Source organism: Enoplosus armatus, chromosome 8 (assembly GCF_043641665.1).
Source record: "Enoplosus armatus isolate fEnoArm2 chromosome 8, fEnoArm2.hap1, whole genome shotgun sequence".
Classification (NCBI taxonomy): Eukaryota; Metazoa; Chordata; class Actinopteri; order Centrarchiformes; family Enoplosidae; genus Enoplosus; species Enoplosus armatus.
Genome location: NC_092187.1, coordinates 6,465,962 through 6,610,140, shown reverse-complemented (window position 1 = coordinate 6,610,140; position 144,179 = coordinate 6,465,962). Strand labels below are relative to the sequence as shown.

Here is a 144,179-nt window from a genome sequence, read left to right as displayed (position 1 = left end):
TCATTCAAGAAATGAGCTCCATAGATTTTTTTCTCTCTCTTGAAAATAAAGCGCATCTATATGTCAGGATATCTTAAGGCGCTCGGTCAGTTACACTATTGGATTAAGAATCAAATGTGTAAGTAAGCAAGGAGTCAGTAGATAGGGGTTCTGACCTAAAGAGCATTTGTTTACATGCTACTGTATATGTATAAAGGATAAGGCTTCTCTTTCTTACGGTGTAGATGTGTTCGTCCATCCCTTCTCTTCCCTGTCTGTGGCTCTCGGCCCCAAACCCATTGGTTCCTATTCAAAACACTACAAACACAAAGTTGTTTTAACAGGAGTAACTGGTGCAATGTTTCAGAACTGTTTACGTCCACTTTTGCTAGCTGGCAGTCTTCTTCTTCCTCGCCTTTTGTTGGCACCTAATTTTTTGGCACGTTACTGACCGTCACTGGCTTGTGTTCAGTAGAATAGCCTGAAACTAGCAGCAGGAAAGTGGAGTGCTTCACCACGTGTGCACATGCATGTGCATCCTCGTGCGTGTGCACGAGATACAAACAAAACGGGGGAGGAAACGAACAGTTGATTTTATCTGTTTTATCACCTCATAAAGTTGCCATGGTAAACACGTTAGCAGACACAGAGCAACAATATGGAAATCTTTTAAATCAAGAAGCTAATAAGAGTTCTTGATAAACTGCAGTATGTTGGGCAGTGTAAAGAAATAGAGCACCAATTGAATGAATCTAGGTCAGTGTCAGAATATGTGTATCATAATGTGAAGCTGGGCATGACTTGATTTCCATTTCCATCACCTCAAGGTCTCCTGCTGCAGGAGCAGTAGCTTCAGGGCTGAAATAAAAAGCACAAAACACATTCAGAATGACTGAGCAGAGCCTAAACCACAGTCAAAATGTAGAAGGTTATGAATATATTCAGTTGATATATATATTCACAATATGATAATGTTAAATAAAAGTTTCCTGGTCCTTTTTCACTCGGAGCGGAGGCTGATTGTTAATATTCCTAACCTCATACTTGAATATCATCTTTGGCCCGAGCAGCGGAAACAGTCTCGCACGCTGCCAACGACAGAGCCAGGGATTATTCAGTGTAGCCTTTAATTTCATTAACATAGAATAATTGCCTGCTGAAAGCAAGATATGATAAACCACAACTGTCTGCGCTACCATGTGTTAACTTTCCTCCTCAGATACTTTTTGCTGCTGCAGTGTTGTTTTGCTGGATATCTCCGGATGTTTTACATGTCTCAGTTTAGACTCCAAAAGCAGCATCAATAATGAAGAGAATCAGTGACATCTGCTGCTCTGGTTCTGTATTTGAAGTGTGGTCCTGGAACACAGCCATATACAACCCACCAGCCAAAGGCCACTGTCTCCCTCTGACTTCATCTGGATCAAAAATGAACCAAAGCTGCTCTACAATGTCATGTGTATGTTCTGTAATATGTTTAAAGGATTATATTGTACCCAAAATCACATCCTTTACAACACTGATGACCACTTTCCAAAGCAGTGGTGATGTCATCATCGTACATAACTAGCTAGTTACCTAGCTACGTCCATGAAAAATAACGACCAAAATGTCCACAAGAATGGAAACAAGTGTGGAAATCTGCATATTTCTTCAATCATTACGATAAAATAGCGCTAACTGCAGTGGAGAGCTACAAATAAAATTAAAAAATCCCCTGTCCAAACAGGATGATCTGCTAACATCAGCACGATGCCAGGCTAATAGCCAACACTGATGTTGGAAAATGAACTATGTTTATTTTAGATGCAGATGGTGTGTACAATTTGCAGCCTTAAGCTGGTTTGATGCTTGACACAAGAGTCCCACTGTGGATACCTACAGCTTAGAGTTTTTATGTATAGTTCACCATCAGATTTCACCCCCGCAACACTAGTTGTGTCGTACATTACCAGGTCGTATTGTGCTTCAATCCCACAATAACACATTTTAAAGGTTTTAATCACTATAGGCTCACATAAGAACAGAAATGTAAAAGATACTTCCCATCTGTAATAAATATTACCTTGTTTCAAGTTGTCATTGAAGTGCTGCCTTCAGCTAACCACTGACAATGTGAAAATGCCAAAGGTTGAGAAGCAGTCACATCAGTGGTGTGGGAGATGTTGGTTGTGATGGATGAAGACAATCTTTAGAGGGAAATTCTAAATTTATGAAATCATTCAATAGTGCTGACATGTTCTCCTCCAGCTGAGGACTGATGGGCCGATCGTTTAATCAAGACTCTCCTGTCAATCCACTTCATCACTGCATGATCCTGTGACTGGGATTTATTGAATGACACCACCTTTCAGGTACTTTCTTCCATTTCACATGAGCATTGAAATGCACGGCCTGAATCTATATTGTGCAAAGGAAGAATGATGCATTTGTCAATGTCACAGTGTGCAGAGAAACCATGACAGCAGCCAAAATCGAAACCAGGCGAGGCTTCACGGTGTCGACAATAATCAATCCCATTTCAGCGCACTTTTGATGCTGACACAGGTGTTGTTAACGATTAAGTGGAACAGGAGGCTCTATTTTATGTTCCAATTGAAGGTGACACACTGGCTGATTTAGGCTCTTCATATCAACACGGGCCTTTACTTGATTAGCAGTCATGCTCGCTGAATTCAAAATCATGAGAGGACATAATCAAGTTTAAACATGCAAATTTATAAGGTGTCACTCCCAGTGAGTTAATTGCTAAAATCTGGGAATTCAGCAACATGGCTACAAAGAAGGGGCAAGAAACATGATCAAAACAAGAGAAACACAATGATCAGACAGGTTGCCCCCCCCCCCCCCTCACTTTTAGCTTGACTTCAAAATAAAGTGGTTTAGATCATCTGGATTGTATCAACTGTTGTCTTGGTTACAACCTGTCTGACTGCTGCTTCTTGCCCGTTCGGACTTTGGCACCAGCCCTGTCTCTTACTAACAGCAACGACATTTTAGGGCAAACTTATTTCCGCTTTCCATTTCTTTATTTTATCAACAAAATAAAGAAACATTTTCACTAAACGGATAAAGTCACACAGTATTCATATTGACCCTATCTACAGCTATTGCATGTCCGTGCGACTGTAAAGCCCTCTGAGACTTAATTTGTGTTTTTTATGAATAAAACTGACTTAATTCACTGGAAGGATCCTTTAATTGGAGATTTATTTTTTTTGCTTTTAGTGTGAAACTGACCAGAGTTTTGGAAAGTGATGGGTCAGCAACAGGGTGGGCCAATAGATGAAATTGTTGTATAAAAGTGAGGTATCCCTTTAAGTCTCTCTTTACTGCTTCTCCTTTTCTGCTGAGTAATGTGGCCTGTCTCAGAGCTTTTGATGGTGCTATCAGCTTATGCACAGAGCAGCGGAGGGCCAATTAACGGAGCCCCTGTGTGGCTGCTGGAACTGGGGGATTACAGTGAGGAATGTAAATGTGGCCTGGCTTGTGTATAAAAAGGGATTGTCAGCATCAGTGGCCCCCTCGTTGTGCCTTTAGGTGCGACAGACGAGTCATTAAGACAATGTATCATATTCCGGCGTAGTAATAAGGACAGCGGGTCTACTTTGTCACTGTTTTAGGGCAGTTGGAATGTGCTGAAGCATAGCAAAGGTTGACAAATGTGATATATCTGTTAATTTCACAAAAGTTGGTTTGAAGTCCCTGCGAGAGAGGCAGCAGGTTCGCAGGATACAGTCGGCATTTCAAATTAAGCTTCATTCATTCAGCTCTTTCCTCTGTAGTACTCCTGCTGTGAATGGCACATGTGGAGATTGAAGCAAATTACCTTTGAGCCTGCAGAGATTTGTTTAATCACTTCAAAGCCCAGGACAAATAAGCAGCATCGGTAGACACGCGTCCTTTGCCCGCAGGAGATTTGAAATGTCAACACAGAACAACAAAGACAGGATCAGCTGTTGGCTCCTGTAGTTTGTGGATGCCAGACGACTCTGCAGTTTGATTGCCTAGTCGCCATCAGTGTGGGGGGAGCCTGGATGTGTGAACAATTTGTATCTGTTAACTGGTTAATCAATGCAATTCAATTTATGGTTGAAAGTGAAGTGGGTCTGTTTAACCAAAACTTTCATCCAAAGCAAGCTACCGCAGCATCTATTGCCATGACACTTTCCGTAGATATTCACCGTCCCCTGATGATGAATTGTAATTATTTTTGGTGACCTGATCACAGTTTAGGACCACCATCAGGCCAGAAGTTTCACTTGTACGCAATAAATATCAAAGAGTGAGCAGGTATATTGTCATGGAGTTCACTGACATTCCTGCTCCCCAGAGGATGAACCCTTTACATTTTGGACACTCCATAAGCTTTCCTCTAGCACCACCCACAGGAGAAATTGCATATGAGATATCTCATTATAAGTAGTTTAGTGAGAAAATATGTTTATTTGGCCAAATCGACCCTTAAGGCCCTGCCATTATGGGCTTTTTCCGAGGTTTCTGTAGCTGTAATATCTGAGAAGGACAACTTGACTGATCTGATGGTGTCACACAGCAGTTAGTCTTTGTCAGTTTAGCAATAAATCAATATCGGTCATATAAACTGTCAGCTGAAAGAGTAAACGTAGAGAAAAAGACATCACTGCTCTTGATGTATGTGATGTGTCACTATAATATCACACTCCTACCCTAATAACCCAACATGTGTCTTCATCATCGTCTGGATGCTTTGCCACTGCACACATGATGTTTTACCTCACGTTCACTCTGCTGGTACATTATGCAAATCACTCATCTGTTTACTCCACAACAAACAAGGACATTTAGTTCACCGGCAGAACAAAAGAAAAAGAAGTGGTTACGGGACGAGGAAGACTTCAAAAATATCTGAAATTTTCTGCTAATCCCCTTTGATGTTTACTGCAGCAGAGTGCATCATTCTGTTATGTTCCCTCATTATTTCCGAACTATTTCAAAAAGTCACAGCTCGCCTCTGAATATTTCAGATTTCTCAAGGTTCTTTGAATCTCTTTGACCTGTCAAATAAGAGAAAAAAAGGAGCTGCAGTGTCCTGTGCACTATTCAGGCATCTGTGATGTCTCCATTTGAGAGCAATGAATGAATAAATAATGAAACACTTCCAGAAGTCCTTTATAGGTAAATATCACAATAACAGCATCCAGAGCTCTAAATTGATAAACATGGCATTGGCCCTCGCTGGGTGAAGTGTACAGAAATCAAGTTGTTCAAATATTTAGCAGTGCAGGGACAGGGCAGATTTACATAAAGTGTTTAGTAGAAAGTTAAGGCAGGATGAGGCGGTCAGTGAAAAGAAAACAGGAATCTAATTGAGTGGATACATCATGTAGGGACAATAACATCCTGCTCTCAGTGGCCAACCGAAAACTGAACGGTAACTTATGTTATTCCATCTATATTATAAGATCAGTGTGGAGGCCTAGTAGACTGGCAACATTTCTGCTCATTTGTTTTCTGTGCAAGGTGATCTTGTTGCAGAGGTTCAGGCGTTTGCGGCATTTGTAAATGCCAGACCTGCCGCAGTCCACACGGTGGTTGTACACAGATTGTGTGATCCTCATTCTGTCACTTGCTGTCATTATGCGTCAGCCACCAGCCAAGAACCTGGGTCTACTTGCTGTTGTGGTTTTGGCCCTGTGCAGTTCAAACAGCATGCAGCACTGGGCCTTATGCAAGAACATTTTCATATCTTCATCCCAAACCTCTCTTTCTTTTTCCCGTGAGTGTTTGATTAACCTAACTCTCTTAACCTCTAAATCGCTCTTTCTACTTGAGGAATACCATCTAACCATTTGATCATTAGCATAATCAGCATTCCCAAGTTGCTTTATAAGGCTACCTGTTTCATTCACAAAAAAGTCACCCAAGAATGCAATGAAGTATTTAACAATGTGGAGCTTTTAGTCCTACTGTCAGAAGAAAAGAACACATGTGGCAGCGTCAGTAGTTGTATTAGGCCACAGTCAATGACAGTCGCGGAGATGGACGATATGGGACATTCAATTACAGGTGATGTCACACTATCAGGCGCAACCAAACGCTGATGTTCACTTGAACAGAAACCTGCGTAAAGACCCAGATGTCATCACATCAAAATACTAATTTCTTTTAAATCATTCCTACGGGCCAAATCTGTTTGTATGAGTAGTTCTTGCATGAGATCCTTTGTTGCACAATATTGTTCACACCCACAATTCATTGTACCTCAAACAAACGAGAAACAAATGCACATTAATATTGAAAAGCACAGTATAAACAAGACAGCTGTCGACGTGCTGTCATGGCTGAGCGTGAAACTGCCTCAGACTCTACTTCTACAGGAAGTTTTGTTGAGAAGATGTTAAAGGATAATTCTGATTTGTTACAACAAATAGGGGCAGTCGGGTGAAAGTCCCCCTCAACTCAAAATGTGCTTGCTTCACTTGGATGTTTGAGCTTTACTGTGCAGAATGATGTCTGTGCAGAGTTTAAGAAGGCTGTTTTCACATTCTCTGTGCTCACCTTAAATCCCAGTGGTAGTAGCTGCCTACATGTCCCAACTCAGTTCCACCCAGACGTCCTCCTTTTTCGCTAAATTTAGATTTACAGGGCTGCAAGTTGTCACGGTTTCTGCCTCCATCTTTTCTTATGTTCTACAGTCTTGATTCTGCCCACGAATGATTCCCTGTTGGCCAGACAACAGAAAACATCTTTTGTTTGGACCTATAATTGTGAGCAACCCGAGTTCAGTGCATAGTGCTGCAGACAGTCAAAGAAAAAAAAAGAAGCTCTTTGTGCATCTCTCAGACAGAGCTTAAGAACGCTTTCCCTCCACCACTTGAGCAGTGGAGAGCTGCTCTGCTGCAGTCCCTCTGGGTCTGTGTGATTGCTCAGTGAGTCACTGGTCTTGAGTAAGACTGGAGAGTATTAACCCTTGTGATTCATAGACGGCTGCAAGGATCCAACTGTCTTTGATTACAAGCTGAACATAGACAATTACTCTTGTCAAACACACTCTGCGATCAAACATACTCTAACAGCCCACACATGCAGCGGTCCCGTCAAATCCACAAATTTCCTCCCAGATCACTGTTGGTTTTCATTCAAATTCAAAATTTTAGACACTCCACAAGCTTTCCTGTAGCGCCAACCTCACACTCAAACATCTCTCTTAAGGCCGATGAGAACAGTGACTTTCAAAGCGATTAACCTTTTTGATTTTAATGACCTTATAACCTTTCCAATTTTTTAACCTTTCATAAACATTTCGGTTTTGTGGAATGTAAAGGATGTTAAAGCCTCTATGGGGCAAGCAGGGCTGGAGCCACCACTGTGAACACACAGGGGTCATGTCCTCTGTATGGACCCAGGGTGAGTCCAAGAGAGATGGAGGCAACTGCCTGGTTCTGCTCTGAAGTGGTGAATTCACAGCTCACAGCAACTTAATATGATATAGTCTCTGGCTTTGGTTTGATATCAAGTGTCGGAAAAAACATTTCTGATCCGTCGTTAGCGTAGTTAGCACGCATTAGCTCGGAGGGCAAACTTGGCTTGTTACTATATTACTGAATGCTGTTGTCACCCTGAATGAAAAAAACTGGCAGTTCAATAAAGCGTCGCTTGATAGTCTATATGAAAGAAAATAGTCAAATATTCACATTGAACAGCCAAATCCGATGCAACCTCAAGTTCAACCCTAGTTATGTGATGCCGTCACAAACATGCAAATTAGCATGTGACGTTATCGATCCACATCAAGAGACTTTTCAAGAAGGCTTTTAACTGCTTTCCATTGTAAAATAGTTGGGAACACTGGCAGGGGGTCTTTCAGACCAGAGGGTTCATTAAAGTGAGCAACACCTTTCATATTACACATAGTCAATTGATCCATTGTTAATATAGAACATAAAGGTAACACATAGATTAGTTGTAGCTGTAAATCAATGGTCTGCTACAGAAGTTTTTTTGTGTGATTCAATAAGTTCACCTTCACTCCCAGACAACTCAGATGGCCATGAGCAGCGGCCGTGGAGAAAAACAAAAGAAATCAGAAGCTGAGGGGCAGCCATGTTCTGTTCTAGGACTGTAATGGAGGCAGGATATTGGGGTCAGGTGGTCAGCGTTCTTCACTGCTCTTTCTGCGAGTCTAATGTGAACTGTGTCCCAGTTGTGTTCAACAATAGGAGAGAAAGACACAGATAGATAGATGTGTGTGTGTGTGTGTGTGTGTGTGTGTGTGTGTGTGTGTGTGTGTGTGTTTGCTGGCATGCAGCTGTGTTCCAGTGCCCGTCAGGCATCGCTTTAATCTGCTTGACTGAAGTCATGCATCGCATAAGACACAAATACTGGTTAATGCACTCACCTGCACTTACACACACATACAGTATGTATTGTATGAAATGCTCACATAAACACACACAATGCACAAATAAGTATTCCCTCAGACCATGTCAAAGAAATTCATGCCTTGATTCCCTTACAAAGCAGGTATGGGGTTTGAGGACAGATTCTGAAGCAGGAGTCCTTGAAGAGAATGCAACCTGAATTTTTCCTGGCTTTGTGTGACCTTTCGCTTCTGATGTACCGTTAACATTCACCGGTGGGGACAGTTTGTACAGGCATGTGCCTGTGGTGGTGGAGAAAGGCAAAAGAGGCATTCACATGTTGTGGAATGATGCTAATGAGAGTCTGTTCGCAGGTATTGGGGAGCTACTACTGCATATGTGAAGTGTAAAGCCTTTTGTGTCTCCAGAGGGAGCTGTGTGAAGTCTGATAAATGTCCTCGAGTGATGTCAGGACTTGAAGAATACAAGTTTGAAAATGAACACCAATCTGTTGGTGTGGAGTTAGACAAAAGTGAGTTGACCAGACCTCTGTAGCCCGCTGCTAATTAGCATTAGTATTATTAGTATTGAGATTATGGTCTTTTGCACCGGACAGTAAGACTTTCTGGTGTGACCTCAGGTGTGGTGTCTCTAAATTGACATTACTGCCATACAATTACTGAGCTGTTATTACTGAGCAGAGCTGCACACCATTATAAAGGCTCATTTTATCCCCCTCCTTCCCTCTAATTGAATTTTCTGCAACATTTAGGACGCACAACACAAGCACTAATTTCTTCACTTGCTGTTACTGTCTTTCTTCCCATCTCTCCTCCCTTACACACACACACACACACACACACACACAGAGAGGCATCCATAAACGCACTAATGCTGTCTACCGTGGTTAATAATTAGCAGGACACGTCTGAAGCCCGTAGTGGAATCAGCTGCTAATCTGTTCCCATTGACTGAGCTGAGAAAGCAAATTAAGCAGCTAATGAACACCATGACATCATTCAAATGACTGTGATCAATCTCCACAGAAGATCAGCAGTCAGCACGATGCACACACACACACACACACACACACACACACACACACACACACACACACACATTCCACAGATAGACAAAAATGGGAGGGAAATATCCTGCATAATGGATGGTATGAAGGGAGGGTAAGTGAGTTTTTTGACAGCACACAAGCCTATTTTTTGTATGTATATGTGTACATGTATGTTTATGCCTCCCCTTGCAAAGTTGTTGGCAGGTTCCCGGTCTTGGGAAACAATCATAAGGCCAATGTTAATCTATATCATTTTATTTGCAACAAAAGACCAAAACCAACAATGAAATCCAGTCCAGTCAAGTCCAGTTGGCATAACAGATTAATGCGTTCTAAGGCTAATCAGACCCCAAAACACTGCACAACGGTTTGTTATACCCACAGACAGGATTGTTCAACTCTGGAAAGTTATCATACCAACAACTATTTTGTCTCCGTTGTTTTGCTGGAGCCCCCTGCGTTGGCACCCCCACTGCGCTGATAGACTGGCCTCAACCCAATAAATGAGAGGGCAGCGTTTGTACACACAGGGCTGAAGCCGGTCTGAACGCGTTCCTCAGTCCGCCTCTCAATGCTTTCTGAGTTCCAAATCCTATTGGTTCCTACTGAACATGTAAAACGCCTCAAATATATAGTTTTGTTTTTTTAAATAAGCCTCAGTGATTTCCTAACACAGCTGGACACTGTTGTTTTTAGCAACCGCTACTCAAACAAGAGGAAATAGTGTGCAGTACTGTATATGGCAGACTGCTGCTCCTGTACGTCTTCGTCCTCAGTCCATGGTTTATTGAATTAAACTACTATTAAACCATAGTATTGGTCATCTCTGCACTGCGGGAGGAAAGCTTTAGAAAGCCATAGAGAGTTACATACAGAAACAGTGTGTAGTGCAGACAGGCCCAGGGCTGATAACCACTCTCATACATCACTGATTGCTCTACTACAAGCTGTGCTGTTATCATTAATAGGGATGTCTGTATGTAAGCCCAGAGGAGGAGGAGCAGTACACCTCCTAAAGCAGCTAGGGCAGCACTAACTCATTATGATGACACACAGTGGCTCCAACAAATTTGAAAAACACATTAGGGATTGGAGGGTTGGCGCTCCATAATAATTATTGCCAGTTCCTGTAAATGACCATAAGGTCATACAGTATTATGTAGTATATCTGCGGGCAGGTTTGCTATTGATTCACTGCACATGATTTAAACAGAGTCCTTATTCTCCTATTCAGCACAGGTTAAAATCAATTTTAGATGCAATTATAGTACAGCAGGTATCAGCTACAGCATTTTAAAGGCAGTTATCTGGGATATTCTCTAATATGGCTGCTTCTTGCTGTAGGAGTTCACTTGAGTCACATGGCTTGGACCAGTCAGGCACAAGTCATGTAAAATGATGCTTTAAGCTTGAATCACAAAAGACTAGCAACTTGACTTTGACTCAACTTTGAACACCAGTAACGCTTGACTTCACTTAGACTTTTAGCCTTTTGACTTGGACTGACTTGATATTCTCACCACATCCAAAGATTGACTCCGTGCTACTTACTTACTATAGGAAAACACACCTGGACAATCAAGGCTGTGGTTAGATTTATGCCTCAGTGTTTGCGCATTTATATATTGTTTTTTATCTAAACCCCTTTACAAGTTTGGCTGGATTAGCAGGAGTATAAACTTCCCCAAAACAAAGAAAGAGCAGGACGAAGCTGCTGTCGATCTCTAAACTCTGATATAATAGCCGCTTGGCTCCCACAGAACTCCTGTATGGTCTAATATGTATGGTCCCTTTACGTGGACCGTCTCCCTGCTCTTCTTTATACCCTTGGCTCGGATAAGTCTCAACTGGACTAAACAGTTCTCAAAACTGGCAACCGCCACTGTGAAAACCTGACTTACTGCAGTTACTGCACTAAGTGGTTGTTGTTGTTGTGCAGAAAATAACACATAATTTCTGGGTTTTACATTTCAATTTCGACACAGATTTATGTGTAAATAAGACTTAGGTTTTTAAATCGTTGGAAGGTGTATTTTTAACTTTTGACAGAGCTACGTTAGCTGTTTCTCTCAGCTCAAATCATAACACAAACACGAGAGTGATATCAAGCTTCTCATCTCAGTCTCAGCGAATAAGCATATTTTGTGGAGCTTTTCCTTTAGAAACATTGTTCAAATCCTTGTTTAAAAAAATGGAATTTTATTCAACTTAAAGAAGATGTTGTGGATGGAAGAAAACGTGAAACCCACATCTCTTTCGGTACAGTCAGTAGAAGACAGTGATGAGGCTGAAAAGGTTACTGCAGACCGTTGAGAAGTCAGTGCAGTTCAGACCAAGAACATTTCTTTTCACACATGAGAGGATCGCCTCTTTCATATAATGAGCGGCTGAAAGCAGACAGACTGGCACGCCCTCATGCACACTTTGATTTGACCAGTAAGGATGCTTGGGACCGAAACAGGTGATTGTGATGTAAGGTTATCATAACATACTATTATTATAATTAGTGTGACAGAGAGTGGCTATTAACTGCTGAATAATACCACAGATATACTGTTACAATAACACATAATGTTCTTACTTCTTAAGTCTCACACGTTAACTGTTATAGTTAGGATGTTTCTTGGGACACACACACACACACACACACAGATGACATATTCAGTGACACTGGGTGGGTTGATGGGAAATTGCAATAGGAGAACGCTCGTGTCTGCAGAATTCATTTTGATGCAACAGAGGGAGCACTTGGTCAACCAAGCATCAAATGAAGCAACCATCTGCTACACACACACACACACACACACACACACACACACACTTATTGAGTGACACAAGAAGATTTTCAGTTTATTTTTCAGCAAAATATCAGGTAACAATGAATTTCATGATTTTATGTTCGTAATTGTGATGAAATTGCTTGTTAAACCATATTAGTCACGTTACGATTGTTTTCATCCCATTAAATACAGTACACACTGTACAGTACTACAACAGTTTTTTTCCAAAGCATGCCACGTTTTCCAATGCAGGTCCTATTAGGTTTTTACTGGTGTCCATTTATTTCATATTTCACAACCTTAACAAGAAAAAAAAACAGCAGTTAGTGAAAGAAAGTTTATGTTAAAAAGATAAACTGAGAGCAGCAGAATAGTGAGTATGAAAGCGCAGGGTTTTATTTGACAACCTACAGTAGTTCTTCATCGTAAACTTTCTAGGAAATATTTAGGAAATTATGGGCCCATAAAGTAAAGTGTTAACAATTTTCCCAACACATAACTCATCTCTGAAGTAGAGTATTATAAGTATTAGACTGTGAAAGGTAAAATATCAGAGACAAGCTCTGAAGTGACTGCAACAGAATATCCATAGTTTGTAAAATACATGGATTCAAGGCTCTCTCTCTCTCTCTTTCACACACACACACACACACACACACACACACACACACACACATCTCACCTTACGTGACAGAACTGGGGTAAAAACTAAGGCGCAAGGCATCAGTGATGCTGGGGATTTATCCCCAGATGTACAAGCACACATACAACACACACACACACACACACACACACACACACACACACACACCCACACACACACACACACACACACACACACTCATTTACACCCTCATCTTCACCCCTCCACACTTCCAAACACTAGGTGTTGTCTCACTAATAGGGAGGATTCATTTAAAGCTCACTGCACACACACACACACACACACACACACACACACACACACACATATCAAGTGCTTGTCAAGTCAGTGGAAGACACAGCTAACAGTAACTGACCTCACAAGCACGGGACCAGAAAAAACAAAAAGCCAGAGAAGAAGTTTGGATGTTTCAGGAAATAAAGTCAGTTCTTTTTCGGAGCAGCAACAAGCCCCTGAGAAGATATAACATTTTCATATCTTCTTTTTCCTACACACACTCAGTTGAATGTGAATTGCCACGGTCATGTCAGGCTGAGTGTGCAGCCGAGAGCTAATGTCTGGGCATTACAAAGCTCTGCTGTTGGAGCTAATGTCATAATTACACAGCAGAGACTGGAGCTTGTGAAAGTGGGTCTGTGGGCCATGTGAGGTTAATGACTTCAGAGAGTTTCCATCAGTCCACTAAAGCCCGGCACTGATGACATTTACATTTCAAAGCTGACTGGCCTTGAGTTAGCAGGTTTGCAAGCTGAAGGGTCACTGAAAATATATCCTTTCATCCACATGCTCTATCTGCCGGATAAGAGTCTGATCTTCTTCTCATTTTTAACATTTTCAATGCTCATCACTTTGCCCTGTAGCCTTTACTGAAACCAGTGACTGCTCCAAACAACATAACTGACATACCTGACTGATTCTGGTAAATGCCTGATGTTTATTTGACATTTAATTGGTGGCATTAAAACATCCAAGTAGTAGTTTGAGTTTGGATACTATTTCTTCTGCCCTCACTGTGCAGCTATGCAGCGAGCTAAACATACTTCCTCTAAAGTTTGAAGACAGCAATTGTGAAACAGTGATTACAGATACCATAAACAATAAGTTCACGTAGAGTATGTACTGTATTTTGGACATCATGGTATTCCAGACATTTGACCTTTTCACATAAATTCTACAAATAAATGTTTCCAGGTCACAAATCAAATATATATCTGTGATGTCCTTGCTCCCTCCTTTTGTCTTTGGATCGATCTCCTCCATTCATTTGAGAGAAATCAGAGTGAGTTTCCACTGTGCGCCTGTGGCTACAACCCCTAACATGTCGGGTGGGGATTATCTGACAGGTGGAGGCATGAGTCCACACCACCAGAAACATAAAAGGTCAACATAAAATGCCCTTAGGAAGTGCAACACTTAATCTAGTAAACATACACATAGAGTCCACAAGGGTAAGAAAAATAGCAATAAAAGCTCAACGGTAAATGAGGTTAGAAAGTTGTTAACAACACATTAGCCTCAGACAGCTAGCCAATAGCTAGCTTGGTTAGCAATAAACTGATTGCAGAAAAAACTAAAAGCTCAGTCACAGGTCTGACAAAAGGCTGGGTGTAAGTCATGTCAGTTAAACTGTTTCTGCTATAGAAGATATGTGGCACCACGCTGAAATCAACTGCTGGTGGCAGAAAACTGTTAAAGGGTAACTGCACCCTCCCAGCATATTAAAAAATACAACATCTGTAGGAGACGTGGCCATCGTGGCTACGAGGGTGTGACGCGGAGGGTCAGGGGACACGGGGAAACTGACTGACCACCGCTCAGTGTTGCATGGACAGAGACGTAGAGCTGGTAGTCAGAGCTAATGAGCAGCTACTGTCAGACTCTCTGTGTCTCCACTGGGAAGACAGGGAGTCTGGTGGAGCTTTGACAGCCCTCGCTGTAGCCTCTAGCCCTGCTGTTAGATAAGTTTAAAATAAGTAATGTAGTGTGGAGTTCCTCTTTAAGGATTAGTTTCTGTATAACTCTATCTGTAGTCAATAGTTTGACTGATAACCAAATATAATCTATGGTAAGAGTCTCTATATCTCTGTAGGGGAATAATGCTCTTGTCTTCTTCCACATGGAGGTCAGAGGTCACTGCTGGACTGGGGTGTAATCACAGACTAGGACAAAGGTGCATTTAGTAATTTGAGGTGCACTTTATGGTGCAAATGCTGTTTTGATTCCTCTGTTAGTAAGAAAAAAATGAATAAGAAAATAAGAAAACACACATTAAAAAAATACAAACCATCCTCCTTTGGAAGAAATGGACATGAACGGGGGCAGCCCTATAGCTGGTTATTTGTCTTTGTCTTGCTCAAGCACGCTTCACTAAGGCTGTGGGTTTTCTTAATTTAACGTAGATCAAACATGAAGCATAAAAGAGTTGTGAAGTGGGAAGAGTCAGTTTCTGTAAAAGCCCAGTTCATTTTGCACATGGACAAAGTTAGGTGACAGTAGCAGCACTTCCAAGACATGAAAAGAGAGAAGTCAACCACAACTCCCAAGGTGCATTTCAGTAAGAAACTGCCAATCACAGAGCTTACAATTTGCAGCTAGATATGAGACTTCCTACACTCTGCTACAGCTCTGATTTTTGCCTCTAATTGGCTTCTTCTCCATAGCAACAGTGGCTAAGACTCATGGGTATTGTAGTATTTGGGGCCATCTGCTATGGTGAACTGATTGATTTAAATATGATTTCTCAGAAATTTGTATTTTTCAAATGTTTGCCACTTATCCAGGTCTGGATCCCAGTGGCAGCAGGATAAATAAGGTAGCCCAGATGGCACCCGGCCAGATGGGCTCGGGGTCTGCTGAGGGGTCTTGCCAGTTTACACAGCCGGGGTGAGATGATGATTCTAAGAGTGGAAAAACAAAGTTGAAATAATTAAAACTTATGACCATAAACCAAACTAAGAATATCATCAAAAGAAAACTTTAATCCCACTTCGCAACTCTATAATAAGATACTTTTTGTTTTTGCTCATTAGATCAGTGATCTGGTTTGTATCACTAACTGTTCCGCTATACTGGGGATTAGCACCAGTTTCTCCTGTCTATTGTATAACACGTTGTTACATAACCTTGGGGTTTCTTGTTAGGCTAAGCTCTTTTTGTAAACATATTTTTTTATGTTTCATAATTTAGTGTTTCTCAATTATATTTCAAACAATTTCCAAAAGTCTTTTTCAAACTAGTAGGACATTGTTTTTCTTCAATGTAATTCAGCCTGTGATGTAAATGTAAGTGTCCCTCAAGATACTACTTTTTTGGGGGAGTGGGTGGGGGGGATATAGATGCCTCTCTCACTATGTGGTGCTTTAATTTCCATTCTGCACTTTACTCCCAAGATACATTAAAGTCACTTTTCATCTAAACAAACACACACATTAGCATAACGTGCAGAGCTATGCTTCAGTTTTAGTTGTTATACAGTGTGACTGTGGTGACCTGGGAATAAAAAACCCTGAAATCAGCTTTTGTTGGGAAATAAAAAAAGGTTTTTGAATTCGAGGCAAACAGGAGACAGCACTGTGTGAGACATGAGGCCTTTCTGGGACAGTGTCAAAGGAAGTCTGTCCCTGAAGAGAACATATTCATTATTTCCTGCAGAATTAGCTTTAGATTAGATCACATGCATGATCAAGGTTCACCGCCACGCTCTGTTTGTGAGTGTATTTGTGTGTGACCATGCTTACCATTTTGAAATGTTTCCCTGATGTAATGCAATGTTCTACATCAAGGCAGTGAGGCGAGACACAAGTTTATACTTGTACTGTATGGAAGACAGACAGATGCAGCCTTTTATTAGAAATCCCTGAAGGATTTATCCCAAGAACTATGTGCTTACTCATTGAATACGTAGATTTTATAATGTGTTTTGACATGAAAATAATTTTTTCAGTTGGTCAGTCTGTCCACCACTTTGGTCCAGACGGAAATATCTCAATAGCTATTTGTTGGATTACCATAATATTTTGTACAGACATTCATGGTCCTCAGAGGATGTATCCTAAAGACTTTGGTTATTCTCCGACTTCTGCTTTGAGTGAAATGTCGTGACAGTTATTGGATGGATTGCCATGAAATCTGGTTCATGTTCCCCTGTGGATGAATTGTCATAACTTTGGTGATCTAGCGCCACCATCGGATCAAAATTGTTTTGTTCAAAAGTTTTTCCAGCAAACTAAATGACAACGTTGCACATGGTCAACATTATACCTGATTAGCATCTGCATGTTAGCATCGTCATTGTGAGCATGTTGCTGACATTAGCATTTAGCTAAAAGTACCACTGTGCCCAAGCCTCACAGAGCTGCTGGCATGGCTGTCGATTCTTAGTCTTGTTAAACTCACAGAATATTAGAATGAAATAGCTATAAACTATTGTATTATTAATTTCGTGATTGTGAGCATTGGAAGTTCATTCTGACCTTGGAACCAGGATGTATGGCACAATAATCTCAACTCGAAGGTCCCGGGCAGGTAATGTACAGTAGCTTTTTTTTTGCTGCCACTGGAAATGAGGCTGATAAGAGCAGAGTTTGTGGGCTGGAAAACCAAAACAATGAGCTAAAATAGGCTAAAAAGCTCTGTAGAGCTGAGGGGAACTGCTGAGCTGGGTTTTATAATATATAAATATTGATTAGTGCAGCTTGAAGGTTCATGGACAGGCAGTAAACGGTCATTTTTTCAGGAGTTTTCCTTTAACTGACAGCCTCCGATTGAGTTACACAGTGGATGGAAGCAAAAATGTCCATAGAAAAGATGGATAACACGCCACTGAAGCAGTACAAAGACAAATACAGACTGCTTTATGACAGAATGTGTCAGCTGCTGCACTCTGCCTTCATAGCTCTGCTGGATGTGTGCTGTGCAGACATATGAGTCTTTCCGCATGGAAAGCTATTGGATTAAAGAAAGGCTGTTTAAGCAGGTTGCCTCTAGACAAAATGGGCTAAAGAAGCAGGGCTGTTAGGCTGCTCTCCAAGGTTAGACCTAGAGCATGATGGGAGATAAAAACTATCTGTGATTATGACTGAGGGAGGGGTTGCAATATAGTGATGACAACACTGAGACAGAGTGCATTAGATAAAGTACATATGGAAAATATATCCACTATAACTGCATTCACTCACCATTAACATGACATAATTTAATAATAATTTCATCTAATAATTTTCACATTAAGATAATAAAGGTTTACTTCAGATGCCTGTTTGAGGGATGTGCAATACTTTAGATGAAGCACCAGGGTTAATGACCAGTTTTGGGTGTTTTTTTTTTAGTATTTAATTTTCACTTTTTTATTGTAAATATGAACCCCTCAGCAAGCAGCACCGGAGGAGTAGAGGAGTTTGTTAACTTTTTGGAATGAATCACCCTACCATGACAAACTGACATAGAAAATAGAACAGTAAAATTATAAAAATATTAAATGAAAAAAAAAGAGACACACAGCTGACAGCTGGAGGGAGATTTACACTCACTAGAGGGCGCTGTGTCATATTGAGAAAAGCTCTTGTGTTCAGAAGAACACATTTACTGTCCATCAATGTTCACCTTTGATTTTAAATAGTCTCATTTAGAGCAGTTTCTTTATTATTTGGTCCATTGTTGTTCACCTGTGATAGAAGTAGTTTAGTCGTCATAGTAACAGACCATCAAGGGCCCCAAAGGACCCAAACTTACTTTGTGACAATTACAGTGTGGTAATATCATTAATTACATGTTTATTAGTTGGTTATTAGTTATAAGCTCCATTAAAGCATAAAAGAAACTGAAAAAAGTAAAAAAAAAAAGGGCCTTATGGTGAATATTGCATTTTTACCCTTCTTACAGAGGAGAAGAAAATGAAACCAGTCCTTTTTCAGTTATAAATACTGATGGATATTCAGTAATAGTTTTGAACATATTATAGACCAAATGATTCGTTGATCAAGAAGACAATCAGCAGATTAATTGATTATGAACACAATGGTCAGTTGCAGCCTGATACCTTTAATATTACAGTTGATGATAATGATGATATGCTTATCATAGCATATTCTGAAATAAATCTCGATGTATTCAAAAAATAACCAAACTACTGCTTTGATTTGGTGGAGGGCTTGATCGGGGCCCCCTTGTAGGTTTACTCTGGCCGTGGTGGTACTAGAATTATTGAAATATACTGCATATTGGTGCCATATTTTGGCTGTTTTTATGTCTGCTCCTCATGATGATGTCATGTTGACTTGTATTCAACCCAAGGCTTTTCTCCACTTCTTCCCGCTGCTCGGCGGGATTTGAAATGACGTCCTACACTGGAGCTTGCCCAGGTCTTCAGGCTACCACTGCCCCTCTTTATTTAAAACGAACTGCTCCCCTTGACATCTGAATATAGTCCACATTGTCTACACGCCACATATTAACTATGTACATTGATTAATAGGCCAGATCAACCCTGAGGATTTACCCAACCAGTCAGCTGACAACACAACTCTCTGCACAGGCTAATGAGTTATGTCACCAGTCCAATTAGCTCTTTGTGAGTCAGGCAGTAACGAACGCTGCTGATGATGCAGACTCATTTTCACTGAGGGGAAAATAATGAGATTGATGAGATGAGAGTGTAAAACGAGATAATGGCTGCTCTCAAAACAGCCCAATCACAGCTGCTTTATTTGCAAAGCATTGTGGTCAAGATGTGTTACAACATCCTCTTAAGACTGGCTATTTACAGATGGAGCTATTTGTCAAAGTGTCAGTTTATTCTGCACGGGATGCACTCTGCTGTAATCACTGCTCCACTATCAATACACCACTTTAGGCTGTCCAGACATTTTTAATTCTGCTTCTTAAACACTCAGGAAGTGAAACAATGAGGTTGTTTGACAGCAGCATCCAGTCACTTCAGCTGAACAAGAACTTTGAAACAAATCTCCGTAATCCCTCGCATGTTCCAGAGTTATTTAAGGTTTACCCCCTTGTCCTCAGACATGTACCTCTGGAAAACTAAGGTGTGAATGTGTTTGTCTGTCTTCATCAGCGGCAATGATGGACTGGCAACCCGTCCTGTGTGTCTCCCAGTGTACTCAGTGACTGTGTAGCAGATGCAGGCTACAGTGAATTGTGCTGTACTAATGCAGGCACCCATGATAAATGAGTCCACACATAATGGGGAATTTTATTACATACATTCTTTACAAAATCCCTAAGAAATTTCATCAGACCCTGTTTTAACCACAGATCATTAAACGTGAGCTTGCAGTTGCCCAGTTGTTGCAACAGCAAATTATAGAAGAGATCTTATTTCGGGAAATTCAACTCAAGACTCAAACTCAAGAAATGACTTGCCCCTCTTGGGTCCACCATAAGAAAAGTGTAGGAATGAGGGTATGGAGGGTATAGCTGCCAATATTAAAATGAAATTTCATTTTCCATTCGTGTACTCATGATGAATAAATGATCAATGCCAAAATGACAAGATACATTTTAAGATATGAAGAGACATGAGACTTAAACTGAGTTTGACTGTTGTTGTGAATACGTACAAATATGTCCTCAAACGTACTATAACACAAACCCCACTCATTTAAGATGAAAAAGAAATGGTCTATTTTATGGTCAAGGACTCTTTTGTGAAATGTGTGAAAGACAGCTTTCACGAGATGGGAAATAAAATCTGATTGGCAGAAATGCAGCAATCAGCGGACACCATTCCCCTGTTCTGGTTTCTGGCAACAGTTGTTATGTCTGCCTAGTCTGCTTGTTTATGTCTGGCTGAATAAAAGCCAACACACAGACAAAATATGAACTGTCATTCCTCCCCTTTTATTGTCCAATTCACTGCATGAAAACATAATCCCTAGGGCAATATTTTGAGTGCTGTCCTGCACTTATCTTTGGCTCAGAAAGTGACCAATCATGGTAGAGGAGGCGACAGTAAAAATCTGGTAGATTTTTTTATTTTGCCACGTCAAACTGTCATGAACTGACAATAGCAAAAAAAAAACAACCTAACAATGCATCAGGAGACATCTGTTCTCCCAGCTGCTTCAGTCATCACCTACAGAAACACTAACCTAAAGAGAACAGAAGCCCAAAGATTCATTAATAACCATCCAGCAGCTCACATGAGCTTCACACAACACACATAGTAAGGGGGCAATATGTTTAGCTAGCTGTCCAAACATATTAGAAAAAGCACATTCAGATGTCAAATTTCTAGCACTGCATGCATGAAAGGAATTTGACAGTTTTGCTTATCGGCCAGGCCTCAGTAGCCACACACACAAACACACTGTCCAGTGCACAAACACTTAGAGGGGGAGGAGTGGTTTGTTCTCCAAGGCCCTGAGGTCATATTCTATCAAGACTGATTTTCCAGGGCACTCACATGAACATACGCCCACATGCACACATGAAGGGATGCATATGGATAGCAGCACTACCAGTAAACTGTACTTATCCAGTAGTGTTTTCAAAGAAGTAAAGAAATGTAGAAATCACACAAGCGTGTGATCTAGGAAAAATTAGCAATGTCTTTCTGGGGCAGAACCTGAAAAAATCACTGAAGAGTACCGTAAGCTAGTGTCCTACATTTATGCAGCTACATTGGACATGCGCACAGTCACATGCAAGGAAATCAGACATGTACACAAAGTGTTAATGTGTGCAGACCTGTGTTAAACATGTTCATTTGAATATATTACAGATATTGCGTGTCCTGCAAAATAGGTGCTGGAAGCTCGGTGACATAGTGACTGCTTATATTCTTGGTTACTAACTATACGGACTATAAGTTAAGAGGCCTATTCGTACCATGCACTGCTGTCTCACGGTTCCTTTAGTTCTTAGAGGGAATCGTCAGTTCTTGCCTCAGAATTCCCACCAACGTACAACATACCAATGCTACATGATACGTAGCACCTCGTCCTGCTGTATCTGAGGTGTATGTCTCATTGCTTGTCAGTGCTTATATCTCTTACAGCACAAATTCAATCCTCTGACATTATTTTCTCAATGAAAGCGTTCGTGTTTGAACCCGTGTGACCCTCAATCCAGCCCCGGATAGCTGGAAAATGTGCTTTGCTTCTGGCCACCTGCACTCCACACACACACCCAAACACAAACGCACACACACATGTACAAATACACGCACATTTAATAAGAAATCCACGGAGGGCGCAGCTGGCCCCTCCACTCATCCAGCTGAGGTTATTAACTTCCACTCTCTCCTCCATCCCCACTCATAACATGTACGACCAGTTTGCTGAACATGTCAAAGGCTTCTCCAAAAATACATTTTTACTCCATAGAGCTGGGTCACCATCCAATAACGTCTTTATGCAAATTATAATGTAGGCCCAGAATTACAAACATTTAATGAAAATGGCAAATTTCACTGAAATTTCTTCAGCATTTGCCAAAATAATTTCACGCTGGCTTAAGATGAATAAAGATAGAGGTTTAACATTGCTGAGAAAAACAAGAAAAGATTATCTGAGCTGATGTTATTATTAATGTCTTTATGACATCAAAATCCACTTACATTTTATTTGAGTCTTAAATGGAAACTTAGCCATCAGTGGCGGTTGCAGCTTGTATGGGGTTTTTTGTTCCCACCACCAAAGCGTGACCCTTGTGAGTCAATCAGTCAATATTCTGCTTGGTTTCACTTGTAGAAGCTGAAAAGGTGGGCTCAAAAGGAATAGAAACAGGCTCTCTGGTGACCCTAACAGTGTGTTTGTGGCCTTTAAGACTGTCTCAAATTTCTCATCAGGCTTCAAACAGTCAGTGGTGGCGGATTTTTGGTTCTCCCACATCACTGGAAACCAGTGGCTGGCCAGCAGGCCATCGATCGATGTTGCTCCCTCAGTCGTTGTTCCACTCCGATTTTTATCAACCCTCTGCTTTTACAACAACTCAGGAGATAATCTGCTGCACTGCTAGATAATGGACAAGGTGGCACAGGCAACCTAGAAGTGACACAAAGTGCCGCCATGAGGCTCACAGGGCCACATTGATTGGTGCTAACCTTTCTTGTTCCTGCACGTTAACATGTTTCCACAGCCTTCAGATAGCAACAGTGGCCTCCTGCTGCTGGAACATGATCCGAACAGAAAGACTGGTAAATATATCAAATATATATAAAAAAAATTGCTTTTGTACAAAATGTTACCTTCAGTGTCATATATGAATATCGCATCATATCATCAGTATCATTGAATTTTCTTCTGTAAAGAAAATGTCTAGGTGTACAGAGAAGCAATGCAAAAACTATTGCCTTTGTGAAATACTTTATTGATGTAGAAAATATACAGAACTTTCAGATATGGAAATGTGCAAATGGTTCACCTTATCGGAACCTCCAGATGGAGGCTCCATACCCTAAAAGCAATATGGTGACACTGTGGTTGTGTACATGTGCAGTTGCTCCATACCTCAGGAATCTGTAATGTGAAATGCAGATTTGCTTCATGGGTGGGTTGCTACTTTCTCCTACAAAATAAATTCATATCCTGCTAATTTGCTTTGCTGAATACATTTTGGAGGAAATGTAATTGCTGCTCAAAATATGTCACTGGCAATGTTTTTGGGTTTTTTTTTTAATTCACGAGGTCTGACATTCCTATGAGTTTTGGTGTAGGAGACAGTAAAATTTAAAGAAAAATATACAGTCTTTAGTGTTATCTGAAATCAGTGTAGTAGCTTTTCCATATTAAAGTCATACAAAAGTCTGAATTACGGTATTTTTGCCACACTAACGCACAGTGACAGAAATGTACAGATCAGGTGTTGGGAATCATTAGCTGGCTGTTTTGGCAGCTGGATGCATCCACTGGCCAGATGCTGATTTACAGCACACGCTTTGGCTTCCACATCAGCTGTTTCCAGTTCTGTGCGTGTCTGAGTAGCTGTGTGAGAGACATTAAAGGTGAGCGAGAGAGGGTGAGGGGGGATAGAAAGAGTGTTACCTGTAAAAATATAATATTATATTTTTTACGAAACGTTCATTCTTCCATAGAAAACATTATTTTCTGCAAGAGTAGGACTTGTCACAAGTGGATGTTTTGGCCTGATAGTGGTGCTAGAGTAAAGACCATGAGATTACTAAAATAATTTGGAATCATCCTCTGGGGACCATGAATATTGACAGAAATGTAATTAAAATCATTCGTTTTCATTAAACCATGTCAAGGATCAAAGTGTTGATAAAAAAAACAGCAGTGAATGTATCTACTGACAAACATTGTGTGTGTATCACAGCCTCATATATCTTCTTCCTCTGTGCCATAGAGCTCCATTGTTGTCCAAAAATGATTAAAAACACATCAGTGAGCCACACCGTTGCACTGGCTGACATGTTCCTTCTTTACCATGAACACACACACTGTAGTTTATTTTGACTCAATCCCACATACACCGTCCTGCTGCCCCAAATACACACTACAACACCAAATGTGGATTAATCCGCCACTGAAAGTAGTCCCCAACAAATACATTATTTCCTTCTGTTCGAGTAATATATATAGTGACCAGCTGTTTGAGGAAATAACTCAGTCTTTTCAAAAATGAAACTAAAAATTTGTGACCCCTTTTAGCAACAGTACACTAGCAGTGTGGCTCTGGGGATGGTTGTTGTCCAGTAGTCTGCAACAACATTGCATTTACATTCATGTTGGGACGTCTGGAAGTATTACGAGACAGATTAACACATTGTTGGTTCGGGTCTTTTGTTAACAAAAATATAGAATATGACTTATCATTTAAGAAGAAAGTGTTGGATGGAGAGACAAGTGTGAGTAAAAGTGACTGACATCACCATCCTTGGGTACTGTGTGGAAAATGATGCGGCATGAACTGATCAGAACTACACTGTGTGTACATTCAACATTAATTTTATATTCCCGTACACATCTTAGCCAATCATTTTCATCAATGCGTTGATGCTGATACAATATGCACTTGCTTCTGTTCCCCAGCCATGGTTATATTTTACATAATCTATCTGTCCTATTTATATGATAGTGAAAGGTACATGGTACAGTCCCCAGCCTCCAACTACAGCCCTTTAACATCCCTCAGGGCCCTAATGCCCAACCCCCCACTACCAACTCAAACACATGCATACACACTTAAGAGACCATTACACTAGTCCTCATGGACTGCTCCCATGCTCTTAGCTAACTTCTAGCTGTGTCAGAGATAGCCCAAGGCCCCAGCTGAGTGAAACAGGTCCTGTTGCTATACTATATCGTGACTCAGTGGACAGCTACTGTAGCATGCCCAAAGCTCATTCAAGCAGCAGGAGGTGTTGCACGCTAATGTACAAAGAGGACACTGATAAATAAATGAAGCTTGACTTTCGGTTGGAGCGCAGGTTTGGGTGTAGCTCCTGGGGTGCAGCTCCTGGGGTGCTGGATTATGATTTTGTGGAGAATGAAGAGCAGCGCAGGGCCTTTGAAAATTCATGTACAAAAGAGCGGAGGTTTGTTGTTCCTGCCTCATGAAACATGCATGAGGTGAGACAATTCACAATGTTTATTATTCATGCAATAGCAGAAAGTTGCTGAAAATACTGTGAATTGTGTTCTGTAGTTGATGGTGATGTACTGTCTCTTTAAATAACTTTACTTAGCTTCCACTCCAGCAACCCCTGCAAAGATTAAAAGGTGCATTCATAAATTAGCTCACTAGCTTTGGCATTAACATGCCCTACCATTACATTTCCATTTCATTAAGCATCCGCTGTATGTGTTTGTACTGTCGCCACCCCACTACTATACGGTACAGCCAATATGGGTCAATGAAGACCAATAACAAGAGATTTAGACTGAAGCTGCTGACCACAGATATTCTGTGCCAACACAGAGACGAGTATCCAGTGCATCAGAAGTGCATTCTTGTCAAGACAGAAAAGCCTTTGAAATTGAATTTAAAGTAAGGAAAATTTCTATTAAAACTATAACCAGAATCGTATTAAGAGATACACTAAATGGAATTAATATTTCCATGTTGCTGTGTGGTGATCTTGTTCTTATAAGTCAAGTTAATGGGGCTCTCGAGTGAGTGAGCTTTGCATTTCCATAGAGTTTGAGGACTTACAAGAGACAAGAAGACAGCAGAGGCTGAGATATCCTAACTTTTAGTCCCTAGTATGGGCCAAGCGCTAAAAGCACTGGATCCTACACGTCCCATAATTTAACTTTATATGACATCATCAAGGTTATTTTTTCAGACTTGACAAAGCTTCTTGCAGAGCCAAAGACAACATTATTTAACCGTTTTTGCTGGCTGTGTGGTCATGATTAGCAAACTGAATTTGAAATCTTGAAATCTTAGCATTGTGATTGAATAAAAGATCTGTGGATATAACAACACTTGGTTGCACAGTGTGTAATGATGTAACCCCTGGTGGGATCTAGCAGACCTGAAGAGGCTAAAATCAATTCCGGTTAAGGGCTTCATTGACCACTAGTGCACTGATTAAATGTATGATAATGTAAGCAAAGTATCCAACGCTTTTTTAGAAAGGCTTTAATTGTCTGGTTGGTAGATTGGTAGATCAATACTGTTTATGTGGTGTTACTCTACATTAGGGCTGGGCAATTAACCGAACATTTCCCAAAACCAACCTTATAATCTGAAAAAAACCCCCACATAACTCCCTCTAAAACCACAAATTGTACTTTTTACAGTTCTGTTCATGTATGCATTACAAGTAAACCTAGAGAGCCTTAGAGGTGTTGACAGGTGTATTTTTGGACAGAGTCAGGCTAGCTGTTATCCCCCTGCTTCCAGTCTTTATGCTAAGCTAGGCTAACCATGTTCTGACTCCAGCTTTGTACTCAACACACAGACATGACGTTGACCGCATTTTCAGCCAAACATTGCCTCAATAAAACAAAACAAAATAAATGTCACAGTCACAATCCACAATTTTCTGTTTTTCTGTTCTGTATAAATTAAGTTTATTTGAGAAGACATCATTTCATTTATTGTCAGTTGTTTGTGTCAGGTGATAAGCCTCACTCTACATGCAGACTTTCCCCTTGAAGTTTGTTGCAGGTCTTCACATACTCTTTCTATCAGGAGTTGAAGGCTGCTTGCTCTCCTGCTGGCCTTAAGCCCAAATCATAGAAGTGGAGAGATGTTCATCTCATCTCTCTCTTCTTTCTGTTATTTTCCCCCCATCTGTCTCTCCCTTGCGTGGCTGACTGCTGGGACAAACCCATCCATGGCTGGCTGGTCCTCTCTCTCAGCAGCCCCGTGTTGAATAAAACATGCGTGCCACACGCTGCTGCTCTTTGCTACTTGCAAATCACAGCCACCTCGCCTCCTTCGCGCCTCTCACATCCCTCTCTTCCCTCCTTCTCCTCACTCTCCTCCCCTTTATCTCAGCAGATGCATTTCAGTCCATTTCCTCTCTCCACTTTCTCCTCCTGCTCCTCCTCCCTTTCAGTTTTCCCTCCCCCATTTCTCTCTCTCTTCTTTTCCCACTGCTCCCTCCCTCCCTCCTCCATCTAATAGCGCTCATTCTCCCAGGTGATCGGCTTTGAACCGAGCGCTTCCCCCTCTCACACGAGAGCCGTGAGTGGTTGACTGCGCTGAGTGTGCTCCCAAGGCTCTCCAGGCAACACCCCCCCCTCCCTACAGTCTGTACAGTAGAGGCAGAAGAAGAAGAAGTGTGCAAGACCACACTATTGTCTTTGCCGCTACCCGCCACACTAGCACATAGAGACAGAGAGGATGGGCTTTCATGAAGACAGAAAGTGAGGAGAGAGGAAAGACTCTGCAAGAAAGGTAGAATAAAAAGAGGAGAGGGTAGGTAAGTTCCCCCAAAAACGTTTTCTGTCACACCTCGGATGATGACACCCACAGGGCGAGGCATGCCTGTGACTGTAGCAGCCCTCCAGATGGTAGTTTGGGTGAAGCCAGCCCCTCCATCCCTGTTTTAGCAGCACATGGAGCTCTGTCTCTTTTGGGAATACACCAATGGACGATTCCAGCAATATTCGCAGCCTGAGCCCAGAGAAAGGTAAGACAAGTAAGCAGTCCAGAATTCACACTTTACTTGCATGCATGCGGCTTTGGAGAAGTAGGCCAGCTCAGGATGAAGGGCTCCTCGTGCTCGTCAGAGGTGAGAGAGGAGGAGGAGTGACGGCAGAGTAGTTTCTACTCTCTTCAGCCTCCCAACTCGTCTCCCTCGTCTCTCATGAAAATAAATTCAGCCTTCAGCTCTGTCTTTTGCTTCTGTTCACTTGATCCCAGTCTTTGTCAGACCAGCACCGCCACCTTCTTGGCTTTGCTACACATGCTCGGATGAATGTTCACCGCTCTCTATGATAAATCTTTCAAAAGAGGCTCCTGCTGAGATTTGCAGTTGGCTAATGTGTCGACTGAAGCTTTTGTTTTGTTAATTATCAAACCACTTTCAAAGACATCAGCTGCCCAACCCTGTTTTAAAGATGGGAGGCACCTGGGAGGCAGCGCGCTAACAAGCTCCAGCCGAATTACAGTTTCCAAAGTCCCATTTTGGCTTTGTCAGCCTCAGCGACGGAATCAGAGAGAGGAAGAGCAGAGACAGCTGGGAGGGAGAACAGAGGGAAAACGAAAGGAAAAGCAGGCGAAATGAAGTCATCTATCTTTGACAGCTCCCCATCAGGGCTTACCAACTCCTCCACCCCCTCTCCTCCTTCTTCCCATCCTTGCCAGCATTCCCCCAAGCCCCAGTAACCATAGAGCGAGTCATTAGTGTTGGATCACCTCGGCCCACAGGAGCAGAGCAGCCGGAGCAGCAGCGCCGAGCGCTATAATCAGACTTTCACAAAGCCATACAATAGAGCTCTAATGCCTACACTGCCGCTCCACGCTGGAGCGTGCAGGCTTGTCAGCTTCTTCTTGAGCCTACTTGCTTACTAACACATGTAGTACTCATCAGAGATATGCTGTACAGTTTAGTCCACCACTAACAAGACAGATGTGATGTATCTTGATTGACTACAATTTAAGAATTGATTAATACTGAATGTTTTTTCTTTAGGAAACCCTTAACATAAACTTTAATGGGAGTTTTTATGGTTACTTTGAACTTCTTGAAGTTATAGTACGGTCATTTTTTAAATATTATTTATGGCTGGCATTTCCTCTCCTTATATTAGGCTTCATTGTTGCTGGTGGTGTCCGCCTTTGCTGCATGGGACTCTAATTGCGAACCCACGTTCAAGGGATTCACAGGAAATTATGCATATGTGCACTTCACTTAATGCAGAACAGCTGATCTTTTACCGTGTTGGTCATCTTCTTAAAACATGACATAAATTCTCAGCCCTCTGTTTGTTTGGCTGCACTGTGAACAGATACTCAAGTTGTTGTTGCATTTCTGAAAGAGTCGTGTTCGTTGCCCCCAGTGGTCGACGTTGACTTTGTAATTTTGAACGGAAATTCAAAATGCCACCAGTAACCACAGGTGTCGCCAAATAAACCAGGACTGAAATCTTAAAGGTTATAACTTTAAAGGCTGGCGATGCCTTAGTCCATCTCAATACTTTCTGACTTCCTGTCCGTGGCACTCTGCCTCAAGCCAATTGGTTCCTACTGAAGATCTTTAAAAACTGCTTATAAATATTAAGTTTCATTTCCAAAAAAGACTCAATAAGACTCATCTAACAGACAGTGTATGTGGGATTCAGGCAAAATAAACTACAGTGTGTGTTTTGATGGTTATGTAGGAACATGTCACCCAGTGCAACAGTGTGGCTCATTGATGTGTTTTTACAAATATAGAAAGTCACCAGACGTTTTCCTTGATAACAAGTGTTGAATAAAGTATTGCTGTTGGTGCATTATTAGTGGAGTAAATGAGCCAGTATCATTAGAGTAAACAGCTGTTAGAGTGCTCGTGAACCAAAAGCCTCCTTCCTGATTTTATGAGGAACCCCTCCACAGGCAATTGACCAACTTGCCTGCAGGAATATTGATCAGCTGTAAGGCCATCTGTGGAAATTTACTTCCCACTTTCCCTCTATACCCTCAATATACCCTTCAGTCCCATTACATTTATTGCTAAATCCCCTTAGCGGATTATATAGCTCTGGCACAATCTGTAAACAGTGTTACAGAACATAAAGGAGATCTTAAGTGTTATATCGTACTGACAGACCACATGGGATACTGCCTGTGTTTGATGAGCATGCTTTCATGCAGTTCGTCAGTCAAGAGCTGTTCCCCCTGGCATGAATGTAATTCTACAGTCTCTTTAATAAGGCTCAGGTTGCAGGTTGAGGCTTTTTGACAGGAATGATAATGACTTTTTTGAATGCATCATAGGGATTTTGCCAACAGGCCCCGGGGTCAGGAGTTGAATCACCTGCCACTGTCAAGGAAATCTGCTGCCGTTTGATATTAAAGCTACAGTGGAGGTAGGGGGTAAGAAAGCATGTCAACTTGATATCTCTGAGAACTGGCTGAATAATATTCTGAGTCATGTCTCAATATTCTGAGATAGACGGGGACGGATGCTGGTCTCTCAAGGCCAATGCCTGGCTTGGTCGATATTCAGTTCACATTGCAAGATCATTAAAATCAAAGGGTTTATCACCATATGATCAAGAATATGTTAGCTTCCCTAACCTTAACAAAATTGTTTTTAACCCAAACCATGATCTTCATCCTAACTCTAACCAAGTAGTTCCTGTACCTGAATCTAACCAAATCTTAACTATAGCGATGGCAATGCGATGATGTCCTGGCCAATCAACATCAAAACAGGCAAATATGGGTCGCTGTTAAAAGCCATTGGAAATTTTGTGACATGTTGTGTCAGATAGATGGACAGAAAGATGGACAGATCAAGAATGGAGTGACACCACTATTGCCATAAATATGAATTTATCAAACAAATTGTAACAAGCAAAAGGGCATAAATGATGTTACCCCCCCCCCCCCCCCCCCCCCTCAGGACATGAGAGTGGCCTTCGTGATGCAAGGTCCAAATTATTGAAAGGAACATCAGCGCATCAGTCTGAATGCAACCTCATGAAATATAAAGTGGAGAGTAAGGATACACACTTTTATTGTAAGATAAAAATAAGGTTTTGCTTTCAGCTGTATTCATAAGATTTTTTACTTACTTCAGAATTAGTGAGTTAACAATATAACTGGAGAAAATCAAACCCAATGTAATAATGGTAAATCCAGTTAGTGTTATCTCCTCTGGGAGCCACAGTCTGGGAGCTTGTCGTGTTTGACAACAGACGTACTTTGCAAATGACAATGACAAGTGACAGTTTCTTTTGTGATCCCAAATGAATAGTAGTTATCATCTATGCTGACTGTCATATCACAGGCAAACAGTTCAGTACGTTTAACAGTGACAAAAACCAACATTCATGTGGCATCCGTAAAATCCTTCAATGCTCACTAGCAGCAGGAACTAGGGATGAAGATGCTGGTTGGTCTGTCCATCTGTGCAGTACTATCCAGAGTGAGATATCTCCACATCTATTTCTCAAAATCAAATTTACTGAGCACATTCATGCTCTCCAATCACGCTTTTCACTTAGGAAACTCCATGACGTTTCCTTCAGAACCACCCTCAGGACAAACCTATTTGTCACACATATTTAGCGTCACTTCAATTATTAGTATTTTGTTTGTCCCAGAATCTATTATTGTGGTGTATAATGAATATTGCAACCTCTAGGGGGCTGCTAGCAGGGCTAATTAAGGTCTTTTTTTTAATTTTTAGCTTGAGTTAGCCTGACTATCAGAAATAATTGGAAATTGACACCTTTTCATTAATTCAGTTTGACATGTTGATGTTGGATCATTTCAGGGTGTTTTTGGGAGTGGGTTGTTTTGTTTTGCCATTAATAATCAAAAGTGGTTAGCGTATCCGTCCTGTCTATACCGTTTTTAGCTGAATGAAGCTGTGTCCATCTCACACATGCTTGTCGCTATATTGTAGCCGTTTACGTAGGAAAATAAGGTCCCCATTTGTAATCCTGCCTCCAAAGCTGATTGGTTGATTCTTTCTCCAACCAGTAGGAGCAGCCGTCATTAAGCACAAAATCTGATCTATTCGAATCACTGAAAAAATCTGAAATGTGGCCAGTGACTCAGAGGTCTGGAACCAGGCTATTTTCCTCTAGTGCCACGCTCATGACAAGCTTACAATTGTTTGGCCCCGTTTCTTGTTAGGCTTTACAGCAACATATCGTACTATTCTATTCATTTTCTATTGTGGGGTGGAATGAATATTGCAACCCCAAAAGGGCAGCAGGGCAACTTTATCCCTATGGGAACTTGTTCTTTAACCCGGGCACCATCAGTGTCACACTGCTCAAGTGTAACCAGCGACATGAGAGTTTGACTTCATAATATATTTATTCATGAATACATGTGCTTTAAGCTTCACAATAACATCTTAAAGTATTCAAGTCAAGTCAATTTTATTTATATAGTCCAAAATCACAAATCACAAATTTGCCTCAAGGGGTTTTACAATCTGTACAGGATACAACACCCTCTGTCCTTAGACCCTCGATTCAGATGAGGAAAAACTCCCCAAAAAAGCCTTTAACAGGAGAAAAAATGGAAGAAAGCTACAGAGGAGGGATCCCTCTCCCAGGACGGACAGGAAATAGATGTTCTGTGTACAGAATAGACCCACATAATGAAATTACAGTAAAATTATAAATAGGTTGTAAACATATATAAAGAATGTATATCTGGGAGGACATTGAGCAACTTCAGGTGTCGCCAAACAAAATAAGGTGCATTGAAAGATGTGTGTGAACTGTTGGAAGATCACTGTGTCAGTTTATTGATATTGCCCTTTCTGCAAGAAACGAAAGTGGTGCAGCCATTGTGGTTCACCTCAATATATATGATCAATACCAGCCATTTGTTTAATTACATATTTACTGGAGAATTTGTCAATATTATACTGGTTGTCTATTGGAAATCTTTCACCTGAAATGGTTCTAATTAAATATGTTGATCAGTGTTCAATTATGATGGTCTGCACATAAAATGATAAAGTTATTGAATTTTGGCACAAAGTATCAGCCATCAACAACTTTCATTCAAAATTACTGACACTGACATTAAAAATCCCTTAGTGGTTGAATGAGACCCGTTTGTGTGTGCAGCCATGCGTGTGTGTGTGTGTGTGTGTGTGTGTGTGTGTGTGTGTGTGTGTGTGTGTGTGTGTGTGTATCTGCGTGTGTGTGTGTTTACTGCATATTGCCATTGTGAAAATGTCACATTAGATCTTGGGTCAGAAAGCAGAAATGCCAGCGGGCAGCTCCCAACGAGAAGCAATGCAGCGTTTTATTGACGAACCTGTCTTTCAGTGTTACGTCTTGTTTTGCTCACAGTTACATTTGAAAAGGCAGAGATGTTGACACAAAACACACACACACACACACACACAGTTCACACTAAACTACTTACGTGGGGTTTTCAGGACTGATACTGATAGACAGACGATGTTCAAAAAGAATTTATTTTTGTAAATACTATTTGGACTATTTATTCCCTGGTACTGAGGAGCTGAAGTTAGGAACCATCTCAAAAGTGCATGCTAATTCGCCAAAGGAGTATTTCTAGTTCCACTTTTGATTTCCACCAGGACCTTTAGCAGTTACACACTTTTCATTAAGACTCAGTTTAGGCTTACTTTTTAAATTCTTTAATAAAATACATATGAAATATATATCAAATACAAGTCTTATTTTTATTATTAGATTAATTCAAGTACATGTTGGAAATATTAGATTGTTTAATTGGCAGCAAAACATACAAATATATGTATGCAGAGATATAAATATAAATAAATATAAAATATATGACAGTGCTGACCTTTGAGGAAACGGACAGCCGGACAGTTCAAAACAGAGGAAGCTATCATAACCTATTTTGCACCATCCACTCCTATGTGACCCTGCTCTGCCACAGTGTACCGCTCCATCATAGAGGCACAGGTTACAGACAGCTATGAGAGAAGAGCCAGTGGTACCAAAAATCTCTTGAATTAACTGTATTACGCTATTGGCAAGCTAGTGTGTTCGCCAACTAGCCCTGTGTCCACAAGTGTCTTTCACCATTTATTGCACAAGGATTTGCTCGCCTGTCTGGTGTGTCCAGGAGTGTAAAGGACACTGAAAGTTTCATGGAACACTAAAACCAAAAAGAATAAAAGGAAGGCAGCCCAGTCATCTGCAGTTACTTTCTTTCCTTCCTCACTGTCACAGTTGGAAACAGAGTGAGGTCGATACGACATGAACACAAACAATCACTGAACAATGTGTGTTCTTCGTCACTCGAGCTTCCAGGGACATTGGCCACAGCTTCTTGTCACCTCCTACTTGCTCTGTCCTGCTAATCCGTCATCAGCTGAAGTCAAGTTAGTTTGCGTCCGCAAATTTAAACTTTTAACTTCACTTGCTCGAATACAGTCAGCCACAAGCATCTGAAACAAACCCTCTGTCTCCAGCATCTTCACCTAAATCTGTGATCTATTACAAAAAAGGGGGCTGAATTTTATTAAATATCACATCTGAGGTTGCATTCAGGGATTTCTGCGTAAGACTGAAAAAGAAAGTTAATCCAGGTGGCAGCAGATGGGTCTCACCTCACTGAGCAGGCAGGGCTGAGTTGATTCCTGGGTAAAATAGCTCTGTAAGCCTCTCCACACACTGGTGTTTCATTAGTTGCTATGTGAGAAGAATGCCCCAGCAGAATATGAGACGTCTTTCGTGGCCTCGGGCGCGGCCCTGCTGAAAGGGGTGATAACAAAGCAACAGCACAGAGCTATTATTAAAAGTTGCCCTTTCAGCGGGGACTTGCGGCAGGTCGGGATGAACACTGGGTCAGTGTTCGGAGGCCTTGCTTCTTTTCTGTCTTTGATCAGAGATGGTGACCCAGAAAATTATCATCCAAGAGTTACATCGAAGGAACAAGGACAGTTCGGGATTAGAAAGGAGCTGCAGTTAAGGTGTGGAAACAGTTTCAATATTGGAAGCATTTCAAGATGGCAAACAGCCCTCGTTCAGGTAACAGTTAAGTGCTTATTTGAGTGTCTGTGAACAGGCTGAAAAAATGACAGTGTCAGAGGTTTGTTCAAAGGCCTAAAAATGATGAATTATGAAGTTGTGAATTCTGATTCTTGTCTGTCAAGAGCAAAGGTGGAACTAGTGTTTTGCTGAATGTACACAGCATCCACCTCAGTTACGGCTCCGTCTCGGTTTGTCCACTGGGAATATATCAAAAGTGGAGCGTCTGTTCTTCAGCAGCCACATTTACAATGTGGTTTGCAGTTGTTTTACTGACATTATTCATGTTTTACTGGCAGAAAAACATGTTTGCAGCAACTTTTTGTTGCTTTTCGCAGCCGATCTCACAGCTTCTGTCACCTGCCTGATGATGTCGTGATCATAAGATAATGATTTTTTATCAGCAGCTCAACACAGTATTTATGAACCGAAATCAAATTTCACCCTCTGACAATGTTTGTAGCCCTGTGGCACAAACAGTTGCACGCAGTTAATGCAGTGATTGGCCAGATGTGCAGGGACCTCTCTTCATACATCACTTGTCACTATGTGCCTTTGAAGAGACTGTCTGAACCTGTGAGCCATTATAGCCATTTGTGCAATTCATAACATCTCAAGTTTGAGTGAGGCCATCCGGACCAGACATAAACACTTTGCATCATCACTGATCATCACTGGACAGCACTTTGTTTGAACTACTTGTTTCTTGCCACACGTTACTAAACAAGCGGAATCAATTTCTTCTGTTGAGATTGAATCAGATGAGAACTTTCCTCAAAAATAATAGTAATGGTGAGTTATTTGATTAATTAATTAATTGAATATTGAACATCAGTCTTCTATAATTTCTATTTAACCCCGTAGCTTTACTCAACTGTGCAGCTGCTCCACTGCAGGAAGCCTGTAAATGCAGATCAGCCTCCCAGCAGGCACAAAGGCGGCATATGGATAATATATTTTGGAATTAAACTCGTCATCCGTAACACGTTTCTGGAGCCTTTGTACCCTTCGGCCCTTCACATGATTGCAATATTACAAGTTGATTATTTTCCTTGTGTTAAATTGTTACATGCTGCAGGTGAATACGTGTATTAACAGCTAAAAATACATTTTCCACTACCCAGAAACACGTCTTGCAGTGTCAAAGCCTTGATGAGCTGCTGCATAACAGCTGTGAGTCTGATCATGTGATGATGCTCTAGTCTTGGTGTTTGTGCAGGGGCGTTATAACCACTGGCTATTGGTTGTTATGCTAATAGATTTAATGAGCGTTGCACTGATAATGTGGGGGGGTACTCGGAGAGCACCTTATCTAGCTGATAAGGAGGCTTCATAGGTGCTGCCCACGCTCTCTTAATGTGGAGCGCTGCTTCAACTCGAGGGGAATGAGAGGTTCTTCAATGTCCATGTATGTGACAAATGCAGTGTTTTGAGGGTGTCTGAAATTATTCGAAATATGCGTTTGTGTGTGAAGAGGGAGAGCAGTAGAGCATGCACACACACTGGAGTGTATGTCTGTGGCTGAGAAAAGCAGTGAGCTTCAGGAGGATTTAATCACTGCTCACAGAACGCTTCTCCAAATCTACCTCATGGATTTTCTTTGTTTAGCTTGAGAGTCGACTAGTGGGAGTTCCTGACAATACCCATGATGCAGGATGCTGCATGGGCTGGGCACTGTATCTGTGTAGCATCGCTGTGAATGAGAAAAAGGTGACTTTTCAGTGTCTCTTTATAGATGCAGCTGCAACAGCGACAAAGAAGTGTCAAATAGTGGGTGTTTTGTATTTGATTTCTTCAGAAAAAAACAATTCCCAGCCTCCACTTTCAAACATCACCAGGCCCCCATGAAAGCTAATGTCAAAACATTTATTTTGCCATTAGGAGAAGTGCTTCCAATGCCTTAAGGCGGCGGAAAGCAGCACTTGCTGGTAAAGAAATACAAATTGATTGATGCATTGGTGAATTGAAATTGCCAAGGCACGTCACTAGCCCTGTGAGTGTATGAAAACTATCAGACCACAGGGACACTTCTCACAGTTGACTGACTGTTCCCGGCTCCTCACACATCACAGTGGCTCTGCAGCTCTCTTCTCTCCAATAGGCTCGCTCCCTACAGTTATTGCATTGCTGTGTGCAGGAGTTGTGAATTTATACTCAACTGTACTTTGTTAAGGAACTGCTTAGGCTCTCTGGATTTTTACAGTTTGTAGTATCTAAGTTAGAGGTGATTAAAAGTGAAAGTCAAACGTTGGTGCATATAAACACCCTGTAGTCCCTTTTTAGCAGTCTGTTCTGCTGAGATCTGATCCCAATGCGATCTGCATGTGTTTTTCCTTATCCAGATAGCATATCCAGACACAGAGTGCATATTAATGCCAAGTGTCCTAAAGATGTCAGATTTAGGTGTTAGACATCTTTAAATCTTTACATTACCTCTTTTGGGCTTTAGACTAGTGTAGACCTGAAGAATCTTAAGGTCTTTGGATGACATCTTGGGCCCTTAAATTAAATCTTTGGGCCATAAACATCTGTCTTATTTGATGAACCTTATGAGGCACGATGACGTCTTTAGGTCCTTAGATGAGACCTATAGACATCTTTAGACTGCATCCTCAGGCTGGTAGATGCCTGTGTGACTTTATGACACATCTTTGGGTTTTTATATATGACATCTTTGGGTCCTTAGATGACTTGTATCGACCTCTAGACATCTATCATCCCAAAGATGACGTCAAATCTGCAGATGTGGTCAGGGTGGTTGAGTGGTCTAAGGTGCTCATCACATAGCTGTATTATGTTCTGCTGGGTCTCTAGATTTCTGTAGACTGTAGATTTCTGGGTGTTTGTGTTTAGACGTCTTCTTCTGATTCTGATTCTGAGCCTAAAATAACCTGATGATCTTTAGAAGACATCTTTCCGTCATCAGATGACATTTAAAATCAACATCTTTAGGTCCCCAGATTATGTTTTTTGGTCTTTAAACATCTTAAGACCTAGAGATGACATCTTTGGGTCTTTGGGTCTTTAGCTGATGCTGAAGGTCCTTAGATGACATCTTTTGGCCTTTAGAAAAATTGCAGACTTCAAGATGACGGCTGCAGATCTGAGGCGTCATGGTGACAGAGTTTTCTAAGCTTAAAGCTAAATGAGGTGTGATTAAAAGGGGAATTGAAAAGTGGGTGCATCCTCTGTAGACCCTTATAACAGTATCATCCCAGTTGAGCAGCAATAAAAATCAGTTTTCAGCTGAATTTCAGCAATGTGCTGCAGCTGTCACAGATTAAGGAAGCATGTTTCTGCTGTGTCTCTCTCTGACAGAGGAACTATTCTTCAATGCTTGGATAGGTTTTCCTGTGAAACAGTGATACATGTTGCTTCAGTAGAAAAAGTGAGCCTCTGGCCTCAGGAGATTGTTTTGCTCTCTTTACAGACTAAATTCGTTGTATGATTGCTTTCAGGACAAAGTATATTTAGTCTGGGTGCGCTAAATTCACCTGAAAATAATGATAACATCCAAACTCAGACAGCCATTTGGCCTCTCTCTCTCTCTGCCAGTCATTATGTGACAGCAATCCGAAGCTCTTAGTGAGTCAGGTGCTAATGGACCCAGTGTTAGTTCCAGCAGTTAAGCTCATCTCACTGCACTGAGGCTGCTGTTTTTGTCTGGCTTACAATGGTAGGTAAAAAATCATGAACTGGCTATCAAAGAGTTTGTCTTTAATTTAGGTTAAACTTGACTTCCACCGTGGCCTTTATAGCTTTATATCCAAACGTCAGCATTTAGAACCAAAGATGAGGTGTGGATGACGTCTTCAGGTATTCAGACATCTGTAGACATTTAGATGAGTTCTTCAGTTCATCTTGGTTTTCATCTGTAGACAATAGTTAGGTGACCTTTCAACTTGCCAATTTTTTGAATGTTGTCAGGCTGTACGGATTTCATTTACATCTGATTGAGATCCGATCACAATGCGATCTGCATGCGTTTTCCTTATCCAGATAGGATATCCAGACACAGCGTGCATATTAATGCCAAGTGTCCTCAAGATGTCAGATTTAGGTGCTAGACATCTTTAAATCTTTACATACGTTTTTACGTTTTTTGGCCTTTAGACTAGTGTAAACCTGAAGAATCTTAAAATCTCAAATCTGTCATCTCTGTCTTTCTCTCCTCATATTTCCTGCCCGCTTCTCTTGTGTATTCTATAATTTATATGCAAAAATAATCTTTTGAAGAGACATCTGTCGATTTAACGATGGCGTCTTTTGGCCTTTTAATGATGTCTTTAGGTTTTCAGACTTCTTTAGACATCTTTTTACTAAATGATGGCATGTTAAGGTCTTCAGATGTCTTTTGTGTCTTTTCATGTCTACAGACGACATCTACATATCAGTGTTAACCATAGATGATCATAACATCGTATCAGCCCAGCAACTTTCATATTTTCCGGAAGCTAAACCCTAAATGGAACGCAAATTACAATTTTTATCATCATGTTTTCATGGCGGTTTATGGCAGTGCACAGTGATGCCAACTCCCAGGGTTCAATATGGAGCCACAGTGGGTTGTGTGAAATTTGTTGCCTTTCGGTATGCAAGCATTAAAAATCCCACCACTGTGCTGCAAATTGTAGCCAAAACACCATTTGTGGAGCTAAAAATATGAATGGAACAGTTATTTAGTCCATTTCTCTTTGGTGTGTCATTGTAATGAAAGTAATGAGACAATCAACAGTAGAACTGAACTGCCTTTGGGCATAAGCTGGGATTGTTGTTTGAATTAAAAAGCTGAATGGGGCCTGAAAACACCAGACAATGAATGCTCTCCTTTCTTTCCGGGAGCAACTCAATGATTTATTCATTGTGTTTGGAGTACAGATATAATTGGCCACTGAAACGAGTGTTGACTTCTGTTTTATCATTTCATCTATCGGAGTAAAGTTGATTTGAATACAGCAGTGACAGATTTTGCAGGTGTGCGGCGAGAGGGGAAGCTCTAAAAATAAAAGCAAGAGGGAGTAAAAAACAAAAAGTCGATTGAAAGCGATAAACCTCAAAGGAAAATTCTGTGGAACTGTAGAGTTGTTTATGCTGAGATCTCTTCCCTCTCTTGTTCCTCGCCTGCTCCCTCCTTCCTCAGCTCTGTCCACAAGGCTCTCCCTCTGAGAAAGTGATCTCTGGCTTTACACAATCCCTCCCCCGAGGAATCTGATGGATCTTTTAAATCCTCTCCTCTTTGATAACCCTGCTGCTTGTCGGTTCACCACCCGCTGGATGTTTCTTTTCTCCGTCGCTTTCCCTTCACCTTTCACCTGTGCAGACACAATGCTCTTTTATTCGTCACAAATTACATTTTGACGTATTTTTAAAGCTATTTCTAGTTGAAAAGGGCCTGATGGATCCAGAAAGCGACTCACATTCCAACCAACAATCTAAAACCTGTAGATATTCAATAAACAATGAAATAAAACAGGTAGAAACAAGCAAATAGGTCCCATTTGAGCTGCTGTGCTGCCTGATAAACTAATCAGCTATCAAAACTGTTTTGATTGATTGATTGATTGAAGTAGAGGCCAATGCTATCATCTACAGATGATTCATAGAACACATTTCAACTAAACTTACATAAAATTAGCAAAAGTTAATGCTTGTTTCCTTCCACTTGAATATTAGGAGTTGGCTGATGGAGATAAACAGCTGGTGGAGCTAATTCTCCAGAAAACATGATGGAAATATGACATCTTTCCGTTAGTTTCACGTATTAATGTGAAGAAGGTTACAGTCTCATCATGACGCACCACATGATCAGAGCTAATAGAGAGTCCACTTGGATCCGTTAAGGTATTCTGCAGGTCTCAGATCTGCACACAGACCTGAGACCTGCGGCAATACAATGGGAATACATTAAGGCAGTGCGCTGGCTGATACTGGTATATTTAGAGCAAAGCTTCCATTAAATGGAGCCTGGCAGCAGTTCAGGCACGGAAATCGTTTCATAGTCACATGTTCATACACCATCCAATCAAGTGTGTCCATGACCTACCTCGGTCTATTACTGTCCATTAGGGGAGCTCTGCACCCTCCTTGCAATTTATCACACCCCGCCTTCCCACCGTGTATTAGCATTCAGTTATATGTGAATGTTGTGTTCATCGAATGTATTTCAGGCTCTGCCAGAGGGTTTGTGAAAGCCACACCAACATTGTTGGAATATATGGTTAATATATATATATATATATATATATATATATATATATATATGGCTTTCTGACTGAACTGATATTTATTATACTTAGCCAATGTTTGATTTAAAAAAGAATTTGTAATTTAAGAAACCATTCAGTGTATTATAAAGTATTGATGGTCTGTGATAATATGAAGTTCATAACTTACTTGCTGTGTAGACGCAATGAACAACAGAATAGAAGCCATATGAATGAGGATTATGTTGATTTGGACATGAAGTGTTTGTGCCTGTGTGTGTGTGTGTGTGTGTGTGCTGAGTGTGAAAGCATTTGCCAGATTGAGAACAGGTTTTCAAAGAGAAACCGTCCGTGCGTTTGAGCATGTGCAGGTTATTGTGTGTTTGCGTGCACATGCTGAGAAGGTTTCAAGGGATTCAGTTGCAGCTAATCTTCTGCATTGACTCCACGGTCACACACTCACACACTCACACACACACACACACACACACACACACGCTGCGATGGTTGTCGTGCCCCTGCAGAGCTAAGCAGCAGGCCTCAGCTTCCTCTGTGCCACTATGCCATCTGGCAGCTTCAGATGGTTTGGTAACTCCACACCAGGGTCCTGCTCTTTCATCCAGCGGGACCAAGTCAACTGAACCAACAGAAACAAACACATGAGTCCCACAGTACAGATGTAGCTGTGGACGAACTGCTTCTCCTTAAATAGCACTCATTTATTGTTTCTTCTTCTTGCTCATAAATTCAGGATTTTCTTGCTGATTGTGAAATTGTCCTCTGATTGCTATATGACCATATATGAATGTATATACTTAATAATGGTCTACATGTGTTTACAAATTGTATTTAAGGCCATTAACGAATATATATATCAACTAACAAACTGTATATGTTCTAAATCTAATATATGATCAAGTATGAACATTTAAAATAGCGTATATATATGGATATATGGACAAATACCTGTTTTCACATACATTAATCTAAACTAAACGATATGTGGTAACATTTTGCTACATTTTGAAAATATATACAGTATATACATAATAACTATAACTATATGTGACTTATATGTTTTGGATATTGTTAAGACATACTGTACATTGACATATACACTATATGTCTAAATTATATCTGGCCATATATCAGATTTCTGTATGGGAACGTTATGATGAGACCACTGTTTTTATTTTAAAAACCAGCTTCTACTTTGAGCTATTTTAATCTGACAAAAATGGTGCAAAAGACAGTGAAAAATAGAAAGATGAGCCTCTTTGCTTCGTAGTGTTTGCTTGGCCATCTCTTTTCTCACTCTTTCTCCTTCTATAAATGGAAGGTAAATATGTTGTTTCTTCATTTGAATCTGGCAGAGAGGATGAAGAATAAAGGAGGGGGCAGGACGGAGCTCCTCTCTCTCTGTCTTCTTGTTAGTTAAGTGTGGGCAACAGAAGAACTGTCCCCTCTTGTTTTTCTATAATGCATGTTGGCTTGAAGAAGTCTTAATCCACACTGGGGGGATGTGGGTGGAGTGTGTGCACACATACTCTCCGACACACACACATGTGAATGTGTGAAAGAGGCCATATAGGGGTTCCTGCCATGACTGTGAAATGTTAGCTCGACCAATGAAACTGCTGATAAATTGTATACAAGCGAGTATGATAGTCTCCCAAAATACACTTTACGTTGAGCATAAACACATCTTTGATTATTTTGCTTTAATTTCTTATCTGTCTGATTTACAGTGTGGACTGTACTGTCATACTGATGACTGATCTCCCCTCAACCTGTCTTCTCTCACTGTAATCTACTGACTATTTACTTTAATACTTGGGAGCGTAATAAGTGCTGTAGCCCCTACCCGGGCAGTTGAGATTTATTTAAAAACTACAGGACCCATTTTAAAACAGTATTTATGTTGACAATACACTAAAAATCAGAAGGACCACACCTGCAAACCTTATGTGACAAATTTTACATCTGATTGTTGTGTCGGATAGTTTTCATCCCATTATAAGAATGGTGAATGGTGGACGATGTGCATGCACGCTGTGAAACAGATCCACATTCTGACTGCTGAAACCTTTCATGCAATGAGCAGTAATACAGCTAAGTGCACGAGGGCATTATAAACTCCACAGACAGAGCTGGTCTGGCCCTAATATGTCTTGTGCCCATGCAGAGGTTGATGTAATATCCTGCTCCTATAATTTATAGCTGCCAAGAGGGAGTTGATTGCTCTCTCTCTCACTCTCACACACACACACACACACACACACACACACACAACAAACACTGTCTGCTTCTCTTTCCATCTTTATCTTTTTGCTCCAGGAACTTTTGAGACTGAGAATTTGGGGTTTTTTAGAGCCAAATCTCATGTGACTATTGGTGCATCTTTCTCTGGGCAGGCTTTCACCTTGAGTTGGAATCTCAGTATGAGGTGAGGTTCTTGCCTGGTTCCACTCTCATCATATCTAGGACAGTGCTTTCTGGACTAATCAAAGGCAGGGTTCTGTGCCCCCCTGCAAATGGTCCTCCATTATTCATTTCGTTATTTCTTCTCCCTGCTGGCTTTGATATGTAACTGTCCAGTCTTCCAGGAGGGATTCCATTAGTTATTTTGCCTACAGAATCCCCAAAATCAGACCAAATGGCAGAACAAAGCCGGCCAATGCAGAGGTGTAAAGTGAAACATCATTAAGTAGATACATCTGTATTCTCACATGTTCTAGCCCCTGAGGGTAGTTCATGAATGCAGCATCTTTTGCAGGAAACAAACCATATTATCCTCGCCATTATGCCATTTATTCTCTTCTCGCTCATTAGTCTTCCTATTTTGAAACCCCGCTCAGGCATTTCAATACAGTTTCTCAATATACCAGATCTTGTTCTTTATGGGACATGCTGCTTTAACCATTTGATGGTCTCATCCTTTATTTTTGCATTTTTTTGGTTCTTTAAGGCAACAGAAAAATGTAACTGGCATTTAAAAAAGAATCCCATTAAGCACAACTATTTTTTCAACAAGATACCACAATTAAAAATGTGCTCTACCAGATGGTTGAGATGATCATTAAAGACTTAAAGAGCTGCATCCTATGTCAGGTTTTAATACACAGTTTTAGTGTACCATTATGGTTCTAAATGCTGTTTCAGTGGATCTGATTCTACACAATGAATTTTTGTGTTTTACACCAAATCTTCGCTGGATCAAATTATTTTTGGTTTTATTGTGGTAACATAAAAAACTACTTAATGGTAGCAAAACATACATAAAAATATGAAACAAAACTTCTATATATTCAGATGGGTGATTGATTGGCACACAGACCCTGAGAGAAATTCATTTAATGTCAATCATGTTTTGATTAACTCAATAACTGTGTGCATGCTCTTTGATGAGGTTCAAATGAGTCCATAGTAACATTGATTTTTTCCCCTTCACATTCCCTATTTCATTTGTGTCCTGTGGACACACACATATACAGCACTTGACACTGCTAGAAAAAAAAAAACAGTTCAGCATTAGCTCTGACACAACAGGTGTTAGAAGAAAGATAAAATCAACCTTAAAATTAGATGAAGAGTCCTCCACTGATTTATTATGTCAATCCTATAAAAGATGGACGATGGACAGTTTAACAAAAAGGATCAATATCAATGCAGCAGAACCAGAGATATTCTCTTTTTATTTCATGCATTCTTTTTTCTTGTTAAAACCTTGCGTCTACATTACCCACACTGCAACTCTACCACTGACAGTTCTGTAAGAGATTGGGGTGTGTTATGCTAGTAGCAGCTAATGTAGCCTGGAGCCTCTAGCCTGCAGCAGAGTTGAGCAGCGGGCTCCAGAGGTCTGGTCAGCTAACTTCTTTCTAACTCCACACCAACAGATTGTTTTCATTTTCAAACTTATAGTCTTCAGCCCCAACACCTGGTAAACGCACTTTGGTATGTAAAATTGGTGGAGTTCTTTAATGGCTGAGGCAAGAAAACTTGGATTGTGGTCTTTAATATGGATTACCCAGACTGTGCTTTGCTGCTGACCTTATAGCCCGACTTCAACTTCACTAACGCTCTAGTGGCTTAAGGTGCTTTCAGACACCTTAAAGATCTTAAAGCACCTTTAAGGGCAGAATCTGGCATTTACAACACACAGGTTTGAGCTTGTTGGAGCGTTTCAGCACCACGGCCAGCGCACTTCCACTGGGCCTAAAGCAGAAGCTCTTGTACAGCAAACAGGGTTCTTTCTGTATGTGAATAGTAATTAAATGACAAAATGCTGAGATCCTAGAATCCCTCAGGGAGCATTCCCACTGCTTGTCAACAGTAGTCGGACTTGAAGGTCACTCGTACTTCAACTTTAATGGTCAAGTGCCTGTGCCCTCTCACTGATTGGCTGACTCCAGAGGTTATTACTATCACAAACAGACAATACAATGTAAGGAGACGTTTCTCCTAGTAAAATTAGCCACCTGGGCTTTGGCCTAGTTTCCACTGGCCTCCTTATAACTAATGGGCATACAGTCTATGAATTGATTTATTATCTTGAGGTCAAACTCCAGTTCAAACTGTGTTATATTATACATGCCTGTCGTGTGCAGGCTCATGAGTGTTGTGTTTGTGTAATGACAAACAAACAAACAAACAAACAAACCAACAAAAGCGCTGGAATTAGAATTTGTGTACATTTTCAAGTTGTCGCTGTCAACCATCAAGTCATTGCGATGTTTCCAATTTTACATAGTGGAAGATTATAAACATCAACATCTACTGCAGCTTAGACACGTTCCAGTGTTTCACTAGTAGGAACATCCACATCCAAAATCTCTTTGATTCATACAAATTGTAATGCCCAGAGGAACTATCAGTCTTTACAAGTTCCTACATGTTGTACTTGAAATTATCACAAGGACATGACAACACCTTTGATGACACTGAGGTCTTTCTGAGCAATATCATATTCTTAAAAAAACCCCAACCTTTTACTTGATGGGTATTTTATTCCAGGCCACTTCCAGTATTTTTGACCACCAACCTTTCCCCCAAATGTTATTCCTGGCAGTGGAGAAGACTTTGAACCAGCATTTAAATTGGGATAGAAAAGATAATATATTTGTACAGTTAATGGAATAAATAAAATATTTCATTGATGTTTTTTGTGCGTGGTTAAGTTTCTGGGAGGGTGGGATTGAGACCCCATGACCTCAGTATGGTCATCAACTTTACATGAGCATTGTTTTTTATTTATCAAACATAATAACATATCCCATGAGTCTTAGCTGCAGAGGTGCTGTCAAGGTCTCCTGGGAGCTGAAGTTCAAGAATGCAAAAAAATAATTGGTCTTATATCTTAATAAGTGGTGGTGTTCCAATGTTTACTTGCTACTTTTGTATATCAATTTATTTTACAGACAACCCCAGCATTATGTTTCAGTTTTTCCTAAAGACAGCTAAAAAAATAAAAAATAAATTACAATGAGCAATGAAAGCTGGTGGAACTGACTCTCTATTTATTATTTATATACGATATGAAATCTGTTTATTTCTCCAAACCCAAGATCACTATTGTATTTGTGTCTTAAACGCAGATCTTACGTATTTTATAGTAGTATTCAACATTTGAAAACGTCTGTTTTGTCTTAGATGTCACATTTCCCATATTCTAACGTGTGCCCGAATGCGACACAGGTGTGTGCACGTGCGTGAGCTACCTGAGTAATGAGATTCGGCAAAATGTCTCCTTGTGATGTGACTTGTTTCCGATGTGTGGATATTTATGAACAACACTGTGACCTCACTGTAATATTTGTATTTTTAATACTCTCCTTGTAGTTACAGTAAAAAGCGGATTTCACCTGTTGTTTTGGTGTTTTAATGAGACTCAGAGAGTGGTGTTGTTATGCCACAGATAGCGAGTTTCCACGACTCCGCTCATTTTTGGTTTCTAAATGACAAGGCGTCGAGAATTCACATTTATGCCACTTGGTCCAGGGTGCTGAAACGACACAGTAAACCCAATTTACTGTTTGAGAACAGCGTTTCTAAACGTCTGCCTGGTAAAAAAGCCAAAAAAGCCAAGCCCAGGGGCCACGGTGAGTTCGCTAACAGTTGTTTTACTCTTTGTCTTTGCTCTCTCTACTCGTACAAGTGCTTCTCCTGACTCGGAATAATGTATATATGATGCAGCAGATTGAGCCCGATATGTGCATATGTATGAGAGCATATGACGTCATGCAATTAATTTAGGGTATTAAAGTGTCCAATGATATATTCGGCATTGAAATTATTAATCAAGCAGCATTTTGTTTCATTTCAATTTTAGATTCTTTTCTGCTCATAGGCTATTCCTCACCAGGCGCTCTCTCCTGGCACCGTCTTATTGTAGAAGGTTTTGAGTTACATGTTGACGAGCTGTTAAACCTGATAGATGTTTAAGAGCCGTCCCGAATTGAAGAAAGCATCCCAACGATTCAATTACCGCCTTCAGTTAGTGCGAACATGGCAGCACGTTGGAGTAATGAGAGCATCGGGGCAGAGGCTGAGTCCTCTCTCTGTAGTCTGGTGTGCTGACACAGAAGGGGCCCACGCGGCTCTGGTCTGGATCACTCCACATTATTTTAGGTCAGGCACTCTGTTTAATTACAGATAACACAGTGGGAAGGTAAAGCCAGATTTAACCGTTTTGCTGGCGACAACATCCTACATTGGAAGTGCTTTAGGCCTCAGCAGTGGGCTAATCACGTTTGTGTTTGTGATGATCTGAGAGGTTCAAGTTAAAGGCAACTTTCAGAGTTCTTAATGTGGCAGGGTGAAATTAAAAATACCGATCTGGTAGTGTAGCGTTTCTAGTGTTGCATGGGGTTGTAGTTGTATCTGCATGAAGAGTAGTCTGTGGTGTATGGAAGTCCAGTGGCTTTCCCTTTGTGTGTGCATGATGTATAACAGAATTAGAATTATAAGTTTATAATATTTGACAATACAATTACTGCCAAATTTAAAATGGAGGCTCCATTGACAAATCATTTGATTTTGTGTACTCCTAAGCTTAACACTGCCTTGAAATTGAATGTGAAATGGTCTTATTATTTTCATTTTCATTTTGTATTAAACATGAAACCACAAAGTGGACTTGAATGATGTCCTGGTTTGACTTAATGAAATGGAAATGGCCTTTCTCATGGGCAACTTCGTAACAACAAATCTCACCAAGGCCAATGGAAAATGACATTTCAAGTTGATTAAATGGTTCCTATTTAATGTCAGCGACTAGCTTCCATAATAGGGGGTGTTTTAGTTGTTTGACGTGTTTTAGTCAGTATTGTCCACCTGATGTGATGGTTATGATGCTGCATTGATCAGCAATGCAGTAGTATTGGGATTCTCTTGACCTGAATTGGTTGTTTTTGTATTATTTTCTATTCCTTTTTCAGTGAAGGGATTTCCTGCGGTGTAAATTTTAATCGGAGGCTTCTTCTATAAGTTAGGGAGGCACTGAATATAGTTTGATCACATGAATAGGGTAAGAATATTTAGTGGTGGCTTCAGCTATCTCTGTCCAACAAGCTTAGTGTTTTGTCAGCCTTCAAAGACTCAAGAGTCCAGTATGCAGACTCATGAAGCTGGCTCACGCCTCGGTCTCATTTCACAGAGATGATACAGTTTTTGCATGTGTACTGTACCGTGGCTTCTGCTGCTGCCTTGCTTTTATCTTTGGGCTTATCAGTGAACTCATCCCTCTCCCTTTGACTCTCAGACTCACACACAGCAAGGTTTTTGTGCACTATTCCAGTGATATCATGCCTATCACATGTGAAAAAGCTGAGCTAATTCCTCATGTGTGAAATAAGTTGCACTTGTTGCCTCTGTTTAGGGCACAGACCTGCTCACAGCTGCTTTGTGTGCAGTTTGTTGAGATGTTGATCATAGTAAAAGAGTTAGGTGATGTACTGTAAGTATTCTTGTGTTTAACTTGTGGAATTAAGTCATTTTAAGTTTTCATTTTTAAATGACACCCAAACTGATGTGAGCGTTAGTTTTTTGGCTGTCTTGTGCAAATAGAGCTGTTCATGTAGATTTTTGTTTTATCAACTGCAGCTAGCTAATCCTGTGGAAGATAAAACTAATTCTCTCATGTAGTTGTAACTGTCAGAAGGAGACATAAACACAGCAGCAGTTTAGCATGCAGACCAGGCACAAAATATCTGCTGTGATGTCACCCACACAACTTTGATTTGCTCTTGTCTGTGTGGAAATGTAGTATTTTACTGCAGAATGGCCTGGAAGGTCCAAATAATGTTCAGACAGGGAGCTTATTTTACAAGTTTGAGAGGACATGAGTGTGTCTGAACTATCTGACCTTTTGTATGTGTCACCAGCAATCAGCTGTTTCATTCCCTGACCACGTGTTCTGTGTGTTAAAGGGGCAGGAAGTTGTGATGACACTATGGTGAGCCCTCTGCAGATTATCCCCTTTGGGGAGGCCACGCACGTTTGGCCTACTAGCCTCCAGTCGTCTGAAGGTGTTACCTGTAGTGTCCAACTGATTCAAAGGAGGTGGACCTTGAGTTTTGACATACATTGTCTTTTAATAGTGTTGCAGGGATGACGTATTTTTGTAGGCAAACCCGGGAGTTAGTATCACCCTGGTTCCCTCGACAAAAAGCCAATGGGATTTTTCCATTAGCTTTTGGATTATTGCAGAAAATAAGTTCTGTGGCAAACAAAAGTTTATGGTATTTACACGTTTTGTTCAGCAAGATAATCTTCACAAATGAACACCACTTTTATGATTTTTGAAGCATAAATGGAATCGCCAGAAGTAAAAAGCTAATGTTAGGCTATAAACGATCTACACCACGGTCGCAGTACTTCAGCGTCACCACCACTAAGCTTAACTTTTAAGAGAATACAGATAAATATAGATATATAGATAAATAGATATGGAGTATAAACATAACGAGGCTGTAAAGGCGGACTAGTGAGTAGATGAGTTTCTGTGTTCGTCATGAAGACGTTAATGTCCGTGACAACCACTGTAGTCTCGTTTAGCCACTTGTTAGCAAAAGCCTTTTTTAACACACGTAAAAACCTTCAAAATTCACGAGTGGGTATTTACTGACGTATTATGTCGTAGAACAAAACGTTTAAATCTCTTAAGCTTGTGTTAACCACAGACCTTATTTCAGGCATCTAACCAAAAACCCATTGACTTCGAGACGAGGGAACCGGAAGTGTAAAAATACTAACTGATTTCTGATAGGGCTCATTCCTGCAGCACTCTATACCTTTACTATTTAAACATTTTAATTCTTAGTCCATACATTTAGTTTATTTATCTGGATTCATCAGTACACTGGGATTTGCTGTGTGATAATTTTTTATGAAAGAACATAACTTTTTTCAATTTGTAAATTGAAACACAGTTTAACAAAACAAAAATTCCAAAAATACAAGACAAACCAGACTAAACCATAAAATGGTATGTACTACATCTCCTTGATATTATATTGATATTTCTTATTATAATGTGGCTTTTCAAACTTTTTGGCTGTCAAAAAATGTCTTGTTTAAAAAAATAAAATACTATCCCTGTCTAGACAGATTTAAAAGTTTGTGGTAATTTCATGTGATTTTGAATCAGACTTTCTTACTTCTGGAACACAGCCTAGAAGTTGTTGCAGCCTCTTCTGCATGGGACTTTTTATGTTGGCCTGTTGTCAGATTTTGTCTGCTCTGTAAATCGAACTGCTCCATATTCAGTACCTGGCACCTGTTTGTCAAGCAGCAGTCAGAGATCCAGGTCCAGAGGTCTGTCACTGCTTGATACGGCTCAACGTGCTCAGACTGCTGCATCCCACTGTCAGCCTGAAACTTGACCTGTTTCAGTCCACAGTTATACTTGCTTTTGCAGCTGGTGTTGTGATGGAGTTTTAGCAGCCAGAGAAAGTTTAGTCAAAGCATTGAAGGTTTATGAAAACCAGCATAGTATAACGGTATTGACAGCACACAGTAAACTAATGAGAGCGGCTGTATTTGCTCGAGTATGCGTGGTTAAAGGATTTACGTGCACACTGAAAGAATGAAATCTAGTTTTCAATCTGTGCTGATGATAATGCAGAGCCTCAGTAAGGCAGACAGACAGAGTGAGGGAGTGAGTGCAGGGTAATTGATGAAAGGATTGTTTCATGTGGAGCTTGGCTGGGACTGTGTGACGTCCGCAGACAGGTGTGGGAATATCAGAGCTCAGTCTGTCCATAGCTCTCAGAGGAAACACCTTCTGACATCAAACAGACTCTTTAATTTGTCCTGGAGCGTAAAAGAGGCTCCGTCTTTATTAGGGATCTATCATGTCCTACCATCCGTCCTCTGCCTTTTTCCTGTGGGTCATCGCGTTTCACTCCACACATTTAGCAAATCTCCTAGACCAGGATTACTGCTTCCTAGGGATTTAGGATTTCTGCCCGCCCAACACATGTTGCACAGTTACTGTTTGTGTGTTGTGCTTCGTCTTCGTCTGTTCTGCTTTATGTCGATGCAGCCGCCGCAGTCTCTCTTTCACAAGAAGCCAGCCACTTTTTCAGCTCTCCTGATGAATGCTAGCTGAGGGAAGAAATAAAGACATGATGGCGCAGCATGAAGATAAATTGTAGCCTTGAAAACATACTGCTGCATCTTTTTGGTTTTTGAGATGGAGGAATATTGAAGAGATGGCAATGCAATAAGCAGGTTTGCTGAGGCAGTAACATTCCAAGATTATTGACCAACTGTTGATACCATTCGGAGACTGAGAGGAATTCTTCTATTGGCTTTTTTTCTCTGGATTCTGCTTTGAACCTAGGAAGGAGACTACCAGCAAGTGATACCATTGATGATACTATATCTATATATAATTATAATTTTCAAAGATCATTACCCAAAAAGAACTTACTCAAAAGTACTTGAGGTAAATGTCTATTTTGCGTACCTAATTTAGCCAAAGCTACATCTATTCTCAGATGAACTTTTTGTGGGAACATCCCCTTGACTTTTAGGCAGCAACTTGTAATCTCAGTTATTCTAAATGAACACATCCAAGAAGAACAGCTTTTTTCCCATCGGACCAGTGTCCTCAGCCCTGATGCGTTCCACTGCCACGGCAGCCACCGGAGACATGCCGGGACCTCCTGCTAAGGGGGCTTTCTCCTCAGAGGGGGACAAGGACAAACAGAAGGAGGTGGCCCAGTGTAAGAGCCAGCAGCATGTTGGCGGTGTGTTGGAGGAGTTCTTCTGGATAGGCAACAGCATTGTGGCCTTCTCCAAGTGGAGGCTTGGATATATGGGTAAGCTTTGTCAGATACACTGAGCAGAGTAAGACCAGTTGAGTATTAGTGATATCAGCCTTTTGTAGATGTCTAAAAGAAGACAATACCAAATATTAAAATCAATAGTGTTCAAAAACCCTTGCAATAACAATACACAACAAGTCCGAGATGAAATCTTACACTTCTGTGTGGTCGACCTTGTTGTCTTTTTGTGCAACTGTTCTGCAATGGAGACTTAGTTCACATGACTGGCTTTGTGTATTTAAGGTGAGAACATAATGTTTATATTTGTTCACAGGGACATTTAATGTTTGTTAAATATAAGTGAAAAGAACAATTTTTTCTGTCATTCAGCTTTATCTGGCAGCTTTTGTTGTTACGATGACCTTAACCTGTGCTGATGACTCAGATCATTCACTAAATAAGATGTGGACAGTAGATGGATCAACCGATCGGCTTGCTTGATGCTCAGTGTTGTTGGTGTCTAGATCTGCTCCTCTGCAACCTACAGTTACCCATAACACCCCTCTCTGTGTAGACCTACAAAGACATTTATGTGTATCTTCACAAAACCATAATTCCAGCTGAATGCGGACAGCTGGACTGCAAAGACATAGAAATACCAATACTTGTTGTATCCCTGGCAGACTGGCTAAATCATGGTGGCATCACAGGTCACAAGGTGACTGACAGCTTCAACTCTTTTTAACCTTTATTTATGCAGGAAATGCAGCGCCTATTGAGGGCAGCCAGGGTGTTGTTGATTTTCCCATCCCACAACTATCTAAGAGGCTCTGTGTGTTTAACCTTTACACTACCACCCTGACGGTCTTCATTGGGTTGGCTGCTTCAACGTCAGCAAAATGACCATCTGCACCATGGAGTCACCTGTGTGTGTGTGTGTGGCTGCACCATATGGCCTCCAGACAATCCCTCCTGGATTAACCTGGTGCCCTGACAGTTGCTGACTCCGCCTGCTTGGCCCATATTGTGACTGTGGCAGCAGGAGAGCAGCCAGCCAGGTCACCTGCTACGTCACTGAGGTGGCACCCACTCATCTTACCTGGCCTCAGCCTCAGCTGTGTTTTGGTGGGAAACTGCTGCCTTGCCTGTCTCCTGTTCCTGCTTCCTGCTTTAACTGACCACAGCAGCTGTGGCCTCCAGCAGGACTGTTAATGCCTGTTAAATACAGGAGTGTTTATGTAGGTCATCCCATTACACGGCAACCATGTCCTCCCAGGAAGTTGGTCATGATAGAGGCCTGAAATGTACTAGTGTTAGTTACATTCCTCATGAAACGGAGCTTGAAAGTGTCATTTCATTTTTTCATTCAGATGTGAAGGCAGTATTTCCAATTTAAGTTTGTCTTCTAAATTACACAGGGTGCAGAGTACAAAAAAAGGTCAAAACGCCAATGTGTTTCGGCTTGTGGCACCCTTAATCAGGGTCATCTGAGTTGTTTTTCAGCATTTAAAGTTAGTTTAATTAAACTTATTTGCCATGACCATGATCTGTCCCTAACGTTAACTATACAGGAGTTGCCATATGTGGATATTGTAAAAACAAATGCAGTTATTGAATATAATCTGGTGTTTTTCCAGAATGGTCCAATATCAACATTGTTATCTGGTGGTAGAGTTGTCTTTATCTGAACCTCCTGTAATAATAAAGATGTCACTGATTCTGCAGCCATTCAGAGCTGAGGGGTCCTGACTGCACCTTTAGAAACAGCCAGAAGGGCCATGTCTGAGGATCTGAGGCTCTGGTTCATAGATTAGCAGCAATTCAGCAATATAACTGGGAGCTGAACCATGAGGTGCTTAAAAGGTGATTCGTAAAATCTTAAAATCAACTGTAAAACTGACTGGTAGTGAAGAGGCTGAAACAGGACTGATATGATCTGGTCTTCTGCTATTTGTTACATTTACACTTTTTTTTCTGAGGCGAAGTACGAACTGCAGCATTTTGAGGTGGAGAAAACAGAGCTGTCAGTTTAGTGTAGTTGTTGTCAGTCTGAATGACTCTGGCTTCTCGTGTGCTCTCATAAACCAAACCTGAGCTCCAGTTAACATCCAGCGTTCCTCCACAATGGGCGTCTTCTCCACATCCACATGCACACTTTAAATCTGATGTTGTAACCATGGCAACGGGGCTAGACCCCCACTAGTAAAGAGTGTACTGCCTTTCTGTGTGTGTCGTGCTCCACTTTTGTCTCTCTCTTTATCTCTGAATGCTGTGGTACATGTCTGTGCAGCTGTTGTGTCTTTGTCCTCTGTGAGCAGCGTCTGCTTGCTTTTTATTTTTATTTTTTTACAATCAAAGTCTACGACAGTTCACCCCTCTGTCTTTGTCCCTGTCTACTATGATCACTACTATTTCCACCGCTTACCAGCCTCATGGCCTCTTCTCTTTGCACTTTTCGCTTTTTTCCCCCCTTATTTTTGATTAGATTGTCTCTCCTTCCCTCATATGTTCCCAAACTTGATTTGCTTAAAGACTTTGCACTTTAACACTTACTTGGAAAGCTGCACCGACGTTGTTATTTTTAAGCTTAGATTTTACTTTATTTCCTGGTTAGGACACAGGGTTTTAAAACAGTTTGGCATTGTTTTGTCACACAGGGAAATATGAGGAACGTTGATCTCACCGGGACGTCTCATTTGTTGATGTGCGATCGACACTTGGTCGGATTAGTTTTCAGAGAATGCCAGCCTCTGTGAAGTTAACACTTGGACTATTACAGAAGAAACCTGCACATTTGGCCGATTTTTCACCACAAGACATCTTCAGACCTTCAAATGATCCAAATCCAAATGACAAAGAAATGTGTGTTTCAGCAGAACTGGAGGAACTAACCGAGCTAGTAGAAACGTTTTAGTGCAGGAGGCAGTGCAGGATTTTGTGAGGCTCAGCAACAGGTAAATTCTTTCCAAATTAGATGTGAAATGGCAGTGATGTACTGTACTTTTGTCACCTACAACTTTAGTTTAACAGTAGCAGTAACGGCCCAAAGCTTTTTGACATTATTAAATGAACTGGTCCCTCTCTGTCTCGGTTCACAGTACACAGCTTGTTTTGTCATTCCTGGAGTTGTTGAATGAGTTTGGCGTATGCGATCCAGTGACGTGACTCAGTCCTCAGCTGCAGCCTGTTGATACTCCGTCAGCACAAACACACTTTATATTTGGTGTCTTGTTGGGTCGAGGGGGAGGGCTCATCTGACTCAAACATCCAGTTTAGGACAGTTAGATTCTTCTGTTACATGTATCCTGTGTGCCATGTTTGTTTATTGCCATAGCAACCTTATATATGCCATGTAGCTTTGTTGTTTCTTGATTTTAGTTGCATCAGATTGAAATGGCCATACCCTCCTGTTGCCTGGACTGAAGTCAGAATAAACTCTGCACCAACATGTAGACATGGAAGAGTTTTCTGTACCTTTTCTAATTGCTCTTTAGACAATAGAGGAAGAGTGTAACACCTCCTGGAGCCTCAACATCAACTGTGAACACAAAGTCCCTAACCGCTGGGCTGTAGTTTAGTTCATCACACCGGCCTTTATTATCCAGGCTTCATCTGCCTTCTGTAGGCTATGACTGACCTTTCTAATGGGTCAAATGCATGTATTCCACCACTTATTACTAATATTTGAAATACTCTTTTTTTTTTTTAGCATGTAGCTATAGTGATTTATTTAAATGCATAGTTGAAATATTTTTGAGTTGCTTTACTATTGATAGTTTTATTGGTTGGTTGATTGCTGTGAACTCCAGCCAAAGCACAACTTGAACGTCTGTTGCCTCCCCTGACAGGTTTTACTTCACCCTTGGGTTAAAACCACAAACCATGCCACTTCTATGTGAGCACTCCTCAGTAAAGTACAGTAGGAAGATATTTTAAGGATTTAGTTGACTTCCCAAGGGGTTTCCCACACACAGCCAGCCACATCACAAGAGCAAACACATTGTGCTTTTAGTCGACTGGCAGGGGAGCGTGAGCAGGACGTGGCCTCCTTCCCTGCCTCCTCATCCGTGAGTAAATTGTGTTCCACACAACCACAAACCGGAGCGTGTTCCACGTTGAAAGGAGTCTCTTTGGTTGCAGTTTGATTAGATTTAGCCTCTCGCTGCTCTGGTGAAATCAAACGTGTGCGTGCAACGTGACAACAGAGCAAAACATTGACTCCTAACCACCCTGCAGCTTTCTTCTCAACTTATCTCCACTTAGTCTGGAGAATCGGATATCCCGGCAGTTTCCTTTCAATATCAGTAAAGCGAACACACATGGTGGGTCTGTGGCTCCACGGTGAGCTCTGGATGTGGGCAGCGATAACAGTAGATGTAAATGTTGGCCAGGAGACTGTGATGGCTGTTAGAGAGAGAGTGTTTAGCTCATCTTTGACAGGAGGATGAGCCACTTAGAGCAGTGTCAGGAGATATGTTTCAGCCATGTGCCATCCTGACCTGAGAGTCTGGCTGCTTTCATTCCAACCAAACTTTGACAGCAGCTCATTTCATGGATTACTGCCTCCCTCTCTGGCTGCAGGAGTGCAGATCCTTAGCTCCGTTACAGCCAGTGGGCATCAGGCGCTGCAATCAGCCAGCAGCTACAGAAATAACCCCAGTTAAAATCAATAAAAAGCTGCTTCACAGCCATGTTGCATTTAGGTTGCATGAAAGAGTCCAAGTTGTAAAATCATTTAGGGTCAATTGGTTATGGATAATTAGTTCCTTTTCTCCCACAATACACTGAAAACCAATCAGCATTTAAAATTGCGTTGTTCAGGTTTTGTGTAATGACTCATTTGGTGCATCAATATTAGTTGCAGGAGATTGTATGTTACATGTAGGGCTGGAATTGTTTGAAATGTTTCAATACTAGTGTGGAAACCATACCTCAGTGTCGGTACACAAACTAAAAATGTACTTTTTTTGATACGTTTTTCTACAAAACATTGTTTTTCTTTTAATGTCAACTTTTTTCAAGTTGCATTATGAATATTTTTTGACATTACTTTAGCTCAGAATGTCCCATCAACATGGGCGAGGGGTTGATGAGGACTGATGGGTGGGGGAGATGGGTGAGGGTGTAGTTGAGGTGTTGGGGACTCGGGGATGTCTGGACTTTGTGTGAGGGGGCAACCACAGCATCAGACTTTGAAATCCCCTGTATGACGCTTATTCAACAGAAATTATTTGGTTCACAATGCAAAGTCCTATATTGCCCGTTTCAGGATGATTACACATAACGTTACACCACTAGTCATTTTATGTTTAAATGTAGAATAATATTATGTTACCTTCTTTTAACAATACTTTTCATGACAGAAATACAGTATCTTAGAATCCAGCCTCCAAATTAACACCGTGACGATGACTCAGTGAAATGTATACGTGGATGAGCAGGAGAGGCACATAGAGAGAAAGAGACTGTATAGTCCTCCGTTGATAATTGAGGCATGTACTCTATTTGGCATAGAAATGAACATATAATATTTCATAATTTCATGGTTTCCCAGTTGGAATCTTGCTTCTTTTTGTCTCTTAAGGAGTTTGATCGTACAGTTAAACTTAACATCTGGCTACTTAATGCCAGAGTGTTTAGTGTGAAGTATAATGTGTTCTCTGTTTTGGGTCCTTTTGTGTGTGCGTGTGTGTGCGCGTGTGTGTGTGTGTGTGTGTGTGTGTGTGTGTGTGTGTGTGTGTGTGTGATCCAGCCTGCACGTGGGATCAATAAGCACCCTGTGATGAAGAGTTAGTCTGTGGGCACTGTGGTGGCTGCAGTATTGATTCTTCCAAACAGGATGATTGTCCTTTCTGTGTCTGCTGGCCGAGATAACAGGAGAGTCAAAGGTCACGTCAGTCCTGCTCTACCAGACAGTGCTGTTCACTGGTTCAGCCGCTTTGCATTGCCAGCTCAGTCACTGTATTAGTTTACCATGTGACGATTGAATGTTCTGTTACTGAAAGTATGGAAGCCCAGTATGGTCATAGTTCCATCTGCACAAACACTACGTAGGTACATCAGTTTTTTGAGTCTGTTATTCAACATTCAGATTCAGTTATAACATTATTACTATTTATCAAACCTATCTTTCTGCAGATCCCCAATTAAATGTATTTTCTTAAATGTACACTTTCATACTACATGTTCTGTTGAAGTGGGTTTGTTTAATTATGTTTCAGTCCTCTCAGCCTTGAGAGAAGAACACAAATTGTTTGTCAGTATGTTGTACTTTTTGGATATCCTCCATAAAATGCATTACAATATTAGTCGACCTGCTGAAAAATTAGGTTGGCCTCTCAGACACAGTCCTCAAGTGGCTCAAGTGGTATCTCCAGGGCAGGAGCCACTGCGTCTGACTTTACTAAATGTCTGAGTGGACCAAGACGATGTGTGTCCCCCGAGGTTCAATCATTTGGCCTCTTTTATTTCATATTTACATGCCTCCATTAGGCCCAAATTATACAAAAAATAAAATCCGGCATCATAACTATGCAGATGACACCCAAATGTACCAAGCTGTGCTGCTAAGTCACTACAGTCCCATACGTTTTGTCCACAAGTGCAGTGAACAAACTAATGATTGTGTATGCGTTAGCTTCGATCGACCGAGAATTGGGGTCGTGTTATGCTCGCTCAGAACTAGTTTGTAAGACGTGTTGTCCGACCTTGATGGATATCAGAAGTGTTTAGAGTGTTTGCTGATAACCATTTCCAGAGTTCAAACTAAGGAGGAGCAGATTTTTAGTTAGTATTCACCACAGAGCCAGAACAAACTTGAGTAGATATACACAAGCCCCAATCTTTAAATGCAGGCTTGAAATGTGTCAGTCTTTAATGCCTTTGACTGAACCTTGAGCGCTCATCAGTCTACCATGCATTTGCATTTTTAACTATTTAGTATTTATTTATCAGTTTATATCTTTTTAATTTATTTCAAAATTTGCTCCACAAATACACTCGTCTTGCCTTTCTATTTAAAACTTTTACAGTGGATGTGTAGTGGTTGATGACTTTTACACAAAGCTTAGCCTGTCACGGCCAAGAGGACTGCTTGAACCGATAGACAGCTACGCATAGAGCACACTGCAATAAACCAGTCTTGTGTTGTTAGCCTAACATTGCACTGGCAGTGATTTTGTGGAGGACAGGAACTACATTAACAATACCCTGGGGGCGGGCTCTCTGCAGTGAGACAACAGCCAGGCCAAATCAATGCCCCTTTAAGCCATCTATCACTGCTGGTTTACATTACTTACACAGCAGATATTTTGGATGTAGGTTGCATTCAGGTCAAATGGGTCAAAATGGGATCCAGGTTCAACCTCGTGCATTTGAAGCCGTGAAGCTCCATAGTTTTCTGTTTTTATTTTGCAAATCGGCCTCATCAAACATGATTAAACATGCATGAATTTGGTGTTGCTACGCTTCAGTCAGGTCAGAATTGAGAATCTTATTTAGTTACATTTTTGCGGTAAACTCTCATGTTAAATAAAATCTAATTACGTCACATTCACCAGACACCGATTAATGCAAGCTCAAAACGTGCTCCATCTTTTCCTGTTTTCTTGATAAATTCAGTAAAACGTACATTTTCGCAGCACTAATTCCATCAGTACAACATGTCACACAAGTCATGTCATACTCACCACTCTGCTGCTCTCACACACAAATGCTGTTGTCATTCACTAATATTCAATATTTTTGTCCGATCACTTCCATTTTGCCATTTTTTCGATCGCTAAACTACCATCAATGACACTCATCACTTCCTGCACATTTTTAGAATTAAGTTAAATGTAGTTAAATTAAGTGCTCCAGCCGCTCAAATGTCGTAATCCCAATATCTGTACAAACATATTATATAGATATATACCATATATACCATGAGACGATGTAAATCTGTCAACTGCCAGAGATTCTGCCCCACTGTTAATACCATGTCAGCTGTTCGTTTAACATCTCTTGGCATCTCGGCACTGTTAGTACTGTAGTAGTACTGAAGAAGTAGTAGTACCCTCCTCAGTGTTTCTTTTTTTTACCCTAGTGACCTGCCTTTATTTGTGTGTACCATTTTAAGGCTGAGTTGAACCATTTATCTGGTAGGAAACTTGTGTTGAGCAGCAGACATGTTGAATGTCATGTGTGCTAATGATCTGCTAACTTTATTTAGAGACATGTGCGTGCTGTGTTGGCCTAATTTCCTGCATGTTGTGGGGAAATTGTTTGATAGGATGCGACAGACACTTGATAATTGATAATATGGCCACATAGGGTATAACCGCAGCCCAGGGGCATGTGGCTGTCCACAGCAGCCAGACCAGGGCTGATTACCACACCATTAGCTGTGGAGGAGCTGTCAAATTCCCCCCCAAAATAATGGCAAGGACACGCAGAGGCCTGGCTGTTTTTTCAGTGCCACCTTTCAGGATGTTGGCATGTCTCATTAAAGTCAGTCTAATTCTCTGGATGTCATTTTATCCCTTGAAGGTGTGGAAAGATTTCTTTTAAATTTAGGCCACAATATGAATCCCCACATCTAAAAAGAGGGTTAGTTTTATTGATTTTTCCTGTTGTTGCTCTCTTATAGTCTACAGTGTGAAGTAGAGATCTCGTTAAAGGGCTTTTCGAGGAGAAATTGCCTCTCGCTGCCGTCAATCTTCTCCCCCTTTCTCTTCCTCCCACGAGACAAGTAAAGCCCTGTCGGCAGTGACAGGCATATCCAATGTGTTTGCTTTGCATTGCTGTGTGTTCATGTGAGTGTAAAAGTAAATAACTGTGTTTTGCATGAGAGCCCAGATGGAATTTTGTGGAAATACATACACACAGACGCTCAATCTCCTGAATGAAACCATGTCATGTATGCACATTTTTGTCTGTCACACACTTTTTTCAGTGTCAGTGCACACTCCAGCAGTTTCCTTTTTGACAACTTTCCAACCTTTTTTTTTTTTCTGTCTGGCTTGTTTTCTTGCTTCCAGTGGAGAAATGTATGAGCTCCATGCAGATGGGGACCCAGATGGTGAAGCTCCGCGGCGGCTCCAAGGGACTGGTGCGGTTCTTCTATCTGGACGAACACAAGTCCTGCATCCGCTGGAGGCCCTCGCGCAAGAATGAAAAGGCCAAGAGTGAGTATCTTCTTCCCTCTTACAGTCACGAGGGAACAGCATTTCAAATCTGTCTTGCTCCTGTACCTCAATGTATTCGTGGCTCAAACTTATAGGAAGCCATTTGTGCCATATTTTATGTGACAGGCAAGGGAATGCATGAATGTTACCAGGCATCCCATAAGCATATTTTCTCTCTGAATCTCCATATGTCATCCCTCCAACAGGCTCAACCTAGTGGATCTGACAATTCAATCTGTCAGGGAGTGAACCGATACTGACTGACTGCTGTTCAGCAGACAAGTGCATTTCATTTTAATGGTCCGAACCAACTAGATTGTAATTACTTGAAAATAAAGTCTCATGACTTAGTTGAAGGCATGACATCAAACATTTTTTTTAATGTTAATAATAGCTACTGCTGATATGACAGGATGTTACAGTGGGACATAATGATGGGAAGACCAGAACAGCTGGTCAACAACTGATCCCAACGCAGGCCGTCCAGGGATGTCCCTGACAAAGACTCTGTCCATTGTCTCATGACAGACTCAGAATATTTCAGTTGCATTCGTAGTTTGAAAAAATAAAAAAAATGCTCAGGCCTAAGGTGGGACTGAGCGGTATGATGTGAAACATTCATCACAATATATTTTGATTATTGAATTCTTGTAAGTATTAGGACAGTTTTGTATTGACTCTGTAGTCCAGTGCATTGGATTTGAAATCAAACAATGACTGTGAAGTGCTGACTAGAGCTGCAACCAACAATTTCCATTTTCACTTGTCTATAGATACAGTTTTCAAATAATCAGTGAATCGCTTGGTTTGAAAATAATGACAAATTGACAAATTTGACTCTGAGCTTTAATTTAAGGGTGTTTACATCCACATCAGATGATGTAAGCAGTACACTGCAAACACAGGCGACACTTTTACTCTATGAGCCTTCTTGTGCACAACTTAAAGCAAGACTCTGCAATTCTTAAAAAACAAAATAATCTTCCTTAATGTTGAATTCAGAAGGAAGAAAACACACCTCACTGAGTTTGTTAAGTCAGGAGTTTTCGTGCGTGAGGTAAACAAAACAGCTCCTTAGCGTTACTAGAGGTCAAAAACTCCACAGGGAACCATTAACATGATATCCGATGAGTGATCCCCTCGGGGAAATTTAATTAAAGACTGATTTATGTGTACAATGTAATCACGCACAGAATAAGAAGCTGTAGAAAAAAGAATATTATCCAAAATAATATTCCTTTACCACTAGGAGTAACATACAACATTAAAATTAAGGCTAAGGCTATGACTCGGTGTGGGAATTATTTTTTTATGTCTTAAATAGATTTACATTTTGAACATGCACGGTGGTATAGAGTCTTTTTGCTGGTTTTATGAATATGTGACACACATAAAAAGTTAAAAGTATCCTAAAGCAAGTCTGTTTTAGCTGCCGAAGCAAAGACGAGAGGAGAGGAAAAGAAATTAATGCCTGATGATGATAATAATGATCATGGGAGCTAATTAACATTGTGTGAATTATTTTTCTAATAAAGGACAAAAGAGGTATACTTTTTATTTTCTAATTATTATCATAGCTTTAAACCAAAACCTTTTTGGACAAAAAGCCTGGAACAGCAAAGTTATTCCATCTACAAAAATCTCTATTTATTACATATCACTTGTATTATAAAGTCAGTACTCATATGTCCTATGATGGCTCAAGTTTTCCCATGATCTGATATAGACCTCAAGAGACAATATATATACTACATATATATTTACATATTTTTTTCACAATGTATTTATTCATTAGATCTCCCAGCAGGCCTGTTTATCTGTTTATGTTTGACAGGCTTTTAGTTCTGCTAGATTGAATTCTTGCTGCTATACGTTCCCTCTGTTTTAGAATAAAAGGAGGCACAGGGGCTTCTGAGCAGCGGCTCCCAGTATCGCTGGGTGTCTCAGGGGGGCTTAGGGGCTCAGTTTCCTGTTGCTCTCCCTCCTCTGTAGCCCTGGATTTAATAAGCTTCTTAAGTCGACTTAATTATTCATCAGCTTTAATCTGCCCAAACAGTGTCTTACACACACGTGCCACTACATAAAAATGACACACACATTTCTTTGGCAGTTCAGAACAATTCAAGCTTTGTTTTTTTGTTTTTTTTAAAGACATTGAAAGCTAAATCAAGGAATTTATCCTAAATCTTAAACCTTTTACGGTTGGATGAGTAAAACGGGTACTATAAGCTACTTTCAGAGTGGGGGCTGTACTCGCAGAGCATTACTTCCTTTCTCTTAATCCACCCTCCACACACATCTGATATACTGAACATAACAGAACACATTTCTAGAAATCCAAGTAGGAATGACACGGTGTCTTCTCTGAGCTCCACGCCTGTAGATATTTGCTCAGGAGTGACAGAGTCATGCCTTCTATTCACTAGATGAAAGCATGTTCCCAGCTTATAGTCACACCCCAGCTGACACAGCCTCACCCTGTATGTGTCCCTGCATCCCTCATTTGATACCTTGACAGGTCTGAGGCGCTGGGGAAGGATACAATAGTCCAGCCACTGTAGCAGCATATTCCCTGGCACCCTGTGTGGTCTTCTATGGCACCTGCGTCTAGAGGCTTATCACAGAGCACCTACTGGGACAGACTGATGGATAGGAAACACTGCAGGCTTCTGGTCTGACCGGGTGTCCTGTGTTTCTGGCAGCAGATTTACCCTCTCTGGCCCAAACAAAAACCAAAGAAAAAATAACGTTGCCAAAATCCCCCTAACACAACATGCGAGTTTCTGTGGGTACATTCAGACCACATTCTGATTTTTAATGGCCACATGGCCCTTCCACTGAAAAAACCCTCAATACAAACTATTTTAAGCTCAACTACTGACTAATAATAGCAAAATCATCAGTATGTCTTTAGTTCTGTCCAACATCATTCTGGGTCTCTGAAATAAACACTATAGCCTCTAGGGCCATTACACTATACTGTCCACTACACCACTCCACAGTGTTATTTAATCTGTTTATTTACAGCTGCAGTCTTGGTTGCTTTGAGTCTTTTTTTAATAGAATATTTTATCATTAGTATTTTTAGACTCAGTATATTTAAATTTGACTAGTTTTAGACAAATTAATAAAAACATTATTCAGTACTTCTCTACCAGAATTTTAGGTTTTGAAATAGCATTTAGTCAAAATAATAACTCTTAACTTGTAGAAAAACCTCAGTTTTTCTAATGTCCTGGCTATGACCTAGAGTATAACTTTACATCTGTAAAGTAACTAGTAACTAAAGCTGTCAAATCAATGGAGTGGAAGAATGAAGTAGCATGAAATAGAAATTAAAGTACAAGTACCTCAAAATTGTAGTTCAGTTGTACTAGAGTTAATGTACGTAGTTACGTTCTACCACTTGAATATAGATAACTTAAGAATGGATGTGCTGAGGCCATGTCATAGCAGTCTGCTTATTAGATTGTGATATTTGAATTGCACAAGTGGATATTTTGACAGCAGAGGTCACAAGGTCAACAAACCCACCAACAGGCATCAGTCTCTGAGGAGTGACCAACTGACAGCATCCTCCTGAAGCCCTGCTGCCAGCAGCTCATCAAATATTCCACACAGTAGTAGTAGTAGTAGTAGTAGTCCTTGTCCACCAGTTAACCGGTGTATACTGATGCATAATTTGCCGCATTCAGGAAAAACACATGCACTCATATAGTATCTCCAGCGGCAGGGACTGTGGAGAACACAACACAGCAGCAGCATGTCGAGGGTCATGTCGAAGGCATCGTTGACATCCAGTAGTGTATATATCTACATCCACCTGCCACAAAACCACAAGCTCTATACTGTACAGCCCGGGGGAGGAAGGCTGCACAGTGTATGTACTGTCATGATCGTACAGCTATATCACTGCATTATGAATGAGTGTGTATGTAAATAATGGTTCACCCATGTTATGACTGAAAGACAAAGAGAGACAGAGATAGAGACAGATGTGTGTTATGGTTATCTCCTCTGGATATGTTTTTTGGGGAACTGACTTGGTCCGAAGAATTTCTAAAACAGCAGTCAGACTAAAAAAAAACAAGTATTTAATGTATCATGTGCTTGCTGTCATGGGGAAAAGGAATGAATGACTTGAGACAGTCTTCCGGTAAAATGTCATTACCATCTCATAAATATTGCATCTTGATAAACTGAGCTCTTTGGGCACTGCTCATTGACTTGAGTATTTTTAATCCTCCGTATCATGAAGCCTGAAATCAGACAGATAAATTTGCCCATTAAACTATCCCTATGCCCACAACAATTAATTCACTATTTGGCCAGAGGTGGAAATTCTCAAAACCAGTAGGACACTAAAGACTGCAGGAGAATGAGTTGGGTTTAATAAACTAAGTTTTGCTCTATTGTTTTGTAAGTAGGTTTTATTTTCACAGCTTTTGACTTAAAAGTACTCCAGTACAACTAAAACCTTTGCATTCAAAAGTTTACTTATAAAGTACAAAAGTATTAGCAGCAAAATGTACCTAAAGTATCGAAAGTAAAAGTACTCATTAGGTGACAGAATGGCCCTAATAAGGGTTATATTATCAGATTATTATTAGTGAAGCATTACTATCTAATCAGTATTTTACTAGGTGCAGCTAATTTTAACTACGTCATACTGTTTGGTAATTTAATCTGTAACAGTACATCATATTTTAACTAACTGCAGTAGAAGTACAATAACATTGAAATATATTTGAAGGACCTCCAAATTGTATTAAAGTAAATGTACTGACTTGCTGACTTCCTGTTTCCTCCGACAGTCTCCATCGACTCCATCCGGGAGGTGTGTGAGGGTAAGCAGTCTGAGATCTTCCAGCGCTACGCGGAGGGCAGCTTCGACCCCAACTGCTGCTTCAGCCTGTACTACGGAGAGCACATGGAGTCCCTGGACCTGGTGTCGGGCACTGGAGAGGAGGCGCGAACCTGGATCACCGGCCTCAAATATCTGATGGCTGGCATCAGTGATGAGGACAGCCTGGCCAAGAGGCAGCGCACCCGAGACCAATATCCTTCAGCTACACAGCAGGGGGCACCTTGTTTAATAATTGGCCTGGTGATTTGAGGGAGAATGTCAATAATGTAATCTAGAGTTTCACGATCAACATTATGTGGGGCTGAGATCTATGGAGTTTCATTTTAAAGCATGACGGGCTGAGTTTGTCTATTACATTGACACTGTTTTGCTCTGAATATAGACTCTTCACCAAAAGCAGCAACAACACTGAAGAGTAAATGTCCCAAATCTTCATGCAGACTTTCCTTAACCCACCGTGTCGTCACATGGCTGAAGCAGACCTTCACTGAGGCTGATAAGAACGGCGATGGCAGCCTAAGCATCAGCGAGGTCCTGCAGCTCCTGCACAAACTCAATGTCAACCTGCCCCGACAGAAAGTCAAACAGATGTTCAAGGTACAGACACAACAAGGGCAGAGCCACATCAGGGGCCAAAAGCACCATATAAAAAATCCCTACTACTAACGACTGCTAACTTTTTCTTACAATTAAGAAAAAGTTCACTTTGTTCTGTGTTTGCTGAAGCAAATCTGAAGATTGTCGTACAATCATGCATGCTGCATTCAAGTGCTGAATTCTGTACACAGACTGTTAACTAACAGATGTGAAAGGGGCTCTTTTGTCTTGTTGTGTTGAATGTTCGATTTGCAGACAGCCACAGAGTAAAGCAAACGACACGAATAGTTTGTTCAGCTACATCAGGATATTGGTGCATCAATGTAATCACTCTCGTGCATGGCCCCTTAACAGCTCATGTTTACCTGTGGCTAATTAATCTGGATTCTAATATTTGTACATGAAATTGAAATGTGTCTATAGAGGCAACATATCGAAATCTAGTTCTTTTTTGTTGCCTCGCCAAACTTCATATTGTTAAGCAGGTTGTTTCCTCTCGTAATATTTACAGTGCATTCGTTAAATTGACAGTAAATGGATCCACAGACGTTGTTACTACCTAAACGTTTGGCCTCTATTGCCTATATACACTCAGTAGACAAAATAATGTCAGTTCTTATTTTAAATGAATTCACCTCTGGGGTAAATGTATCACAATTACAAACACTGCTACAAAGGTCATGCTAGTTTGACTGGCAGCTAGCGACATTTGTCAGCTATGAAATAGGTCAAGTCCGTTTTATTCATACATCCCCCAATCTCAATCCTTCTTCTTGACGTCTGCTGAGAGCAGTTTGAGTTTTTGTTTGTAAGATCTGAAACCACATTGAGTTCTGCCACCCAATACCCAACGGGTACCAACAAAGTATCAGGTTCTGGGTCGGGTTCAGGAAATTTTGTTGCGTAAAGGTTTCGGGTTCAGCTCATTTGGTTACTTTCAAATGTAGATTACACAGTCAGGTTACTGTCTCTGACTGATTGTGCCGGTCGTCTGCATCCATGTGTTTCATTTGTTGCAAATGGCAAGCTATTGGTCAGTAATGGATGAAACAAAGCAAAAAATGTGGTGTCCGTTCGAGTTTGTGTCTTAAATTTGGCCGTACCTGTTGGGTTCAGTCAGGTCGGGTCTGACAGACGCAGTTTTAGACCTGTGGAGCCCAAACTGCAAGTACATCAGTAAAAAGAACTGCAATCATTTCAGTAATGAAATCATGTGGGAAACAGAGACCTATTACATTAACAAAGAGGAATAGAAATGTAATGGGTTTAAGCTAATGAAAACCGATATGACGGATGCTGCTGAAGTCACGATATAGTTGTTCTCATTTACATATCGTTTGTTTCTGCTGTCGGACAGCTGACGGAGTTGTTTAATCGTGGCTCATAAACACTACATGTGAACCAGCTGCTATGCAGGTGTGAAGGCTGTCTTAAACTTGCAACATTAATATGAAATGATGCATTGTGAACCTGTACAGCTAAAGACCAGTACACAGTGCAGTCCAGCTCATTAAGACAGTAAATGGGCTTATCAGGTCACTTGAGACTGCAGTATGGACTGACTTCTTGGCAGATTGTGAATGAGCAGTAAGACACTTTGACTGATTGCTACTGCTACAGATGTTTGCTAACACGCAGCTCAGCCGCTAACTCTCTTCCACTGCAGAGGATTAGCATGCTGCCGTGTTAAGCGTGTTGTTTTAGCCTTCTTCCTACAGACTTCGGAGCAGCTAGCCGGTTTGCTATCACAAAGTCCATTGGCCTGTTGGTGGTCACCCATATGGTGCTGCTGGGACACAGATGGCCTCTGGTATAATGCAGGGTAAACACACCAGGAACCGATCTGGCCGTGTGTGTGTGTGTGTGTGTGTGTGTGTGTGTGTGTGTGTGTGTGTGTGTGTGTGTGTGTGTGTGTGTGTGTGTGTGTGTGTGTGTGTGTGTGTGTGTGTGTGTGTACATTCATGAAGATTTGTGTGTTGACAATCTCTTGGCTAGTTTCTTGGCTTAACCTACTTACAGTGGAGCGGGAGAACCTGTGGGCTTCACCTCTTTCCCAGTTTGAACGTGTTAACTGACTCAGAGTTTGCACCAGCATTGTAATTAATCTGATCACATTTCAGACCACATTGCTGCATATGTTTGCATATTAAGGAGGAGACATTTCCTCTGAAATGCAGTTTTCTCATTCTGAGAGATGTTTCATCTAACGCATTTATGTCAGTGAGGGTAGACAAAACAAACTCAAGCAATCAACACTTCTCTGAAGCAAAAACTGAATATAATAACTTCATAAAGGTAGGATTTATTGTAGTGTTGTTGTATTAGTTTTATCTAGCTGAACCTAATGAGCTAGCAAGTGATTGTATGTGAAGATACAGAAAGTATGTATGAAGGAATAACATCATTACTGTATAATAATTAAGTAAATTAGGTCCTTTTACCTCTAATTTTATGAGTAACTACAATGAGCAGATGGCTGCTCCATGCTACCATTGTTTGACTACTGTGAAGAAACTTTACTTTTTTCATTAAACCTTCCTTTGTTTACAGTGTAGAATGCATGCAATAATTTTATTAAAAAATAGATATTTTATACATGAAGCTCACAAAAAAGAAGGCACCAACAGAAGCTGTTGAACAGACCCAGCTTGTGAAGCATGTGAAATGAATCAGAAATAATGGTTATACTGTTATTTGGGCAGCTAGCAGATGTCTTACTCGACATACTGTAGAAAACAAATAAAATCAAGTATAGTTACACAAGTGAATCAGTCAGTTAGTAACAAGACACTCACAAATGCTGCAACAAGATTTTTGTGAAGGTTTTCCACATATGACAAAATAAAAATGAGCAGACAGAAAGATGGAGTAGTTTATTAATCCTGAAGGGAAATTGCAGCGTCACAGCAGCCAAGTCACATCAATCACAAAAACAAATGAGGCAGGAAGAAAGAAAATTAAATGAAAAAAGACATGATATAAACTACACGAACGAAAGCTGAGGACAGAAATGAAAAATAGGACCATATAACTAATATGTATTGAACGCACACTGTACAGGAGAGTTCCCAGTAATGTCTTGTACAGGAATAGTGCAAGTCAAGTACTGTAGATAATGCTGTATGTTGTACAGTAAGGTGGAGGATTGATACAGAATTGACTGTAATAGAATTGTCCAAATCTCAGTCTATGAATCACAACCAGCATTTCACTTTAATTCTATCAGTCCAAAAAAAAGTAATGACAGAAATAACTTGAGTTCAGATCAAGTTCAAATTTACTGTCAACACAAACGGCCATCAGTTCAGTTCCACCAAAAAGCAAACAAAAGCCTCAGATGTGAGTTAAACCTGCTGGGAGGAATGAGCAGCCTGAGGGAATAACCAACTCAGATTACAGTAGAGTGCTGTGCATCATATACAGCACACACACCACCCTGCAGTGTCTGCACCCTCACTGCCAGGATCATGAGCTCTGGTCAAAGATGCACCTGCACTGACTTTGAATGCTGTTTTTGTGGCCGTTAACTTTCTCTTTTTGCGTTTCCAGTTTAATACAAAAGATGAATATTCCATAATGAAGCATAACCACTTCATCTTTTGCTTTGTAAAATTGTCCAATTATAAAAATATGAAGTTTAGCTCTTCTTACCAGTGCTATTGTCTCGGGTGTAATTCAGTCCAAATTATCTGTAGTTGTTTTTATCCTCGATATGTCTCGGGTACATTTACAGGATTTTATGATTTTTCCATATCTGACCCAGGAGGCCTTATCTCTCAACTGTTCAATTAAGACACTGCCTCAAAACGACACAGGGGAAACCTGGAAACAGAAGCAGAGTGGAAAGACTGCCTAACCTTTTCACCTTTCTGCATTTTAAACCCCATCTGACCGTCCAGTGTGGTCTTTGAATATATAGCTTATAGCAATTAAGTTAAGTAATAAAAATACTTTGCTCCTCCTCCCATATAAAGTCCGTCTTTACATTTTCTACATGAAAACAAGCTCATTTGAAACTTAATTTCTTAGCTTAAAAGACTACTTTGTTGTTAGATCCAAAGTGTAAAAGTAAATAGATTTAAACTGCTGAGTTACTTAACATTTTTTTCAAATATCGATTGATTCACCTAAATAAAAAAACAAAACCAAGAAAACAAGAGAAAAAACAGAAAGAAACAAACAAAACAACTTAAGTCTAGTTGTGTCTATGTATGCTGATAGTTATGGTTTAATTTGTCCAGGATTTAAAATATCTGTCTGAGATTTCTGCTTCCACCCAAATATCAATTAAAGGGAATGGAATTTCATTGATGGTGCCCACAGCAGTTATCAATTACAATTAAATTTGCTGATGAAGACCATAAGATGCACTGGAAAGCTCCTAAAAGCTGACAAGTGGACTTTGAATGAAGATTTTGTCTCACACACTGATCCTATGGTCAAAAATGAACATCCATGCTCAAATACATTTCATACTAAGACTAATAGTCTGTACTTAGGCAGAGCTGTGCTTTGAGCTAAATGTTAACATCAGCATGCTAGCATGCTTTTAACATGCTGATGTTTAGTAGGTATTATGTTTACCATGTTAACTGTCTTTATTTAACTTAAATTAGGAATCCAAATAAGCTTATTTAACAAACTAAACCACAAATGTCAACCTCATGGTGGCGCTAGAGGGAAAATCAGAGGATCTCCAAAGTCCTTAGGAGTCATCCTCTGAGAACCATAAATATCTGTACAAAAGCAGGTGCAAGTCTAACAAGTAGATTTTGAGATATTACACAGGATAAGTGAAAACGTTGATCTACTGGTGGCACAAGAGGAAAAGTCAGGGGATTACCAAAGAGGATACATCCTCTGGGGACCATGAATGTGTGTACAAAATGAAATGGCAATCCAAGCCATGTTTTATCTTCATGATGCGGCCTGAAGACGAGCCTGAAGGCGTGGTGTGTTGTTGGTGCATGAGTCACAGGAAGCTGATAGGATGTGATAGCTGGAGTTGTAAATGAGAGCAAAGAAGCAGGCTTCTCGAGCAGAGGCTTTCCTCAATGATTTATCACAGCGGAGACCTGCAGATGTACATGTGGAGGGGAAACTTTGTTGGTAGCGGAAGCTGCAATTCTAACTGATGAATTTATCCATATTAGCTGTCGAGCTAAAACACGGAGCACAAGCCTGCTAACAACTTAAGTGCCTGGTTCATGCATAATGAATGGAAATGAATAAGACTAGATTGATGTTTTCTGTCCAATAAAAAGACTCCGTTCTCAGCAGTGCTTCCGCTACTTTGCTATGCTCCTGGGGCTAAGATGTGTCCTGAATAAGAGGATTGCCTCTGAAAAGAATTCCTTCCACTTCAGAGAGTGAATAATGACGCAGGTTAACTTGTGATGTGTTTTCATATGGTTTTACCTTATCGCTGTTGGTCACCGCTGATTCTTATAGATTTAATATGAATCCGTATCACTGCAGCCTTGCCACAACACAACTCTTGTAGTAGTAATGCTCTCCGTACGCATCTGTACCTGTCACTCGTGTGTCACTCGGCCACAACTTAGTCGACAACTAAGTGAGATGTATGCAAAACCAACAGCCCAGTCTGGTGATATGAAGTGTTTCTCTTGTGTCTCTGAGTCATTTGGCTTCCTGCGTATCAGCTGCGTCAGGCAGAGAACACGGTGGTGACAGGTGGGAGGCTAAACGCTAAAGTTTGGGTTCAGAGGACTGACACCATTACTTTTGCCTGGTTAGTGGCGGGAACTAATGGCTTCAGTGTGGAGTGCCGAACTGCACACCTTCTTTTCTTTTGATGTGTGGGTTCTGCTACAACCTCACCCCTTTACAGATGTTACTGATACAGTCTGATACTGAAGTTTGGACTCTTTGGACAAATCTATAGCAAGCTGGCCAATCAATGTAAAGCTGTGTAAACAGATTGGTATCTGCATCAATTCTCACCTTATTAAATATATCACGTATCTGACAGATGTGACCAATCCACATTCAATAGTTTATTCATCCATGTGTATATGAATTAATTCATTAACATTCATTCAGTCATGGCAGACCACCGACTCAATTTCAAGCTCCATAACCTCGTACATAAATTATATTCTTTACCTAGTGGAAGCCTCTAGGATTTAGTATTTACACCATATCTCCCCATTTAAACCTATAACAATGAAATCTTTCAGCTGTGGGAAGGTGGGGGCGGCTCTTCAAACCCAGTGCAACACTTCATTTGTAAGGGAACTCTGGGATACGCCTCCCCCCAAAAACATGACAGAACAAAATTAAATTACAATCCAGACATATTTTATATGAAGTTCTTTATTAAAGTATTCCCACACCACACTGTAATTATTTGTACAGCTAGTCATGTGATACAGTCAAATAATAAAAAGCGTGTAGAATCATATTCGCTTGCTGTGGAAGGAGAAACTCGGTCATTTCAGATCTATGTATCACTCTCTAATATGCCGTTCTAAGCCCAGCGTGTATAGTATACTGAGCTGCTCAGAGGCCAAGCTCCAACTAGCACGGACGTCATCGCCCTACAGTGAGTGGCTGCCTCCAGTGCTGCTTGGCATATGGAGCCGGTCACAGACTGCCTCAGTAAACTGAGGCAAGGATTACACGGTTCATGGTGTGACCCACTGCAGTGCTCTCGTTAACCTCATTCCAGTACACAACCGTAGCCTTTTATAGGCTGACTCAGGTTTTCTAGTTGTAACAAGCTAAAAAGATACTATCATTGTCACATGTGCTGAGTTAGGTGAGTACGTGCGTAAAGATGATAATGACTTCAATTTAATCTCCGAACTAGTGTTACGTTGGTTAAAATGTTGAGGATGAGATGTTAATGAAACAGAAACTGTGAATACGTTTTTGAAGAGTTGACTAAAATATAATTTAAAAATAAACAAAAGAAAAGCCCTGTGGTTATCAATAACATATAAAGTTCATTAGGACTTACAGTCTATATATACTGTATATAATCTAGACCTATTTTTAATTTTAAAGGGAATACAGTTTATTGGAATGTAATTTCCAAGTTTGTTACCACATCTATTGACGGTAGGGGCCTATCCACCCTGAAAGACTAAATTGCATATTTTAGGTCTGGGAGTAGTTGAAAGTCTATCACAAATCTGGGAATTTTAATTTATGGCTATGTTGGGAAAACTCAACAAAACTAAAACTGTTCCTTGTACCCGGTGTGTAGGAGGCAGACACAGATGACAACCAGGGGACGCTGGACTTTGAGGAGTTCTGCTCCTTCTACAAGATGATGTCGACCCGCAGGGACCTGTACCTCCTCATGCTTACCTACAGCAACCACAAAGACCATCTCAACACAGATGACCTGGCCCGCTTCCTGGAGACTGAGGAAAAGGTACACATTGTGTCTGCATTTTAGTTGTTCAGTTTTTACTAAGATTGGAATTGAAAAGTTACTCCACTGATTTATCATCACGCTCCTACGATGGACAGAAATCAATGCAACACATTCTCCTTCCTTGTCAAAACCTGGCGCCTACGTTACACACAATGCAACTCGACCACCGACAGTTCCGTCAGAGAGGTGTTATGCTGGTAGTGGTTCATGTAGCCTGGAACCTCTAGCCTGCAGCAAAGATGAGCAGCGGGCTCCAGAGGTCTGGTCAGCTCACTTCTTTCTAACTCCACACCAACAGATTGTTTTTCATTTTCAAACTTGTAGTCTTCTTCCCCAACCGACGCTGATGCAAGTGACATCACTCGAGGACTCCCTCTGCGACATTAATGGCTTTACACTACTTTTTACTACTGTTTTTTCCTGTCTGCTTTTCAGCCCCAAACTGACAGTTGGTCAGTTTTCCTCTGGCCCATGAGCGTATCATTGCTGCCACTTTGACATGTGATCTGATGTGAAATTGGATTTGGGAAGTCCTGTTTTTGTGTCTCTCGCTCCTCAAACAGATTTAATTTATCAGTTTATGAAAGAAAAGCTATCACAGGTGCAGCCAACAGTTGGCATGCTGAACTTCCTTTTCATTTTACTTAATTATTCCGTATTTTTCCCCTCTACTTGAAAGAGTACTAATCTGTGGGTAGTCATCAGTCAGTCATCTTAAGGATGGTGAACACAAGTTCAACCTGCATTTAGCCATTAATACTAAAGACTGGTGCTAGCAGCCACCGCTGGGATAAAATCTCTATAACTGCCTTATTTACTGGGCTATTGTGTCCTCATCCAACACTACATCTTTTTTGGGGTATCAAACTATCAAAACTGTCCTCTTCACCTTCCTTCGTCACTGCTTCACTTGTGTCTGAATCTCCCTTACTCCTCTGATCTAACCAGGTTTGTTGTTGTGGAGGTATCCCACTGAAGGGAGTGTAATTTGTGATGCAGAGTGTAGTCTTGCCAATGTTACCCCATGCACATTTTTTGCATATCCCATTCTTTTCTCTCTACCTGTCAGAGCTTCGTCCATTCTCATTTCATTGTGGTGGTGACTGGCTTTTACTGAAGTATGACCTTGTATGTAGAAACAATGGTTATGGTCTATGCCTGCTGGGTGATGTAGATGTTAGATTACTTCCAAAGATGTAGTTTCTACTGATAATAACTTCTTAGATTTACTGTGGTATTGTTTGGCCAGATGTCCGAGAGAACAATGGCATAAAGGTATAGTTCAGCATTGTGGGAAATACAATTTTTCGCTTTCTCTCTGAGAGTCAGATGTTCAGATGGAAATCAATCTTGTGTCTCAAGTACAGCATCAGCGCATGCTTAGCCTAGCTTAGCATAATGCCAGAGCCAGAGATGTTGCACAGAAGTACTGGGTGGATGGATACACTGTTGTTAGTTAAGAAATAGTTTGAACACATACCACAAATTACATTTTTGTTTGTGTACAGACTAAACAAACAAGATACATGTTAATACCAGGCTAGCTGTTCACCCCTGCTTCAAGTCTTTATGCTAAGCTAGGCTAACCATGTCTGGACTCCAGCTGTTTCCTGTGAGGAACTTCAATGTTAAAGTGACATTTTTTAACCTTTCTGTGAATATTAATAAAACTGTATAGAGTGTGATATTAAAATGTCTTGACTAATGATGAATTCATAGTCTTTATCGGTTGCACATATTCTGCTGTCATTAATATTTAAACCACAAAACAGTTGCTCTTTTCAAAGGTTGCTCTCTTAAGGACAAAACAAACATTATTTTCTGGTCATAGATATTTCCGTTGCTATCATCCCAATTTACCAACTCAGTAGTGGCCAATCAGTGGCCATTTAGTGCTCAAGGCCCTAAAAAGGTGCTCTCTAAATACTGAACCAATCACATTTTAAAGCCCCTCATGGGCTGCTACAGAAAGTTAGGCAGAAGTTAACCCTAACCCTGCTCTTTCACAGTTTTGTCGACAAAATACCCGCAAGGCTCCTCGGTTTTAGCTTCTGTGAGGTGAGAGGTCAAAAGCTTAACCAAGTACCCATTGAGCCCCGGAAGTGGTGCTTAATGTAGGCAAATGTAGACAGTGAGGGCCCTACAGGGATATTAGCATTAGTTCCATCACAGCACTTGAGATGCAAGGGTTTTTGGATGAAGTGCATCTCCTCGCTAATGATACCATCGGCTGAAAAAGAAAAATTAGCAAATGAGCGTTACAGCTCGTTTTTTCAGTGTGTGCTCCTTCAGCTAATTTGCACTCTGGCAGGCTATTTTAATGTGTAGAAACAGTCATTTTAAAAGCAGAAGGCTCTCTTTGGATTGCTAGACGTCAGCTCCACTCAGGCGGGTTGTATATTTCTCCAATTATACTCGCATTTAGTTCTGGCACTGTGAATAAGATGGCTTTCCTTCTCCTTATTGGAGAGTGGTGGAAGCAGTTTTGTGAAGCAATTAGTTTGAAGTGACGCCAAGATGCTGCAGAGTTGTCTCTGCTGATATCATTAACTACAGACTTTGTTGCTATCTGTGTCTTTGTTCCTCAAATAAGAAATAAGGCGACGTGAAACACTCCAGTTTGTGTATTCAAGTGTCTGTGTGAGTGTTGCCGTTAACTGTGTGTCTTACTGTATTTCTCTGGAACCGATGGCAGACTGAAATGTGTCAATGGCAAACATTAGCCAATATCTGTTTCCACGCAGTCCAAACTAAACTGTGTTTCCAAAGCTGAAGGTTTGTTTTCAGAAGTGAAGAGAACACAATTAAGTCAGTCAGACCAAATTTGTACATGGATTTATGATAACCTTGCAACCAACACATGATTAGATTAGTCATTATATTTGATCATCTTTCCATATTAGTGAAAATCTAATGAACAAGAAATGAAATCCTGTTGATTTATAATTAATGAACAAACGTTGCTGATATCAGTTTAATTTCATTGATATAGACCGACTGTTAGATATACAGTGCATCCGGAAAGTATTCACGGCGCTTCACTTTTTCCACATTTTGTTATGTTACACCCTTATTCCAAAATGGATTAAATTAATTTTTATCCTCAAAATTCTACACACAACACCCCATAATGACAATGTGAAAAAAGTTTTTTTGAAATTTTTGCAAATTTATTAAAAATAAAAAACTAAGAAATCACATGTACATAAGTATTCACAACCTTTGCCATGAAGCTCAAAATTGAGCTCAGGTGCATCCTGTTTCCACTGATCATCCTTGAGATGTTTCTGCAGCTTAATTGGAGTCCACCTGTGGTAAATTCAGTTGATTGGACATGATTTGGAAAGGCACACACCTGTCTATATAAGGTCCCACAGTTGACAGTGCATGTCAGAGCACAAACCAAGCATGAAGTCAAAGGAATTGTCTGTAGACCTCCGAGACAGGATTGTCTCGAGGCACAAATCTGGGGAAGGTTACAGAAAAATTTCTGCTGCTTTGAAGGTCCCAATGAGCACAGTGGCCTCCATCATCCGTAAGTGGAAGAAGTTCGGAACCACCAGGACTCTTCCTAGAGCTGGCCAGCCATCTAAACTGAGTAATCGGGGGAGAAGGGCCTTAGTCAGGGAGGTGACCAAGAACCCGATGGTCACTCTGTCAGAGCTCCAGAGTTCCTCTGTGGAGAGAGGAGAACCTTCCAGAAGGACAACCATCTCTGCAGCAATCCACCAATCAGGCCTGTATGGTAGAGTGGCCAGACGGAAGCCACTCCTTAGTAAAAGGCACATAGCAGCCCTCCTGGAGTTTGCCAAAAGGCACCTGAAGGACTCTCAGACCATGAGAAACAAAATTCTCTGGTCTGATGAGACAAAGATTGAACTCTTTGGTGTGAATGCCAGGCGTCACGTTTGGAGGAAACCAGGCACCGCTCATCACCAGGCCAATACCATCCCTACAGTGAAGCATGGTGGTGGCAGCATCATGCTGTGGGGATGTTTTTCAGTGGCAGGAACTGGGAGACTAGTCAGGATAGAGGGAAAGATGAATGCAGCAAAGTACAGAGACATCCTGGATGAAAACCTGCTCCAGAGCGCTCTTGACCTCAGACTGGGGCGACGGTTTATTTTTCAGCAGGACAACGACCCTAAGCACACAGCCAAGATATCAAAGGAGTGGCTTCAGGACAACTCTGTGAATGTCCTTGAGTGGCCCAGCCAGAGCCCAGACTTGAATCCGATTGAACATCTCTGGAGAGATCTGAAAATGGCTGTGCACCGACACTTCCCATCCAACCTGATGGAGCTTGAGAGGTGCTGCAAAGAGGAATGGGTGAAACTGCCCAAAGATAGGTGTGCCAAGCTTGTGGCATCATATTCAAAAAGACTTGAGGCTGTAATTGCTGCCAAAGGTGCATCAACAAAGTATTGAGCAAAGGCTGTGAATACTTATGTACATGTGATTTCTCAGGTTTTTTATTTTTAATAAATTTGCAAAAATCTCAAACTTTTTTCACGTTGTCATTATGGGGTGTTGTGTGTAGAATTTTGAGGAAAAAAATGAATTTAATCCATTTTGGTATAAGGCTGCAACATAACAAAATGTGGAAAAAGTGAAGCGCTGTGAATACTTTCCGGATGCACTGTATGTAGGCTTAAAGACACTGATGGGGTGGAGGTGAAATGGCTAATAATGGCTCACATGGTAAATTTAGTATAATGTATATTTCCACAGCACCAATTAGATAAATAGATAGATATATTTACTTCTTATAGATATTTATTTACATGTCACAGCAGCAGTACTCGAACCAACCACACAGCACAGAGAATAATATGAAAAAAAAAATGTCAAAAAAAAGTATAGGGTGTGGATGAAAGTATGCAAATTGCAGTAAGGTTTGCAAAATGAATGTAATTATAAGTTAAAGAGATGTATTGCACTGTGTCAGAGGTTACAGAAAATTTAATTTAAAAGTCCAGTTAGCGAGTCTGATGCCCACACTGCAGCACAGTGGCATGAGTTAAACAGTTTGATGGCCACCGGCAGGAGTGATCTCCTGTGCCGCTCTGTGCAACACCTCAGAGGTATGAAGGTTTTGCTGAAGACGGGTGGGGGTGGGAGACATATTAAGGATGCTAAAACGCTAAACTAAGGTAGTGAAACTGAGGAAAATAGTAACATTAGACAGTCTCCAATGGTAGTATGTTTCAAATAAAGACTTGGTTCTCTCAGCAGTCGAGGTAAATAAATATTGGTTTTTCAACTTCAATCACAACACAGCGTGCAGTACTGATATTTGCTGTCATTGCTGTGCCATTGTTTGCGTCAACAGCAATGTCTTTCAGTGATTTAGCATTTGTTTGTGTTCAATTTTACTGTTTTCAGGAGTAAATCATGACCATAAAATCTCATTTGCAACTAAGAAATGTGGGTTCACATAACTCTGTTAAGAAAAAAAGGTTGAGTAACATGATGTCTATTACTCTCTCATATTTATTTGAATTCAGAGCAGCTCTTACAGCCCTGTGTGTGTGTTTTTGTGCCAGTGTTGAGGGAGCTGACAGCAGGCTGTGAGCTCTCTGCTGCTCAGGAAGCTTTTTGGTGCCGGTCCACAGTAACAATGGATATGAGCTAACCTCTGCTGAGTGTGTCTGGATTTCCACACAGCATTCTCTCATCCGGATTATGATGAGATGGGTAGCAAGTGTACTCCATTTAACACAATTTTAGACACTCGTCCTGCTTAAAAACATTTTCAAAAATGGAAATAGTGTCTCACCAGTTTACTTAGCTAAAGCCTTGTTCTCTGTCATGGTTTAAACTGTCATAAACACACTGACGTGAGAGAGTCTGGCACTTCCCCACCCCTTTTAAATGATTAAAAGAGATGGGATCTGATTGACCAATCAGGGGGCTTTAAAGAGCAGCTACCAGACAACAGTTGGATGCTGCAGCCAGGATGGACAGAAAATGCTCTCTTAACTTGATTATCTTTTACTCATCTTCATAAATTCTTCTTTTTTCCAAGGGGATTCTCTTTATGAGGATTACATGCATTATTTAACTTACATAGTGTTGTTGTTTGACATGCATTTCTGTTATCTGTAGATGACCAAGGTGACCAAGGACCATTGCCTGGAGATTATCAACAAATTTGAGCCGTGCTCTGAGAACCAGAAGCAAGCAGTTTTGGGAATTGATGGTAAGCTCTCTTGTGTTTGGAGCTAAACTGAACGCTGATAGTCTCTTCCAGTGAGGTGTAATGGAAGTTTTCCATACTGTTAAATACTCTGTTCATGTGTACTGCCATTCAAAAAATTCCCTTTTTAATACTGAATCGCACTCGTGTTTGTTGTGAAGATGTTTCCCTACACGGTCAGAATTTGTTGCAGCCTCTTGTCTGCTGTTTTTCTGTCTAGGTGTCAACTGGCTTTGAAGAATGAGCTTATTTTAAAATCATTCTCTGACTTTCATTACATTTCATTAATTTGGCAGATACTTTTGTCCATAGAGACTCACAATAAGAGCGTGTTCAGTGCTATGATATGTGCAATGTTCATTGAAAAGTCCAGAGTCTTTTTGTTGGTATTGGTTGTTTGTAGGTAAAGTACTAGAAAAGCTTCAGTAAGTGTGAATCCGTTCTTAATGGACTGAAATAAGTATGTTGAGTATTGCCAGCCCTTCTCATTGTTTCTGTCTTTGGAAAGAGAATTCTTTTGAAAAGACTCAATAAATTCAGACACTACCTGACTGCTGTTTACACAGATAAGAAATATTGCTGTTAAGCCACATTTAGAAACTTCTGTTATCTCTCTGTGGACTGAATATTTGAGCCACTGTAAGAGGAAAAAGATAGAGATCTAAATCAAAATTTTTTGTGAAATTAATTTTACTGTTATATGAATACATTATTTCAATAAAAGTAATAATATGATTATAATAAAGTACTCTGGGAGTGAGTCATAACTTTAGAAGAAAATCATTTCAAATCAAGAATAAAGTCATAATTTTATGAGAGAAAAGTCCTAATATTTTGCAAATAAAATGCAAGAACATACACATGTAATATTATCTAACCATCTAATCATGACATGTGACATTGTGTCCCTAAAATCTAAAAACATTTTATTATGACTTTATTCGTGTAATATTATCGCAGTTTTTTCTCAAAATTTGAAATATTTTGTCTCGTAATGGTGGCCCTGATGCTCCATCATGGTTTTGCACAGCTAATAGAGGAAAAAAAGTGTATAAGTGTATATACATAATTTAGAGCCCAAGCACAGCACACGTGGTCTTACTTTGCCCACTGCGGGTTAGTGGAACACACCTGATCTAGATAATCAGGTGTGGCTGATGCAGAGAAGATGGGAAATATTTTGTGCTGGACCAGGAAGTGAGCACTACTGTTGGAGTTGTTTACATTAGTTACATTACACTCAATTGAGGCTAATGTTTTGGTTTGAGAATAAAAGTTATTATATTATAAACCCGTGCCTTGGTGTGAGATTTATGAGTTTTATGGTTAACGTAATACATTGCATTGCCCTTAAAGTTCTCAATAAATGTGGGTGAAATGTAGGATTTGGTGAAAGAGTGAAATATAGTGTAATCAGTGTTCCGTTTAAGTTTCTAATTCATACTGGACAATATTTCTAAAAATGAGAGCCATTGAAACAGTGGACCACTTGTCAAGATACACTTAAAATAAAAACATTGGATAGACCCTGTTGTAAAAATCTATTTGTTTAACTTTCTTCCAGGTTTTACGAATTACATGCGCAGCCCGGCGGGCGACATCTTCAACCCAGAACACTACAACGTGATCCAGGACATGAACCAGCCGCTGTGCAACTACTTCATCGCCTCGTCACACAACACCTACCTGATGGGTGACCAGCTGATGTCACAGTCCAGAGTGGACATGTACGCCTGGGTGCTGCAGGCCGGCTGCCGCTGTGTTGAAGGTCAGCATGATGTTAGTCTGACTCACAGGATGTAGGTTGTTAGGATAAGTCTGCCATTGGCCGACTATTTCAGTCGGCATTCTCCTCCCCTTCCGCTATCTGCGTGTTACCATTTTGCAAGCGCACCATTGCTGCATCCAAGCCAGGGCGTTTGTTTCTCCTATTCTTTAATGATAATGGGTTGAGCTAGACCTTTCCCCAAAGGGTGGAGATAGGTCTGGCTATGCGAGACTAGCATGACATAGACATGTATACGTACATATACTTACAGTATACAGGCAAGTAGCAAAAAGCAAATAGTAGTGCAATATAGATATTTTTGGATTGAAGCTGCTATTTTCATTCATATGAGTGTGGCTCACTGTGCACAAGGGGATTGGGTGAAGGGATTCTACCTAATAATAAGGCAAATAATCAGCTTTGCCTCTGCATTAGGGATGGGGTTCTACAGCATTTTACTGAATTTGAATCCAGTTCCGAATCCGCTTATTGAATCCAAATTCCTTTGAATCCCATATCAAATCTTTTAGGTCAAGATGTCTTAGTTAAATAATGTACTCTTTCTATTTCACTCATGATCATACTGTACCTTTGGTTGACTTAAGTGAAGTGTATCCAGACTTTGGAACGTTTAAGTTAAGGCAGATGGCCATGTTCAGTCAGGCACTGATCAAGCATCAGAATGAATGACACACACCAGACACAGTTGCCACGTCCAGTGGACATTAGAGGTATTACAGTTACTGTTTGCACCATTTAGAAAAATGTTTGTTGGGGTGAGTGAGGGAGGGAGGCAGACATGTGGTGGGGGATGCCTGGCATTATCTTCTGTAAAAAGGTCACCACCCACTCCACTGCTATCTCTGCCTGAGGATTGATGCCAACAGAAATCGAAGTGGACTGAAGTCCATGCAAGTGTCTTATAAACATACATGCATGCTCTGATGAAGGTCAACTACACTGAAAGTTTGATTAAAGCTGCATGCTTTGACCTAATTTTCTTTAGTACCATTTGTTTGTTCTCAGTTTTACTCGACAAAGCAACTGTAGGTGCATTTTGTACATTTTGTTCCTCCACTCTAAAACTAGATATTAAAAAATACTCGTCCATGTGTTAAATCAGATGTAAATATGATTTTAGTCCCAAATATACTTAAAAACGGACAGTTTTAACAATCGCTGTTGTAACTGTAAGCAATCATCATCAATTTTTTTGCCGTCTTTTTCTTTCCTGTCCACAGTGGACTGTTGGGACGGTCAGGACGGTGAGCCCATCGTCCACCACGGCTACACCCTCACCTCCAAGATCCTCTTCAAAGATGTCATTGAGACCATCAACAAGTACGCCTTCGTCAAGAATGAGTATGTATAGACACACACACACACACACACACACACACACACACACACACACACATTCTCACTGTTTATATTTATTTATTTATTTTGTTCACTGACTCACACATTCAGTCAGTCAGAATGCTCTAATAGATCACTTTCCTGTTTCATCCTCAGTCTATTGATGGCAACTGACGAACCATAAAGCATGTGTGGAAAATAACCCCAGCAGTATATGGACATGTCCTCTGTCAGTACACATTACAGTGTTGCATTACACAGGCTGTTGGTTTGTAAAACCGTGGAGAAAAATGGGGACATGGGTCCTGGAATACAATTGCAGGGTTGGGTGGGTTTAATGTAATACGTTTACGTTTGAAACATATGTTGCACTGAGTCTGGTTGTAAAGGCTTTCCCCTATAGGTTAAAATGTGTTGGTGTCACTGGTTGGTGACAGCGTAGAGCTGTGTGTGGGTGTAGTGTGCTTGAGAATTCACCGGTTAAAGTATTACACAATGAGAGATAGTGTTTTCTTGCTCATATTATTTTTTTTTCTCACATTAGCATGCAGTTAGTCTTTTATATTTATGATTCCAGCCTGTCTTATATAATATATTTTTGACCTTATTTGATAGAATAGCAGAGATACAGACAGGGAGATAGCACCGAGGATCTTGAGATTATATATAAAAATATATATAAATGTGTGTGTGTATGTATATGTATATATATATATATATATATATATATATATATATATATGTATGTGTATATCTTGAAGGGGCAGTTAGATAAATGTATCAAATCAAGTGTGATTTGGGGTGACTAGCTGACCCCACCCACCAGATAAAATGGCACTTGACCGTTTGCTAGTGTGGGTAGCTAGCAGAGCAAAGTCTTAGTAGGAGGTGTGTGTTTGGATTTCAGTTGGTAAAACTGTGAAAACAAACAACGCAGGTGAAGGAGGTGTGTGTGGAGGCCAGCAGTCTACTGCAGCTCCCTAGCTCCGTATCTCTCCCACTATTGAGCCATCCAATCACATCTAAAGGATTTGACTTAAATCCCTATAGTAGCTAAACCCGGCCCACGTATTCCTTTTCAAGCAGAAATACTACACATTACAGGGGATAAAGACACTCTTACTTCTGTTTCACTGTGACTTTAACACACGCGGCTATGATTCAAACCAAACACCAAAAAGAGAGAACCTGCATCAGCCTGTAAGATACCAGGATACTTTTCACACACTCTTCACTGACTAAATTGCAGTATGTGGTATATTTGACGTGTGCAGATATGTCTAGTACAGATGCACGAGTATATAACAGACACTCACTGGTTCAGGGATATGTCAACCTAGCATCCCATCTCTGGGGGTATTTTGCGTTGAGCAGGTCACTTACATACTCTGACTGGACAGTTGTTTGTGACTATTGACGACATACTACACATGATCGTTCATGTGCTGTTGCACAAATTGTTTCCCTGAGTGCAGAATAGCTGAGTTTGCAGTCGTTTTTGCGTCCGGACTGGCAAGACTGATCAGCATCCATACACAAATATATCCCTATAAACCAAGAGAAAACATTAAGTCCTACTCACACCTGTGCAGATACAGAGACACACACACACAGAAATGAAAGCATACACACAGACACCCTCCTCCTCCTCACAGAGTCTTTATCAGGAGGTGATAATCCCATAGAAGTGCACGCAGTCTGGAGGATGCAGAGAAAATCTCTATTTTTAGATCCCCGTCTCTTCAAGTAAAATGAAGGAGAAACACTCGCTTTGTGTGCATGTTCACCCTCAATGTGTGTTTTTGAAAACATAATTTTGGACACCACATTTCACAGATAATTGGCTAAAAAGGAGCAGGGTGAAAGGCTGCATTCAACATCAAAGAGCAATCAGACTTTCCAGGACGCTGAATAAAGGCAGGCTCCTCAGAGACTGATGGGGACAAAACTGGAATGAAAAGCTTCCATCTGACTTAGCCTGGGATTCATCCCAGCCAGTATGATGTGAACGAGGAGTCTCCTCTTGAATGTAGCTCCTTTTTCCGACTTGTTTTACATGCTAGGCCACAGATGCTTCATGCTAATAGAACGTCTTGATTAAAATGTTGATGTTTATCCAGACATGCTCATTTATTACATATTCGTCTGCAGATAAAAGAGCATTCATGTTGGAGTTTGATACCAAAGTGATACCAAAACTTCACACGACCAATGTCTTACAGACTGTCAAGTGTTGTCATATAGAGTACTGAAGTGTCATCTTTCAGAGGACACCTCAAATTGTCCTCTGACAGAGGACACTTGAGTGTACAAGTTGTATTTTGAAGTGGCTCTAAAGTGTCCCCGAAGATTACAGATCCACAACAATGACATGTTTTCTTTCTCACTGTATAAATGTAAATAGTGCTTATCTGCAGATCTGGCAGGCAGGAATTAATCTACTGTTAGTCCAGATTGAAAGGTTTTACATGTTACTGTTCTAAACACAAAACATCCTGAAGGTAGCTCCTAACTGGCTGAGATAGAAACAGCTGCTTAGGTGCACATTAAATAATCACCAACTGCAATGCATAAATACATGGAGCATGGAACAGAGAAAAGAAACCTCTTGTGTCCTTATCCTCCTCAACCTTTCAGCCCTGTAACTCCAGTCTGTTGTGTGTGTGATTGTCTCTTAGCTACCCAGTCATCCTGTCCATAGAGAACCACTGCAGTGTCCCCCAACAAAAGAAGATGGCCCAGTACCTGATTGAGATCCTGGGGGACAAACTGGACCTGTCTAACATCAAAGCTGATGAGTCTGGACGGCTGCCGTCGCCAGAAACACTCAAGGGCAAGATCCTCGTCAAGGTAAAGTCAGAGCGTGGGTGTACCGTGCAGTTTGGATGTTTTAAAAAGCGTCTGATTCTCCGCGGTGAGAGGAGTCAGTCCTCAGGCGATTATCTCAGCTCACCGTTTTACATCTGGAGTTTGAACTTCAAAGGCAGGAGATTGTGGGAAGTGCTGTGATTGGAAAGTGTTTGAATATAACGTGTTTGGGAGAAGAGAATTGAGTTGTTTATGAACTGTGAGTAGTAACTGCAGGATGGCTCATTATGTGGGCACAATGGTCTGTGTTATTATGGATATATTATCCAGTCCAGCTGACCAGAGATAATTGGTTAAATGTGTTGATGGCTGCGGGTCAGGAGCAGTTCTGGGTTCACAGCTGAGAGGAGCTCTGAGTTGATAATGTTGCTACGCTGATCTATGTCAGGCGAGTGCTCAGGTTGCTCTGGGTTTTGCCTCTCAGGCCACATGTAGGTCTCTTTTATGGCAGGAAATGAACAACCTATTACCTGGGGCTTCTCATAATCTGAACATTTAAGGATTTCCTTGTTTTCCACTGTCATCAATAGTGGAATAATAGGCAATAGTGGGACTGACAACATTTCTGGGTTTGGTAGGTGAATGAAGTCAGCGATTGTGGGACAGAAAACAATGGAAGAAGTGGTGCAGTTATTGTAATTGATTTCCTTTTTAGTTTACATGGGATACACGTGTATGCAAATCCTTATTGGATACTTGGCAGTTTTTAAATACAGAAAAGAAACAGAGGGAGAGATGGTGGTCTGCAACGCAACAAAGCTCCCTAACTGAGTTTGAACCTGACGTTAGACCACCAAGATGCATGTGATCCTTCATTTTTTGATCTTGTTTAATGTTTTAATGACTTTCCCCCAGTTTTTGTTTAATTATTATTCAAATAAAAAGATACTACAGTTGAACATGTGATCCCCCACTACTGAAACCAAAACGTGCAGCTTCAGTTGGTCTCAGTGCAGTTGTAGTGGTCATAAACAGCACAGCATCACATTTCCTTTTATTTTGTCACCAAACGTTTGTTAAAATTAATCTGAAAGTCTTATGTGGTCATTGATCATCACGGATGAGCAGCATCAGCCCTCTGTTAGTAGAGGAGGGAATCATATCGAGGTTAATGAGGCTGTATTGACACCAGATGCTTTCACTAAAGGGAAGGCACCTTGCCAATACCTGGCAGGCTGAGGACTTCTCTGCCAGCTGTTACAGCAGCACAACCAGTGTGTAAACTCAGCAGAGTGTTAGTGATGGCACCAATACAATATGTAAGCACTGTGAGGAACACTGATATGCAGCACTGGCTTCCCCACTGCCCTGCAAAACCTGTGCTGTGCAGGCTCACTGTGGGTACCAGGGTCAGATTGAGAATGATTGCTGAGTGGGCCCCCCTGTTACCAAAATATTGATGGCTGAACCTGTATATCTTTCACAGTCTCTTCCTCATATCTCCTTCGTCTTCCCCCTAGAGGCATGTCAATGAGAATAATAGAAAGTGAAACAGGTACTGTAAATGGACATTTTTCACCCTCTCCTGTATCAGCTACTTAGTTGTCCGCAAGGCTTTGCCACTCTGGTTTTCAGGAGGGATTTCTAGCCAAAGATGATGTCAGGACAGCCCTAAAAAGAAGAGGATTATAGGCTTCAACAAGGGATAGGTGCACGAAACGATAGACGGGAATCTAAGTTTGTCACCTGAGACATCGCCAATCAAGCATGTATAAATAATGGCTTTAAATAAATAAATTTCTTGATTCTGAATCTTCTACTGGGTCATTTTGAGCTTAAGGAAATCTTCCTAGTGTCAACATTTGGTGCACATTTTGATACTCTCTGAGCTGTAAAAAGCACAAGGTAAATAGGTAAAGTACCTATTTTCATATGTTTTGTTCTATTCACTTTCAGGCTATTGTCTGTTAATGTCCACTGGTCATTAACTGGTAGACAAACTTCAAATCTTACCAAATATTTGTTGTACATTTTGCCTCAATCACATTGTATAAGTGTAGCTGTAGAGAGATGATGAAGACGATGGTCCCTTGCTGAACTTAAATTGGGATTGTTGTGATTACAGTACGTGGTCAGTGTCTTAAACCCCCATGACACTAGAAATTCCCTGTCTAATGTAGTTTTTCAAGAGCCACAAATCGATTAAATGAATGTTGGAGCTGTTTGTTATTACAATGTGAAGCTCTGCTGACTCGTTCTTCCCTCCACCAGGGGAAGAAACTGCCTCCCAACATCGATGAGAACGCAGAAGAGGGCGACGTGTCGGACGAGGACAGTGCTGATGAGATGGAGGACGACTGCAAGCTGATGAACGGAGATGTACGTACCCTGTTTGTTTATCTCTGCTATCCACCAGTTACAGGCAGGCTTTGTGTTCTCGTGTCCAGCAGATGAAATGTGAATTGTGCGTTTATTTCCTGCTCTTGATGGTTCATGTTTAAACTAAGCAGTGCTGATTAAGTGTTGTCCTCTCCTATCTTTTCTTTGTTCCTTATGTTTATCTCCTACACTGCCACTGTATCTTTGCTGTTTGCTTCTGTCCCTTTCTTTCTGTATGGCTATTTGTTCTCATTTCCTGCTCTTCTCTCTTCCTGTTTGTCCCGTCTTCTTCTCTTCAACTGTTGCTTGCTTCTTTCAAAGTGGAAGGTACTGTATAAAAAGCTCATTCTCAACCACCTCAGAAATATCACCCAGTCATGTGCCATTCTTTCTCATCTTGCCTGTGAAAGTTCATGTTATATAACACTATGTAATATTGCATCTCTAAGGTGTTCCATCAAATGTGTTGTGTAAGGATTGTTATTATTTTATCTGGAACCAAACATGCACGTGGATAAGTGTCTTGTAGGTCTAAGGGAGACGATGCCGCTCATGAACAGTAAATAAACGGTATTCAGCACTGTTGGTCTCAGGATCGAGATCTTTAAAAACTAGCTGGCAGGTTCGCTTTAGCAGCCAGCTACGGGATGGACAATGTTTCAAGTGGGATAGTCTCATAATTGTAGAGAAGTAATTATATGAATTTTACAACACAGGCTCTGTGGAATTAACTGATGATGAATATCTAATATCATCTCATGGAAGGTGAGCAGCTAGCAGTAGTTTGGCTACAGGATGGACCAATGTGGATATATTTTGTTTTTCTTACCTTTTGAAACAATTTTCTTAATGAAGGTCTTAATGAATAGGTATTGTTCAAACATTGGTAGCATGTGTAGAAAACAGAATCATCTTTAATTATGTTTTTTTTTTTCTATTCTAAATTGTTTATTCAAATCCATTGCAAAAAGCTTAAATATTCAATATCTGCCCAAAATATATTTCTGTCAGGGTGGAACAGCCTCTGAAACAACCAGCTATCTTATTTAAATGAATAAGAAATTTCAATACACTGTATATTGTGTGCAATCTGATGTAATCTATAAAGCATTTGGCTTTGCTCAGGTTAAAGGTAACATTCATCAGTTCTTCAAGAAGTATGTAATCCCCCTGCATCATAACCATCACATCAGACGACAGCCCTGACTGGACCACATGCTTCATTAATAAGACTTAATGTCAATGCAGACATGTCAAAACTGAATATGTACGACAGAGCACCTAGAAATGAAACTCTCATGGAGCATGTTGCTGTTTCTTGTGGTCTGATTACAGACTGAAGTGGTTGATGGATACACACTGCTACCATGTGGCTGAACTGAGCATGTGCATATTGTTCTTAGGCATTGAGCAGTGATCTCTCAAAGAGGACATCTTTTATGAATTCCACCTCATCTTCATAAAGGATGTCCCACCGTCATACTCTCACATGTGGAAATGCTTACATTACTCAAAGGTCCATTCATCAACCCGTCTGGGAGGTTCTGAATTATGTAACATATGTATTGCTTTGTCTTTGTTCCTTATGAAAGATGAGTTCTTGTGGGATCCTGCATGTTTTTCTCCTTACTCCGGTCAGGCCAGGGTAAGAGATGATTTTCCAGGGTTACTTCTACAGGGCAACCTCAGATAAAACTAGGTGACTTAAAGGGTCAGTTCACCAGGATTATAAAAGCATATTTTTTTTCCATGTAAATAGTTGTGGTTTTGAGATTTCTGCCTCCATCACAATACAGTTCTTTGCAGAGACAGTGTTCCTGTCACTCTGAATAATCCACAGAACACACTGTGAACAGTTTTAACTGGAAATACTGTTGATACCATTAGAAGTAATTTTAGTGAACTGACTCTTTAACGCATTTTTTGGCAAAAAACACAACATTATTTAGACACCATATACTATCATTTACATCATACTCTCACATCTGGAACAGGTTACATTTCTCAAGCAGGGGAGGTTCTGCATTATGTAACATAATGTATTGCTTCATCTTTGCTCCTCATGAAACTTGAGTTCAGGGAAGATCTTGCATGATGTGTGTTCTTTCTTTCTCTATCTGGTTGGACCAGCGTAAGACAGAGTTTCAGAGGTGTCTTTTACAGCAGGACCTCAGACAGAAATCCTAGTTTATTTTGAGGGATTTTGAGACTGTACACAGCCATTAACTTGATGCATGAACATGTGGCTCTAACGAAGGCACAATAGTCCCGCTAAGTGGAGTTGATTTGATTCTGTAAAAATAAAAAAAAGTTTGATGGCTTTGTTGTTCCTGACAAGGTTGAATAGCTGAGGTTCTACTGTTGGTTCTTCTGTAATTCTGCTTCACTAAAGTCATTTCCAGTGTTACTGAGGGTTTTGCACATTTCCTGTATTCCTTACTGTAAATACCTTTTAGCCATTATTACACTGAGAAATTCTGTCCAAGGTGACATCTTCAAATTACATTTGTTTTGTCTGACCAACAGTCCAAAACCCAAAAATGTTAAATTTAGAGATATTCATAGTACAGGGAAAAGCAGCCAAGTCTCAAATTTGAGAAACTAAAACCAGAGAGTATTTGATAATGACTTAAAGTCGAGATGATCACATCCCCAGTCATATTGTTCACCTAATATATGCTATTTATTTGTATTCTTATATCATTATCATTATCCAATCATGTTTTCTTCCTGTAAAACAAAATGTGACATGTGCTTATATAAGCTTGAACCAACCAATTTCAACCAATGATATCATGACATCCATCCATCAATCCATCTTCAACTTTTAACGGTACAGAGCTAAGTTTCTCTAATTAGCTAGTTAGCAACAGGATAGTACCTTGGTTTATGACACACCCACTTTTCAACGTTCAAATCAAATTCCTCCCAACGTTATGTCCCATGTGCCTATCCTGTTTCACTTGGAAATAAGTCACAATATGGAAACTAGATACTCTTGAAATGCCTTCTCATCTAGACTTTAAATGATTAATAGATAATTAAAATTGTTGTTAAGTGGAGAACCTAACATTCAGTATTGTATCTGCAGAAAGAAAAAAAGATTATAGGAAGGAAAAGACAGAAGGCGGAGATCCAGAAAGCTGAAGTTTCATATAATGTTACTCATAACTGATTTCAAATTGTACAAACTTGTAACCTAATATTAGCATTATAAGACAATTTTATAAAATGCAATTGCCTTACGAAATACCTTCAGTTGTGGAGCACGCATGCGAAACGAATCTCATTTACAACATGGGAAATGTGAAAAACTAGCAATTCCTCCCACAAGACAGGTGGTTACCTTCACCTTTTGTATTGTGTATGATCGTATATCATCATCATTCTCTGTGTGACTGTTCCTTCCTCCTCCAGACGTCAGCCAACAGGAAGCAGGTGGAGAACATGGCCAAGAAAAAGTTGGACAACCTGATGAAGGAGTCCAAGATCCGAGACAGAGAAGACCCAGACAGCTTCACCATTGCAGCCCTCCCTCCTGCTGGGAAGCCCACAGACAAAACTGGCTCTAAGGTGAACACAGACAGGAAGTCCTGAACTGACCTGCTAACCAACATGCTAAAAAGATCATTTTAATTTCACATTATATCATATATATTATACAAATATATATATATTTTTTTTTATGTAGACTTTTTTTTTTTTTTTTTTTGAGGTTCAGTTTAAAAACAGATTGTTTTAGAATTTTGTGAATTGTATGTTTTATTGAACACACGTATTGGACTTTTTGTGATGTGAATGTGTGAATTGCTATACATGTGAGGTAGGGCACCACAGAGAAAGAGAGTGGAGGTTCTGGTTGTTGACTGTCCCTCAATAAATTTGGCACCTTATGAAGTATTTCTCTCGCTCCTTAGGGGAAGAACTAATCAGTATTTTTTCTCATTTTCAGTCCGCAATGTTGAAACTGTTTCCTTGCACAACATACTAAGTTTCTTCTCTGCTGTCAGGGTAAAAGTGAGGATGGGACGGACACAGCAGACGAGGCTAATCCCAGCAGCAACAAGCGTACAGGCCGCTCCTTCATGGGGAGCTTCTCTAAACGCAAGGTTGGCCTTTTCATTTCTTCCCTCTTTGCTTTGCTCAGTTTTTAAAGTCAGCTTTCTGTCTTTATCCTGACAAATTATCCAAGGATGCGGTCACTGGACAGTCAGAATGAAGTAGCGTTCAACTAATTGATGAGTTTTAAATAATGCTCAGATTACCATGTGCAACAAAGGAGATAAACGCACTCCAGTTTGTGTGAGTGTGACCATAAACATCAACATCTGTCAGCCTCACTACAAGTAGTGGAAAGCAGTATTTACATGTCGATCTACGGAGTACATGTAGAGTATTATTCATTCAAGTCATTTTCATATACTACATATAACACTTTTCTATATTTGATATTGTGAACTAAATACCTCAATCAATATATGAATCAATAACTGAAAGGTGCTGTCCTGGCTTTGTGTCTGTGTCACCTTTCGCAGAAGATGACCGACAGACTTGCGTCTCAAATTCTATCACATTTTTTTCTCTTGAATCTTGATCAGATTATACAGTCTTTCAGAAGCATCGGGGATCCTTTGACAAATTGAATTGTACCATCACTAATCATCTCTAAGCCTGTTACACATGAAGAGAGCTCTCACCAGTATTCCTTGGGCCCTCACTGATATAATTATATAATAACTCTGTCTTCTGCAGAAAAAGACAACCAAGCTGAAGAAGACGTCGAGCTTTGAAGACACAGATACAGACCAAGAGAGTACAAGTAGCGCCTCCCGTGCCCCCTTGCACCACAGCAAGTAAGCGACACACACACACACACACCCCTCTAGTACAGTATGTTGTACAGACTCGTAAGTGTGTTGCCTTCCCCTATAGATGTGATGTTAACATGAGAAAGTAAGTTGTCATTAGCTTTAATATAAATTATTGCACATGATGATGTTCACATATATGTTCATACCTACAAAAACAAATGTGACATTACTGTTCAGTTCATCTGTAACATAGACTTTGTCTTAAATTCTGTCAGGAAGTTGTGTATGTGTATATATGGATAGTGTCACACTATTCTATTTACATATGTGTGTGTACCTCTGCATCCTTTGACCTCACAGAAAGAAGAAGACCATGAAGTTATCCAGAGCTCTGTCTGACCTGGTTAAATACACGCGGTCCGTGGGTCTCTACGATATCGAGGCACAAGGTTAGCGGTTATTAGCTTTACTCACTCAAACAAATGAGCACTGCTAACCTGATGCTGTTATTGGTCCTTGATTATCTGCCCTTGTAATACTGCAGATAAAATATGAATACTCAACATCTTAAGAGTATCCAAAACAGAAAGTTAGCATCACCTTGTTTTCTTAATCACTTTTCAAATACTATATTTCCAATGTACCTTTGAACATATCACTGCAGTTACGTTCAAAACTATTTTAATGATATATTTGGTCAAAATCTTGTTGTTTAAATCTTCATAAAATCCCTGTCAGTTGAACCCTACTTGATAACATTTGAAGTGAATGGAAGTTTATGAGCCTGGTGAAGAAAACAAAGATGTCTTTGTGTTGTTCCTGGCAGCCAACTACAGCTGGCAAGTGTCGTCGCTCAGTGAGACGAAAGCCCACCAGGTGATGCAGCAGAAAGCTGCATCCTTCATCAGCTTCAACCAGCGACAGCTCTCCCGCATCTACCCTTCCTCTTACCGCGTGGACTCCTCCAACTTCAACCCCCAGCCCTTCTGGAGTGCCGGCTGCCAGCTTGGTATGAGCTTAACCCAACCTACCGTAACTGATGCACCCTGCTGTTATTCGCTCTGCCAGTTTGTTAAGACTTCATCATTTTCTGTCAGTCAGCTGCAGTGCTGCTAACCCCTCTGCTCTTCCCAAAGTAGCTGTTAGCCAGCACCTTAAAGTAAGACATCCAGCCTGCTGACAATAATGAAGTGAACTTCTTTGATTTCAGTTGCGCTCAACTACCAGTCAGAGGGCCGCGTCCTCCAGCTCAACAGAGCCAAATTCTACAGCAATGGCAACTGTGGCTACATTCTCAAGCCTGTCTGCATGTGTGAAGGTCAGCACATAGAAAAGATAAATTCACATCATTTGAGTAGGAAACATGGAGTTTTTTTAACATAGACCTCAGGAATATTTTCAGGCATGAAATCCTGTATGTTTAGTATTCCTGCTTATTTTCTTTATGTGTGCGCATCAGAAGACTGATAAAGTACAGTAGTGTGCTAATATACAGTATGGAGATGATATTTACCTCTTTTTAATACGATATTTCAAGCCAGTGGTGTCTTATTTATCATTATTAATGTTGTAATATTGATTTCAACAATATCGCTAGTTATTCTGTTGTAAATTACAGCTCATGTAAATTGTAGTTTTCAACTGAAAGATCTGTCTAAATATATTTTATTGATTAGATTTTCTTTTTGGAAACAGTTTGTGTTCTATTATGCTTTACATGTTGTTTGTTGACAAGGAAATGTAGATGACTTGTACTATTGATTGCCTTTTAAATATGATTACAATATAGGTAAATGGTTGTTTTTGGAATTTACAATTAATTTTGTAAGTGAAGGATGACAAATAAACAGTATGCTTCCTTTCTTCCCATTGCAGGTGCCTTTAACCCCAACCTGGAGGACCCGCTGCCGGGTCAGATGAAGAAACAGCTGGTGCTGAAGATCATCAGTGGACAACAGCTGCCCAAACCCAAAGACTCCATGCTAGGAGACAGAGGAGAGGTAGGACACACATGTACAACTGTAGTGTCTTTATTTCCAAAGGTAATTAAAGAAAGAATAAAAATATTCACATGCCAAAAAATATGAAACTACTAAATATTGTAATATATGATGCTTTTTTAGTTGAGTTAGTCTTATATTACGTGTCTGTGAGAGGTTTGCTGTTTTAAAGATGTCTAATACACTTTGATTTTTGTTGTTTTATTTAAGAATAAAGAACCTTTCAGTTTATCACAGCAGTTGAATAAGTAACACCACCACTCTACCAAACTGCTTTGTGCACCGCTGCTAAATTAAATGCACTCTGTATTGTAGAAAGCTGTCGTGCGATTAGTCACCAGTCATGGAATTCCTGGAACGTCGTGGAATTTTGAGCAGACAGGAAAAGCCAGCAGTAAAAAGTAGTATAAAACCTTTAGAGTCTCAGAGAGGGAGTCTGATAAATGTCCTCGAGGGATGTCACTTGAGTCAGCGACGGTTGTGGCTGAAGACTGAAAGTTTGAAAATGAAATGAATCTGTTGGTGTGGAGTTAGAAAGAAGTGAGCTGACCAGACCTGTGGAGCCTGCTGCTCACCTCTGCTGCAGGCTACATTAGTCGCTACTAGCATAACACACCTCAATCTCTGACCAAACTGTCGGCAGTTGAGTTGCATTGTGGGTAATGCAGGCGCTTGGTTTTTACAAGGAAGAAGTATGTGGAATTAAAGAGGCACTATCTCTGATTCTTCTTCATCAACTTTTTTTCTTTTCATTTGTGAGTCAGTGTTTTAGGAGTGCAGTTATAAATCGGTGGAATTCTCCAGAAAAAGCAATACAGGGAGTTTTACAAATGGATGTGTCAACTTCACTGAGTGGTGATTTTCAGCCAAACTGTAGTGTAAATCAGATTATTCCACCAAGAAACCAAGAAGTGATTGTGATCATTGAAAGGTCTTGGAACTTAATCAGATCGAGAGGTTAATATGAAGCCTGAATGCTGTGTAACGTCTTTCTGTCAGATCATCGATCCCTTTGTGGAGGTGGAGATCATCGGCCTCCCAGTGGACTGCTGCAAGGAGCAGACCAGAGTGGTGGACGATAACGGTAAGTTGATTATGAATTATTCAGGTTCATCTCTCTTCATAAACTTCAAATACTTTGTGATCACGTCTGCCTGCTGCCATAAAAACACCCTGTATTGATTGAGTCATAGTGACTTAATGCTAATACAGAGAAAATTAATTATTGGATTAATTTGTGATGTTCATGACTAATAATCACATTTTACTAAAGCCTGGTGTGCTTGAGGGCTGCTTCCATCACAGCAGCCTGTTTGTGCACAACACAACCAAAAGGGAAAGCAGTGAGATTTCTCCTCTGAAGACTGAGCATCTAATCCAATTTCTCATAACAGAGTTTGACCTTAATCAGGCTATAATCCAGTCAACATGGTTACATTAGCCACCTAAAATATAGCTATTTATGGAACTGGACAATTTTGTGTTTTTTTACTGTACAAGAATGAATTTGAATGAGTCCTGATGCTTCCAGCTGTGCGGACACCAGCAGGAGTTACAGTAACCATGCCCACATGAAAAACGTTTTTGGAGATGTGAGAGCATGCGAGCCAGGTGAGACAGGCTAGCAGTCGTGGCTAGTAATAACTCAAATTCAAGATATCTCATTGAAGTCATACTTCCAGTTTCAGATATCTGCAATTGAATTTTAACTAGAAAAATCTTAGTTTGAGATATCCAAAAAGATAACTTTAAATGTGCTGAATTCAAGATATATTTAACTGAAATCATGTCTAGCCAAAAAACACTCTTAAGATCAGTCATCATCTGCTGGCCAGTTTGCTGTAGACATTCGTTGTCCTGACGACTGACAGCTCCTCAGGGGTTGTTTTCTGCAAACTGAGCCACACATGATGTCCTGGTGTTTGCATGAGGAGAGCTGTGGTTTGTTGTGGTTTGACTTTGACACGTGATGCATGTATGTGCTGATTAGAGCAATGCATTGGTTGAATGTGACTCTCTACTTGTGTGTGTGTGTGTGTGTGTGTGTGTGTGTGTGTGTGTGTGTGTGTGTGTGTGTGTTTGAGCGTCTGTATGGGTTCTGATGTATAATTGATGAGCTCAGCATGAGGAGACGTGCGCAGGCAGCACCTCTCGGTCTGCTCTCTCACACACACCCTGAATAATTAATGAGTGCTGAGCTCACTCTCTGACTCTCTCATGGACCGTCCACTCTCTCTGTCTTCCGTCTCTATCACTCTTTCTCTCTTCTGTTTATCTGCCTCTCTCGTCTCTCTCAATTGTTCTTCTTTTTTCCCCTCTGCTCCCCCCCCCCCCCCCCCCCCACACACACACACACACACACACACCCTGCGATCTCTCTCGGGACGGCCCTGTAGGGTTCAACCCCATGTGGGAGGAGACTCTGGTGTTCACGGTCCACATGCCGGAGCTGGCCCTGGTGCGTTTCCTCGTGTGGGATCATGACCCCATCGGCCAGGACTTCATCGGTCAGCGCACCATCGCCTTCAACAGCATGATGCCAGGTAAGACGTGGTGAAGCACCTGCTTTTAGATGGAACTGATAGGTACCCCCCACCTCATCAGCATCTTCCACAGATCATGTTTCTATGGTGACCTCTAAAAGCCTTGTTCTTGCATTTTGTTTCTGGTTTTTCGGTGATGTAATTTCCATAGACATGGAAATTCAATTTGCTGAGAGTAAGTGAAATAAGAGGGTAAGTTGAAGGTTTATTAAAAGTCAAGCATGGAGCATTGTTGCCTTTCTCTAATATGATTTATATGATTCAGCTTGATCCAATATATTTCTTAAAAGTTTGATCAGTGCTACACTAGTAGAATATTTGATTCTGAGACTAGTATTGTTTGGAGCATCATGCTATTATGAATGACGTAAGCAGAGTTTATTAATGAAATAGTTCAACATTTTGCATTCTTTCAGAGAGCGAGATGAGAAGATGGATATACAGTATGTCTGTGTGTTAGGCACAGAGCTGGAGTAAGGATGTGGTTATCCTAGCTTAGCAGGGGCAAACAACTAGCTTGTCTGTTTAAACTTCTAAAGCTCATTAATTAACATGTTGTATCTCGATTGTTTGATCTATATTAGAGATGTCCTGAGCCAATTCTAAGGATCTCTGGACAGGTTAAATTAACTTAAATGTGCTCTGAGAAGCTGTGTCATGGCAGATACCCAATATTAAAGAACTCGGATCGGGGCAGAAAAAACTTGATCGGGACATCCATAATTCATAAACAAACTCTAGGTGCTGGGAGGGACTGTTTCGTAAAGATCAACAGTTTATCAGCATTCAGTGTAGGTTGACAAAAACCTGTGCTCTCCTACTGAGCCCACAAAATCAAACACAGTAAAATAGCATGCATCAAAAACATCTGTCTTTATTTGTAGCTCAAACACTTGAAGTAAATTGAGTCAAGTTTATGTATAGCCCCATGAAGATTAGCTTTTGATTTTTATTTACATTCAAGAGAAAGTTGTTTGTCATACAGCTTTTTACAGCTAGGAGACAGGACTAAGTTGGATGCCTCATTAGGATTAATGGTAATGGAGAGCTGAGTGTCAGAAGTGGAAATTTATGTTGAAGCTGCAAATTTGTCACCCAGCAGAAGCATATAGACTGAATAGTACTGGGCTAAGTATCAAGCCTTGAGGGACACCATACCTCACAGTATTCAGATTACCTGTGTTTGTTAGATAGGCTCTAGGATACCAGGATACCACCAGATTGCTATATCATGGACTCCCTAAATACTTTTGATTCTGAATTGTGCAGTAAAATGACGGTGCTGGTGAGGAGTTGGAGGCTAGAAGTAGAACATCAGCTATAGAAAAAGTTGATTTCATGGCTGATTGATAGAACAGGTATTTATCTATAGGGCAGTGTGTGACTCACTGATATTGTACCTGTCTCGGTGATGTGTGTGTGTGCAGGTTATCGCCATGTGTACTTGGAAGGTATGGAGGAGGCTTCCATCTTTGTTCATGTAGCTGTGAATGACATCACTGGTAAGGTAGGTACTACTGAGGAAGCCAGCTGAAAACGTATTAAAGAATCTGTTACCTTTGCTGTACAACTGAAACATCCTCTAAAATTAGAGCTTTTTAAAACTGCTTGACACATTTACAGCTTTTCAAAACATTAAAATATCTCAAAATATATCAAAAATATATATATTGGCTGATAATTATTTTTATACAAACACATAACAAACCTTTTTTAAAAGGATCTCTTAAACTTGTTTTTTAAACTAAGTACTGTAGAATGGGACATTTTACAGTAAATAAACTTGTCAGAGCTCTCTGCAGGACAAACTAATAGAGACACCGTTTCTAAATGACCCCAGACTTATCTTTGACATTACAGTATGTATCATATGATATATATTATATATTATTTATTTTATTTATTTATCAATTGGGCTCTTGTGTCAATAAATGCCAAAGCACTAAATGATCAGCTCTGTGCCGGTATCTTTAATCAAAGGAAAGCTTGGAAACAACATGGACTGGATGAAAAGTACCTAAAAATAATTGTGATTTGTTCTGGAACAAACAGACCAGTTGTGGGATTTGTTCACTGGTGGCAGCTTTCTAAGAATGGACCAGCAGGACTGACTGACTGACTACTGCTTAGGGCATGGTATCATTTGAAATATTTTTATTCTACTGCTAATAAGATACCTGAGTTTCAGTATCCTTACCAAAATGGTATTTTTTTATATGCTGTTAAACACAAGCAGCTGTACATATTTATTTTTGCCAAAATGAAATACAGTCTAAAATTGGCAACATTTATGATTTTAGTCAGAAACTATCTGATCAAAGAATAACCACAGTATGAATCTTAGCCAGCATTCAATGCCAGCTTTAGCTACTTGACTTGGCTGTGGGCACATTTAAGTCAGTACCAAAAACATTGAGGTGATACCCAGCCCTACGACTGCTTTTTATGGCAACATTCTTGAAAAAACGAAGTAATGAAAAGGGAAATATGAAGACATTTTTGCTGCCTGAAAATTGATTCATTGATTAACTTTATTGTCCCAAAGGGACATTTTTGTGCACAAAATTGGACATGCATAATAAAAAACAGAACAGACAGTGATACCAGTGACAGCATATATGGTGTAATAGAATTGAAATTTAGATTTACTTCTGATGTGTTTCACTAAAAGTATGTGGACACCTCTGTCCACTTTGCCCCTTTCCTGTTTCAACGTGATAATTCCCCCTTGCACAAAGCTAGCTCCATAAAGAAATGGTTTTCCCAGTTTGGTTTAGAACTTGACTGGCCGGCACAGAGTAATGACCTCGGCCTTTGGGATGAACTGGAACGCCGACTGTGAGCCAGAGCTTACTGCCCAACATCAGCTGGGTGTATTTTTGGCCATGTAGTCTACAGTATATTCATATACTCACAACATATGAATGCCCATACCTTTGTTGGAAAAGAGGCTTCACTTCTGTTCAATTCAGCATGAAATTCAGAAGAAACACTTCCTCAGCCAAATGGAAATGTTACTGTGGCAGATAAATTGACTGTGTGCAATATTGCTGTTATTTCTGTTTCAAAACGTTATGGTTGGGTCATTAATATTGTATTCTTTTCTATCACCACACAAGCTTTGATTTTCTTTCCCTTTGACCCTTTAGTTTAAATGCACTCAGCTGTCTCCAGCCATGTTGTAAATGAGCGCTCTGTTGTTCACATTGTCCTTACTTTGAACTTCCTCTTTCTCAGCATTTGATGTGTGCTTCCTGGTGTGATTTCTCTCTTACCCCCCACCCAACCCATTTTTTTCTCTCTTTCATCCTCCACCTCTCTGACTTTCGCTTTCTTCCTGTGTCTGTTTGTGATTTCAGTGGACCCCTCTTTTTCCAAACGCTCCATTTAGAGGCAGGAAATTTTTAGGAGCCCTGAAGCTGCCACTCAAAACTCAGGTGTAGTGAGACCCAGTCGGCATCTTGCATGAGCCACACGCTCCACCCCCTTTGCCACCTAAGTGACACCCCCTCTGCACACCCCCTTCTTGTCAGCCAACTGCAAGCATTATAAACATTAAAAAGGCCAACTCATGCCTCACATGAGTTATGAAGGCTTGACCTGCCTGCTTCCTCATTGACCCCCCCAAGTAGATCCAATGTCATCAACCTACACAGTTAAAGAGCTGGATAGAGAAGAGAGAGATGTGAGTCAGGAAATCTGCCAGGCTGCAGTGACTTTTCTGTTTTTTTTGCTGAGAGCGTTTTTTCCTCGTAACTCTGGAGTTTTTTCAGTGTACTGCACTGCAGGGGGATTCAGTTCCAGTGCCTTTGAGGATATGTAATTCATCTCTGCCTTTGTTTTTTAGTTTTTTGTCTGGTATTTCTTTTCTTTCCTGGGAAAGCACACACTGTAGAGACATTTTCTTGTCAGGTGACTGACTTACTTTTTATACTGTAAATCATTTTCTTGGTTTTGCGATCATGGCATTCCAGCATATCAGGGCAGAGTGGCATGAAAATTATAAGGAACAGTCCAACATTTTGGAAAATATACATTTGCTGTGTTACTCACACTGCAGCATAATGTTCTCAAAGCATACTATGTTATTTTTCCAGCTACACTCTTAGAGTGTACCTGGCAGTGTCCACTGTACCTGGAGATGTAGCACTGGTTGGATGATGATATTTACTAGGACAATGTCCCGTCTTTCCCCCTGTTTATCACATGCAGTGTGGCTCTAGATATGGAGATCCGTCAGGCTGTTGATCCAATCTTGACAACCATTAGATGGATTGCACTAAATGTGTTAAAGGCATTCATTGGAGCTGTTGGAATACCCTGCTTCCAGTTTTTGACCAAAGCTAGCTAGCAAAACATGCCTGAACTCAACAGGGATATACCAATAATATTGAGCTTCTCATCTGCCTCTGGGTAAGACACGTGTATTTCCCATAATGTTGGACTGCTTCTAAAATGAAAGGTTTTGCAGGCCAAAGACACCTCAGACAGCAGGACATCATATATTGAGCCTCATCCCCTGGCAGCTCAATAATTGCTATTTTCAGTTCAGACTACATTTCCCCTTTTTTCACTCAAAGACTTTTTTCCTAAACATCTTGTCTTTTTGTCTGTGCTGTTGCTCTCCTGTTGATAGATATATAAGCACTTTGCCACAGTTGTTAACAGTCAGACCATTTGGATCTACTTCTTTCACATTGTTTGAAACTTTTGAGAACTGCTCAGAACAGGCTTTTAGGTAATATAATATGATGCCTTGTCCCACTGAAGCTCCATTTAGTTTGTCATTTCTGTGGACTGGTCCAACACCATTTCCCAATGTCAAACTGAGTTTCACAATCATCATTGTCATTGTCTGAATGTCCTCATCATTTTTAACATTTTTGCCTCAGTCTCTGTGACTCTTAACCATTACCATGCAGCACCTAAAGGCACAGGAAACGTCTATACACTGTTACATGTTTGATGTCTGTGTAATATGAATATTAAACAAGTGACACAAATAGGTAAACTGTTTCAAGGCCAGCTTTACTTTAGTTTTCTGTCACTTCTTTACATTGATTATACACAAGAAATACTCTTAGCCATCTTCAAGCCACTATTTTCAGAAATTCTATATATATATTATATATATTGATTATAGCGTCTTCTTTATTCTGATGAATTTTAAATTTTGAAGAAAGAAGAAAAATACTTTAGGTCTTTGTTATTTTTAGCCGATAACTACTACTAATTGTTCCACAGTTTCTTTTTGTGGTTCTACCTCGAGGGAGCGCCAACATTGGAAATATTCAACCCCTACACACAGTCGTCTTTGTAGTCCCTGTATTTAGTTGCAGAGGCAAACACAGCCTGGGGTGCTCTTTGTGTTTTTAACTTTGCAAGGTAGCATCAAGCATGCGTTTGCCAAACTAATAATTTACAACAGGGACTACAGCTTCTGTATACAGATGTGTAGGTGCCCAAAATGTCTAACACTTTGAATCCAAGTGGAATTCAAAGCCAGTCAGCATGGATGACAGCTGAATGATCATGTTAAGTTGACTGAGTGATCATTCACGTGTTATTACAGGAAATTTCTTGCGTAAATGTGGATATTGATGGAATTTGTTTGTTACTTTTTAAGCATGCTCACTGTACAGACACTGCCCGCGTATTATTGCAATAATGCAGTGTGGACCAGTGCCACCTACATTATGGCAAACATTGTTCTTGTATGACCTCTCTGTTCCCACTTATTCATTTTGGTTTGTTAAGATTCGTTGTGTGTTGACAATGATGTTTTGTTGTGTTTTTGTCAGGCCAGAGCAGCCAGCGGCATAAAAGGGCTGTTTCACAGAAACCCAAAGCAGGCTTCCCTGGACAGCCATGCTGCTGTACAGCACAGCCGTAAGCACCCGTTCGGTGCCCACCTCCTGCGCCGCACTGCCAGCGCACCCACCAAAGGCCAGCCCAAAATCAAGAAGGGCTTCCCAGAGATCGCCATCGACACCAAAGACTACAGCTCAGAGGGCGCTAGTGAGGAGCGAGAGTCTGAGGATAGGGACAAGGCCTCTGCTGCCGCCTCTCACCAGCCCACAACACCACAACACCGCAACGGGGACTCACTGGCATCCCACCAAGCCAAGGGCCCCTGGGACCGTCCTGACACTAATGGGGCTTTTCACCCTGAGGAGGGTAAAGGTAAGAGCTCACTTTTTGCTCAGGGACGACCCATGAGTGAGCCTCTGAAACGAGCCAGTCGGCTCCGCTTTCATGACCCTCTGGACATGAAGCCAGGGGTGTTTGCCCGTGTCGCACTTAACAGTTCAGGCAGGGTGGGGATGTCTTCCAACTGCATCACATGTGTGATCGGCTCTAAGGAGAGTCCAGAGGCTGAAAGAAAGGGTCAGGTTATGGAAAGGCAGGGATGCAAGTCCAAAATGGCAGATGGGGAGAGACAGGAAGGAAGTAACCACACCTCCTCGACCAAGAGACAAGTTCAGCCAGAGCCTGTAGCTAAGTCCCAGCCCCTCGCTGCGAAGACACAGTCACAGCAGTCTCCTCCTGTCCCCAAGTCATGCATGGAGGCCCAGTTTCAGTACTCGCCCCAGGCTCTCCTCCAACCTATCCCCTTACGTAGATCCAAAGCCAGGCAAACTCTGGGTTCCCAGCACATCCGACCTCAGTCTGACGCATCACGCAACACCCGGTCCTGCAGCGTTCCCCGAAGACGCTCCCCCAACACTGTAACACCAGCGCCGAGCCTCACACCAGACTGCAGGACCAACCTCCGTTGGCAGCAGGCGACACCCCCCAACTACGGCACTGTTTGCGGCTCAGCACTCGCCCCGTTCACAAACAGTAATGTAAATGAAGGTCTCTCACTCAGTGACAGTAGCAGCTGTGAAAGCTTTGGCAGTCTGAGCAGCTTGGAGTCGCCTCCTATGCTGCCCCCACGTTCTGTCCTCGACAACCGCAAGAGGGCTGTAGGCACCCTGCAGCGCGAGATGAACGCCCTGTTTGCCCAGAAAATGGAAGAGTTGCGCCATAAGTCCCCCATGTTCTTCGCTGGTAAGATGTAGCCGAGGCAGCAATAGCAATAACCCGGTAGCTGCTGTGTAGTGGCTGTAGTGGGCCTTCTATGTATTGTAGACTGTAGACTTCCAGTTAGCCTCCATATATGCCAAGACCACAAATGTTTGTAGCATAATGTTGTCTGATTCATCCCTCTGCTGTGTACCTGTTAGTAAGACAACCTCGTCATCCCACGTGTCCTTGATTTAAAACCCCACGCTTTCCATCGTTATCAGTTAGACGTCAGTTCTAGCTTTTATCTAATCCTTATCACTGATTCCTTTTTCAAATTAATTGATTACAATTTTGCCTCTCTGTGCTTTGAAATACTGTGCCTGATACTACCCCCATGCTTTACAGATGAGAGAAGTGGTAAGTTTTAACCCACAATTAATAGAGGTAGTTTCAACTTATATGTAGCAACATAAATACAGAAAATTACCCTCATATGACATGTTCCTCCCACCTGTCGGTCGTTACTAGGGGTGCAACAGTGTTCCAGACTATTTGGTTCAGGTTTTTTATTTCAGTACAACCTGTGAACCAAATAAGGACAAATGATAATAACTTCAGTCTAGTTCTTGGCTTGTGTGTGTATATTATATATATATACGTTAGCCAAGTTATGCTAGTCATGCTAGTTATCAAGGTTCTCTGTAAACTCCTCATTCGCAAAGTTTGATAATTGCCCCCAACACTTCTTTCTCTGCAGTCTTGTTATGATCAAGCAGTTTAGAGTAGCTTAATCAGTCTGTGCCTGGCGGAGTAAATATAGAATCTAATGTGTAAAATAAAGAATAATGGCTATTGTAGATGAATGGACAGATATTGCAATTATTATCTTGACAGAAACTCTAAAGACTAATCATACACTATGTTCTACAACAGCCTTTTTCTCATAATAACTTTATTCTCATATAATTTTTTTTCTTGTAATAATGACTTTATTATCAAAAGTCATTATTTAATCATTTTTTCTCAAAATAGCCTGGTCAGGATATATACTGCATTATTGGGCTGCATTGTACTGAAAATTGATTCTAGTGACGTGATTGTAAGTGTAGAATTTTGCATTCAATTCAAGTCTAGAAACGTGCATTATTTTGAGTACATGACCTACAACAACTGGCTTAGCACTGGAAGTCACAAGTCATGGACATCTGTGCTGCGTCCAGATGAAAAACTCCTCTTTCTCCCTCACATGACATGTTTCAGGGGAGTCCACATCCTGCTGAACACCAGCTGTTCTCTCCAACCCGCTCCCCTCACTCAGTTTAACATGTGATGGCCATCAGTGTTTTACTATCAAAATGAATCTTGTGGGGAAAACAAAGTATATTCAGGGAGTTGAATTTAAACATTTTCTAGCCTCATTACAATAACTGATGTGCTCTGGCATCTGTTAAGTCATATGATGCTGGCAGATACTGTACTTAGTAGTAAGTAATATGATAAACCTCTATCTTAACAGCTTTACATTTCGTCTTTCTTTTCAGTGTAAAACAAATGCTGTGATGTTTGTCCTCACGACGATTTGCGATAACTTCTCTTGTTAAGATGCTTTCTCTGTCCTGTAAGCTGTTTCCTTGCCTCCATTCTCCCTCTTCTTTCCAGTTTTGCTAAACTCCCTTTTCCTCTCTGTCCCTTTTGCACGCCTTCTCTGTTCCTAGTGCAGAATTGAGGGGATGACCAGAGCCAGGTAAACCGCTGAAAGCATGCCACCTTTAAATACATCCTGTGCACCTTCACCTTCACTTCACCCATCAGTCTCTCTGTCTCACCAGCCTGCTTCTCTCATGACCCATATGTCACACCTGGGGGGATTGGCCAGGGTTTCAAATCCATATTCTTTTCCATTTTCAGTGAAAGTAATGAGAGCATCATGCCAGCGTTGTTTGTTCACATCATTGAATAGGGGTGCAGGTCTGCACAGGTACCTACCTCACTGTGGGCGAGTGAGACTTAGTTGGTTTGTCACTTTTCACTGTGTTATGAAAGAAGTCTGATGGGTCAAGAAACACACGTTCGGACTGGTTTTGAATAGATTTTTTTTAAGAGAAACCGAAGGCAAATGGTAAATTCCCTAAACTGTCCATTGTAAACATTCATCTCAGTTTACAGACCCACTTCCTGCTTCAACTTTGACCTACTGTACTAACTAGTTTCAGGCACACAGTTTTCTGCTGCATTAAAGGATTACTAGCGACATTTCAGGTGCGCTTACTTGGGTTATACCTGTGAAATAATGTGGTTTAGATAACCTGGGTGTTGGTTTATCACACTGCTTGGATTTTTTGCCCCATTGTACTGCTTTTTAGTGATGTTGCTTTCCATATCTCAGCAGTTATTAACTTATTGAGTACAATGCTTTATTTATTCAGGAAGTCTCATTAAAATCAAGGTCCCTTTTACAAGAGAGACCAAATTACATTTATACAACAAGTGTAGAACTGATTCTTCTGTCAAAGGTAACGTGAGACTGTTTCTTCCCATCTATTCTTGACTTCAAGTGGAGATGTTCATACACCAACATTCACCATTCACATGTCTTCACTAAACCACTCCACTTCTGCGTGTCTTTTTCCTCATGAACCAATACCAAGCCATTAAACGTAGCCCTCCGTAGTGTTTTTTACCTCCAAATAGTTGCTAAAAGTTCAGTACTCATTTTCTGAGCCATTCTCCTCTATCAGGCTATGTTTAACATAATAAAGTATATTTCGTCTGTGCGATATTTCAAACCCACATCCTGGGAAAAAAAGTGGCACACTTCTGGTTTCACAGTAGCATTAAAATGCCTTCACATTAAAATGCATTTATTGTGAAACACATGCAAGAATTTGATATCAACAGTAGCTTTACACATCGAAATTAAATTAATTGCTTAAGGTCAGTATCCAAGCTAATACCGGATCAACGGATCAGATCAGTGCATCCCTAGTTTTCAAGTAGAGACAGATATCACTTTTACAGCCAACAGGCTTTCAATGATTATGAAGGACATTGATGACAGTGATACAATTCTTTGTTGTCTTTGTTTCCACAGATTGTTCCACAGCGCAGAGACCAGCTCCCCCTCATCCATACCTTGCACTAAACTCTGAAGACGCCAGGAACACACATTTCATCCACTCTGTCTCCACTTCAGAAGAGAGCCTGTCTTCACATCACTCCTCATCTACACCACTGCACTCACCATCCACAGCAATAAATGCAGACTCCCCATTGACTGTTCCTTCAAATGGCGTGGTGGACAGTCCTATCAAGGTGAGCGGAGACGCTAAGAAATCTCCTACCCTTTCTAGAACCACATCGCTCCCTCTGACAAACCCTGCTGAGAAAACTGTACCATCACAGTGTAGTCAACCCACTCAGACCAACAGAAGCACTCATTCATTCATGGAGCACACACCAAACCAGAGGGAAAACCAAGAAACTCTGACAGAAAGGAAAAATGATACAGCAGAGTTAAAGTCTGACCACAGAGCGAAGCCTTCTTCTGCGACAGTGTCCACTGGAACCACTGCAGTCCCTACAGCTCAGACAGCACAGGCCAGGAGAGCACTTTTTAGCAATCTGCCATCAAACACACCAGTAAGAAGAACAAAAAGTGAGGGCCATGTTCGGGCGGCTGTAACCTCAGCTGGGCAGGCCCAGTCAGCAGTACCGGAGGTTTGCACGGATGCTACCATGAACGACCGCCTTTGGAGCAAGTTGGAGCCAGGCAGCCACCGAGACAGCATGTCCTCCTCCTCTAGCATCTCTTCCAGTGACACTGTCATTGACCTGTCTCTGCCTAACCTGGCCAGGAAGAGCCTCACCAGCCTGCCCACAGCCAGCAGCACCTGCGATCCTCCCTGGGTCAACTGCCGTCACTCAGCATTGGTCTCCTACGATACCCTACGAGTCAGCAAGAGCAAGTCAAATCCCAATCTTCAGCAAAGTGAGTGCCCGAAAGATGATCTTGAGCCCCGCCCCCTTCAGCCCCCCCTGGAAGCTTCTGTGGATTCACCCAGCAGACTGACTCAAAGGAGGCACACCTGGAGCCGGCTCTACATGGAAGGGCTCAAGCAGTCATCAGCCAGCAGGCCGTCCTCTGCAGCGACAACCCCAGTAGCTACAGCTTCCATGTCAAAAAGCCTCGGTGATCTGACCTCTGATGACATTTCCTGTAACTTTGACAGCAAGTACCGCAGCATCAGCCGCAGCTTCATTGTTAGGCCAACTCGGGACCAGCTCCGCAAGGGCAGCCCGCAGAAGTCTCGATTGCCCAGTGACCTGACGGAGCAACTACGGAAGCTGACTGATGTGGAGCCCCTGACTGCTAGCGACTTCGCCCCAGGAAGCGGGCCTAGAGAGTCACAGGAGGAGTTTGTGGATGAGACCCTGGTGCGAAGGACCTCCTCGAGGAGTCAAAGCAGAGTGCGGTACATTGCAAACAGGGCCAAGAAGGCCCAGGAAAGGCAGAGGCTCCAGGGCCTGGTCCAGGGCAGAAGTGCAAGCTTTAGCCTTACTGGTAGCATTGGCAGTAGAAGTAGTGCTAGCCCCATTGAGGAGCGGGGGAACCCCGAAGGAGCATGTTGCGTGGCTCGGAGTCCCTGCACCAGCCTGGATCTGCTGAGTCAGCTCAGCCCCCAAGGAGCCCCCTCCCCTAGACAGTCCCAGTCCTCCCCAGACCTTGAAAACAGTGAAGTCTTTTTCATGCTCAAACTCTAAGAACTGGCTGACTTGGAACTGAGCGTGAGAGACACAGCTAGATACTTGTTTTGGAATACAGTCCAGTTTTTCTCAAGTCTTTTTTTCTAAAAGTTGCATATCTTGCAGAATATGTCACACAAAACTGGTTCACAATGCAGATTATTTCAACCTCTCACAGAAAACTGTGTTCTCACTGAATTAGTAATCCATGAACAATCAATTCTACATCTTGAGGTTGTGCAAGATCCATTTTTTAATCTGTGCTTTCAGAAAATATTCTTGAAGCTACTGGGGAGCAGTTCTTCTAAAAGCAACAACTACATCTCTGTTTGCACCAAATGTTAGATAATTGCCAGAATGTATTTAGTGAAAAATACCTTGAGTTTTTATATGGCTGTTTATGTTGACTGTGATCTACTCTCATGTTTGAGTATTTTTTGGAACTTTACATGAGTATACAGTAGCAATAGATCACAATTAGAGGACAGGATTTTAAATGATCCATTCTTTTTATTTACTTGAACTGTAATAGTATACTTTAACTGATTTGAAAATTAGATACTTCACGTCAAGGCGTTATTATCAGCCCATCCATACACTAGCAATATTTTGAAAATGATGGCATGGTATCATATTGAAGATAATGTACAGTTTGATGCTAAAAGCTGAGGCTTGTCTCATGTCTTTGCTGAAAAAATGGAAAGGAATTATTCCTACAATGCAGGACAAAAGGTCTTCATTTTTAGTATTCCTTGTGTTGTGGTTACATTGTAATTTGACCAAACTGCCAATATTTTGCTAACCTTCCTGATCTGTGGCATGTCACAGCACTGAGAATCCTGTACTTTAAAGCAGTGGTAGACTTCTCCATACCAAGTTTAGCCCTTTTTAGTTGACTGCATGACTTTTATGCACTGTAATGTTTATCCTAAGGCTGTGCTTTATTTTACCAAGACTTTTTATATGAAGATTTGTTAATATTCCAAACTTCTTTTTCGGATTGTCTGATGGTGGTCAAAGAGCATCATGTCTGAAACCCTGTGTTCTGATTGGTCCGTGGTACTAATACAAGATGGAAATGATCTGTATCGAAGCACGTTTATTTGTCCGCCTGCTGTATTGTTTGCACTGCCATGCCAGTTCTTTGTGCAAAATTTTAGGGACAATATTTAATTCAAACAATGTGTAATTATGACCTGAATAAATCTCAAATGAATATTATTGAAAGTTTCACATCTCATTTATTTCATTAACACTTGATCTATCAACAGCTGTCTTAGTTCAGAGACAAAGAAGAGTCATTAACAAACCGGTTAAACTGAGCCTTATACAAGCTGACATGTAAAAGCCTTTGGCCTTGGCGGGGTCTGCTTGCTGCTCTAATTAGGGACTGGGTCTGTGTTTACCAGCCATCACCTCACTCAACCTCTCTGGCTAAAAACCCCCAGACCCCCTGCAGGAAGGGAGAATGTTCCAGAATAAAGACTTGAGGCTGCACAAAAGACGACAAGCTCAACCAGACGTTAAAGGAGAGAAAAACATCTTTTCAGTGTCGCTTGCCACCCAAGATCAAATTTTTTAAGGCTACTAAATTATTTACTTAGACTTTCTTCGGATGGAATAAAATCCAGTCATAGGTTTTGTACATTCCCTGAAAATAAGTATTTAGTTCTTGGTAAAAATGAAACCCCTTTTAAACAGAATATATCCTCTGGGTCACAAACTATCCATTGAAACCTAATATAATGATAACAGTAGTAATGGATTCATGCGTCCCTTTTGAGGAAGCTAATGGAAATGTGTTGGTATCAGCCTCCTTTGACAACCCCTGGAACACTGACCAATTCTGCAATACACATTTTGATGTACCAACAATGACTGGGTCAAATTTACCATAAAACTTTAACTGTTGTTTAACTGTCTTCAAATCTAAGAATATGTGCACCCCCTCCATGCTTTCACAGGACACTGATTTGTCAGTCAAAGGTTTGTCCATTGTCAAGTCTATGGTTTTCCAAAGCTGACGGCCACCCCTGGGGAGCTGTCACGCACTGCCAGGCCTCTTCCTCAGCTCTGTAAGACTTTGTGAAGCGCGACATGCTCATTTTAGCGCCACAGACTCCGCTGCAGCCAGTACACAAACACAAAAGACAGCTTCATTAGGATTCCAAGAAAACCACCGAGTCCCTCTTAAAGCTGTATTTATCTAGACAATTTGGCACGGCTTGGCCTTTCCACTGCAACCTCCAAGCCCTGTCTAGTACTTCAGGGTTTAGAGAATGTTTTTGTCTCACAGAGCAAATGCAGTCCCTCCTTTCAAGATGAAATCACTGCCTGTTTTTGAAGGTTTTGTGTAAATAAATCAATTTGGTTTCAACGCTTATGCTAAAACCTCCTGAAATGTTTCCAAGACAGAAATGGGACTGATTTTTCTGGATAAAATATGAATTACTGTATATTATGTATGAGTTTGGGGGGTTGATGGAGTCTTAACAGATGCCAAACGTGGTGTTAGGTGCTTAATTTTTTTCTTTTAATTTACCACCCTGAGCTCAAACTATAAGACAAGCTGATGCTTTTTCTTTGAGGCTATATTATCAGATGTTCTCACAGTTACTGTATTACAGGAAACATTGAACTTATGTTGAGGAGTCCCTCGGGGTTTGTCAGGAGAGTGAGAATGTGCTCCAAAACAAAATCTCTTCCTCTGTTTCCCGGGGACCTTATGGTACCCCCTTCCCAGCTCCAAAATCTTCACCCCATCCCCCTCCTTCCCTTTTTCTTACATCCTGTTATGTAATCTTACAAAAACAAGTGCAGTAAACCATTAGGTCATTACACACCCACTTACTCTAAATATAGTAGGCTAAAGGCAGACCTACTGACCCCCGAAACATCTAGAATAATAATTAAGACAATAGTATATTGTAAATCATCCAGTTCATTTTATTTCTTGGTAGCAGATGGAATGGTTGGAGGAAGAAAAACAAGCCCGAACATGTAAGTGTTGGAATAATTTTACACTAGAATACATCCGGTCTCAGAATTTGATATCATCTCTCTTCAGACTTTATTCTGCCAAAACCTCTGCCCAAGAACCACGAGTTTGTTCTCCCTCTGAGGTTCTATCCCCTCCCTCCCTTTGCTCCCCCATATAAAACCCCACTGCAGCACAAAACCCTGCCCACGTCCCACTTGCAAAATTTCTTACACATTTTCCTGGAGTCGTCCCTCGCACATAAGTCAAGGTTTTGATTCACACTGAGGTAAGGGAACTTTTGTTATATAGCCTAGTGTGACAATTTATTCCTTTTCTACTATCTACAAAGTAAAATATATAGCATAATTGAGCATATCACACCTGAAATTATTGTAAATGTTACATGCTCTTGGTTTGATGACGTCTGAAACTGAGACTAATAATTGTGTTAAAAGTAATGTAATGTCATTTTCAGTGGCAACATGAAAGGCTGCATGGCTTTTGTCTTCTGTGTGGCAGCGCTGACTGCAGGGCTAGTCACTGCAGGTAAGACTAATACACACAACCTGGCACTGCAACACATGGTGGAACATGATTCATTCGGATCAATACATCACACTTATGGTTGTCATGATTCATGTTTTTACTATCTTTACTGCCTGCTGTACTGGAACATGGTGTGAATGACGAAAACCCAACCAGTTGCACATGATGCTCTTCATGTCACAACTTGATCTTTCCTCCCATATTTTAATTTTATATTTTAACTCTGCCTCAGATTGGTCAAAAAGACATATCAGGGAAAAAACAGGCTTTCTATACGGTGCCTTTGTTCTCTCTAGTCCGTGCAAACTGCTCACCATGAGGATGTTATTCAAAAATTTGTAACTGTGCAAACATTCCCAGTCCCTGGGTGGGATTTTTATTAGTTTAGTTGCTTAAACTTTTCTTGAAAGTTATTTCTGTTGGCAGAATGCAATTCGTATACGAGAAATGAACATAATCAACCAGTAAGTCGGTACTGAAAAGTAATGATAGACTGCTCCAACACATGTCAATTATTCTGTGGAAACTGATTCAAGATCACTCAAGGCTCACTCACATGCTAATATTGATTAAGGTGCCCTGTCCCAAATACATAAAAAAAACAACAACAAAAAAAACCTCAAATTCAAATAAAAAATACAAGAAAATGATTTTTCAAGCATTTGCTGGTTTACTTTTTTTCTATAACCCTTGTAACTACGTCCTTCATTTTGGTTGTGTGTGCAATTGTGTCTGCCAACATCTCAGCAACAACTCAAAAACTGAGTGATTTTAGTCTGCAGGGTGGCATCTCCTAATGCTAAATACACAGCATTCTTGCCAGCTTTGTACTTGCGGTTGTTAGTTCAGGAGGTGGGGTTGATTATTTCAGGCCAGTATCCCTAGGAATTACCTTCAAAGTGGACCTCCCGATTTCCGTCCAATGTCCGTGTCCTTTATGTGGCAAAGTGGAAAGTAAGGGTGTGCAGGTCAGGATGGTGGATATGCCTGTAACGCAGGCATAGAAGGAAACAGGTGGAGGACAAGGACCACCTGATCTGTCAGCCCAAGATGAGAGTTTCACTGGAAGTATTGGACAAACATCCATAAGTGGGAAATTTCCAAGAAGTGAGGGTGAAAGTGAGGACATCGTGGCACTAGAAATTGATAGGAGCAGCCGATCATTACAGGCCAAGTCAATTAAAACAACAAACAAACCAAAACTCATACATTTTAATAAGGGGCATTCTCAAATACTCCAGCTAGGGCAGGCACATTCAGTTTTTTTAGTTGAATATTTGAATTATGACAATAATTGATGAGGATGAAATTTCCTGGTTATTTAATACATTTGCATTAGTAAATTAAGGGTTTGTCTATTAAAGCCTTTTTTAATGAATGCAATTTGAATATCCTATGCATTTAGTCAAAGGTGTGTGTTTCCATTTTCTAATGGTCTGAGGCAGTTGTAAATTTGTTTGCAGAGAATCAACAAATTCATTTGTACGTGCTGTTTAAGCACAGATTTGTGTGTATGCACTGTTTGTGGGTTCCATTTTGCTGGCGAGTAGAGCCTGTACATTTATACTTTATATTTTAATTCTCCGCCCGCTATGGTTTTGTTCAGCCAATGAGATCAGTCCTGCCTCTGCGAACTGTCTGCAGTGTTAAAGCCCAGCACTGTGCCAGCGGGCTCTCTGGCTGACCCATGAGAAGGGGTCACGCTCCCAAATCATTCCTCACATTTGACTCTTTCCCCGCTGGCGCTGCTGGACTGCTGGATGCCTATCAAAGCACAGAGGGCGCACCATCCTCTGTGGCAGCATCCCATTTCTCACCAGTGGAGGGGCTACCGCCTTGCTGTGGTGCAGAAAGCACTGTGATAAATCAATTAACAGAGTGGGTGGAAGACTCCGCAGGCAGGCGGTGAACTGACAGGCATCTCCGCAGATCGTAGGTCCTGCCATCCTCTCTAGAGGAGGCTGACGGGGTGTCATAGGCTTTATATGACCCCACCGGGCCTGCTTTTGTTATCGCATGCAATTATGAAGAACTTGCACCCCTGGCACCTCCGCTTATCCCCCCTCCTTTCTCTGACCGACCCTGGCAGGGCATGTTAGGGCCTGCTGGACTCGCTGGGAATGCCATTAGTCACAGTTACGGCAAACAGAAAACAACTCTGTGAGTGTCATGGGTAATGTCAGGAGATGGGGGGGGGGGGGTTTCATCCCCTCCTCTCATTACATGGTGGACGGGGGGTTGAAGGACAACAGCGAAACACATACTTAAGGACGGGTCCCCACTTTGATCCCACCACAGGGACCCAGTTACCCCCCTCGTTGTACCTTACAACTGTCCCCTCAGTGTGGAGCCTTTTTCTCCAGGTCTCCCGAAAAACAGCCGACAACAACACTGCCATTGTCCTCCAGTGTTTTTCTGGCTTATTTACTGCTGTGTCTTAGAGAAAAACACATAAAGGGGACTCAAAGCAACAATATGCTTCATTAGGCTTCTAGAAGCCCCTCTGCACATAAGCTTATAGACATGAAACCAAACCACTAATCAGCCAAAGACCTGGACTTTGACTAAATCCTCTCATCTTTGTGCTGATACTCATGCTTCATTACAAGATCCAAGAATTTATTGTGCCGCTTGTTTTTTTTTCCATTCTAGATTCCAAGGAGTTATCCATCACCACTATAAAGGTATTCTTTCCTTGTGCCGCTCTCTAGACTAGTATGCAAAGGTGGCAGTGGCCTTGCATCTGTGAAACAGAGTCATCTAGGCTCAACCAACACTTTGTGAAACAATAGTTCTGGTTCAAGTTTTTGTTATTTTTGTAGTTTTGCCATCATTTCTATCAGTAATAATACAATTGTACGGACCAAGATCATACGATCATAAGTGACATTACTAAAGTCCAAAAAGTCAAGAAACAGGAGCAGTCAGACAATCAGATAGGATGTAAATGAACCCCCTGGTTAGCCAAACTCTGAGCTGGATTAGCATGTCTTCAGAAACTGTGTGTCTTCAGAAATTAATGTTACGTGTTTGCAAGATGCATTTAAGTACAAGGGGGCAGTATGTCTGAGGCAGATTCTGACCAAACAACGACGTAAAGTTTTGAAGAGAAACTAACAGAAGTTGTCGCTATCACCACTTCTTCTGACCTAAACTCAATATTAACATTAGAGTAACCTTTTCAAGTTCCCTCTATCCTAGTGGCTATCATTTGTAATCCTTCCAGTAAAAAGCACAATGTACACAGTTCAATAGGTGAACATCTTCTTCTTCTTGTTTACACAAACGTGTTGGTAAAAAGCAAGTATATCACAAGCTTTAAGTCCAACCACTACCTGTTGTACTTACTGTAGTTCTGTTCACATAGTTTTGAGGGATTGTTACCAACATTGCAGTTGGACCTCCAAGTAAAGTGGTTTAGATAATCAGGTTAAACTGTTGGTTTCCAATCTGTCTGATCATCTTATTGCTCTGGTGTCTTGCTCCGGCTGACTTTGTTGTAGCAAAGTCAACGTGTCCCCAGAACTCAACAATGACTGGTGAGTACAATGTTATCATTACTGATAGAAATGATGGACAAAACTAGGAAAATATGATCCAGGTTGTACATTGCAAACAAAATCCATCTTATCAAGTCCTTTCTGTCTGTAACTGAGACCTAAAAACCTTACTTACTTCAAACAAGTGAAACAGTTTTCCAGTGAGATAATAGCAACTTGTTTTGAGATTTGTCCAGAAATAAAGGTCTGGACCTTGAAACATGAAAAATGAAACTTCCTAAATTTCTGAAACAAGGTGACTTTCATCAGGAACAAGTATATATTCTTACTGGTTTGACTTGTTTCAAGAATATACTTTTCCTTTAAATACTGCTACACATGATGTGGACACTTCACATCCTGTAAATATGACACCGTAATCTTTAAACAAGAGATTTTCCCACTCCTACATCAAAGCATTGCACAAATTAGTTATAAGATTTTCACCCAAAAGCAGCAGTTTGATTGTAAATGTATATCCTCTTCATCTACAAAGCATATCATCTTTGCTGCTGCTTCTGCCCAGTTCTCCCACAATGATCCCTCTCACTGCCCATTAAAATGAGGCTGTTTGTTCTGTTTCCTCAGCAAGAACCATACACCATGAGCAGAGGCTCTGAGCTGGAGGGCTACTGCATTGATATGATCTCTGAACTCTCCAAGAAGCTGGGCTTCAGGTACAAACTGCACCTGGTGAAGGACAACCGCTACGGAGTCATGGACTCCAGCGGCAACTGGAACGGCATGATTGGTGAGATCGTCAGAGGGGTAAGTCATAGTCCATGCAACCGTACAGGCACTACTTAAAATGTGTGTAGTGTGATATACTGTATGTATTGTACTATATTTGTTTGTTTTCTACAACAGTTTTTTGTCAACCTTTTCTCAAACATAAGCCTGTTTAAGAAATGTTATGTAGTTTTGACTTGGCAAAGGTGCAGTCAGTAAAATCTGATATGAAATGAAATTGTATAACTATATATGGAGTTCAAAATTAAATAAATAAACTAAACTTTATGAAATGAATAATCATCTTAATAAATGGAGTGAATGGGTTTCTATGTACATTTGTTTTGCATTTGAATTATTTAAAGGTGTTGTTTTTGTATTTTTGTGGCAATAATAGAGTAAATAGTGCGGATAACATTTCATCAGATGCTTTGTTTTGGTATTAGAGTTTTAGTCCCATGATGGTGTAAAAGCTTTTTCAAAAACATTAGTCCTGACACAAACAGTACGGTATTTGTCATGCAAATGGTAAAATGTAAAGAGAGTGAAATGGCTCTACATCAGCTACTAACTAAACTAATTCTGTCTAACATAAGTGATATGAATCTTCATGGATATGGATCCTTGTTGCTCAACATCTTGTACTGTCTGTGTCTTATGTGTTATATGTGTGCCTAAACCCTCCATCAGGAGGCCGACTTGGCTGTGGCCCCACTCACCCTCACCGCGGTCAGAGAGCAGTTTGTGGACATGACCACCCCCTTCATGCAAACAGGAATCGGCTTTATCATGCGCAAAGACTTGGCTTCTGAGGAGAGCACCTTCAGCCTGCTGTCACCCTTCTCCACCGACATGTGGGTTGGTGTCCTCATCGCATTCCTGTTGACAGGTCTCTGCATATTCCTGGTGGGCAGGTAAGGGCAAGCTTCCAAACTGTTGGCTGATATTACATCTACAGCCGTTGCTTTTCTACGGTGTATGGTAGAAATAGGGCTGTAGCTACCAGGACACAGAGGTCAAGTCCTCAAGGTTGTTTCTGGGACTTTGGGATTATAAGGACGTGAGGAGGAGCGTACAATCTACAATTACAGACAAATGACAATGTTTGTTTTTGAGGGATGTTTTTGATATTTGTCATTATCTAACAACTGAAAGTTGTTGGAAAGTCGGGGCATGAGCCAAGGAACAGTTAATTTGTTTTTACCACAGACAGCACCACCGTGTGGCCAGTTTAAAAGCTCTTTACTTTTCAGCTTTGCAACCACATTTGGATGACACATGGAGCTCAACATGGATTATGGATAGTTGTTAGTGCAGAAGTTCTTCTTCTTCTGGTGTCAGCTACCAAACATCTTCAGGTGCATCACCTGGAGGACTGGAGGAGGGCTGACCCTGATTTACATGTGGCTGAGAAAACAAAGACGGATTGCAATCAGATTTGTATATAACAGAGACGCATATATGTGGCCAAGTGTAAAAGAAAATGTCTTTAACCTCATCTGGATTTAATCTAGATATGAGACACTTGAAATCACAAGTATAAATGGGGCCAAAGAGATCAAAACAACTAAAAAGAGACACAAAATACAAATGATGCAGACACATCATGTCGTCTTTTTTAGTCTGGAGGGCTTGAGGGTTACGTTTCAACAAACAGGCCTTTTATTTTTCTGCAGGATCAGTCCCACTGAATGGGCTGAGCCAGACACAGAGGAGCACAGCTTCACGTTGCTGCACAGCTTCTGGTACATCACAGGAGCTCTCACCCTGCAAGGTAACGCAGCAGTCTGCTAAACTGAGCTGAAGGAATTGTTACTCTACATCATTTCAAATACCTGCAATTTTCTTTTGATATTTGTACAGTCTTAAAGGAAATACTTTGTTTTGATGAGGAGGTTTTCTTTTTCACCGAATTATTGCAGAAGAACCATTTTATTTTAAAATGCAAGAATAGTTATCAATCCAGTTGCTTTAATTTTACATGTTTGGCCCAAAATGAGGAGAATAGCATTTTGTGTCAAGGGTTTTGCAGACTGAATTGTGAAAACTGAATCAGAGCAGTCATAAAATATCATGGTGATCATCATCAGTAAACCCTGTCCCTGTCTTGTTTTAGATTGAGCATGGATATTATACTATGACTCTATATTTTAGCAGATTTAAAAGGAGTTGGTTTTCTGCTGTCTCTGTCCTCGCAGGTGCCGGTCCTCACCCTAAAGCCCTGTCTGGACGGCTCGTCAGCGCCACCTGGTGGCTGTTTGCTGTACTGCTGCTGGCCTGCTACTTTGGCAACTTCAACTCCATCTTGCACTCCAACAACAAACACGTCTCCATCAAGAGCTTTGAAGACCTCGCTAACCAGGATGTGATGGATTATGGCACAGTTGATGCTGGGTCCACCATGCTGTTCTTTAAGGCACGTTCAGTAGCTCCTAACTATAACAGCTGGTTCATATCATTTGAGATAGAGTCATATGACTGAATGGAAGATAACATGTGCTCCTGATGTCTTGCACACTCAGAATACAGTGTTGAGCACATGAGAAGATTCATTTCATTTTTCATGATCTTCTTTCCCAGAATTCCAACAACCCAGTGTATCGGCGTATCTACCAGCACATGGAGCGTAAGAAGAGCTACGTGTCCAGCATGGAGGAAGGCGTTCGCCGCGCCCAGGAGGGAAACTTTGCCTTCATCGGTGAAGCAGTGTCCTTGGACTTGGCAGTGGCTCGCTACTGTAAAATGACCCGGTCACAGGAAGTCATCGCTATGAGAGCCTACAGTATCGCAGCCCCTGTGGGTGAGTCCCTGGGATCTGGGAAGGCATGTTGTTTTTGCATAACGCAAATGACTCACCAGAGGAATTGTGACGCACTTTGGATTTTTTGGTAGAAAAATGAGACAATAGATTAGATCCTACACCTGATGGAAAAACTGCAAAACACTCGATACTGGTTGTGAAGCTTAAATGCTGTGAGCGCACGGTAATAACGGAAGGTGACTCAGAGGAGCATTTTAACATTTTGATCAACTCAGAGCTTCTCCCATCTGGAGTTTGGTAGCTGGATAGTCAGAGGACACTTTTAGTGACTGAATCAAACTGAAACTGTAAACCTCCTCCATCCCCAGTGTGAAGTACACCCTTTCACACCCTCGTCCTGCTCTGTATACTGTTCTTCTAATGTTCCCATGATATCCAAGCCAGGACTTAGAACATATCTGATATCTGTGTTAGTGTTGTCGTCCATTACTGCCAGTTTACCACAGAGAAACTAAAGGCCACAGAGCCCTGGAGAGAGATGGAGGAGGCAGGGTGGTGCAGCCAGGAGCAGGCTGTGGTGGCAGGCTTTTCAACCTACCTTTGGGCTTGTCCCCTTGGCTCCAAAGTTTAATGGTCCAGCATGCGATGATATTCTAGACAACAGTGTTCTTCCAACTTTGTGTCAGAAGTTTGTGTTTGTCCCTTTCCTGTTTCAACATTACAATGCCCCCCTGCGCAAAGCCAGCTCCAAAAATAACTGGTTTTCCCAGTTAGGTGTGGAAGACCTCAACCCCATCTAACACCTTTGGGATGAACTGGAACAGCAACTGTGAGCCAGACCTTATCATCCAAAAATCTCGTGGAAAGCCTGAAACCTGAAAGTGGAGTGGAGGCTGTGATAGCAGCAGGTTAATGTTCATGGTTTCAGACGTTCAACTGCCTCTTTCTTCTATTCACATCACCTCTTTGTTTCACCAGGTTCCCCGCTGGTCAAAAACCTAACCGTGGCCATCCTCCAGCTCAGTGAGTCTGGTGAGCTGACGTACTTGCGGGACAAGTGGTGGGCCAGCAGCTGCGTGGGTGCCGACAGGGCCCACACTACCGAGGCCCTGCAGCCCCACAACCTACGGGGCCTCTTCCTCCTCCTGGGCCTGGGACTGGGTGTCGGGCTCCTGCTGGCCCTGCTGGAGCTCTTATCCCGTGCCCGCAACCAAGCGAAGGATGGCAAGGTAGGGAAGAGTATCTTAGAACTGGAGTTGGTCCCCGGGCGCTGCACAGATGCTGCCCTCTGCTCCTTACACACTTAGGACGGGTTAAATGCAGCAAAATAACTTTTCTTCACCATTTCTTCTTTTCTTTCACAGAAATCGTGCTGCTCGGTGCTGACATCAGAGCTGAACCGGCGATTTGGCAGCGGAGGGGAGAGCGCAGAGGAAGACATCTCAGACAAAAGCAAAGCCTAAAGGAAAAGTTTACACGTTAGCTTTTGATACGATAGTGTTAGAGATGAGAATAAGCTGAGAGCTTCTGTCCTGTTCCATAAAACACACTAGCTTTCTGTGTTTTCGTAGTAACAGCCATGTGTTGTGTGGTCATTCAGTGTGTTTTGTACTCTTCCAGAAAAGCTTGGTGACCACATGGAACACATCAACTAGCAGCTACAGCATATTAAGTAACAAACCAAGGGACTTAGAGCTTCAAACTGGAAATACTAATCACAAAGCAATGATTAGTTTACTGTTCAGTGTTGTTGCATCATGTTATCAATCCACACCCCATGCCCTTACTAATTTACGTATATTTCTTCTAGAACTGTAACAGTTTCTATTTTCTTGTATGTTCCAAATAAATCTCCCCAATATCCCAAATGCTCCCTTGTTTCAAAGTATACAATACAACTTCATTGTTCATGGTGGAAATTAGTTTTTGACTACATCTTAGTAGACCAGAACATTATCAAGACATTTTGCAAAGCATTACTGTTAGGCAAACTATGACGTGTTTTTCAGAAAAGTAGTGAACACAAAGCCCTCAGATTTTATGTTAAGAGCTGCCGCCACAGCTTTTTAGCACCTTTTAGCTCATAGTTTTGGTTTTGCAGACCACAAAATCCACTTTATCAACCCAGCTCTGATAAACATGCCGTACGTTACCTGCCCAGCACCAAACAGCTGACAGGCACAGTTGGAGACAGTGGATACATACTGTGGATACAGGTGGAGAAGAGGATTATGCTGCAGGAGTCATTTGAGAAGTTTGTATGACCATTTTGATGTCTGTGAAAACTTGTCACTGTTGGAATCCTTTGTAAGCAACACAAATAGACTACAGCCTCCATTCTCTAACAACTTTTAATAGCTAACTTTGAGCCTGCAGTGGGTGTGTTAGATACATGTGTTTCAACTGAGAGTGTTAGATACATGTGTTTCAACTGAGAGTGGTTAGACTCTGCAGAAACACTGGATTGGATCTGGAAAACATGAAGCAGCACTTCTGAAACCCACATTTATGTGTGAAAGTAAGATGTTATTATTGGATGTCTGCTAGCTCAATTGACTCGAGCGCATACATGTGACGGTATTGTTTATGTCAGCTGCTGTACAGGCCTCCATCACCTGTTTCACAAAGAGTTCCTGATGAACATCGTTTCCATGCAGTCAATGTAGAAGCTGATTCACTCTCCATGCTCTGTACACTTGTTATGCACCTGTTTGACCACTTAGAGGTGCTATTGGATTTCTCTTTGTGTGAAGCTCAGTACGGTTTGACTCATGGTCGAGCAAAGAAGTGCGGTAACACGCAGCCCTCTCAATACGCATCAAGAGGACTCACGGTGGCCTTACTGCCTTCAATATTAGACATTGACTAAACAGGTTTGCTGAACATTTAGACACATGAGTAAAAGGCTGTTGAATATTAGTTGTAGCTGTAGTTGATATAATTCAGCAGCTGTTGGAATCAATGATGTTGTAGTAAATAAAGTGAAAGTCTGACCTCCAGTACACTAGGCTGAATTTAGCAGCCTGTAGCAATTTACAATCAGTTTGGAAATATGCATCACTAAAGCACAATATTACATAAAATGATTGTTTCTTGTCTTGTCTTCCTTTGTCAAAATGTACATGGTGCATATTCACCCACAAACAAATGTATTATATCCAATATATGAAGATCACTGCTCACTTAATTATAGCTTATTGGAGTGACTTATCGGTGCCAAAATACTGATTCAGTTTATTTAGTTTTAAATATGCTCTACATTAAGTGCATTTTCTTGTAATGTGGATGTTACAGAATGAATGCCTGACCACCACAAAGAAAAAAAAAACAAATTGCAACACATTTCCCCTTGCTTACCAAAAAAGCCAATTTTAGAGCTTAAGGTGCCTGTGTCCCTCTGAGGAAGCAGTGTTTTGTTAACAGCAGCTACTCTGTTCAGTGTGTGGAGGAAGCTTTTCTGGCAAACCTGTCAAAACCAAGTACTGAGCCTCACGAAGAAAGTGGAAAATCTTCACAGACCCACCTCTCTGCGCATATCAGCATGAGCCCAACCTATAACAAATAGGTAATTGTGACCCATACGATAACACATGTAAAACCAAAGAAACCAGAATGAATATACAGTTTCATCCTAAAGAGTTGGTAAGCTCTGTTCTGCACATAAAAAGGTCAAGAGTAAAATGTGTTTAAATGAGCACATAACCATCGTATTCTTGGAACCTCCAGACATCAATAACATTCTTGCACTTGCAGTGTGTCGATGGAGGATCTGTGGAGTCTGTTCGTTGGTAAAAATGTCCTCTGGCTGTGTGAAACGACCTGCACTTGAACCTGCTAATCAGCCTCAGGACTCATTGATTTAGCGCCGGCAGGAGAGGCTGACGGCGGAGGCTGAGGAGGCAGGGGGTGGAGGCATGAGAGACACACAGAGAGGTAGAAAGAAGACCAGTATTGATTTGGTGGCAGGCAGCTCCTGACAGCTGCGCTAAGCTAGCACGTACTTCTCTCAGCCACGGTCTGCAGCTCGGCCGACAGGGAAGTGCCTAAGCAGATTAAGCTGTAAATCCCACAGATTTCCTGCCCTCCCTCCCGCCCCCGCCCCCACCATCACATCTCCCCACCAGCAAACACACTGTCTCTGTCTCTTTCACAATTAAAAGCTTATTGATGTAAATGAATGCAGATACGAGAATGTGGATGGAAATCATCAAGTCAATATCCAAGTCTCAACGCTGACGTCCTAAAGGCATGAAAACTGTTGTAGTCAACATGGTTCTTTATCTAGACACTGTTTTCATGCTCCACACACTTGCCTGCCATGTAAGTTACAAAGAGGTGTCCTGGGGCACATTCAGCTTCAGTTTGCTTCTGGATCTTGTCTGCCCTAAATCAGGACGGGAATCCCCAAATTCCAGGATGCATAAAGCAAAGGCAGGTTGCCGTTGGTTGTGAGATTCAAATTCCAGTTGATCTTTTGCTCTTCTTCCCTTGCTGACGACCACATGGACTCCTTGTGTGTGAGAAATTTCATTACTCTGGAATTCATTGAAGGCAAGATGTGAAGGAAAGCCAATGTGCTGTTATGGATTGTAATGCACACAGGACACAAACTGGCGTGGCATTTTTTCTGCTGAGTCCTTCATTTTCTATATCAGGACATCTTGAAGTGCATTATCAAGCTTCTGCCATTGTTGCTATGGTTACCTGCAGTTTGATATACTGTACTTTGTGCGTTAATTTAGCGCTGTGGTTAAATTGTTGACCTAAACAACGTTTGAGACGCGGTCATGATTTAAATGGAAACCCGCAAGCCAATCATAGGTGAGTGTTTGCTGTGGCCAAGGCATAAGGAAGCTTTGAAAGTGTTGTTGTTGTAATGTGAATATTGCTTTCAGCTACCCTTCAAACGGTTGCTGGGTGGAGCTGCTGACCCGAGAGAGGAAGTTACTGTGAAGTACCAGAGGAAAGCCAGTTGTGAGCTCTCAAGAGTGTTTGAGAGCAAGACGTTGACGGCATTATCGAGCAAAGTTTGTCTTGGCTATAATAATGGCGGGCTAATTGCTCAGGGCAGAATAGAAGAATTTGATTCGGAGAATCTTTTTCCACAGCTGAATGTGTAAAATGTGAAAATCAACTCTCATGCTTGCATGGAAGTGTGTCTGTTGAGGAACAGACGCTCCGCTTCAGAAACACTTGGCGTGGACGTTAAAACTGCAGCGTGATAGAGTGATGTATGAAGCAGCCTGACTGACATGTGAACTGAGCATTACTATGTCATTATCATATACACATGCTATACAAACACAAATGCAGTTCCCACTATGCAACAAGTCATAACAGTTGACTTCTGTTATTTTAAGATGTTTTGGAATAAAACAGTCAAATATAAAGAGTTTGAAAATCAGCTTTTTTATCACTTTTAGATAATAAAGGAATAAAACAGTATACAGTAATCTCTCTCTCTCTCAGCAGTGGCCTAGATTCCTCTCAGCCTATACTCTGTGCTGTAGCCGTAGGCCTGTCGATGCGATCAGAATTAGAAATTCTAATGGACGTGTCACCACTTTGAACTGTAGGCTTGAAGAGCTTTGAGTCTGGCTCCCTTGGATATGCCAGGCGAAGTCTGCACATTGATCCCTCTGAATTTGTTTGACTTTGACAGTCTCTTTCTTTTTACTCTCCCCTTCCCTCTCTCCCCTCGCTCCATTAATTTTCTCGCTGGCTGGCTCATTCTCTTTTCTTCTTCTCTTTCTGCAGCACTCGTTTCTACTCTCTCTGTTTAACTCAGGAGCAGTCAAAGATGTGAACGCACACACACCGCTCACATACAGTACAAGTGATGTGCCGACTTCATCAGTTTTACTGAAGTACCGCTCTCATTTAGTCATTCAGAGAAGGTGACTCTCTAGACTCTCTTTGACTCCAAACCCCTTAATAGGCATTCATTAGGTGTTTCAATTCTTGATGAGTTTAGAATGACATATTTTTATATATATAGCCCAATATCACAAATCACAAATGTGCCTCAATATATATATATATATATATATATATATATATATATAATAATAAATAGTATGTTCTGTGTTGGATCTTTATTTCTCCTGACAGAGAATCCTCCACAGGGAGGTCAGAGGGCAGCAGTTCTGATTCAGGTATTTGCTCAAGGACATTTCACTACAACCAAAGACTGCAGACTGAATTGGTATGTTTGAAACAAACTAGTTCATACAACATGTTGTCCGACCATGTCTGAAGGGCTTCAAGTGTTTCTTGCTGTTCCGACCAGTCGCACTCAAGCCTGCCCTCATAGAGAAGGAAGAAATGCAATGAATCGAACAAATGGAATGAGAAAGCATTCAAAGTGTTGCACTCGTTTGTGCGCACAAAAAGTGACAGAATGTTAAATACTTTCTCATCTCTGAACAGTGGCCAATCGCTGCATGAAGAGATCACATTGTTGGAAAGTTTCAAATTTATAAAAATAAAATGAAATAAATAATAATTTAAGGTACCCTGTGGAGTTTGACCTCTTGTACCATGATGGAGTTTTTATGAGTGGGCCCCTGTTTTGATTCTCTCGCTCACGTGCATGACATGACACACATTCCTACCAACGGTTTCACATTGTTCTACTGATCTACAGATGGCAGTACTGTACCAAGAAATGCAGTGGGGCGCCAACAAAAACTGTGGAAAAGAAGAGTGCCAGCAAGTAAACATGGATGGATACAATTCAGGTTTCAAATTGTTCAAAAATATTTGTTTGGGTACAAGAAAACTCCACAGGGCACCTTTAACACATCTATGTGTATATATCCTATGTTTAATCTGTACACAAACAGAAAGGTGATACATGTGTGGTTTTAGGGTTACAGCTACATGCCGGAACTATTTCTTGATGAACAACATTTTAGCCATTCGCTCAGCATTGTGTGCAGCGCTGCACCCCTTCAGTGATTTTGACATTTCTGTTTGTTGTTTGTCTGTTTGTTATATAGACAATTTTAAGCCAGGTTAGCTGTTTCCCTGTACTTCCAGTCTTTATGCTAAGCTAGGGTAATCACATCCTGACTCCAGTTCTGTACTGAACACACAGACATGAGCTTGATATTTATCTCAGAAAACTCTCAGACTAAAATCAAACAAACCATTTCCCAAAATTACAGTGTCCAGATTCATGCATTCAGCATGAGTATGAGCAGTGAACGTGCTTCTCCTCTCCCTCGGAGTGTCTCAGGACCAGACAGACTGGAACAACTTGTTCACTGACCAGATGAAGATGATCCAGACCTGCGCTGTTATCTGGATGAAAACCTTGTTTTTACTACTACTGCTACTGTTGCCATGACAACTGCCGCCATCAAAACAACTACTACTGTTCCTCCAGTTGCTGAGCTGGATGAACAGCTTTCTGCTCAACCATCAATAGTACTCCTAGTGATTTAACGTGGAGTGTTGAGTTACAGTACAAGGTCAGTGCTCTCCTCCCTCCTCCAATGTGTTTTCTCTTGTACACGTACAAGTTCAAAGGTTATTTCAGCCAAACCACGATGAATTCCCACTTACGGTACCTTTTGGATTATCTCACCATGCATTCTCCAGCTAGTTTATATTGTATGTGTTGAGATTGGCTTTACTCTGCAAGTGAATGGGATTTAATTTGTTCTGCTTAAAGCACTAAAAACCTTGACCTAAAAATCTCAACAGCAACATATCTTTCCAGAAGCTGTGTCCTGGACATTGTTTCTGGAACAATCGGGCCTTTCTCATTACAGAATACACCAAGGTAGAGCAGGGTAGAGCGGTCGTCATCGGTGTGTGAATGGGAGAATGAGACTTAGCTGTAAAGCGCTTTGGGAGCCGTGAAGGTTGAAAAGCGCTATATAAGTGAGATCATTTACCATTTAACCAAAGACAAACTACTTTGGCAGTGACAAACATTCGATTCGATTACATCTTATGCATAAAATGCTACAGGGTCATTGGACTGCCTTAGAAACAGCAGTTAACAAAACAAGTAGTTTTTGACTCATCAGCAGATGGAGTTTGCTCATTCATCGTGGAACTGTAGATGTTCTGATGTTCTTTTCAGCCTTTCTTTTTGGTGAGTTTAGAGTTGTAATCTTGTGAATTAGATGGCAGGAAACACCAGACCAGTTCTCCGCTCTGTTGTAGGACCGCAGGATCGTCTGTGCACGTCTCCACATGCTCTTTGGCCTCTCTCCTGTTAATACACATGTCCTAGAGAGGCCCCTTGCTCTTTTCTTCAACCGCCAACAGACTGACTGACAGCCGTGGTGGAACAACGATGAGGAGGCGCTGTTTGTTGTCACTGCCCCTCATGAAAGGCTGTGACAGCCTGAGGGGGATCCTGCTGACACCAGGGGCACCCCATGGGGGTGACCCTGGGACCCCCTCGACCCCCTGCCTTACTTATTGATGTCTGCAGATGTGCCTGCCTGCATGATAATGGCCTTCACTGGAGGAGCCCCTTACAGTGCCCGTCTATAAATCACACAGGGGAGACAGAGCCAACTGAACCTTCCGTGTGTGTGTGTATGTATTTTCAATACTGCCTGTTTGTGTGTCTTCATACACTTTGTGTGTGTGTGCATACACTGCTTGAGGAGCTCCACGCTGCATTATTGATGCCCCTCAGGGAGGGATGAAAGTGTGAATAGTGGCAGCGAAGGGAGGGGGAGGTGGGAGCGGCTGGAGACAGATATCAGAGTGCCTGGATGCATTTGGCAGGCTCGCTATGCATTGACGTCCACATCCAGGGACAGCTATAGGTTTCTGTAGAATTTAATGCTGACAGGTGAGGCCCCTGGAGGACAGCGAGGCAGGGGGTCAAACAGGAGGAGGACGGAGCAGGGCTCTGGGATGTACGCTGATGTGACATCTTCTTGGCAGGTTGTGGAGGTACTGGGGGTGATGGAATAGGGTTAGGCTGAGGGAACAGTACGATACTGTCCTCTCTGATCCACCCAGAGTAACTAAAGGGAAATTAAAGGAATATATGCGAAAGATTCTTTCATTCATGCATGAACGGTTTGATGAGAATGTAAATGATGTGAATCATATGCTGTGGCCTTCACAGTCACCAGATCTTAACCCAACTGGACACCCATGGGAGACTGTAGACAGATGTGTACAGGTGTGCTCAGACAGAAAGCAAAGCAAAGTGCTAACAAAGGGCTATATTGCAAAGTCAATAAGAAGACACGTGTGTGCACAAATAGACACAAACTCATTCTGGGCAACAAAAGTTGAGGTCCACACAAGTTCAAATGTTTCAACTTAAGCAAATGTTATCCCGAGGCCTTCTGACTCCACTTCAAAAGAGTCAAAAGTCAAAAGGCTGGAGTAAAACAGCAAGAAGAATTTGGTGAGGCCAAGCTGACATGCAAAAACACACATTGGCCCACTGTACAAGTGTATTCACACGGTCGCTGCATATGTTACGGGTCAACTACCACTAATGTGTGTGCTGCTGGTCCACTGGATGTTTAGGGTATAAACACAGAGACTGTGTCCAGCTGTCAAAATTGTGCAAATAAAGTCTAAAATTCACTGTGCGTTGTGTCTGAAGTGCCCATTTACTTGCTTTTTAACGATGTGTTTAGATGTGCACAATGGCTACTACTTGTATCCTGCGTTCCTTTGGAGAGTTAGTTGTGCCAGATGAATGCTCCACAGAAAGATGCAGACTTAAGTCCACTTGACTTAAACACCAGTGACTTGTGACTTCACTTGAAGTTTAGTATTTTGACTTGGAATGATTGATATCCTCCCAAACAGATAATAGACTGCAGCAAAGTAACTAAAGGTGTGTTTGTCAGTACAGACCAGCAAAGAGAGAACTGAGACCGAGAACTGAGACTTGCTTGTGAAACGGCAAAACAGTGACTTTGTCCCCCCTCTAAAAAAACAATGTAAGTGTTCGTAAAAGATGCTCACCACCATCATCCAAATATGAACGCCTTCAGTGAACTTCATCTTTGTTGCAATCTGGATTTGTTCATTCACTTAATTGTGTATGTTCCTTCCAGTTCAATAACTAGAGTTTCGTCCCACCACTGTTACAATACAAAAATAAAATTTTATGGATCCAGAATGCCATAATAATATCTTGGTTATTTAACTGCGAGTGTAACCTGGAGAGTCAGTGCACAGCAAGTCAGCTGAAGATGCAAAAAAGTTAAATTTGTCTACAGGCAAGCATATATTTATTCCACCTTTATTTTAACTTGGAAATACATTGAGGTAGAGACCTCAATTACAAAATAATAAAAAAGATCCTACGCACCAAGAAACACAGATGAGAAACTTGGAAATAAAAGGTAAGAATAATAATCAAATAAATCAAGTGAAATAGGAGGAATTTTGAAAACTGAAATTGCCCTAAGGATAAAAATGAGGTAAGCTCTAGTTTGTTCTGCCTGTTGTGTTCCAGGTTACAGGTGCACAATGAGAAAAACTGGATTTTCCAAGCTCAGTACAACAATTCAACATATATGGAGAACAGTGTTTCCAATAATAAATGAACAATGAATGAATATTTATTTGGGTTTAAATGGAACGGCTCTTTTAAGGACATCTTTATTTTCCTTATCACTTATACAAAATCACATTGTTCTTCCAAAGAACTTTTAATGAGAAATGATGAACCTGTAGTATAAAGTGTTCCTGAAAGTTGTCAGGTTTTGGCTTAAAAATGCCTTAAAATATTGATGCCTGTCTTCCAAAAGTGGAATGATTGTGTGTTTGTCCTGCAACAGCGACCTGTCCCAGGTGTTCACCTGTCTGCAGCCTAATGCATGCTGGGATAGGCCCCATCCACACATGGATGGATGAATGGATGAGTGAACCCATTTTAGGAAACAGGAGTAGTGTTCATTCCCTGCTGAGGATATGTGCTATCAGGGGTATGGGTACTGTGTGTATTGTGGGTATGCATATGCATGTAGTGTATGCCCATATGGGCGATGCAGCATTGTACAGAGTTTGAATGACTGAGTGCGTGCTTGGCAGCAGTATGTTAATGCTGTGTATATTCCTCTGTGTGCATGGATGTGTATGTACTACACTGTGCTGTTCTGGCCACATGTGAACAAAGACGGTGTCGGGTGGGTAGTTCTGCACTGCCTGCTTCGTTGGAATCTGCACAGACCTGACAGGGGTGTAAATTGCCCAGATTAGGCTTCCGGCAGCCATGGCTCTGCTGGAGCTTTATGGTAATGACTGCTGTCAGCGAAGAGGACCCCCCCCCGCCCCATCCCCTTCCCTGCCCTGGTTATTGATTTTCCCTCTCATTTCTTCTGTCCCCATCGTTTTACAGCCTCCTCCGGGCCGATCATCACTGCTCATTATGAGTCCTGATGTCTGCTGCACCTGTTCTCCTCAGCTCACTGCTGCACAACTGCAAGTTGCTGAGGGTTAGCAGGTTTATCAGCTCGGGACTTTTCATGTTGCTCTCAATCACACTTGGTGGTGACCTTTCATTATATTTGCCAGTGTTGGCCTGCTCCTGTATGATACAGATATGATGAAGTTTGCCTGATTACAGTTTTCATTCATTTCATTCTGTTTTCTTATCCTTTCTCATGCCTGCAGCTCATGGTGTAGCATGACCTTGAGAATATTATCGTATATTAACTTTTAATTGAACACTTAACATAGCAACATGAACAAAGACAGAAGGTCCAGAACCTGCTACTGTGCTTCTTCTTAGTCATAACTCAACATCCACACATCAGTGGAATTCAGTCTTTAGTGGCGTCTGGATCTCTGACATCCTTAAATCTGTTTAGAAATCACATAATCATCAGATTCAGACTTTGTCTTCAGCGTCAGAGTAATCCAGGTGGTTGCTGTCTGTGCAGTGTGAACCAGAAGAGCTAGCAGCCAAAGCAGCAGGACTTTTCAAAGGACAGATGTGCCAGAATGTAAACTAACAAGCTACAGGCCAAAAACACAGAGGTGTACTTAGTGTAAGTTTAAATATTTTTACGACAGGTTGAGATGTTGAAGCCTGTCAGGAGGAGCTGAAGTCAGGAACCGTCTCAAAAGCGCATGCTAATGGGTCAAGGGAGCTTTTCAGATTTCATCAATATGTTTCTCATATTTAATAGACATTTCAAACAAACTGTATCTTAATCTGGATCTCCTTTTTTGAAAATAAATCATGCAATAGGGCCCCATTATGGTCTGTCAGTAGCTTTCACATTTTACATCCAATGGGAAGAAAATCCCCACTGCTAAGCAACATGTTTGACGTCCTTCCAGCATGCGGTGTTGTGTCTGACAGTTCTTTCTGGCTGGCGGTAGACATTCATTTGAATGTGTTCAAGTCCAACTCCAATTCTGATACTGTTATGTGTCGTTTTTAAAAGACATTAAAAACTTCTTCTGCTTTCGCTACTTTTCCAAATTAATCCATTCTTCAGTTTGTCACCACAAGCAGAAAATATTGTCTGGGGACATTAATGTAGAAAATGCCTGGCCATGGTTATTTCTTTGTAGCAAAAGAACAGTTGTAGTGAGTGAAGGTGCCTTGGTTTATCAATTGAAAACAAAGGTGATACTAATTATTACCATTGGGGATTTTAATGGAGTGTCCTCTTAGTCTAGAAGTTCTATCAGAGCCTTGTCTGTGTTGACAAAAAAGAAGGTGACCCTTAATTTGAAGTCATAACTATTTACATGTCATAAATTCTGACATGAGGATGAATTACACTTCATTAATGTCTATGAGTGTAATCTGAGGGCAGTTAAAATGTCTCTTTAAAGCCAAAGCCGTCACAAATGTCCTGTTAGTGCTCCGGACTAAAACCAAAAGATTCCCAGACATACCCTTGGCTCGTTGGGAAGACAGAAAACCTAAATAAAACAACTTTGGAGTCACTGGAAGGTTTTTTTTTTGGAAGAGGCAATCCACCTGAGTCCTCCTGCACTGCATACCCAACAAAATGTGTACATGACACGTTTTTCCTGTTTACCTCACAATTATTGTGATAAAGGATAATATTACAGTTCCTGTCTTGTAGTATTATAAACCGCTGTGCAGGATTTTGGTGTCTGATAAGCCTTTGAACTCATGGATCTCTTACGCAAACTGAACTTCCTGGAATGTATTTAATCAAATCACCAGTACCTGAAGCAACACGGCAAACGAAGCAATTTGAGCCTGTGACGCTTCACGAGACGTTGTCGTTCCTGAATGCAGCTGATCAAAAGTGATCATCATCATCATCATCATCATCATCGTCGTTTATATTGTTCTACTCATTACTGAAAAAAATCATCACATTACTGTAATGTGTTGCTTAGTAATGCGTTACTGCCCAACGCAGAAGGTGACTCTATCACAGAGTAACGTTTAAACACACAGTTTAAGGCGTGCGCTGACCTGCAGCCTGTTACAGTCGCTCCTGTTTGTTTTCTTATTTTTTCTTACTTTTCTCCTTTATTCCTTCATCGTAACTCCGTATTTTAGTATAAATTCCCCCCGGGGATCAATGAAGTGTTTCTGATTCTGATTCTGAGAGTGTGGGGGTCCCTTAATTGATTTTCAGCACATAATACAGCAGCCTTGACCCAAAATCATCTGTAGTGGCCTTCTAAAAAAATCAGTTAATTCCACTTTGAAGTGATTCATGGTGAGCTCACTGTGTGATAGAAAACCAACACTGATGGAAAAGATTTGGGCTTTTCATGTCTGTAACTGGTCTGGAAAAAGTCTGGAAAATGATTCTTCATGACACAGTGACACCACACAGACTGTGATTCTCATTGACAGCTACACAATGTATCATGATGTGATAACTTCATACCGCAACATGACACAACATGACATGACATGACCCATTTTGTCAGGCAGATAACTGGCATGCATGCTAATAGCACTTGTACAGTGTATGCATGAGCTGGGACCTGAGCAGCCCCCTGGACGCCTCCGAATACCCACATCTGATGCTGTATGCTAATCTGCTAACCTTGAGGGCGCCCAGACTGAAAACCAGCAAGAGAGTGAGAGCAAGAAAGAGCTGTCTTCTCTGCTCCAAATGCTTTGACCCGATCCGCTGAGTTTCCAGCTTGCACTCAAGGGCTGTTAATGAGTGTGTGGAGTTCTATGAAAATTCACAGTTGGTATAGAAAAGGAGGGTTTTGAAACCGTGGTTTTTCAGCATGAGGCATCGGTGAGAAAGTGAATGGTCTTGATTAGACATTGAAATCTGTTTGTATATGACAGGTGGCGCATCAAAAATGGTGGAGGGAGGTGACATCTTGGAGGTCGTCCAGGACTCTCCATTTTGTGCTGGAGCACAACTGTAGACAGAGGAAGAGAAGAAGACAACAGGTGACAGACAAAAGAGAAGCCCATCGGCAGAGTGAAGAGTGGAAATGGAAACAAATGACGACGCACACAACAACCTGGTAACTTCTGCACATGAAAAGCACTGATTTCTTTCTTTCCGTAAAAGAGTTACTGAAAAGAAATTCACATTTGCAATAGCTCTCACGATATCTGAATTGTAAAACCCCTTCAAAACAGCCTGAAGGACTTCCTTTAAGATGAACAATAAAGGAATGAGGGAAAGAAAACCAGAGAAAACATTAAAATTTTATACAGTCAGCTGAGGTTTTATAGTTTTAAGAGAACCAAATGTTATCCTTTAACAGTAGTTTGAAAGAATAATCTGAACTCTAGGTCCATTTATAGGCTTTTTTTTGCAGCTTACAACTGCATTTGACGTTTGCTCACTTGTCATGGAGATGTCTCAGGTGTTACCACACAACCTAAGAATGAAACTTTGGTCACATGATAACAGGTACATGGGGGAGACGGTAACACCTGTCTTTGAACATGATTTCTGGTGTTAGATGTGAATGTCCTCCTTGATCTTTCTCCAGCTGTCCACTGACTCCTGGATATTACAACTCTGGAAAGTTATCACGGTGGCTGCTATTTTATCTTTTGATGCGCCGATCGCGAGGTACTTGTGTCTCAGCACTGATGTGTGTCAACTATACAGAAAAGCTGCAAATCAGATTTGAGGTTAGTTAAACGTATCTGGAAGACAAAACAAACACAAGCTTAAAATGATTACCCAAACTGTCAGTTTTAAACTGACTTCCTGCTTGAACTTTGACCTTCCATACTTGCTGAAGTTCTGGACACACAGTTTTCCTCTGAAATTAGTGTAACTTTGTGACTTAGATTTTGGCTAAACTGTTTACTTGTTCATCACCTGTCTGATCGTCTGACTGCTCACGTTTGGCCCATCGTATCTCGTTGTAGCAAGTCACCAAGTTCCAAATCTGAGAACAATAATCTCAATAATCTAATGGAACTGATGGATAAATCTACAAAAAATAAGATCCACGGTATCCACGTTAACCCAAATTATCCGATGAGTTGTACTTGTATGTGTATGTTGAATTGGTTTAGGTTTTCCTAGGTGAAAGCAGCAGGGTCCTGCAGATATCAGCTGGCATCCGAATGCCTGATGTCTCTCCAACATGGTCTGCCAGCCTGCTGAAGATAGCCAAGGACATCAAAGAAACTGCCATCCAGACGCCCTCGTAGGTGAAGCCATTCCCTGCCAGCTTTGGATTTACACGCCAAAATGACACAACCATCTGAATTGGATACCTGACAAAATCCCTTCAGTGCGTTCATTATGGATTCAAAAAATCACTGGAATGGTGCATTCCTACTAACCCACACTCAAACTGATTCAATGCTTCTAAATCCATGAGAGGTGGTGAACAAATGTATATGTCAGGAGAGAATGGACCCTGGTTTGACTGTCTGCCAACCTGTGAGGTCCTACGCTCTAGTCGTGTTTGTTGGCGACTAAAAGAGAGTGACAATATCCCTTTACGAAACACCACTCATGCCAGTATGTCTGTAATGCCATCTTCTTTTAGCTGTTCAGACATGGATGCTGTATAGCTGCCTGAATTTAATCCTTTTTTTGGCCCCATTCTGGTCTGAACACATCTCTCAGAGCAGGATGTACTCAGGCTAAAATGGTATTGTCCGTGTCTCTCTTGTCAAGTTGGAGAGAGGGACTTCAACGGAATCTAGACCGAAACGGTTGCTGTATATGTACAAGTTATGTATGTAGATAGGGTTGGACAGATATATTTCTTTGCCAAAAACAAGTCCACCCTTCAACTACATTATAAACCATTTATTAGGATAAACGAAGGTGAATGTTTCTTTCTTTCTTTCTTTCTTTCTTTTCAAGTTCAAGGTGTCAGTATGTTTGAGACAAACAAGTTTGTGTGACGTGTTGTTCGATGCAATGTAATGGATGATTATAATGGTAAGTACATTTTTATGTTTTCATCTTTCAGTAGTTAAGATAATGTGTTTAATCTGTGGACTAGTTGAGTACTAGAAGGCTGCATTTAGTGAAGAATAGATCAAGTACATTACTCAATAATAGATTTTTAACAAAGCAGTATGAGGTCATTGTGACATCCACGTGTCTTTTGAGCAGGTACAATGACATTTGATAGTAGTAGCTTTGTCTGTGATGTTTCATAAGAAGGAATTTAAATGTTTTAAGGCTGGAGTTGGGCTTCCAATGGTTTATTATCTAAATAAATCTACTCCGACAACAATGCATTTCTAGCACCAGTCGAACTTTTGTTCTCATATTGTCAGTCTCTCTTTCTCTCCACAGTCTCTTGTCCTCCGTTTCCATCTGCCCCTCTTCCACCCATACGTACATCACTCGTCTCCCACTATCTGCACACACATGCACCTCTCCTCCTTTACTTAGTGGCTTTCAGGTTGTCATCCAGCCTTTGATGGAGAGAGCCTTTGAGAGCTCCAGAGGATCGTCAACTCTCCCCCACCACGTTAGCGGCGGCTAAATCGGGCTTGGTGGCGGAGGCTGACTCGTCGCTCCTGGAGGGCGAGTGGGAGTCTGGAAGCTGATCAGACGGCTCGGTGCTCGGGGGCGGAGGAGCTGCCACCTCCAGCTACCTGGACGCTGAGGGGAGATAGAGGTGCATATGGCAGCAAGCCCTTTAGTCACACTCACACTGACTCACACACAGGCGGCTGGATTCAATCACCCTCCGTTCTTTACGTCATTCTGTCCTTGTCTCGTTTTCTTTTTCCATTTTTCCATTTTTTAAAACCTTTACTTTGCAGTCAAGTTCAGATGATATAAGTTTACACCGTGGACCTGGGATAACTGTTCTGTTACCCCTCCTTCCTTTTCTTTTCCATTTGAACCACACAAATCTGTTATAATGCCTGACAAACTCTTGACACAAACTTCAGGCTTACTGATATCAGAAGTTCAATGGTCAAAAATAGTTTCACAGTAGTTGCCAAGAATGGTAAACTAAAATTTGCTCTGCCCACTGCTGCTCTATATGCCCACAGTAAAAACAGACCGCTAACAGTGAACATGAAAATGTCAAAAGTCTGAAAAATCTAAGACCAGGTATTATTCTACAATAGAAAACTATGTACACCAAAAAGTGTCTTTAAGGCCATATTAATAGCAGTCTGAGTGCAACAATGAAAAAGATGAACACTCATGAACACTGAAACCAGGGTGTGGTTAGACTCAACTGGTATCTTGGAAAAAGAAAGGGAAAAGAGTTCCATGTGGAGGTCTTCATGGGTCCACAGATCCTAGTAACTGAGACCCAACCTGAGACTCAAATCAAACTGGGTCCAGATTATATTCAGTCTGATTGGATCTGGTAGGGTCCTGTTATATTGTTGCAGGTCTCAGGTCTGTGTGTCAATATGTCTGCTACCCAATATACCTGAGCACACTCTCAGCGTGTTTGACACATGTTTTTTGAAGCGGAAGTGTGAACTGTCCCAGTATAATTGAGTCGAGTCTATGTTACCTTTGTTTGTATCATTCATCTCATTGTCCCCGGGTCATAGCCATTGGAGGAGGAGGAGGAGGAGGAGGAGGAAGGTGTATTAGCAAGCATTGTTTGCCACAACGACAAGTTTTGAAATTTAACACATAGGGCTTTAAAAGAATACATTTGAAACTGATGTTATTGCATGTTTTCCAGTGTACAGTATATGTAGCTGTAGAAGAGAGCAACCTCAGAGGTGGACAACATGACTGGCCAGCAGCACTTATTATTTAAAGGACAGCTTTGCTAAGCCATATGCCTGTGTACAGTATGTCTTCTTAGCTGAGTCCCTTTATGTATTTTTTGTCATCATTTCGCTCTCTCTCTCTCTCTCTCTCTCTCTCTCTCCCTGAGGGGTTTATTTCAGGGATACCAGAGAATTTTACAGGGCCAATATCCGTGAGAGCCTGCAGCAGGCTGCTATGAAAATCAAAAAATGCCTAGAGTGCCACCGGCTCTGTTAGTCTGAAACTTAAAAGGCTGCTTGGTTGCTGTAATACACTTATAGGATTTCCCTCAGGGGTCCCGAGATTTTTGGGGGGAAGATGTGACTCTATCAGGATTTGCAGACATCTCAATTAGTTGAGGAGGGCAAGGCCTCACAGCACTGGGATCCCACAACTCCTTGTGGAGTTCAGAGCCGGTGGGCTGGTTTGTGTACAGGAAGTGGGGGATGAGGACATTCAAACAGCATAAAACAGTTTTAGGAAGACATACTAAGCTACTGGGAACCGGGGGAAAGACATTATTATTATTAATAATAATAATAATAATAATAATAATAATAATAATAATAATAAACAGCAGTTATTTATTGGCTTTGTTATCATGGTGGCCTAATGGCAGCATGGCTTTTCTTATCTAACCTGGGACCTTAACCATACTGTTTGTCATCCCAAACCTTTATCCAATTCACCCGGCACTAACGGTAACTCTAACTAATGGTAATGGGAACACAGGCAATCATTTATAGAAACTTCTCAGTAGAGTGGTTACATCGGACGATAAGGAAATTGAAAAAACAGACTCCTATGAAGATGTACCAGCTCCTGGGCCATCTGGTGGAGGACTACTTCCTCTCTCAAATGATGAAGATCCAACTACCTGGTCCTCTGATGGAGCAGTACCCTCTTGCTCCTATGATGAAGATCCAGCTGCCTGAGGGAATTTTGTACTAAAAACTGTAAGTTGCAGTGACTGTCCATTAAACTGTATCAACACTACACAAAGTGGCTTTAATGCAAATTCTATTTTTAAAATCTGATATTCACTTACACTTCTCATCAATATGTGTTCATTTCCTTTTTCAAAGCTGCTATTTGTGACTTTAAAGTTTGGCAACCCACTGTGGTAAAAAAAGACATTGTGGTCCCCAAAGTTTCCACCAGCACTTTCTCATTACAAACAAAAAACATGTGTCTTCAAAATCATGTGAGAGATGTTACTTACTGTAAGTCGCTTTCGATAAAAAGCGGCTGCTAAATAAATGTAATGTAATGTAAAGGAGAAGACCAAGCAACTTTAATCATTTAAAGTTAACACCAACAAATACCTAGATTATTTCTTTGAAGAATAAAACCTTAAAATAATATTTTTATATTTTATAATTATAAAATATAAAAATATATTTTATCCATGTATGTATGTTGAAGTGAGTGATTGATTGAGTGACTTTTACTTTGCAGCTTGTATCTAAAAATGACATACAGTAAGTGAGAGCAGTGGCAGACTTACAGTAGAAGAGTCGTCCTAGCAGAGCTGAGCAGCAGCAGCACGCTGAGAGCTTGCAGGCTGTTTGATCAGTGTCATTAATGTCTTTTAAACGCGACTGTGCACACCGGCTGGCAGGTTAATGATATTTTAACCTCAACACTCCCAGCCCTTCTCCTCAGCCTCCTCTTCCTCCTCCTCCTTGCCGTCAGCATGCCTCTGACAATTACTGCACTCAGGATCGCAGCCTGTTCAATATTTCATATAGAGGTCCATTAAAGACACAAGAGGCTCCTTCTCTCTCTCTCCTGCGCTTCAAGTTCAAAAAGGCTCGACCGCCCGCTGTTGAGAATGTTAATGATTATACCGTAGTAGCAGTAGGTGTGTGTGTGTGTGTATGGTGTGTGTGTGTGTGTGTGTATGTGTGTGTTTTGAAAGGTATTTTATGATAGTTGATGCAGTGTGTGAAAAGGTTTCTGTGGCTGCAGTTGCTTTTTTAATCATGTATTAATGACTTGATTATAATCTAAACCATACCTGTAAAATTCATACATAAACAGTATATACTTGTATATATTTATCAAGTTGTAAGTGGTTGTACAGATTATCATGGAGGATGGAGGGAGGACATACAAGAAAATAAAAGATTAAAGTGAAATCTTTATTTGCTTGTTTTGAAGCAACAAACTACATGATACACGCTCGGAGGTTCCAATCCTCATTAGTGCTTCACTGATGCACCCACACAAATAACGCTCACGACAGCACCCACCCACACACACACACACACACACGCAGTCAATACACACAATAAGTACAGACAGCAACTAAAGCAGAGGGGGAGAGAAAGAAAAGAAAAGATAATCATTAACATTCTCAACAGCAGGAGGTTTAGCCTTTTTGAACTGGCAGGAGAGAAAGAGAGCCTCTTGTGCCTTTTAATGGACCTCTATTCGGTAGAGGCTAATGAATTAAGCAAAACCTTGAATGGATTTCTATGGTTTCTTAAGCTTTTTAAATTTCATGGAGCCTCACAGAACAGCCACTGACTTTAGATATGTGTCAAATCATTGAAACTTTTAAACCTTGCTGAGTCAAACAAGTTGTCTTTAAAGTACAAAAAAGACATACAATTTTTTTTCTTGTTTTACATCGAGGTCTGCATGGCAATGTGAGCAAGTCTCAACAAATAGCAAGAAAAAAACAACATAAAGATGTCTGTTGGTGATGCACTCGCTTCCATCGCAGAAGTAGTTCTGATCTGCTTCTGTGATGCCATTTGCCGCTGCTACTGAGGTCTCCTGTGAATGAAGTGCTGGGTTGTTTCTGGAAATGTCATGAATAACAAGGACGACATGGAGTAAATATCTACAGCGTCTCCGGTTTCATTTCCCCTGAACCTCACAGATTTGAGTCAGAGGACCAGTTTACTGCCTCCAAAGCAGAGGCCCTCTTCTTGTTTATCTCCTGCCTCACTCCCCGAGCCCTCTGTCCCTCCACTTCTTTCTCTTTTCTCTATCTCTGACATCACCCTCTTTGCAGCTCACCCAATAAGTCTGAGCCACTCGTGCCTCATGAACAGCTTGGGAGTGAGAAGAGGTTTCAGTCAGTGAAAGTTCAAAAGCAGCCCACTCTCTGTCAAGTGGAAATCCACTGGAGGGATAATCCTTGCCTTCTGTATGCCGGCTGAAACAGACAGAAAGAGAGGAGAAGAGGACTAACAGAAGAGAGAGGAGAGAAGGAGTATTAGCCATCCACCAGACAGGAAGAGAATAAACAACAAGGCAGCTCACAGGCAGGCGAAGTCAATGGAAGGCGACAAATGGACTGAGGTGGATGCAGCATTGTTGTAGGTGTCACAGATTAACGAAATGCTGGGAAGCTTCATATAGGAATTCACTGCTTGTTATGTGCAGAAGATAAAATGATCTGTATAAGTGCTGTACAACATATGGTCATCCTGAATTTCATCATCTTTCTGACAAATATGCACTTTTTCAAATGAAAAGATGTCAGGCACTATTTCACATGACACATGTAATAGAAATCACCAAAAAGGTGACCTGTGGAGTTTTCTGTCAACAGTTTCTGTTTACATTCAACGTTTCTCACCGAGATGCACTGTTTGTGTCCTTGAGGTCTAACAAATATGTTGAATGAAAATATTCACATCCTGCCTTGTTTACAACCATGTTTACTAGCTGGCAGCCTTCTTCTTCCCTGCCTTGCTCGCACATTGTCGCTATGTTTGTCTGCGCATTACCGCCACCATTATTCAGTGGAATAGAGTGAAACCACTGGATGTGGGAATGAATATATCATTGCCCAATGTGTATCTTAGTGCATGATACGAAGAAAAAGGAGTCCCACTCAAAAGCATTTCTCCATCCTTTAAAGAGTAACTTGCAACATGGTGCACACGGTGATGTAAATCTATGCTACACCTTACCTCTGATATTGCTGCAATATTGAAAACAGTATAGGCTCAAAATGTGGGTCATGTTTTGTTATCAGCCCCTTCATATATGGTGTGCCACAAGGGTCAATTCTTGGTCCACTCCTGTTCTCTGTGTACATGCTTTAACACCAATGTGCAGGTCTACACAATCTAAAACTGCCTTAGTTCAATAAAAGACTGGAGGAAAATGTTGTGATTGGCCCAGATACTGTTGATGGTCAATGATAAACCCAGTGTAATTATTTTTGATCGCACCCCAAATTTTGAGTTCTTCGTAAAATCTCTTGTTCAGTCCTTTTTTTGACTAAAGAATACTAAAAATCAGACCCTTCAGCCCAAAGATTTGGAAAAGCTGGTGCAGAACTCTGCTGCAAGGCTTTTAACAAAACCTTAAAATAAATCACATTACACCAGATACAGGATTGATTTTACTTTTGACCAACAAGGCATTGCATGGTAAGGATGTGCCCTAATGATGTGCCCTCTGACCTCTTGGAAGTGCCTCATGTCAAGGTCAAGGCTGAAAACTAAAAGTGTTGGAGTTTTAGCTGTTGATGCTCCTCGACCTCCTACAAAGTCTCAGAGAAGCCAAACCAGTGTACACTCATAAAGAAAACAACTTAAAACCCATTGAATGTTTTAGCCTAAACTTGCCTGGGAATGAAAAGACTGACTTCACCTTCACCAACCAGCCAATCATGTAACAGATGTATCATAGAACCAATTGAGCAAATATGCTTTCTTCCTCCATGTACATGAACCCCACAAGACCAATTTGTTCAGTTTAATAACCCCTGCTACAACCTGTCCTTGATTTCAGGAGTGAGTTTTGCTAGTGTGACGACTCCAGCGCCCTTTGCCTCTGTGCTTTGTGTGTGTGTGTGTGTCTTGCAGGTCCTTGGTTGGGTGGAGCTGAGTCGCCATTGCAGTAACTGGGAACACCTGGCCAGTGTTTCTAACTTATTTAAGCCTGCCTTCCCAGACACCTCACATTATCCACTTTCATACATCACTGATCCTGACTTTCCCACCTCATTGCAATTGTTATTATGACCTACTTGCATAAATTTCACTTTGTTATTGCTAAGCTTGGCGTGCATCTCCCTTCTTACAAATGCAAACTGTCAACAGTTAAAGAATATTGGTGTCGCCTTTAAAAACATGTTTGTTTTTCCCCTCATCTTTATGCTCCTTCTCTTGTAGAGAAACACATACACAAGCAGTTGCATGTCCTCCATCTGCATATGCGTGTATGTGTGTGTGTGTTTCCTCAGTTTCACAGCCAGGGCCCAGTCCCGCAGGAGTGCTGCTTCATCAAGTCTGGTAGTGGGTAGCAAAGGGCATCATCATTAGATTAGTCTCTGATCACTCTCCCTAAGTAATTATCCTCCTGCCCAGGCTCCTGCAGCATGCAGACTTAATTGATTTAATGGAGCGTGTTCTCTCTCTCTCTCCACGTCTCTGTCTCACTTCTCTTTTCACCCCTCC

The 144,179-nt window shown here is 41.1% G+C and overlaps 2 protein-coding genes across 2 annotated transcripts; both read left to right on the top strand.

Annotated features, from left to right (window-relative positions):
• Nucleotides 1-52,190: 52,190 nt before the first annotated feature.
• On the top strand, nt 52,191-110,141 carry plch2a (phospholipase C, eta 2a). The gene is made up of 22 exons (XM_070910139.1): nt 52,191-52,449; nt 61,416-61,562; nt 66,377-66,620; nt 66,897-67,026; nt 74,258-74,428; nt 80,540-80,633; nt 82,195-82,398; nt 83,640-83,760; nt 86,436-86,607; nt 88,837-88,944; nt 92,362-92,517; nt 92,955-93,053; nt 93,697-93,797; nt 94,116-94,204; nt 94,582-94,764; nt 94,966-95,073; nt 95,631-95,755; nt 96,755-96,839; nt 98,152-98,298; nt 99,726-99,805; nt 104,100-104,481; nt 108,401-110,141. Exons 1-22 carry the CDS (start codon nt 52,191-52,193, stop codon nt 110,068-110,070), a joined length of 4,875 nt encoding a protein of 1,624 aa, XP_070766240.1. The 3' UTR covers nt 110,071-110,141.
• A 3,045-nt stretch (nt 110,142-113,186) lies between these two features.
• Nucleotides 113,187-122,451, top strand: LOC139289162 (probable glutamate receptor). Its single transcript, XM_070910692.1, has 10 exons — nt 113,187-113,318; nt 113,508-113,578; nt 116,231-116,262; nt 117,706-117,885; nt 118,537-118,760; nt 119,523-119,620; nt 120,045-120,262; nt 120,427-120,646; nt 121,586-121,836; nt 121,972-122,451. The coding sequence occupies exons 2-10, from the start codon at nt 113,515-113,517 to the stop codon at nt 122,068-122,070; spliced, it is 1,386 nt and encodes a 461-aa protein (XP_070766793.1). The 5' UTR covers nt 113,187-113,318; nt 113,508-113,514; the 3' UTR covers nt 122,071-122,451.
• The last annotated feature ends 21,728 nt before the right edge of the window (nt 122,452-144,179 follow it).

What these genes read in the sequence shown, in the direction of transcription:
- plch2a (XM_070910139.1), top strand. Translation starts at nt 52,191, where the DNA reads ATGAACACATCCAAGAAGAACAGCTTTTTTCCCATCGGACCAGTGTCC. An exon ending in GCCCCCTTGCACCACAGCAA is followed by an intron (nt 93,798 to 94,115) that starts GTAAGCGACACA and finishes TTGACCTCACAG; the next exon opens with AAAGAAGAAGACCATGAAGT. An exon ending in GAGTGCCGGCTGCCAGCTTG is followed by an intron (nt 94,765 to 94,965) that starts GTATGAGCTTAA and finishes CTTTGATTTCAG; the next exon opens with TTGCGCTCAACTACCAGTCA.
- LOC139289162 (XM_070910692.1), top strand. Translation starts at nt 113,515, where the DNA reads ATGAAAGGCTGCATGGCTTTTGTCTTCTGTGTGGCAGCGCTGACTGCA. An exon ending in TATCCATCACCACTATAAAG is followed by an intron (nt 116,263 to 117,705) that starts GTATTCTTTCCT and finishes CTGTTTCCTCAG; the next exon opens with CAAGAACCATACACCATGAG. An exon ending in CAGTATCGCAGCCCCTGTGG is followed by an intron (nt 120,647 to 121,585) that starts GTGAGTCCCTGG and finishes TTGTTTCACCAG; the next exon opens with GTTCCCCGCTGGTCAAAAAC.